This window comes from Rhineura floridana, chromosome 6 (genome assembly GCF_030035675.1).
Source record: "Rhineura floridana isolate rRhiFlo1 chromosome 6, rRhiFlo1.hap2, whole genome shotgun sequence".
NCBI classification, from domain to species: domain Eukaryota; kingdom Metazoa; phylum Chordata; class Lepidosauria; order Squamata; family Rhineuridae; genus Rhineura; species Rhineura floridana.
In genome coordinates this window covers 46,638,309-46,782,487 of record NC_084485.1, presented here as the reverse complement: position 1 = coordinate 46,782,487, position 144,179 = coordinate 46,638,309, and the positions used below count along the sequence as shown (strand labels likewise).

Genomic DNA, 144,179 nt, shown 5'->3' with positions numbered 1-144,179 from the left:
GTACACAGGGACAAAGAGAACTACTACAATAGTTATTGTATAGAAATAGAAGAGGACAACAAAAAGGGTAGAACAAGAGCCCTATTCCAAAAGATTAGAGAAATGAAAGTGAAATTTAAACCAAGAGTAGGGATGTTGAATAATCAACTGACCGAGATGAAATAAAAGGAAGATGAAAGCAATACACCGAAGAACTCTATAAAAGAGATGCCAGGATGACAGATTCATTCATGGAGGAACCGTATGATGAAGAACCAGAAATTTTAGAATCTGAGGTGAAAGCTGCTCTTAAAATACTTGGAAGAAACAAATCATCAGGAACAGATGGCATACCAGTAGAGTTGCTACAAGCTACTGAGACTGAATCTGTCCAAATTTTGACAAAAATTTGTCAACAAATATGGAAAACTAAACAATGGTCCACAGACTGGAAGCATTCAATATACATCCCAATTCCAAAAAAAGGAGACCCCAGGGAATGCAGTAATTATTGAACTATTGCCTTAATATCTCATACAAGTAAAGTAATGCTCAAGATTCTACAACAAAGGCTCTTACCATATACAGGAATACCCCTCATTAATGTACGCAATGGATCCAGAGCAAGTACGTAAACCTAAAATGTACTTAAAGTGAAGCACTACCTTTTTTCACTTATCAATGCATATAATGCACTACAGTCATCATATACGGACATAACTGATGTAAATAACGCATTTATAACTAAAATAAACACAGTAGGACTTATTTTAAGAAAAAGTTTGTAGTTGGAAACTGATCGGGCAGTGGCGTCATGCCGTTAAGTTCTTGCGAAGCAAGCGTACGTAAACAGGGGAATGGTGCTACTGTAAATATGTCCGTACTTTCGAGTGTCCATAAAGTGAAGGTCCGTATAGCGAGGTATTCCTGTATGGAGTGAGAAATGCCAGACATCCAAGCCTGATTTAGAAAGGGGAGAGACACCAGAGATCATATCGCAAACATACGCTAGATAATAAAACGGACCAAGGCATTTCAGAAGAAAATCACCCTGTGCTTTATAGATTACAGCAAAGCCTTTGACTGTGTAGATCATGGGAATCTATGGAATGCTTTAAAAGAAAAAGGGGTGTCACAGCATCTGATTGTCCTGATGCGCAACCTATACTCTGGACAAGAGGCTACTGTAAGGACAGAATATGGAGAAACCAATTGGTCCCCCATCAGAAAGGGTGTGTGACAGGGGTGTATTTTATCATCCTATTTGTTTAATCTATATGCAGAACACATCATATGGAAAGCGGGATTGGCCCAAGATGAAGGAGGTGTGAAAACTGGAGGGAGAAAGACCAATAATTTAAGATACACAGATGATACCATATGGGATATGGATGGGAAGGAATAAGCTGAAGCTGAACCCTGACAAAACCAAGGTACTGTTCGTGGGAGACAAGGGAAGGTTAGGGGATTTGGACCTGGTGCTCAGTGGGGTACAATTGCCCCTGAAAGACCAGGTCCGTAGCCTCGGGGTCATTCTTGACTCCCAACTGTCCATGGAAGCTCAGGTTTCGGCTGTGAGCCGGGCAGCGCTGTATCAACTCCATCTGATACGGAGGCTACGCCCCTACCTTCCCAATCGTCTGCTCCCATCGGTGGTATATGCCCTGGTCTCCTCTTGCCTAGACTACTGTAATACACTTTACGTGGGGCTACCCTTGAAAATGGTCCGGAAGCTGCAACTGGTACAGAACGCGGTGGCACACCTGATTAAAGGCAGCCGCCGGCAAGATCATATCACTCCAGTGCTAAAAGAGTTGCACTGGTTACCAGTTGCTTACTGGGCCCAATTTCAGGTCCTCCTCCGTGCCTGAGGATTGGAAAGTGGCAAATGTAACGCCAATCTTCAAAAAGGGATCCAGAGGGGATCCCGGAAATTACAGGCCAGTTAGCTTAACTTCTGTCCCTGGAAAACTGGTAGAAAGAATTATTAAAGCTAGATTAACTAAGCACATAGAAGAACAAGCCTTGCTGAAGCAGAGCCAGCATGGCTTCTGCAAGGGAAAGTCCTGTCTCAGTAACCTATTAGAATTCTTTGAGAGTGTCAACAAGCATATAGATAGAGGTGATCCAGTGGACATAGTGTACTTAGACTTTCAAAAAGCGTTTGACAAGGTACCTCACCAAAGACTTCTGAGGAAGCTTAGCAGTCATGGAATAAGAGGAGAGGTCCTCTTGTGGATAAGGAATTAGTTAAGAAGCAGAAAGCAGAGAGTAGGAATAAACGGACAGTTCTCCCAATGGAGGGCTGTAGAAAGTGGAGTCCCTCAAGGATCGGTATTGGGACCTGTACTTTTCAACTTGTTCATTAATGACCTAGAATTAGGAGTGAGCAGTGAAGTGGCCAAGTTTGCTGACGACACTAAATTGTTCAGGGTTGTTAAAACAAAAAGGGATTGTGAAGAGCTCCAAAAATATCTCTCCAAACTGAGTGAATGGGCAGAAAAATGGCAAATGCAATTCAATATAAACAAGTGTAAAATTATGCATATTGGAGCAAAAAAATCTGAATTTCACATATACGCTCATGGGGTCTGAACTGGCGGTGACCGACCAGGAGAGAGACCTCAGGGTTGTAGTGGACAGCACAATGAAAATGTCAACCCAGTGTGCGGCAGCTGTGAAAAAGGCAAATTCCATGCTAGCGATAATTAGGAAAGGTATTGAAAATAAAACAGCCGATATCATAATGCCGTTGTATAAATCTATGGTGCGGCCGCATTTGGAATACTGTGTACAGTTCTGGTCGCCTCATCTCAAAAAGGATATTATAGAGTTGGAAAAGGTTCAGAAGAGGGCAACCAGAATGATCAAGGGGATGGAGCGACTCCCTTACGAGGAAAGGTTGCAGCATTTGGGGCTTTTTAGTTTAGAGAAAAGGCGGGTCAGAGGAGACATGATAGAAGTGTATAAAATTATGCATGGCATTGAGAAAGTGGATAGAGAAAAGTTCTTCTCCCTCTCTCATAATACTAGAACTCGTGGATATTCAAAGAAGCTGAATGTTGGAAGATTCAGGACAGACAAAAGGAAGTACTTCTTTACTCAGCGCATAGTTAAACTATGGAATTTGCTCCCACAAGATGCAGTAATGGCCACCAGCTTGGACGGCTTTAAAAGAAGATTAGACAAATTCATGGAGGACAGGGCTATCAATGGCTACTAGCCGTGATGGCTGTGCTGTGCCACCCTAGTCAGAGGCAGCATGCTTCTGAAAACCAGTTGCCGGAAGCCTCAGGAGGGGAGAGTGTTCTTGCACTCGGGTCCTGCTTGCGGGCTTCCCCCAGGCACCTTGTTGGCCACTGTGAGAACAGGATGCTGGACTAGATAGGCCACTGGCCTGATCCGGCAGGCTCTTCTTATGTTCTTATGTTTAAGGTGTTGGTTTTGACCTTTAAATTCCTATACGGTTTTGGCCCAGTCTATCTAAAGGAGCGCCTCCAGCATCATCAGCTATGCCGCCCAACAAGATCAGCCTCAAAAGACCTTCTCTCCATCCCATCAGTCAAAACAGCCAAACTGGTGAGGACTAGAGAGAGGGCTTTTTCAGTTGTGGCCCCCACCCTGTGGAACTCCCTCCGAAATGATCTCCGCCATACCCCTTCCATGATGAGTTTACGCCAAGCCTTGAAGACCTGGCTCTTCAGGCAGGCTTTTGGGGTTGGCTAGATTTTGTCTTCATTGTTTTTAGATTTTTAGTGTCTAGGTATTGTATGCCTATTTTGTACGTCGCCTAGAGTGGCTGGACAGCCAGCCAGATGGGTGACTAATAAATTCAATAAAGAAATAAAATAAATAAATACTACTAGCAGAAACCAGTAGTGATTTGAAACGAATGCTGCTGAGAGTTAAAGAGGAAAGCACAAAAGCAGGACTACAGCTGAATGTCAAAAAGACTAAAGTAATGATAACAGAAGATTTATGTAACTTTACAGTTGACAATGAGGACATTGAACTTGTCAAGGATTATCAATACCTTGGCACAGTCATTAACCAAAATGGAGACAATAGTCAAGAAATCAGAAGAAGGCTAGGATTGGGGAGGGCAGCTCTCAAATGCAAAGATGTATCACTGAACACTAAAGTCAGGATCATTCAGACCATGGTATTCCTGATTTCTATGTATGGATGTGAACGTCGGACGGTGAAAAAAGCAGATAAGAGAAAAATCCAACCATTTGAAATGTGGTGTTGGAGGAGAGCTTTGCGGATACCATGGACCGTGAAAAAGACAGAACAAATTAAACCAGAACTATCAATAGAAGCTAATATGATGAAACTGAGGTTATCATACTTGGGACACATCATGAGAAGACATGATTCACTAGAAAAGACAATAATGCTGGGAAAAACAGAAGGGAGTAGAAAAAGAGGAAGGCCAAACAAGAGATGGATTGATTCCATCAAAGAAGCCACAGACCTGAACTTACAAGATCTGAACAGGGTGGTTCACGACAGATCTTATGTAGGGTCACCATAAGTCGTAAATGACTTGAAAGCAGATAACAATAAGAAAGCAGGAGGCCCTCACCTGCAGAGCATAGTGATCAATGTTGGAATATATGGGGTTCAACTCCAACTTGGGTTGAGGCTGCATGGAGTTAAAAAGGGTAGCTAGAGAGGAGACCTCTTGGTTGCTAGGCTATACCTGTCCTTTGATCTCCTACCGTCTCTTCCTTCCTGCTAGACTGATATGCAGAGGATGTTGATCCCAGTTCCTTCCCTCCTTCCCAGTCTTCTTCTTTCTCTTGAGAGGGGAGCAGACATCTTTCCTTTGTCTCTCCCTCTCCTCCAGCAGGAGGGCGAGCACTGGGCTCAGTGCTTACTGCTCCAACTTAGCTAGTTAGCTAGATATAGGACTCTTTCCTATCAAACATGTACTTCCAGTATAAAGTAGTTATTTCTTATTTTAAAGCTTAAAGCCTCTGTCTGACTAATTTGCAGGGAAGGTAGAATCTTAGCAAAGATTCAAACACACACACACACAAGCTCGCTCAATACTCTCCTTTCTGCAACGCAACTGTGCAGGGTCCTACAGGACATTGGGCCCAGTGTCCTATAGGTTACGGGCACCAGGCATGCAAAAAGAGATTTGAGCAATTAAGGAGCTATTGTGTTGCAAATCAAAGAAGCTAACAAAGACCTTCGGAGTTTAGTTAGTAAAGAGTTAAGGCTTTTACTTAAGAATGGCAACCTTAGCAGAACAGCTAAGCCTTGCCAACCTCACTCCTGGAGGCTGGAAATTATGGCAATTCCGAATGAAAAGTCACTTAAAGCAACAGAAGCTGTTGGAAGTGATCAGAGCTGATGCGGAACCGGGACCAGCATCCTCCCAGGAAGAAAGGAGAGTTTGGACAGAGAAAGACCAAAAAGCATAGGACCTTATAATAAAATGTGTGAGTAACTCGCAAATCCCTTTGATCATTAATTGTAAGAACACCAGAGATGTGGAATGCATTGGAATCTAGCCATCAGCCACAAGGCCAAGGGCATTTAATTTCAATGTTACGAAGTCTAATTAATTTGCAAATGAGGGATGATTCATTTGAACAACACCTTACTAAATTTATGGTGTTAATTCAGGCAACAGAACAAGCAGGCAGACAATTGGATGAGCCGGTACAGATTGCTTTGTTTCTAGATTCCCTCCCAAGATCAATGGAAATGTTTTCCTTTATATTGCAGTAACAGAAAAAGACTTTAAATGAAATTATATCAGAAGTAAGGGAACAATTCCGTCAGGAAAGTGACAGGAGAGCTGCAGGAAAGGACAGCGTCTCCTTTTTCCTAAGTAAACAAGCTTATGGCTGACCGCCAGTCAAATGCAGATTTGAGGGACAAAGGGGATCCAAAGCCAAGCAATGTTTTCTATGTGGTTCAAAAAAACACCTTAAAAGCCAGTGTGACAAGAAAGGGAGATCTGAGGGACAAAATAAAGGGTTTAAAAGAACAGAGAAGAAAGATGCCAAGAGTTTACAAGTAACTCATGTTGAAAAATGTTGTAATGATACTAAAGGCTATATAGATTCAGGAGCAAGTGCTCATCTGATAAATACAAAGACTCTGAAAATCTAACCCCACGTGGAGGCACAGTCAGAGTCGCTGACTCACGGGAGGTGCCTATAAAGGGGGTGGGGGATGCAAAGCTGGTCTGCCAGATGCCAAGCGGTACACAGGAAATTTATCTGGACACCAGGAATTTCAAATAATTTGATCTCAGTAAGTGAGGAAACAAAGGATGTTTAGTGTTATTTATTATTATTATTATTATTATTATTTATTAAATTTATATACTTCCCGACTAGCAATAGCTCTCTGGGAGGTGAACATAGGAATACAATAACATAGGAAATACAATAAATGACACAATATAATACAAAATAATACAGTCTAAAATCAATACAATAACATTTTTAAAATTAAATCAATTTAAATTAAAATGCTTCAGAGAATAGGAAGGTTTTAACCTGGTGCCGAAAAGAAAGCAGAGTCAGCGCCAGGCACACTTCCTCGGGGAGACTGTTCCATAGTTCGGGGGCCACCACTGAGAAGGCCCTAGATCTTGTCACCACCCTCCGGGCCTCCCTATGAGTTGGAACCCGGAGGAGGGCCTTCGTAGTAGAACGTAGTGTACGGGCCGGTTCATATCGGAAGAGGCGTTCCGCAAGGTATCGTGGTCCCGCACTGTATAAGGCTTTATAGGTTAACACCAACACTTTGAATCTGGCCCGGAAACATATTGGCAGCCAGTGCAAGCGGGCCAGAACAGGTGTTATATGCTCGGACCGCTTGGTCCTTGTTAGCAGTCTGGCTGCCGCATTTTGCACTAGCTGTAGCTTCTGAACTGTCTTCAGAGGTAGCCCTACATAGAGTGCATTGCAGTAATCCAAACGCGAGGTTACCAGAGCATGTACCACTGATGTAAGGTCCTCTTTACTCAAATAGGGACGTAGCTGGGCTACCAACCGAAGTTGGTAAAACGCATTCCTTGCCACCTAGGCTACTTGAGCCTGAAGTGAGAGGGAAGAGTCTAAAAAGACTCCCAGACTACGAACCCGCTCCTTTAGGGGGAGTGTAACCCCGTCCAGGACAGGGTATATATCCACCATCCGATCAGAGAACCCGTCCACCAACAGCATCTCAGTCTTGTCTGGATTGAGCTTCAGTTTGTTAACTCTCATCCAGTCCATTGTCACAGCCAGGCAACGGTTCAGCACATCGACAGCCTCACCTGAGGAAGATGAAAAGGAGAAGTAGAGCTGCGTGTCATCAGCATACTGATGACAACGCACTCCAAAACTCCTGATGACCTCTCCCAATGGCTTCATGTAGATATTAAAAAGCAGGGGGGACAAAACTGACCCCTGCAGGACTCCATATTGGAGAATCCACAGTGTCGAGCAATGTTCCCCAAGCACTACCTTCTGGAGACGACCCGCCAAGTAGGAGCGGAACCACTGCCAAGCAGTACCTCCAACTCCCAACTCCGCGAGCCTCTCCAGAAGGATACCATGGTCGATGGTATCAAAAGCCGCTGAGAGATCAAGGAGAATCAACAGAGTTACACTCCCTCCGTCTCTCTCCTGACATAGGTCATCATACAGGGCGACCAAGGCCGTCTCGGTGCCAAAACCGGGCCTAAAACCCGATTGAAATGGATCTAGATAATCAGTTTCATCCAATAGCGCCTGGAGCTGGCCAGCAACCACTCGTTCCAAGGCCTTGCCCAGGAATGGAACATTCGCCACTGGCCTGTAGCTGTTAAAATTGTCTGGGTCCAAGGAAGGCTTTTTCAGAAGTGGTCTCACCACTGCCTCTTTCAGACAGCCAGGGAACAAGATTCCAGCACAATTTCTCAAGATGGTGAAATTATGTGCACAGCTACTAAGAGAAAAGGAATGTATGAAATTGATCAACAAAGTCCAGAAGCTAATGTTGAAAAGGGCTGCTGTAACAAGTCATGTTTACATATGTGGCATAGAAGACTTGGTCATAAAGACATTACAAATATTAATACCCTTCAAAAGAATAATTTAGTAAGAGGCATTAAAATTGAACCCTGCCAAGAAAAGGGGAGATGTACATCCTGTGTTAAGGCTAAAAGGACGAGACCAAGTTTTCCTAAGCAGTGTGAAAGGAAGACCAAGCGCCCTCTAGAGTTGATTCATAGCGACATTTGCGAAATGCCAATTCCTTCAACTGGTGGAAATAAATATATTTTTAGTTTTATTGATGACTATTCAAGATTCACCATAATTTATATACTGAAGGAGAAGGGGCAAATGCTTCAGAAACTCAAAGAATATGTTGCAATGGTGACCAATAAACTCCAGAGAAAACCACAAATTCTATGTTCTGACAAAGGGGGGGGGAGTACATGTCTCATGCTACCCAGCAGTTTCTGCGTGAAAATGGGATTGAGCATCAAACCACGGTACCCCACAACCCAGAACGGAGTCTCGGAGAGAAAATTCAGAACCCTTATTGAGATGGTGTATAAAGGGTAAGATGGAACTGGGTGTATAAAGGGTAAGATGATCTTTCAGGTATCCTGGACCCAAGCTATATAGGGCTTTGTACACCAAAACCAGAACCTTGATCTTAGTGTAGTAGCTAATGAGCAGCCAGTGCAATTCTTTCAGCAGTGGGGTAACATGTTGGTGACACCCTGCTCCAGTGAGCAGTCACACTGCCACATTTTGTACCAGCTGCAGCTTCTGGACCAACCTCAAATATTGAGATACATCTTCTTACTGTTTGATGGGAGAACTTGCATGGGAGAAATGTATCAGATGCAGATTGAAGTGTAGCCTGTGTAAGTTTCCTTTTTAACGGTAGAAGGGCTTGCACTAGCCGAATGCAGAACATTTGGCTGGTGGTGTTTCTTCAGTAACAGCAAACGCTTCTCGGAGCCATTTGGGCAGCTGTGACTCATGAAGAGAGCGCTAAGCAAGGCCTAATTTCAGTTTGTATGCTCTTCTTGGGTTTCACTACATGGATAATGCCAAGTTATAAGCTGCTTGATTAAAGGTCTTTTACTCTTTTCTGGCTGAAATAGAGTGCATGTTTCAAGCAGACCACACTGTGATTATCATTAAAAACACACACCGTGCACTGTACTGTGGAGTTAAATATTGTACCATATTACATGGTATCATATGAAGTGTTCGTTGCTTGGTAACATCCTGGGCCATCATAGTGTATGTATCAGTTCATTCTAGAATTAATGGGCATGCTGGATCTTGATGGGAGAGAGAGGAGATCTGTTAAAATTGCTTTTTTCCCCTTGCCAGAGTTTCAGAGTGCTGGATTTGTTCCAAGTGGTGTGAAGTGGTGAAAGTCATTAACTTCCCGCAGTTCTAATCTGCCTGTGAATGAGAATGAGCAACAGGACGCTGCATGTTTAACTGCATGATCTCCTTGTGTTTATTATTCACACACTCTTTGCAAGCAAGGGAATCCTCCTCTGGGCCTTTGAGACGTCAGAGGGCTGGCAAATCTTTCTTTGCAGCAGGTGCCTCTAGGCAAAAACAGGCCAAGTAATTTAAGTATCTGGCCAGAAACTCTCTCACTCTCTCTCTCTCACTCTCTCACTCTCTCACTCTCTCTCTCTGTGTGTGTGTGTGTGTGTGTGTAAAATGTGAATTAATAGTACTTCTGAGAGCCAGTGTGGCATAGTGGTTGGAGTGTTGGACTACACTGTGTGAGACCAGGGTTCGAATCCCCACACAGCCATGAAGCTCACTGGGTGACCTTGGGCCAGTCACTGCCTCTCAGCCTCAGAGGGAGGCAATGGTAAACCCCCTCTGAATACCGCTTACCATGAAAACCCTATTCATAGGGTCGCCATAAGTCAGGATCGACTTGAAGGCAGTCTATTTCCATTTCTGTTGCTGGGATGACACATCATCCAAGGACTCAATCAGCAATATTTGGTTGGTGGGAGAAATGCATTTGGATAACACTAGGAAGGACCTCAGAAATTTGTCTTTTTTTCTGATACAACTTCTACACTTTGAGACTCATAGGAGGGGAAATAAATACAGGGAATGGTGGCTGTGTTGTTGTCAAACCAGTGAAGAGTTCCAAGTTCCTCCAGATTAATGTTTATTGAGCATCCATCCTGATATGCACAAAGCTTACACAGAGGTTAGACTATATCCAGTCTTTATTGAGCATTCATTCTTATTTGTTTGTGGGGAGGTTATGCTACAATGAGTATTCATCCTGATCTGGTTGCACTGTGTTAACACATCTTCCCATTCAGGCCCTCCCTTAGCCTGTGCGGGGCCCGGGGCAAAAGCATAGTTGGGGGCCCCCCACATTAGGGTTGCCATATTCCAGTTCCACAAATCTGGGCAGGCTAATTTGCATATTATGCAAATTATTTGCATATTATATGCATATTATGCAAATGTTTGCATATTAATATTTGGATTGTCCAGTTTTGTTTTTGTGCCTAGGAATTACCACCAAAAACTGGGGAAAGATGTGAGAAATCTTTTTTTTAAAAAAACTTAACATTTTCAGCCTTAACACTATGGAATGTTGATTGATTGATTAAGAGGATTTATATCCTGCCCTTCTGCTGTTAAAAACAGAGCTCAGCACAGCTTACAAATATAATAAAAACAATAAAAATACACAATCAATATAAAAACATAATAAAAACACAAAATAGCAACAAACATAAAGTAAGTCAGGGCAGCAGTACGGTTAACCATTACATATACGATATATTTCAGAGATGTGGTGGGTGGAGAAAAACAAGAAGCCAAAATGTTAGGAAAAGGAGTCTTTCACACCACATGCTCAGTTGTAAATACTGTTGCAGCAATTTTTACAAGTTCCTCCAGTATTCCACTGGTGCAGGCACTAAGACATTCAAAGTATCTGTATGTTTCTTAGGTTTTATAAAAGCAGAGCTTTGCTTAACTCAAAATTTCTTCTCCCTTTGATCAACCACATCTACACAGGTTCCACCTCCATACTCAAAATGAAACTGGGCCTGGAAGTGTGCAACAACCCCACCACATACCTTGCTGCTTAGATTACCAATGCCAGGATGTCTGTCTTATCGACTACTCTCCTGTTTCCCCCCCCCCCACCGGGCATCATGAAAGACCCAGTCCTGGGCTCAGAAAGAAAATAAATATCTGGTCCTCTTCAAAGTACTGATAAGCCTCTTGTTTTAATTAAAATAATAATTATAAGTTCTTGCTCTTATCACTAATGGGAGTTAATTATCTTGCATATGCTGCTGTTGCTTCTATGGCTGTAACGGAGTGAGGTTAAAGATAAGTGAAATGCAAATAGGAAAAAAACAACACAAAAGGCAGTAACACTTTCCTAAATGTAATACCATACCAACCACAAGAAGATTCCTATGAGTAGGGCAGAAAACTAAGCATCTCACAACCAGTCAGGATTCCTAACCAAAAACCAAAAATAGGATAAATGAAGAAATATTTATATAAGCATGACTATCAAATATATTTATTATTTACACAAACTGTAAAGATATTTATAGTGCAATCCTGGGTTTATTTATTCAGAAGCAAGTCCCAGTGTATTCAGTGGAACTTACTCAAACAGGGACAGAACTGCAACCTCAAATGATAAGCAACTTCATTCACACAACCCAAAATTCTGAATCATGCCACTTTACACTGTTTTGCAACTGTTTATACTTGTGTTTATGGTTATTGGATTTTAAATGGCTTTATTTCTTGTTGTGAGCTGCCTTGGTTTCCAACCCTACCTCACAGGGTTGTTGGAAAGACTACACACACACACACACACACACACTGCAGATGTATAAATACATACAGCCCATATAATAGTTTATTGTCAAACCAGTTGGTCATTGCAAAAAAATCAGTATTAGTTTTTAAAAAATCAGTATTAGTTTCCTACAGAATAAAAACTGTAATACCTAAGTAAGCCCTGCCTACTTGCTTTAAAATAGGACTGGAGGGGGGGGGACACAGAAAGAGAACACAAACACAATTCTTTTTTACATTCACTCCAAAGTCCCATTGATTTTCAGCATATTCATAACCATGTCTACTCAAAAGTAAGTCCTATTGAATTCAATGGGATTTATTCTGGACATATGGGATTAGCAATGCTTTTACCCCCACAAAAGCAAGTATTGGGAAGGTTTTCAAAACAATGCCCAGGATCTGACTCCTACACACAAGAGGGGAAAAAACTGAAATGTATATACTTACCCAATTTATGAGATTTTCAGATAAACAGGGGGGGAAACCACCATATTCTGGCCTTGCAATGAGGTTTTGCAGACACTGTCACAGGTCAACCAAACACTTCACTGATTGGCTGCAATCCTGAATGGGCGGGGTTAAAGCTACTAAGTGCTATACAGTAGTTTAAAAAGATTTAACGGGGGGCTGACGTTTTTATGTATATCTTGAGAACCAGACCACCTAGAAACTTAATTTTTAAAAAAAATTAAAGCTGAGAATCCGGGCCACCTAAGGGGCTAAATGGGTGCTGGGTGGCATGCAAAGAATCTGGGTAAAACCCGGCTAACCAGGCAATATGGCAACCCTATCCCACATTCAGGCAGGGAATTCAAACCTCCCGCCTAAAAGCTTCACAAACACCCGCTTCACAGCTGATGAGTGGAGAGGGGAAAAACCGCTCAGGCATGCAGCCAAAGAGCGGGAGATTCCACAAGAGCGGGAAGCGGCTGGCAAGACTGCATGGCTTAAAAGAAAAAAAACCCGCAGACCAGCTTCTCATCGCCAAGCGTGGGCCCCCGCCCCAAAGCATGGGGCACAGGGCACAGGGCAACGGCCCCCCTTCCCGGTGCCTAGGGGCGGCGCTATCCCATTAATGATTTGTTCATCCCACACTTTTCAGTGCATTTCCCTGTCACTTGAATCCAACTTTAATTGTGCAAACCTAAATTTTCAGTATGTTGTTGACAGCTTCCCATAAAATACTGACTCTGGAGGTGACCTTATACAGAATCAAACCATTCCCATCTAGCTCAGCATTGCCTACAATAAGCAACAGCAGGTTTCAGGCAGTCTTTCTAAACCATACCTAGGGATGCCAGGAAATGAACCTGAGACCTTTTGCATGGAAATATGTGCTGTACCATTATAAGCAATGGGCCCTTCCAAGTGTTGTGAAATATGTTCTCATGGACTAGAGCATACTTCATGCACCTGATGAAGTAGGGACTCTCTCATAAAAGCCTTAACCCTACAATGAACAAATCACATGTTATGGTGCCAAAGAGTGTGTTTTCTTTTCTTTCTGCATCACCAGCAGAAAATAGTATCAGTAGAAAACAATAATAATGTTCAGCAGGAAAACAGATCAACACCCAGTAAACCAACCAAACAAATAGGTGGCTACTGCTATTTTTGGGTGGGATACACTTGCATACAGGCAAGTTCAGATTCCACAATTACAGCTATTGGGGAGGTCTTGCACAACAAAGCTACTTCACCAAAAGACCAAACTTTTTGTGATAAGGATAAGGAAAGTGAAGGGAGAATGCACTGAAAACTGTGGGATAACGCTTGCTTTGATGCAACATCATCTAACCTCACAATCAAATCAGAATGAATGCTTATTAAGTAACCAATGTCATCTAATCTTGAAAACAAATCAGGATGATTGTTCAGTATACACATTGTTTGGAAGTACTACTCTTACCCTTATCAGCCTCCCCAAAGAATCACATTTTGACGTGATGGTGAAATGAACTTAAAAATTGGGTCCGGTGGGCTGCCCTGAGAGGGACATTCCAAGGTGGGGGCACCATAGCTGAAAAGTCCCTTGTGCACACCTGCAATACCTCTTACTCTGACCAAAGTGCATGGAAGATGTGATGTATCATGGCAGAATTCAGTCCTTAAGGGACCCAGGTCCTAAGTTGTTTAGAATTTTTTTAAAAAATCAAAACCTTAAATCTGCCTTATACTGAGTCAGACTATTGATCTGTCTAGCTAAATACTGTCTACAGTCTATATGATTCCAACGATTGTCCATCTAGCTCAGTATAGTCTACACTGACTGGCAAGGTTTCAGACAAGGATCTCTCCCAGCCCTACCTGGAGATGCCAAGGATTGAGCCTGGAACCTTCTGCATGCAAAGCAGGTGCTCTAGCACTTAGCCATAGCCCTTGTTGGAAGTTTCACATCAATCAATGCATTGTCTCGCTTTGTGCTCTGAATCTATTGACCATTAGGGGCAATAGATATGGTTAGTCAGTTGAAAGGGCCCCTGCTTGAATTCTCTCCTTGTTACTTTCCTCAAGTTTAAGCATGCCTCTGATTGGTTAGACTGATATTCTCAGGGCTATCATCACAGTTCTTCCTTCTTCCCACAATTCTCTCTCCCTACCTTTTGAATACAGCTAGTAGTGTGTATGACTAGGCTTTCCTATCCATGTGTACGTTCTTAATAAAATGAGTTTATTTTGTTTAAGATAAACACCACTCTCTTTCATATTCTTTTATATCTCAAATGAATTTGCATAAAGCAAATCTCTTCAGCCCTTACATGGCTCAGTACTAAATTACTGAATAGGTCTGGAGTAATGAAGATGAAATAGGATTGGAGTAACATGCTCCAGATGACCCACCACAGACATATCTAGTGATGGCATTTCTGACCAGATGCTTTTTAAAGGCACCCCTGTGCAAAGCATCTTGCAACAGTTTGGAGGCTACTAATGCTTGAATGACAATGGCCAGGTCTCCAAGCTGGAAGAAAGAAAGTATTCATAGCCACTGTTGCTATATCAGCGTCCAAAAGCAGTGCTGGATCAAGAAGCACCTCAAAGCTGCAAACCCTTCATCTCACTTCATCCAATGTAGATAGTGGGCCCCTCCAGATAACCTATTTATTCAACATTTATTCTGATTTGCTTGCAGAAAGCTTACATGGTGATTAGACTACGTCTGGCCTTTATTGAGCATTCATTATTATTTGTTTATCAGCCAGTTATAAGATAATGAACATTCACTCTGCATTCTACTTGCCGAGTGTCTACATGTCTTCATGTTAATTATCATCTCACAATTTTCAAAGCATTTTCCATATCACAAAAAGTCATTTTAAAAAGGATTTGCTGTGTAACAGCAACAGAGCACTTTAATCCACTTTAATCAGGCAAACCTAAAATTCTGGTATACACTTGAATCCATCCCAGGAAATATTGACAGTCCGGAGGCACCCCATAAAAGTATCCCTGCGAGAAAAGTATTCCTGGATCTTTTAACATTTTTTAGATCAGTTGGTAACTCTATCCCCTAAGTGTTGCACACAACATGGCCCAAAGAAATCAATATTTTTATCTTATTTTATTTAAAAGAACCCCTCTGAGATTGGTACCCATGCCCCAGCTGGCAGGTGTTAACCTATCCTTTTGGCAGCTAAAGCGAAGGGACTTAAATAAATTTTAAATCGGCCCGGTAGCCTTTGAACCAACAAGCTCCTCTTCAGCACCTACTGTAGTTGAAGAATTACCAGGATTATGTCCCTGACTTCTTAGCATCATTCTCCCTTCTGCTGCCCAATATTTCATCATACACCTCAACAAAATGTATATTTCTCTTTTGAGAGCTCCCGGAGAATAATACATATTTTTTATTTATCATGACAGTGAGGCTGTTGGTTGCCATAGTTACATCTCTTTGCTGGAATAGGAGCTCTCTGGATGTTTTAAATTCTGCTATTTCCACATCCCTCCACTTTCATTTTCCACACACACACACACAGAGAGAATGCTCATGCACAAACAGCAACAACATAAAAAATGATCATAAATGGGAAACACGAACTGGGCCTCATCTGCCTCTCTTCTCTCTCTATATTATACATTAAATCCCATTCCCAGACTTCAAGACTTTTGAATGAGTGTTATAAAATGAATTCCAGTTTGTGTGGTTTTCAGCCTCTATCTTCCACTTGTCAGCCTGGCTGCTTTCAGTTTCATAGTCTTTTTAAACCTTTATCTAAAAGTACACAGAGAGTTGGGTAATATATCTGCTTTTTTCTTTTCCTTTATAATTGCCAGGCCATGCGTCTCAACAGCCAACTAGGTGCTTATTTGCAATTGGTTTATTTATTATGTGCATTAAGGAGGCAAACTTTTAAAATAACAAACCGACATTACTTGATATTATTTGAAATTAAAGATCAGTCTTCTCTATACTATGGTAAAGGAAAGTGTCCTGCAGAAATCTTACAGATAAGGGGCCCAGCATGGGTTTGTTTTTTTAAAACAAATCCACACAGATGCAGTCAATTTAATTTCATTTTGAGTTGCCAACTTTTTTGTAGTGAGCTATGGAGGAAATCAGCATAGCACATGAGATGTTTCCTGTCAGATGCAGCAATAGGAAAAGCTGGATTTCTGCTTGTGTGCACTTGGTAAAGATAAAGGAGCCTTCCCAGAAAAAAAAAGTTGTTAACCCTAATCTCCTTTAAAATGTTTATATAGGTATTTATTTATTATTGCATTTATATCCTGCCTTTCCTCCAAGGAACTCAAGGTGGCATACATAATTCTCCCCTTGCCATTTTATCCTCACAACAACCCTGTGAGGTATGTTAGGCTGAGAAACTATGACTGGCTCAAGGTCTTCCAGTGAGCTTCATGGTCAAGTGGGGATTTGAACCAGGTCATAGTCAAACACTCTAAGCACTTCGCCACACTGGCTCATTAATTAGGTTTCAATTTTATACCCACTTACCTGGGAGTAAGCCCTATTGAACTCAATGAGACTTACTTTCAAGTAGACATGTATAGGATTGCATTGTTAGTCTACGCTTATAATTCTTGTTTGTTACAATTTTAAACAGGCACACTTTAGTGATGTAACTGAAGACCATAATTACCATGTTTAGAATACAAACACATCTAGTTTGTAATGTTCAACTGTATTACAGATTGGGAGGTAGTTCCCCTCAAACGTTCTTCTGTAGCTTGGAATAAAACAAGATTCAAGACCAGACCTAAGGCTATCTCATATTGTTTTTGTGGCAGCTTCTGGAGACCTTCTTTCAACAAGCCTTTTAAGTAGATATTTTATCCCAGTCTGCATCAACAATGGAATTGTTGTTAAGATGTTTTTAAAAGATGTTTTTAGTGTGTTATCACTTGTTATTTGCCGCCCTGGGCTTCTTAGGGAGGAAGGGCAGGATAGAAATTTAATAATAAATAAAATAAATAAATGTTGGCTCAAGGACCACAATTGGAAGCTAAGGTTAATGCCTTAACAGCCATGCCCTGTGTGATCAGTAATGATGTTATGCAACATTATACATCATGTTTGTTTAGAATTTATGCTCAATGCACCCACATGTTTCCTTTGTCTTTCAGTCTTTCTTCCTTTTCATCTTCTTCAGGTGAGCTTGTCAATGTGCTGAACCAGTGCCTGGCTGCAACAATGGACTGGATGAGGGCTAATAAACTGAGGCTCAATCCAGACAAGACTGAGATGCTGGTAGTGGGTGGTTCTTCTGACCAGATGGTGGATGTCCAACCTGTCCTGGATGGGGTTGCACTTCCCCAGAAGGAGCAGGTTCGTAGCTTGGGGGTTCTCCTAGAACCGTCTCTGTCACTTGAGGCTCAGGTAGCCTCAGTGGCACAGAGTGCCTTCTACCAATTTTGGTTGGTGGCCCAGCTGCGCTCCTATCTGGACAGGGAGAACCTGGCTTCAGTTGTCCATGCTCTGGTAGCCTCCAAGTTAGATTACTGCAATGCACTCTACATGGGGCTGCCTTTGAAGACGGATCGGAAACTGCAGCTTGTGCAAAATGCAACGGCCAGATTGGTAACAGGGACCAGACGGTTCGAACATATAAACCAATTCTGGCCTGCTTGCATTGGCTTGCCTGTATGTTTCTGAACTCAATTCAAGGTGCTGGTTTTAACCTATAAAGCCTTACACGGCTTAGGACCACAATACCTGATGGAATACCTCTCCCGACACGAACCCACCCGTACACTATGCTCAACATCCAAGGCCCTCCTCCGGGTGCCTACTCCATGGGAAGCTGAGAGGCTGGCAACAAGGGAGTGGGCCTTGTCAGTGGTGGCCCCCAAATTATGGAATGATCTTTCTGACGAGGTGCACCTGGTGCCAACACTGTTATCTTTTCTCTTCTCCCAGGCATTTTAGCATGTGTTTTTAAATTGCTTTTTAAAAATGTGTCTCCTCCAACACGATGTTTCAAACGAGTTGATTCTTCCTGGTTGCCGGGCCCAGCCTCCAAGAGGTCTTCTGTATCTTTAAAAGTTGTGCAGGAGAAAGGGATAATTTCACCTTGTGGTTTTTCCCATTACAGTGTTGCAAGAAAACCTGCACTTGGCTGAATTTTCTCTTCTTTTAAAGATACAGAATCATTGTCAGGCCCTGAGCCTGGCAACCCTAAAAGCAAAGGATTGCATTTGTGTTGTAAATCTTTCCCCTTCCAATCCTATTTTTTAATGCAATTAGGCAGGGTATACTTAAGTATCACTGCTTTTATTATGTAGGAAACTAATACTGATACTTTAAAAAAAGGTTGTGCGGTGGCCACCTGGTTTTGACAATAAACAATAAACTATTATACGCATGAATTTTTACATTTTCTCCCTCTCCCCCCTCTCCCCCTCCCTCTCCCTCTCTCCCCCTCCCTCTCTCCCCCTCCCTCTCCCTCTCTCCCCCTCCCTCTCCCCCCTCCCTCCCCCTCCCCCTCCCTCTCCCCCCTCCCTCCCCCTCCCCCTCCCTCTCCCCCCTCCCTCCCTCCCCCCTCCCTCTCCCCCCCTCCCTCCCCCTCCCCCCCTCCCTCCCTCCCCCCTCCCTCTCCCCCCTCCCTCCCCCTCTCTCCCCCTCCCCCCCTCCCTCCCTCCCCCCTCCCTCTCCCCCCTCCCTCCCCCTCTCTCTCCCTCTCCCCCCCTCCCTCTCCCCCCTCCCTCCCTCTCCCCCTCTCCCTCCCTCTCCCCCCTCCCTCCCCCTCCCCCCTCCCTCTCCCCCCTCCCTCCCTCTCCCCCTCTCCCTCCCTCTCCCCCCTCCCTCCCCCTCCCCCCTCCCTCTCCCTCCCCCCTCCCTCTCCCTCTCCCTCCCCCCTCCCTCTCCCTCCCCCCTCCCTCTCCCTCCCCCCTCCCTCCCCCTCCCTCCCCCTCCCTCCCCCTCCCTCCCTCCCCCTCCCCCCTCCCTCTCCCTCCCCCCTCCCCCCTCCCTCTCCCTCCCCCCTCCCTCCCCCCTCCCTCCCCCTCCCTCCCCCTCCCTCCCTCCCCCTCCCCCCTCCCTCCCCCTCCCTCCCTCCCCCTCCCCCCTCCCCCTCCCTCCCCCTCCCCCTCCCTCTGGACACAGTGTTCAAGAGAGGCCTAACCAGTGGTGAATAGAGGACAACTAATACTTCATAATATAATATTTCAATTCCTCTACAGCTGTTTTCATCCTTTGCCATCAAGAAAAAGAACCAAAAAATAGCCACTATGATTGTTAGTATAGTAGGCACTTTAAGAATAAAGGGTAGCCATTTTTTCAGGTCACTTTAAGTTGTCTCTTTATTTCACCCTTTAGTAATAAGCATCCAATCCTGCTCTACTCATTGTAATAACTGCAGAATAACAAACTCATACTTCTTACTGCAGGCAAACAAACATGTTTATTTATTGCTGGCTTGACAGATAACACAACTAAACATGAAAATGAAAATCAGAACAAAGGAAAGTCCAAGGGACAGCATCTAACTTTAGCCCATAATACAAAGTTCTAATATTTAACTCTTCAAGGGTCATGCTACTATACTGGCTGTTTTTTTTCAAGATCACTTAAATAATTATGGGGTAACTGTGATCATGAAAAATCCAGCCTCAGTCAACGAAAGTCTTGAGTGAGCAGACTTTTGGGGACTCTTCCAGATGAGGCTTTTGTTGTGCCCTTGCCCTACTTTATTCACTGAGTTTTTCAGAGGGTCCTATTCTTGAATTGCTCCTGTTCTTAAAACAAGCTGTCATTCTTTAAATGGAGGTTGTCAATGTCTGTCATGTCACAAATTAAAAACAAGACAATTTCCCCCCCCAAAAATCCTATGGGGGGAAGCACAGCTCTGAGGGGGTGCTCCCATTTGCCCCCCCTCCGCTATAGGTCTGCTCCTACCCAATCTAAGGGAGAAACCTGCCTTCGTTTTCTTCTGGGCACTACCTGATCACTTTATATGCTAAGTTCTTTCTGCCGGTAGTGCATAAAAGAGCACGAAGCCTCACACCCTCCAGATATTTTGGGCTCCAACTCCTATCAACCCCAGCCAATGAGTTGTAGTCCAAAACATCTGGTGTGTGTCAGGTTGGGGAAGGCAGCCCCAGCTGCTGCCTCTGATTACTGTAATTGGCTAACAAGCATGAGTTCATATTCTCAATCACCAAAGCTATGAAAAAGCTAGGCAGAGGAAACTGATAGGCAAAGACAAATTAAGTGCCAGGAAAACTGGGTGTAAGCAATCACCAAGAAAACAGAGGGATGGGGAGAGTCTAGTCTTGGTTTCTCACCACTGGACAACACTTCCATCAGTCTGAATTTCATTTGATTTCCATTCCAAATGCCCTGGCATTTGATTTGCCTAGCAATTTTTGTGTTAATGCGGGGAATGCAACACAATCCCATCATACAAGAGGTATCTGTTTTTGAATCTCTTGGACAATGTCACCCACTTAAAGCACATTTCGTCAAAAATTGTGCTTTACCTTTAATATCAGGGTGGGTGGAAGAGAGAGAGAGCGAGGACAAAAAAGCTTATTCATGACTCATTTCTTGGTCTATCCATTCAATTTCACATCACAAGCTGTTGCCATGGAAATGTCACACGCGTAAGATGGGAACTGGAAGTCTAATGCAACAGTAGATAGATGCAATAAGGAGAAGGAGAAAGAGAAAACAAATATTTTTCGTAAACAAAGGGAGGAAAATGGAAACGAAGGCAAATGACAGGCCAACAGATGTTACATTTAAAAAACAAAACAAAATCTGGAACTGTTATTGGAGAGTTGACAAATATAGCACAGCAGATGTGACATGTCCTATACTGGATTAGGGCAACAGTCCCATCCCAGCAATGGTTGCCAGTATTTTCAACCAAACCTTGCAACTCTGCCTTTAACAGCAATTTTGCACAAGGGAATGAGCAGTCAATGTTTTTTGATGCCTGGAGAGAAATATCATGTACTAATTGCTGCAGAAAAAGCCCCTGTTGAAGTCACAGCTACAGAGGCTGACTGAGAAAGCTGGCAATCCAATATTCATCATATATACATGAAATTTACTTTCAGGTAATCTGCCTTAAAGCTGTGCCTACAACAGTTCTTCCGAACTCACTTTTATTTTATTTTTTGCACTTCAGAGTGCTGATCTTCATACATTTGCAGACCACACATGCAATGAACTACCCCAGAAAGACAATTCTGCTTAACATAAGAACATAAGAAGAGCCTGCTGGATCAGGCCAGTGGCCCATCTAGTCCAGCATCCTGTTCTCACAGTGGCCAACCAGGTGCCTGCTTGCAGATCGGGGTGTCAGTTCACTGCTTGAAATGGCAGACTAGGATGTTTACTCATGAGAAGATCCTCTCATGGCCTTACCTCCTACTTTCAAAGGGCAAGCTGGTGCACCTACCCACAAGCAAATTTATGAATGAGGAAGTGCATGCCAGTCTAATAAGCAAGCTTGCCCAGAACATTATGAAGCTGCCTTGTGCCACAATGGACTCTCTGGGTGGGATCCAATGTTAGTTCTATTCTTAGTAGACCCATTGAATGACCCATTAATGGGCATGACTAACTTGAATCCATTAATTTTCATAGCTTTACTCTGAACAGAACGTAGTTGGATGCAACCCTTTGCCCATCTAGCTCAGCATTGATGACCCTGGCTGGGTCTCAAGCAGAGATCTTTAATATCATCTTCTCTTTGCCCCTGACCCCAATTTGAGGACTAATCGAGCCCTCAAAGGAAAGTTTGCTCCTTCAACCCCCCCCCCCGTCCTCCGTAATGCCCTGACAGGGATGCAAACAGAGCTGGCCAAAGACATTTTTTGCAAAGACAAGATGGTGCCCACTTCCCACCCCACCTGCAGTCCAGCTGACTGGACTGGCAATTGCATCTTACTACAACATTGGTGACAAGATCACATCCTTCACTGTGGTTGCTTTTCCCCAGCATCTGCTGCCTGAGGCAGTTGCCTCATTCTGCCCAATAGCATGGCTGTCCCTGGATGCAAATTGTTCCCCTCCCCAATCATCATATTGATTGTTTGATGAACAGAGAGTAGGAGATAACACCCTCTCCTCAGCTGGTGGGGGGGGGCTTCATACACACTGCTACAGTTCCAAGCACCCATAACAAACTACAGTTCCCAGATTCTTGGGGGGAAAGCCATGTCCTTTAAATGTATGGTGCATCTGCAGCTGGCCACACCCAGGCCCCCAATCTGGGGTTGGCCAAAGATGAACAAGGTCCTCTGGCTGTCCCGGCTCCCAACCAGAGAAACAGACTCAGGACTCGGTGACTGGGTTTTTCTGCATAAAGCTTTATTCCAGAAATCAGAACAGGGACCTAGCATCTCATGCTAGGCCTAAACCAGGATTCAAACAGGAACAGGCATACTGGACGTTGGAAGCAACAGCAGATGAGTTGTCACAAGAGCAAATACAAGCAATGCTACATCTTATGTACTGAAATAAGGAGGGCACAACACTATTAATTCAGGCCCTTTTCAGCACGAGCTACAAGGCAGGGACTATGACAGGGGGTGGACAAAACTAACTGTCTCTTCTCTATCCTCTACAACCTTTGAAACATGCTAGTTTCTGACTCTATTGAGTCGCTTTCATTTCCATCTGTCTGAGCAGTTCCAATTGTTTTTGTTAGCACTTACCTCTTCTGCCGTTACACTTGGCCTTGGTGCCTACAAAGGGTCCTCCCAGCCAGCTGAGACAAGGAAAGGATGTCTGAGCCTTTCAAAGTAAATCCAGTCACTGGCTTTGAGGCTTCTGGAGACACATCCTCTGTAACCTCCTCATTTCCTTTATCAGTCCTGAAAATGTCCTCTCCAATGTCAGCCACCTCTTCTCCATTCTCCCAACCTTGCCAGAGATGAAACTGGCCAAAAAAAGGTCAGCCACCACTCTTTAACAGATGATGTCAAGAACAGAACCTGGGGTCATTTACATGCAACGCTTGTGCTCTGCCACTTAGCTACAGCCCCTACTCTGATGTTCCTCATGCTGTACATTCCAAGGAATGCTGTGTAAAGGAATTATCACTCAGTCAGCCCACTAAGAAACCTGGAAGTGGAACCCTAACCAGTGACCCCACCAGGGAAGAGGTATGGACTCAATCAGCTGTTCCTAGTATGTTGTAAAAACCAAACCCTGGTGTGCTCACCCGCTGTTCAGTGTCTACTGTTAGAAAGGACAAGACTCAATTCTGTCTGCAAGTAGTGTTGCTTTCCTGGAAGACTTTCCCTATTATCTCAAATAGGGGAGGTCAATGGTTTCTTAGTAAGCCCTTTATGCATGCTAAGTATTACTTCAAATGTAGAGCCCCAACAGTGGAAACAGCCCCAGGTGGTAAGCATTGCCTCAAATCAAACTGTGAGAAAATCCCAGGCAGGTGGAGCTGTTCTTCTCTGTTCAGCAGAAGTAACAGAAGAACCTGCATCTATCAATATTTGTCTGCATATGAAACTACTAAAGGTACAGAAGTCCTGTTCTCTATCATATCTGGCCACTATTGTTAAAGATTCGTGGAACACAATATACCATAGATATGGCTCAGTGGGTGGCCTTTGGTGTTGGTGGAAGAGGTGTTAGGAGGAGTGGAGTCTTATTCCTTTCTGGGGTGGGGGGAAATGGAATGGAGTATTCTGGAAAAGGGTATGGCTGGCTGGAATCCTGAAGAGGAGCACTCCACACACACTAACATTTGTTGCAAGTCCCTTTTATAGACCTCTATTCCTTCATTCAAAAGTGTCAGTGGGTGCTAAATTATTTGTTTCTATGAAATTACTTTCCTAGAGATGAAGCAGATGTGGCTCTGAAATAGAATAGTAGGAAGGGGCCTATAAGGCTATCGTCCAACCTGCTTAATGCATGAATCCAGGTTAAAGCATACCTGACAGGTGCTGTCCAGCTGCCTCTTTAATGTTTGCAGTGTCAGAGAGCCCACCACCTCCCTAGGTAATTGGTTCCATTGCATACTTTTCATGCAGGTTCCCAGGTTCAAATGTCTTAGGTTCAAACCTCAGCATCTCCAGATAGGCTTGGGAAAGACCCTGTTCTGAAAACCTGAAGAGTCACTGCTAGTCAGGCAATACCCAGCTAGATGGACCAATGATCTGACGCAGTATAAAGGCAGTTTTCTATGTTCCATTGGGTCCATATTGGGATCTAGAGCTTAAATTATGTATTAATAATGTCCCATCCCAGTAATCTATAAAATTGGCTGGCAAAGCTATAACGTTTTCTGGAAACAAATTCTACCTCAGTAATAGAACATTTCAGGAGGAAGGGGCGAATCATTCATGTAATGGGAATTGCTGTTTTGTTTTGTTTTCAGATCTAATGTGAAACCTTGTATTATAGAAACAGAAGAAACAGTGACTTTACTTTGCCAGGTCCCATAAATTTAAAGCAAAAATATTTGCTGTACCCAGGGATATAATGCTATTGCCCCCATAATATCAGCTATACTTTACACTAATCAAATGCAATCTCCATGTCCTCGGCACGGGAAATAGATGTGGTATCTTGTATACCTCTGTGTGCTAGTAATTTCAGATGAATATTGACTGTTTAATGACAGCCACTCCAGTACAAATATCAACTGATATTATTCAGTCAGATACAGATGATTGACTAGGGATGACATACATGTTACTCAGCAAATGAATTATTTGGCTCGCCCTTCCCCACAGCGCGCTGTCTGCTAGGAAATTTTCATTTGGTCTCTTTAACTTGAGAACCAATTGTAAATGTCAGGCCTAAATGGTCAGATTTAAGTGTTAGGTTGTCTTGTTTGATTACAGAAGTAAAAGGTCACAAATGACTAATGAAAAGTACAAGTGATATTGCTAGGGTAATGCTGTAGTGCTGCAGTAAGCAAACAGTGCAGGACAACCTTATCAGTGATTTCATAGTCTCGTTCTCAGAGGGCCTCCCATAGGCATTTTACTGCCCTCTAGTGCCCACAACAGCTATTGCACACCTCCTATTAGGGAAAGCGTCTCCAATTAGTAGGTGCAGTTAAACGAATTTTAGACTTGATAGTCTTGCAGAGGCCCCTTCTTTAAATGTTACTGAGTATTGCTTCATTTACTTCACCTTATGGTAAGCCTGCCCTACTATATTTAGGAGCCCTCCTGCTTATTCTGCGCTGTGGGGCCCTGAAGTCTGCCTCCAAGTCCTGACTTGATGGCACCCACCACCGTATCCAATCTAGGGCTCTGCACAGACTGTTCTCACCATGCCAGACCTCCTGGTGCCCCCTGTTAATTTCTGAAAAGAGAAGACCAGAACAAGAGTCTTCCTGGAAGCAACATTATTGGGATATCCTATTGCATAATCACAAATATGTGGAGATAGGCTATAGCACTTAAACACCTTGGGACTAATTTTTTTTTTAAAGAAAGGCAGGATATAGTTTTTTAAAAAATAAAGAAAGAGATAAATATATGTGATACATTGTCAGAGTTTTTTTTTTTTTAAGGTGAACTGTTCCAAATACAAGTCCTGGCACTGAAAACGGGTTCAGGCACTAAACTCTGAAATTGATTGAGATTGTGTTGCCCAGCCTGATTACCTTAAGATGTTTAGAATAACTTGTAGTCCAAAGCATCTGGAGGGCACCAGGTTGGGGAAAGCTAAATTAGGACCTGGTGGACTTCTCCCCCCCCCTTCACTGCTGCATCTCGGCCCACTCGCCTAACTGATCACCACTGTCATGGTCTTCATAGGAAGCTGCTTTAGACCTAGTCAGATCATTAGTTCATCTCGTCCTGACACCAGATCTTCATGGTTGAACATAAGAAAATCCCTCCTAGATCAGACCAAAGGCCCATCTGGTGCAGCATCCTGTTCTCACAATGGTCAATCAGATGCCTATGGAAACCTGCAAGCAGGATGTGACTGTTCCACCACCTTCTTGCTACTTGATCATTTTTTTAAAAAAAAGAGTAGAGATGCCAGGGATTGAATCTGGGACGTTCTGCAGGCAAAGCATGTTTCATATCACTGAGCAACAGTTCTTCTTACCTTCACACATTGGACCTCTCTGACAGGGAGCCAGTTCTCTCCCCGCCTCTCCATGCTATCAACAAGCTGCTTATTTGAGTTTCTTAAACAGCTGGTGATGATTATGGCTCTCTGACATGCATAAACCCAGACGACCCTTTTGTTCCTCCCAAACAGACACAAGCATGTCTTATTTGTGATATCTGCTCTTGATTTTGCCTGAACATGAAGAAAAACTTCCTGTTAGAGCAGTACGACAATAGAACCAATGACCTAGGGGGGGGTGAGCTCTCCAACACTGGAGGCCTTCAAAAGGCAGCTGGACAACCATCTCTTGGGCATGCTTTAAGTTGGATTCCTGCATTGAGCAGGGGGTTGGACTCAATGGCTGTATAGGCCCCTCCCAACTCTACTATCCTGTGATTCTTTGGTATTCTGAACCCAGCCACTGCAAGCAGCAAGTCCAGTGCGGATTTCTTTGGCAAGTCAAGCAGAGAGTGCTAGGATAAAACGGAAAGCAGGGCAAGATATTTTTGCAGGGGTAATCTTTTTCATAACTACACAACAAGCTGTGCCTGCCCACATTTTCTTTCTTGCACGGTAAGAAAGGTGCAAGGGATGTCCGTCCTCTTTTTATTTCTTTATTCTGGACCCAGAACTTAAAAAGAACACAGGAAGCTACCTTATAGCCAGTCAGACCATTGGCCCATCTACCTTAGTATGATTTATGCTGACTGGGGGTAGCTTTCCAGGGTTTCCCACAGGGGACTTTCATCAGCCCTACCTGGAGATAGCTGGGATTGAACCTAGGACCTTTTGCATGCTCAGTAAGTGCTCTGTCAATGAGCCATGACCTTTCCCTAATTTATTTTCATGGAAACAATTAGAAATGTCCATTGACCTTGCTGAATAAGGGAATCGAAGTATACAAATGAGATCTGTACCAAAATGTTGCAAGGTGTAGTGTTCTTGATCAGGATCCTGGCTGCCCAGCCGGTTCCACTTTCAGGACTCTTTACCCTATCCCATTTTTCCAGTTTTCCTTTGGTTCCCTCTAACAGTCTGTCAGCATTCCAAGCCCACTGGACATGCTCACTTCCCACTGAGGTGGGTTCTCCCCCTCTCACTCATTTTTCCTAAATATTTTTGTACTTCTGCCAACCTTGCAGTTATCCCAAGCTTGCCGATACTAACCTTTTGTGTGCAAATGTCTACATGTTTTGGCTACATAAGGATCCATACTCAGAGAATAATTTTTGTATTAGTACATAGCAGATGTGGTGAACCTTTGGCCCTCCTGAACTAAAGCTTCCATCATCCCTGGCCATTGGCCATGCTTGCTGGTGCTGATGGGAGCTATAGTTGAGCAACGTCTGGAGGGCCAAAGGTTCCCCACACTTGGTATACAGGATGGTGATGATACATAGATTGTTCCACTCACTGAGCAGGACTTGTAAAGTTGCATATGGTTTAATCATGATTTTCAAAGTATAAAGTATTAAGGGTGGTATTCAACAGTAGTCTACTCAGCATAGACCCACTGAAGGTAATGAACATGCCTAAATTATGTTTATTAATTTGATGGGTCTACTCTGAGTAGGGCTTATTTGAATACAACCCTAATCGAACAGAGTTTCGCTTAAGTAGATTAAATGGATTCTCACATCCCCATGGTTTGCAGAGCTCCTCTCCATATATTATTTATTCTGGTGATATTCAACATTAGTTGTACTTGGAGTAGACCCACTGAAATCAATGGACTGAAATAAATTAATTTACAGTGGGTGATTTAAGTCTATTGATTTCAGGATGTCTCCTCTCAGTATGATTGAACTGGGTATCACCCTTCGTCTCTATACAAACATAGCAAAACAGTAATTAAAATATCAAAACTGCATCTCAAAAAAAATATCACCTAAGGCAGTAGGCTATAATATTCAGACTGTTGGGTCTCCAGTTTCCAATTATGTTCCATGAGCCCAGGCATACAAATGCATCTTCAGTTGACACCTAAACACTGACAATGTGAGGAAGAACCGAACTGTCCCAGGGAGAGAATTCCACAAAAGGGATATATTGTAGATATCCACAAATGTTGTCGTGGACCCTATTCACCCTATTTACTACTCTGAGTTGCAAACACAGAGTTAAGTCTACTCCCCTGGTTCCTGAGTGACTGCATTTTGCATGCCCTTGCTTTTTGACATTTATGGTATATTAACCTTATACCTTAAATGCTGCATTTCCCTCTGGGTTTGAAAGGTCAGAAACTACTTATTGACATATGTAATGTAGCCACATTCTACTAGCTGAGAAGCGGAACATCCTGTTACTTGAGATACACTTATTGTGACGGTTGAGGTTAATTTTCACAGCCCTCTTTTCAGTGTGTGAATGGTCCTTCATTCCCCACCCCCCAGGGCAAATAGTGGGGGGAATTCATATCAGAAAAAAAAATAGGGGTGGGAAGGACCAACCCCCACTACTCCCTCATCCAATCACATCTCACTCATGGTTTATATCACTTTTTTTGCGGGGGTGGTGGTGTAAAAGTAGAGCCAGCATTAGCACCTGGCATCCTTGGGCATCTGCCAGGACCTCAGCAGATTATTGATGAATCTTTTCCTTGGCTTGGGTAGCTTGGCTTGGGTCTAGTCACTATTATGATTTCCCACAATTCCCTCAGCTGCCACTATGTTGAAATTGTGGGGAATGAACATGACAGCTACATCTACCCACTTGGCGCTGGTGAAGGCACTGCTGTGCTGCCTGCTGCCAGCAAAGCCCACCAAGGCCCACTGTCAGAGCAGGGGCCAACTTGAAGGGCCAGTGCTATGTGTGAGTGATTCAGTCAGGGATCACCCAGTTTGGTTCAAAGGCTTTCTGAGAGCACCCTTTCTCTGATGGCAAGGAGCAGAGCAGACATCACCTGGACATCACAATGACTGCCCTTCTATACTTGAATGGAATATTGGTGGACTAATCAACTCCTTTGGGGGCTTTGTCCTGAGGGTGGATGAGTAACTCACAACCCCCTCCACACCTTGAAAAAAACATGAGGAGGGGTTTGCCGGGCTGCACAAACTAGCCGCACCTCCTGCCATCACTACATACCACCACCACCACCACACTCCCCTAGCGTTTGTCCATTTGACAACTAGTGGAAAGAGTTCTCCACCTATTCATACGTACATGTAGATAGCTTCTACACACGGCTAATTGGCCTGGCTAATTGGGGTCCCTCTTCAAGTACATCTGTATGTGCAGAGAACTCTTTCCAATAATGATTGGGGAGGGAGTGGCAGTGGTGAGCAGTGATGTGGGCGGTAGGAGAGGCTAGCCCAGATAGCTTTGCGACCCCCTCCTCGTGGTCTTTCAATGTCTGGAGGGGATCATGTGTACTCTCCCCCTTATCTTAACAGAATGGTGTTCCCTGTACATGCACCCCAGTGTCAGCAGAATGTTGGTTCTTTAGATGCTGAACCTGCTTCATTCAAGAGAATAAAATGTTGGATCCTTCAAAATGCAATTTCTGGGGTGGAAGGTGGTGGACATCTCTATGCCAAACAATAAAATTGTACTGAAATAGAATTCTATTACAACTGATATTTATTGTTGTTGTTGTTATTGTTATTAATTTATTTATTACATTTGTATACCGCCCCATAGCCAAAGCTCTCTGGGCGGTTTACAACAATTAATTATCCTGCATGAACAGAAAGGCCAACCTAGAGGATACACAGGAGATAGGAGTAACATGGTAAGTCTGTTCTCTCTGGATTAAGTGGCATTTAAGTGGCATTTAGTGGCCCTTGCCACTACATAAGAAAGATTTTCCCTTTGCCTGAGGTGTGGTGGCATCAAGGGCTCTTCCACAAGGCTTTGTGTATTTTTTAAAAAGGAAATAAAAGAACAGATTAAAGAGAAGGGTGGAGAGAATTCTTCCTTGCCAGGAGTTGTACAAAACCGCTGCAGAGTAAGTACCTCTGCTGATTAAAATGACTGACTAGTGGAAGAGTTTATTTAAAAGGAAGCTTGTTTCTTTCATGTTAGTTAGCATTTTATCTTGTTCTTAAAAGCTAGTGAGCTAAAATCAAGTGGGCAGAGAAAGTGGAAAGGAGACCAGTTCCTCTGTATTCCCAACCTGGTGTTCTAGTATAGTTTTTCCTGCTATCGTTCTTGCTGGTTGTTTCTGTCAGATGCCTGCCATGAGTTGTCCCTGCTTGCTGATCTGCAGCATTTTCATGCTGCTTCATTTGCAGAGCCAATAGTGGCTCCTGTCTAGAGCAGCCTTTCCCAACCAGTGTGCCTCCAGATGTTGTTGGACCACAACTCCCATCAGCCTCAGCCAGCATTGCCAATGGTCAGGGAGATGGGAGTTGTGGTCCAACAACATCTGGAGGCACACTGGTTGGGAAAGGCTGGTCTAGGGACTGAATGGACCTTTGAAGTGAGGCTTTTTTATCTTGTATTTTGCTAGCAATATATTCTTATGCTCACCCTACTTCTCCAAGCACTGAGACATTCCAGGTGCACACGATCTATCCAGGTTTGATTTCCTATGAAATGAGGTTTTACTGATGTAGTATTTCCATTTATTTACAAATATACTGGTTGGGCATAGGTGGAGGCTTAGTTTAAATATATCAACATTTTAGCATGTGTTTTTTAAATTGTTTTAAATTTTTTAAATAGTGTTTTAAATTGTTTTTAACAGATGTGTTTTAAATTTGTATGTTTTTGATGTTTTTAGTTGCTGTAAACCGCCCAGAGAGCTTTGGCTATGGGGCGGTATACAAATACAATAAATAAATAAATCAACAGAGACAAAATGCTGCGAACTTAAAGCAGAGTTGGGTGCCATGCAGCCCTTGGCTCAATTTCATGTGGGTGGGGGAGCCTGGAGGGAGGGAGATACTTGTCTAAAATCCTGGAGAGCTGTTGTCAATCAGTGCAGACAATACTGCGCTAGATGGACCAGTGATCTGATTCGGTATAAGGGAGTTTCCTATGTTCTATGTTAGGGGTGGGTGGGGTGCAGAAACAGATGGACTAGTGAAAGGAGGGAGAGAGAGTCCTCTGCAAGGACTCAGTTCAGATCTCCAGCAAGAGTGACATGTCCCTCCCCTAGCAGCCTGCTGGGCAGGTAGGTGGGGTGAGGAGAGAGAGGGGGTAGCAAAAAGAAAAGGGGGCAATGATATCCTTTGTTGATTCTCACCTTGTCCTTTCGTGGCTTCACCTTCTCCCACCACCAGGATGTGGCTCCCAGTATTATTACCCTTAAAAGAATGTAGCCCTCAACAGATAAAAATGTTTCCCATATGCGCTCAGCTCCCTCCTTCTTGTCTCAGTTTGCCCCAAACTGCAGTTTAATCTTTGCACAGACACCTCACTTACATTATCCTTCACTAAAGGATGGGGGAGGGCAGAGGTCTGCCTCCTTTTCCTATGGTTTTAAGATCCACCCCAAATGGCCCTGTATCAAGAAGCAATTGGCTAACTCTCTATTTATTTATTATTTATTATTTGATTTATATCCCACCTTTCCTCCCAGCAGGAGCCCAGGGCAGCAAACAGAAATGCTAAAAACACTTTAAAACATCATAAACTTTAATTTCAATGGCAACACATCACCTGTACAACTCTAACAAAGGAAGGTGCCAGTCCAGATGTGTGCCACCCAGTCTGATAACAATATATATCTTTAGGAGTGCATTCTGAAACTGCATCCCTCTTCTTTGCAATGGCCAGAGATTTTGGGACTCTGTAACTCACTGAAGCCTTTGTCCTCGTTACTCTTATAAAGAACATAGGAAGCTGTCATCCTGTTGGACCATTGGCTCATCTAACTCAGTCTTTTCTGCATTGTCTTGCAACGACTCTGCAGGATTTCAGTTAGGGGATGTTCTCATCTCTGCGTGGCAAAGTGCCGGGGATTGAACCTGGGACCTTCTGTATATTAAGCAGATGTTCTACCACTGAGCTGTGGCCCTTCCCCTAAATAGTTACATGAAAACGGATTAGAATGTTGTGTTCCCACCCCCACTTCCATATTCTCTTCAGGAAACAAGGAGATCATGTATGGGCTGAATGACTCACTGTAGAAGTCTTTGGTAATTTTTTTTACAATGCTGGAATCCAATAGATAATACTTTTAGGAGCCAGATCTGCCAAAATGTGTAGATTTGTATGAGTTATATAGTCGTGTTCCTAGTGGAACAGAATCTCCAGTACAATGTTTTTTGCCCCACAGAACCTGTTGTATATGAGAATTTGGAGCATTTTGCCAGTTGGCCAGAACAATCAACTTTGACAGTGCTGATTACATGTCTTGGGAAGGAAGGGAGCCTAGATTAATCCCACCCAAGTAGTATGCATGGAGCCAAGCCAGCACAGATAGCTTCTTTCACACCTCCCAGTGCTAGATGTGAGGTTTTTAAAAATTCTATTCAGTGGTCTTTTGCACACATAGGATCATGTTCAAAGCTAGCCTAAGATGATTTTGCAGCTTGAAGCAGAATATCGTAATGGGTTTTGCTATCAAATTTCTTTGAGTAATATCACTATCACTGTGGGATGCCTGGAGCTTAAGGCAATACCTGGCCAGAGTCTTGGCCTTGACAAAGGAGTGCTAACAGCCCAGGATGTTCAAGTGATGTATCTCCATAGAAGATAATTGATAGATAATTGCTCTTGACAGCAGGATTTTCCTTAAGTCTTCTGAAAGGAGGAAAAGCAGATATCTCTTTTCCCTCATTCCCAAGCGAAGGATGATGCAATCTAGTGCCTGTGAAAGAACAGACTGAAGTTTTTTCATGGTACAGAGATACTGCTGATTGGAGTTCTATAAGCATTTTTTGTGGCAGTGCATGTGTGTGTGTGTGACTCTTTGGAGATCTGATGCGAGGCAGTGGATTTGACTGTCAAAGTGTTTAAAGGTGCACCTCCATCTATGCTCAACCTGTATATTAGTAAATAAACTCAAATTTTACAAAATATCAAAAGCCTCCAGTGACCTTCTTCCAAAGGAAACTAAACCCAGGTAAGTGATGTGGTCATGGAACTCCTCAACCTACACAAAAGAAATTAGTGGGTATAAGCCCCAGTCATATTACCTGTAACAGAAGACAAAAATCAATGAACATTTCTGTGTGAAGTGGGGGGTGGAGCTCAGGAGTAGGGCACATGCTTTGCATGCAGAAGATCCCTGGTTCAATTCTGGTATCCAGTAGCATAGTGGCAAATTCAGAAGTGTGGGGTCCCTTAATGATAGTCACAGCCCCCTTCTAAAATTATACAACCTTTCTAAGGTTGTGAAATAATCTGGCCAGGCTTGAATACCACTTTCTGGTTCTCTATCACTGTCACTATTGACTGTCCTTTCTGTCAGAGATATTGCTTGATTTACTGAATTCAATGTCTACATTTTTATCTCCTGCTGCTACCCAACTGCTTGATGATGTAGATGGGATGCTGTCATCAGGATTCACTGTCTCTTCTGCAATTACAGAATTCTCTCTCTCCACAAAATTGGCTTTTGAAGCAGGAACAAACAGGAACACCTTTCACTCTGATTGGCTCCAATCAGCAGGAAAGAACAAGGAAGTAAGTTAGAAGACTCCTCCTCTCAGTGGCTCACACACTCCCCTTTCATGCTGATTAGCTCATAGGACACTGGAGACTTAGGGCCCCTGCTGGGACCTGGCTCCCAAAAAAGAAAAGGGTCCAAGACCCCTTGAAACCCTGGATGACTACACCTCTGCTGGTATCTCCAGGTAGGGCTGGGAGTTTCACTGGAAACCCTGAAGAACAGGGCTGACTCCAGGAATGCAGGGGCCCTTGGGCATCAGCTTCCCCTGGGCCCTGGCGTGTGTGTGCGTGCGCATGCACGCACGTACACAGCCCCCCACCTACCTGTCTGCTGTCTTTTACCATTGCCCTTAACGAAGATGGTGGCCGCGGTTTCTCTAAGGGGATGACGCCTCTGCCACCATCTTAGTTGATGGCACGTGTGCGTGCTACACACGTGCATCTCTGCCATCAACAAAGATGGCGGCAGGGGCTTCAGTACCTTAGGGAAACCGTGGCCGCCATCTTTGTTAAGGGCAATGGTAAAAGACAGCAGACAGGTAAGTGGGGGCATGGGGGGCCCGCAGATTGCAGAAGGGGAGCGGAGGGGCGGCTGAGGGGGCCCCTGTAGCTCCAGGGGCCATCGGGCCAGTGCCCCACCTGGCCGCCCACTGGCAACCAGCATAGACCAGCCTTTCCCAAACTGGTGTTGTGCTGATGTTTTTGAACTACAACTCCTATCATCCCTGACCATTGGCCATGCTGGCTGGGGCAGATGGGAGTTGTGGTCCAACAACATGAGCACAGTACCAGGTTGGGAATAGCTAGCTTGTATTTATTGTATTTATATATTGCTTGTTTTTTATCTTTTTGTACACCGCCCAGAGAGCCTTCGGGCTTAGGGCGGTATATAAATTAAATTAAATAAATAATAAAATAAAATAAAATAGTGTAAACAATACTGAGCTAAATGGACCAATGGTCTGACTTGGAATAAGGCAGCTTGGCATGTCTTCTGCAGTTCTGAACCTGTCCAGGCTCCCATGGATGGGTCGGGTTGCTCAGCCAGAGATATATTTATGAAGGCCTTCCAGTCAGAAGACCTCACGGAAGTACACTGTTCTCTCAGCTTACTCTCTACATTGCCTAAAGGGGGTTATATAGTCTTGAATCATTCCCACATCCCCAATTACTGGAGCGTGTGCTACATATTTCTCAGAGGCATCCTTCTTTTGACATGCAGATTTCAGACCAATTGCCTTTTCAAATCCATCTTTTCTTTTTTAATTTTTCTCTGACACATTGCCTTCTGTTGCTGCCTTGTATGTTTCTGTTTATTGCCTCAGCTAGGATTACATTTCCTAATTGGGAGGGTGGTGAGGAGAGCTTCATTGGGTCAACATGACCTCCAAATGCTTATGACTGATCTTGATCTTTCCTGGTTTCCTTAATGCTGCAATGTGTTTCCTGCAGCTGCTATATAGAATCTTTGTGCTGAACATTTGTCTACCTTCTGTTCTTTATCTGTTTGATTGCAGCAGATTTATAAGGCAATACAACACGTAAGATGACACTACACAAGGTAGTCCTTTTGTGAGATTTTCCACAAGAAGTCAATATTGGAGTACAATGCTTTTAGGCTTAGGAGTTAATGTATGGATAGGTTTGGAATAAGCAATTCAGATAGTATCCAAAGTTTTTTTTGAGATTAACTGAATAAAAAACAACTGAATAAGTGTGTGTGTATGTGTGCACACATGTGTCTCTATCAGTCTGCATGGTCTTTGACACAGAAGATCTGCAGAAGAGGAGGTACCTGGATTTTGCCATAGAACGCCACCTGACTTTCCAGTTAAGTCCTAAAATAAACTTTCTTAGGACTTAACTGGAAATGCAATCCTATTAATGGACTGAACCACAGTGCAATTCAACACTAACTTGGAAAAAATGAATAAGAAAATGTATGCATCTGAACTGGAACACAGACAAACTTGAATATTCCAAACACAAAATCAAATTAATTTGCATATATCTAATTAGTATAAACAATTCATATCATGTAGTTTTCTACAGGACCATGTTCTGTTGCCACCAGAACACTTCCAGCATCAGCAGAAGTTAGTCGAATACATATTACTTTCTTATCTGTTTAGCAAAGAAAAGTGATATTTTGCTCTATTGATAAAGACCAGTCATATGGAAATGGACGAGGTGGTGAGATTGAGGATGTTCATGAGCAACAAAGGTATGGAAAGGAGATACAATGGGACTTGAAGCACTTGACTTTGGCTAGGTTGTTTCCTTCCCTGCGATTCAGCTCTGTGTAGCAAAGATTTTTGCCTGACCAATGGCCCCAAATGGGAGTGTGCCTCTTCATCCCTACCAACAGACATGCAGTCATGTTCACTGAGGTCTAACTGGATGCAGCAGCGATTAGCACTTTCTGGGTTGATGGAAACATGCCGCTATGGGTAGATCATCCTCACAGGCTCAGACAAATGTTGGACAACCAGTTCTAGGTAACTTCCCCCCCAACTGGCACCCCGGCCTACAGTCTCTGAAATGGAATCCTAGCCCTTTGAAGAGATACAAAAACTTGTTGTGGATTGGGTGTGATTCCTTCTTTTATTGAAATAAGCTTTAAAGGATAATAGCAGCAGGGTAGTAACAGGAAGCTAAATTACTATAATAATATTTTTCCTAGAACAGACATGCTTTTGATCAGAGAAAAACACACCATCTGTTTCTGAATTACTTGTTGTATTGATTTAACAGTTTGTAAGGTTTTTTCCTCCAAATCCGTATTGTCAGGGTTTCTGAGAATGTGACATTTAAGTGTGATAAAACATAGGGTCCTCCTTAATTATGAGAGAAGATTGCTTCTGTGGCCAGTAATACGTGTGTACTGCATTAATCCTTTAGCCCAGTGTTCTTTCTCAAGTGGATTCTTATCTTTGTTCCAAAAAAATTAACTGTCATTCCTCTAGAAACTTCAGTTTGATGACAGTTTGAAAACATCCACTTCACTTTGATGACCATGGCTAACTTGCAACTGGAGCCACTGGGGGAGATGGTTCTACGTTCTAAAATGGAAATGGTGAGTGATTTTCAGATTACACAGATAAACTGATGTTTCTCCACAATTAGGGTATATTTTTTTTATCACATTTGTGTCTGCCTTTCCTTCAAGACAGAACTCAAACCAGCATATATAGGGATTCCAGGTTTAGCCTTCCATCTAGGCAATGATCAGTCCCAGTTCTTAGTTTCAGCAAGGGTGCTTCATCACATGCCTTCAGAGCACAGCCCTGGCTCCCTGGGGTAGTATATATTCTCTGCTGCTGCTTGTAGTAATGGCTGTTATTCAACTAATGTGTCCAGAATCAGCTCAAGGATTACCACTAATGCAACAAAGCTTGCATGTCCTGTGCCCTTTCCAAATCTGCTCTAGAAGGTTGGGGGAACCCCTAGACAAGACTTAGGGGGTGAAGGAGAGGGGGAAGGTCCTGTTGTGTTAGCAGTAATCCTTACACTGACTGGATGCTTACTTAGAGCTATGTTGAATTAAATAATAATAATAATTAATAATAATAATAGCTATTATTATTCTACACCCAAAAAGCACAACTAATAATTAATCAGGGATGTTGGAACTGTAGTCCAACAACATTTGGAGGGCCACAAGTTCCTCACCCCTCTAACAGGGAGATCCTGGATTATTGGTTGTTTTTTCTTAAGTATTTGAACACTTTGTGAATTGATACCTTATTGCAATGGCCCAACTTGCATGAATGGGACTTAAGTTGGTTTTGCACTCACTGAGAGTTGTAGTGGCTGGAAGATGTGAAACAGAGATATGGTGGCATGTGTATATACCTCAGTCATAGTCTTTTCCCAAATGATGTGATGTGAATTCAGAAAAGGGCAGCCAAAATTATCAAGAGCATGGAGCAACGTCCCTGTGAGTAAAGGTTGCAGCATTTGGGACTTTTTCGTTTAAAGAAAAGGCGAGTAAGAGGTGACATGATAGAAGTGTATAAAATTATGCAGGGCATGGAGAAAGTGGATAGAGAAAAGTTTTTCTCCCTCTCTTGTAACCCTGGAACTCGTGGACATCCAATGAATATGAATGTTAAAAGATTCAGGACAGACAAAAGAAAGGACTTCATGCAGAGCATAGTTAAAAAGTGGAATTTGCTGCCACAAGGGGCAGTGATGGCCAACAACTTGGATGGTTTTAAAAGAGGATTGGACAAATTCATGGAGGATCAGTGACTACTAGCCATAATGTCTATGCTCTGCCTCCATGGCTGGAGGCAGTATGCTTCTGAATACCAGTTGCTGGAAATGGCAGGAGGGGAGAGTGCACTTATGCTCAGGCCCTGCTTGTGGGCTTCCCTTGGGCATTTGGTTGGCCACTGTGAGGACAGGATGCTGGACTAGATGGACCATTTGCCTGATACACCAGGCTCTTCTTTTGTTCTTATAAGTAATTGCAGTTCAGATAGGAAACAAAATTTATCATTCCAACTGAAAATCTCAGGATGGGCAGGCGGACAAGACAGAGTATAGCAAGTCCTGGTGAGGGAAAAGGTACAATAGACCACCTACTCTGTGGGTGACAGATAGGATGAAACAAAGAAAATGAACCACTCCCACAAACATGCAATAAGATGTCTGCTTTGCTGGCTCCCACCATGGAATTGCAAACTGGGATGGCAATAGGCATATGCAACAGATGAAAATTGAACAACTGTCACCCAGACAACTGCCACCAAACCATCCCATTTTGTATCACACTGATTTGTCCCCAGGAATCTAATTTTGATCCACGAATGAGGCTCCAAACTTGGGAGCTAATCAAGGACTATAGTGCAAAAGGGACTTTAAGGTTGCCTATCTCAATCCTGATCAGAAATGGGTTTATGTTATTGAGCCATCTTCTCTCATTCTTGGATTACAGAATGGTGTAGAGATGTTACGGAGCATTCTTCCATGTCAATACTTACCCCAGCATTTCAGGCTATCTATATGTTTCAAAGTCATGCTGTGGGAAAGCTTCTATCCATGTGCTCACCTTGTAGATAAGCTCACTGACTTTACAGTGCTGAGTGTTCAGATTTACACACTGGCCCTATCATTTTTTTAAGCACAGCTATACACACTTTTGCAGAACAACAAATGTTGTTAGTTCTTATTGTTGTTACTACTCTTACATTGTTTTGTGGGAGGCTTATATAATCAGCACCATCTAATAGTTTTTCAGAGTATAGAAACGGTATTACCATGACAACCACTAACCAGCAATTGCGTCAGCCAAGGGGAAAGAGAATACATTGCTGCAGAATCAATTTATTACTGTTGCTGAAGAGTGCCATTCTTTATATATTTAAAATACCTGGCACTTGGGATGAGATTGTATCTGAGCTAATGGCTTGCATACATAAAATGAACATTTCTCTCTTGATAATGGGAGCCTTTATCTTAGTAATGAGTCATGACTCTCTCTCTCTCTCTCTCTCTCTTCTGCCCCTTCCCCAATGATGATTGAGAGTATGGGTATAAATTCAAGGGACTACCCATATGGCACTACTTACAAGTATGTAGCATTGCTTTTCTATTTAGCTCTTAGCTGTTTATATACACAGGCCGCAATTGGAAAGGGTGAAGTGCAATTAAACCTACTGAAATCAATGAGATTAAGCATAGTTAGCTAGTTAGCTCTGGGTTGGATTATAGCCATAGGGTGCAATTAGAGAACCTGTTTGTTCCAGTGTGTTTGCTATTGCAGTGACCAAGAAGTGGGAATAGACTTGAATCTGGCACTCAGAAAAGGGTTAAATACATGACAGGTTCCTTATCTAGTTCTGCAGTAAGTCTTCCACAGTGTCCATAGAGAATAGGTATTGCTTAGTTTTTGCATTTGTCCATGCTTTTGGACATATGCATTGTTCTAAAGTTTAAGTCTTAATTCCACACTTAACTGCTATTATTTGGGAATATGGGGAGCAATTTTCCACTGAAAACATATCTATACTAGGGGATGCACATCTGATTGCTCTGCTCGCCAGTCCCTGCCATTCCTGCCATGGTAACCCCCTAAAGCTTCCACTTCCCACCACATGCAACTACTAAGTTCTCTTTTCACCTTCCCAACCCCATTTCTGAAGCCATTTCTCTTATATTCTGCAGCGTGTATGCTGTATTAAAATTAAGTGTGTGTGTCAAAATTCTGCACCAAAGTAACCTAAATTCAATGAAAAGAGTTCTGCAAACCTATACAAATTAGCCCATTTTTACAAATGTGGCCCCTAATTTACATTGTTCCTTCTAAATATAGGTTGTGAGCACGCTCATCACCTACAGCAAAGCAATTCCATTGGCCACACCTGGGGGGGCAATGGGTTGATCTGCCCCATCAGTTGCAAAATCTGTTTGAAGCTGAATTTTTAAATAATGCACTCAAGCTGATCTCACCAGGTTTTATAGTAAAAATGGGCGGGCTTTGACTAGCATTGTGTGCCCTCGTTTTCAGAAAAGAGAACTGGATACGCACTGGAACTGGCGGAACAGTAAACGTGTCTCTACCCATAGAGAGGAGCAAAAGAGTAGACAAGACACTGAAGCCCAGCCACTTGCTGCTTTTATGGCTAATTCTACAGTGGCAGGTACCTAATCTAGGCAGATGCTATAAGGAGACTGGTAGCAAGGGGTGTTTCCTTTCACAGCTTCTAGGACCATTTGTGAGGGTCTTGCTCCTTTCAGGGGGGTGAATAAATGACCTATTATGGCACCTTAGATAGGAGGCTACAGGTCAAAATTAAGAGGTTGGATCAGCCAGTTCACAGCCAGCTGCCTTGTGACCAAAGGCAGCATTACCCATCTGGAAAAGACTCATCAACCTCTGAAGTCATCATCTTCTCCCTGGCAAGCTTCTGAAGTCCCTTGTGAGAGAAATCTGGGGTCCGACATGGAAACAGCTGGACCACTTGATGCCAGCCAAGAGAGAGATTAAAACAATGACTATGATTGTGAAGGAGCTCAGGCTGCCTGCTCTTAATCCCACGCACACACTTCACATATGAACATATAGTGAGTGGTGGCAACACCTGCCATCTCCAAAGATGGAGAATTATATTTTTGTATGTTTGTTGGTGTTCTTCTTACTTTGCTTCTTTTCTGTGTTACTAATGTTCCTACAGAGAATCTAATTTAGAAAATTTTATTTCTCTCATTATTCATCCTACAAATCTGTGTCAAATTTATTTTTATTAATTTCAAAGCCTTTTTATTGGTCAATGTCACAGGATGGTGAAGACAGCCTTTTGTGTTTCAAATTGGAGGTTATGCTCGATTTCTATTTTGGGCACATTAACAGTTGAATCTGAAACTGAAGTTTGATGTAAAATCAGACTGATTACAATATTATTCCACAATTATTTTTGGAGCTTTTTAGTGTAAATTTTGCAAAGTGTTGCAGTACTTCACATATTCAGAGAAATAGAAACAAAAGAAAATGATTTCCTATAGGAGCTTCACTAAAATTGCAAAGTAAATCAGACATCTTTAAACTGACCATCTGAACATATCAACTGTCTTAATAATGTTGCTTCCTCCCTGCTAAAACAAGATCAGCACAGCACATGTCTTCTTTCTATTATTTGGACTGATTGCAGGTGTTGCCACCACTCACCATATGCTCAGAGGAACATGTTACCAAATTCTTCCAAGCTACACAGGAAGTGGATTGGACTGTGAAAGACCAACTCAAATTGTGTTTGCATTTTGACCAATTTGTAGGGCAGTACAATATCTCAGCGAGGAGGTCAGGTCTCCTGCTCCCCTGGTGCATTCACTATAGCTGCCCAATTTCCTTGCTTTTTAAAGTTCGATAGAAATATCTGTTGGCTATAGGTACATTCTTAAACCGCAAGGTTTTTTGCCTATTAGTGAATATCCCTGCTTTTTAATTCGTGAGATAAGAAATGGGATCCTGTGCAAGTTTGCTGAGAATGGATTGTTCATTTGCATACTTATTGAGTTCAGTGGGATTTACTCTCCTGCAATCACGCTTAGGATAGGTGAAACTGACCACAGGGGATGGGAAGAGTAGGAGGGGGAGGAGGAGGAGGAGGGAGGAAAGGGCAGAGGGGAGGAGGGGGATGGGAGTAGGCGGGAGGGGGAGGGGAAGACAGGTTTGATCATTTGCATGTTTATTGAGCAATCATGCTTAGGATAGGTAAAACCGACGGGGGGAGGGAGGGCTGGAGTGGGCAGGGAAGGAGGAAGAAAGAAGAGGGGAGGAGGAAGGGAGAGGAGAGGGGAAGGTGGGGAAAGGCAGGTCTGATCATTTGTATGCTTATTGAGTTCAGTGGGATTTACTCCCATGCAATCATGGTTAGGATAGGTAAAACTGACCATGGGGGAGGAGGAGGGGGAAGGGGAAGGAGTGGATTGGAGGGGGGCAAAGGAAGGGGGAGGTTAGGTTTGATCATTTGCATACTTATAGAGTTCAATGGTATTTACTCCCGTGCAATCATGCTTAAGACAGGTAAAACTGACCATGGGGAGGGGGAAGGGGAAAGAGGGGATTGGAAGGGGATGGGGATAAGGAGGGAGGGGCAAAGGAAGGGGGAGAGAAGGGACAAGAGGAAGAGGATAGAAGGGAGAAGGGAGGGTGGGTTTGATCATTTGCATACTTTTTGAGTTCAATGGATTTATTTCTGTGCAATCATGTTTGAAAATGGAAGTGGACTGCCTTCAAGTTGATCCCGACTTATGGTGACCCTATGAATAGGGTTTTCATAGTAAACGGTATTCAGAGGTGATTTTACCATTGCCTTCCTCTGGGGCTAAGAGGCAGTGAATGGCCCAAGGTCACCCAGTGAGCTTCATGGCTGTGTGGGGATTCGTACCCTGGTTTCCCAGGTTGTAGTCCAACAATGACTTGGAGGAGGGGGGTAGGAGGAGGGGAGGAGATTGGGTGGGTGGGCACTGGGCAGAGGGGAAGCCCCTTTCCATTGCAAAAGGAAAACATTGTGAACAGTATCATTGCTTTCCCCCCACCTTTTTATTCTACTGCAGGCACAAGTAGCCTCCCACCCAAATTTAAACCAAAGCTGTCCCTGGCCACATCCACACCAGGCCTTTATTTCACTTTGGACAGTCATGGCTTCTCTCAAATAATCCTGGGAAGTGTCGTTAGTGAAGTGTGCTGAGAGTTGCTAGAAGACGCCCTGTTCCCTTCACAGACCATTAATCAGAGTAGCTGACTGTTAAACCAGTCTGGCCACTGAAGCTCTCTCAGTGGAACAGGAGTCTCCTCTTAGTACCCTTCACAAACTACACTTCCCAGAATTCTATGAGGGAAGCCATAACTGTCTCAAGTGAAATCAAAGTCTGGTGTGTGTGTGGCCCCTGATTAGCCAAGCCCAGCAGCTGTGAGTCTGGCTTTTAGAACACTGACAGTTGGTTCTTACTGAGCATGCCCAACATCATTCAGTTCAATGCAAAATTTCTTAAATTAATTAAAAATCAGCCATTTTTTAAACTTTTAAACTGCAGAAGATGGTCAGAGTATGGGGTAAGGTCAGTAATAGGATTCCAGGTACTTTGTGAACATGGCTGATATTTAATGAATTTCAGCAGATTATGAGAACTCTGACAGGAAAAAGTCCAAAAGGGACTTCTCTCTTTTTACACTTTGAACTCACTATTCTGTCTGACCTGTGTGTATCCCCATGAAAATTTAGAGGGTTGTTAAGCAAGCGTTTCTGAGTTCAGGACTATATGTTTTGTAAGGTTTTGTCTAGAAATGAGCTTATGGGAAGCATCAGAATGGCATGTGAGGTATTTTCAATTTAACATTGCAGAATGTGAAAAATCCACGCTGACTATAGTATACAGCCACTCTCGTGGCTGTATAATAATCTAAATATTGTTTATTTAGCCACAATGATTCATTTTTTCCAGTGTTTGGGGCGCTGGTGATTGTTAATATTATGCAGAAAGTTTAGTAGTAATTGTATGCATGTGTGTACTGCCTTCAAGTCGATTCCGACTTATGGCAACCCTATGAATAGGGTTTTCATGAGGCTGAGAGGCAGTGACTGGCGCAAGGTCACCCAGTGAGCTTCATGGCATTTCCTGTTAAGATTGATCTCAGGCAGTATTGGTGGGAAAGATGATTTCTGAGGAACACACTAGACAAGACCAAACTAGACTAGACAGGATCTCATTTTTTAAAGAAAAAAGCAGCCATGGCGGGTGATTGGATTGAGGCTATACCACAGGCTGTGGGTTGCACTGGTACAGGCTGCAACTCAGTCGCAGAGCATTTGCCATGCATGCAGAAGATCCCAGGTTCAATCCCCACATCTCCAGATAGGACTGAGAATGTCCCCTGCCTGAAACCCTGGAGAAGCACAGCCGTAGGCAGTACAGAGGTAGATGGACCAAGGGCCTGATTCAGTACAAGGCAGCTGGGCACACGTGCTGTTAGTTGTGTATTTAGGAGCTGTGTGAAGTGGCCTTATGTGCAAACCAACTTATGGGTGTACTGCTCCTCTACATGCAATGGCATTCTGGGCTTATCAGCATTCCCCCTCACGTGTGGGAACCTGAAGTACACAGGACTGCTTCACGTGGGCAGTCGGGGGGGCAGCTCCACAGGACAGCATAATCCCCTCAGGTCCACTTTCAAAATGTGAGCAGCTGTGTAAACCCCACCCCAATACTTTCTAAAGTGTGGTTTGAACCTGTATTCCCTATATTTTGAGGTGGCATTTGTGCTCAGGGCAGAGAATGCTTCTTCAGTTCATTTTCACCACAGTGAAAATCCTCTCTCTCTCTCTCCCAGTTAGGTTTCGCAAGAAACAGTTTCTCCCCATTCACCGAATAAGAGCACTGTGAAAAAGCTGGCTGAAGGTCCTTACAATGCTTTTAGACCAGACTGCACTGTGGATGGTTGCATGGTGAGTAGTGGATCGGGATGGAATTCGCTATCTGATTCCGTTCCATTTTTCAATTCGTCAAAGGGGCTGCCAGTTCCTATTTGCTATAAATTGTGTTCGAGTTATTGCAATTCCTGGTTCTTCGTTTTTTCCTGCAAATTATGTAATTTTCTCCATTATTCTGTATGCTGCCATATATTTATATATACAGCAGCAGCAGATTACAAAAATAATTATGTAAATACATAATTCTTGCCGTGGATTTTTTTAAAAAATTATGGTATTGCTAACAGCTGCAAATGCACACAAAGAGTGGGAGCTTGTTTGACGATGAAACAAATTTGTGTATTATCCCAATATTCAATACCAAATCCAATTTGGTGAATATTTTACCCCATCCTTAGTAGCAGACAGTTATCGGCACTACCGACTTCTTGTCTCTTCTGTTATTCCCTTCAGTGGTAATCAGCACCACCGGAATATCTGTAAGCATGCAATGTGTGTAGGCTGTGTTATGACTCATGTAAGTGGTGGTCATTGCAGCCTGTTGGGGAACGATACATGTAAGTTATGTGTCATGCTGTGTTGGGGATGTATATTGCTGAGTTTCCGCCCCACACACACACACAAATGATATTTGATAAATGAATTAGAGCAGATAAGAGCAAAGAGTGAAAGTCACGTAGGCAATTTTATCAGAGTTAAACATTCCTGAACAACAGGACTCTGAGCAGTTGATAACAGTCATATATACGGGAGGCAACCAGAAAGCTGCTCCAATTAAAATTAAATTGAGATGAGAAAGCCACTGTTGTGTCAAAAATTGGTAAATTTCACGCTTAGTGGGCAACTCCAAATGTTGTTTTCAATTCAAACAGGAAAACAAGCTATGCTTCAGTCATCTTTAGTAATCTGTATTTATTCTCGCAAAAAAGGAAAACAAAATAATAAAGATAACCCCATGCATGAATTTTAGCCCATAAAACGAATTGTTTCCCTTACTCAAGAGCACCTCCAGTTTAAAACATATTATCTTACAAACAAAAAACTGAAGGGCCAAGAGTTAGCAAACAAATAAAAATTAAAATCATTTTCCTGACCTTTTCAAATCAAGCACCTTCTTTTTATGGCTTCTGTAACTATCTCAAACGTTTGGATAAATGAGCAAATCCACGTAGCCACTTTTCAGCTTATGTCTGCCCTGTGTAAAAGAAATGGTTTAGGAGCTTTTCCATATTTTATGCATTATGGTTAATGAAGAGATCTAGCTTAATCTACCACATTTTCAACTCAACCCTAAGCATGTTTACTTAGCAGTAAGCCCCATTGGATTAAATAGGTCTTAGTCCCAGGTAGGTGTGCACAGTGTTGCAGTCTCTGTGTGCAAAATGGCTTTGAAATTGCAGAGCAAAAACCACTGTAAGCACCCCTGTAAGGTTCATAAACTGAGCTATATAAATATAAAACCTTGATACAAACAATTTTTAATATATATATATATATATATAAAATATCATCTTGAAGGCACTAATGTGACAACAGAACTGGGTTGGTATGACATTTTCAGCAGTCATGTTTTCCAAGCTTGTGCTATATTTTAGGGATATCATGTGCTGATGGGCAACTTTATAAGAACAGTTTATTGCATGGGCTGTCCATTCTGGGGCTTGCATACTGAGGCAGTTTGCCTGTCCGTGAGTTTCAATCAATTGTCCTGGAAGTTTAATGGCTTCCTTTGGTTGTGGATGCATTACACCAGTTGCCCTTGATCCAGTCTGTATTGGCGTTTTTAAAATGTGCTCTGGCCATGAAAGCATAGCCATAGTGCATAGATCACATGAAGTCTTGTCTCTCTCCAGATTCTGCCCCGTGTTCCTATGCCAGCAATCCCAGCCGAGTCACTTTGGCAGAGAGGAATGAGTGGATGATGAAGACAATGGTTTTGGGGCAGGAATGAAGATCTAGTTGCTGCAATGAAGGAAAACATTGACAACAATCAGTGGTTGGTTCAAAGCATTTCACCACACTATATTCCTGGAAAATTGACCCTTCTCTATAGATGATTGTAAAATAAAGAGTTAAGAACTACAAAAAGTAGAAGAATTGGACAAATCCATTAATCATCCACCACACAACCCCAGAGAAGAAGTGGCTGCACCCAACATATTAGATGATGGACTGATACAGTTCCTTCTCCATCATATAAAAAGAAAGTTCAACATAGATTAGTGATCATAATAGATGCTATGCTAAGTTTTACTAGGAGTAGACTCATCAAAATTAATGAGCCTAAGTTAGTCATGCGCATTAATTTCAATGGGTCTACTCTGAGTAAGCAATGGCTAAAACCCATAATGAAGGGTTAAGCACTGGGAGAAAAAAGAGAGAATGTGCTATTGGGGGAACTTGCCACTGAGTACCAGACAGACAGCAATAATAAAAGACCAAGGACATTGAACTGTGTATAATTCTTTATCCATGCCTACTTCAAGACTCTGCATATTGCTCTGACCTTAAGAGAAAAAAACTGACCTTTAACCCTGTACTTGTAATACCTTATGCAAATTAAGGATATTTGCGTACACTAACTTGCTTTGCAACCCTGTTTTTATGTTCATTTTATCAAAATAGGAATAGTGATGGAGCAGAGGCTGCCATGTTTTCTCTCATTCTATCATGCAAAATCTGTTTTTAAGATGTTTTAGAGTGTTTTTAGTGTTTTGTTTGCCACCCTGGGCTCCTTCTGGGAGGAAGGGTGGGATATAAATTTATAAATTTAATAAATAAATAAATAAATAAATAAAATACAAGCCTAGCATTTTCCTACTCAAAAAGCAAGACAAAACATACCTGAGCTTCACAGTTGTATTTGCTAAGTACAAACATTTCACTTCCAAAAGCCATACGTGCACACAGCACCCTGGCTGTCACACTTATCCTCAACAGTCTTTTAAAAAACGTTATTCATGCCAGGTGCCTTACCTATTTGAATGCAAAATTTATTTATTTTATTTATAATATTTCTATCCCGCCCTTCTACCCTACAATAGGGCACTCAGGGCAGCTTACAATAAAATCGAGCCTGTACATAATAAAATTGTACACAATAAAAATCACAAAAACATTAAAATAAATTAAAATACATAAAATGCAACTAAAATACACAAAATAATATATATACATATACACATGCATACATGCATATATAGGGAGTGGTACTGAATGGACTACTAAGGTAAAAATTAACATAATCAGTGTCAGGCTCTACCTTCAGTCCCTCCCAAAGGCTCCCCGGAACAAGATCATTTTCAGAAGTCTCCAGAAAACCATCAGGGAGGAAGCAGAGCGGGCTTCTTAGGGTAGGGTATTCCAAAGCTTTGGGGCCACAGCGGAAAAGGCTCTCTCCCGCGTGCCTGTCAGTCTAACATCTTTCACTTCAGGCATGCAGAGCAGACCCAAGGCAGACGATCTTAAATCCCGAGCAGGTACATATGGGTGTAAGAGGTCCCGCAGGTGCATTGGTCCAAGGCCATTTAGGTATTTAAAGGTCAGAACCAGCACTTTGAATTGAGCCTGGAAGCAAATTGGGAGCCAGTGCAGTCAATAAAGCACAGGGGTTATATGCTCCCTGCACCATGCTCCAGTTAACATTCTGGCTGCTGCATTTTAAACCAACTGTAATTTCTGAACTGTTTGCCAAGGCAGCCCCACATAGAGTTACAGTAATCAAGCCTCAATGTCACCAATGCATGTGTCACTGTGGCCAAGTCAACTGCCTCCAGGAACGGACGCAGCTGGTAGACCAGTTTGAGTTGGCCAAAAGCACTCCTGGCTACTGTGGCCACCTGATATTCAAGTAGCAGGGCAGGATCCAGGACTCCCAAACTGCAGACCTGCTCCTTCAAGGGGAGTGAAACCCTATCCAGAATAGGTTGCAACCCTATCCCTGGCACAGTTTTCCCCTTGACCAGCAACACTTCCGTCTTGTCTGGATTAAGTTTCAGTTTGTTAGCCCACATCCAGCCCTTCATAGCCTCCAGGCACCGGTTTAGGATGAGCACCCTCCCTGCAATCAGGTGGTAGAGAGAGATAGAGCTGAGTGTCATCAGCATATTGATGACATTGTACTCCAAATCTCCGGATGACCTCTCCCAGCGGTTTCATATAAATGTTAAAGAGCATGGAAGACAGAATTGAACCCTGTGGTACCTCATAGGCCAATGGCCAGGGGGACGAGCAGTAGTCTCCCAGCACCACTTTCTGGGTCCTGTCCATCAGGTAGGACTGGAGCTACTGTAAAACAGTGCCTCCCAATCCCATCCCAGCTAGACGGCCCAGAAGGATACTATGGTCACTCATATCGAAGGCCGCTGAGAGGTCCAGCAGCACCAACAGGAATGCACTCCCCCTGTCTGATGCCCAGCGTAGGTCATCAAGCAGGGCGACCAAGGCAGTCTCTGTCCCATGACCCATGACAAAATGATGGGTTCAGACTCCAGGACAGCACATTCCCTTTCAGGGCCTGCTACGTTTCTTTAAGCAAAGCCCGTTTGCTCTCCTGACATGGCAACCCCTATTTAGGAAACAGGAAGTTGTCTCATACTGAATCAGACCATTCGTCCATCTAGCTCAGTATTGTCCACAGTGGTTCTCCAGGTTTTCAGGCATTCTGCCAGCCTTACCTGGAGATGCTGGAGACTTGAACTTGGGACCTTCTGCACGTAAGGCAGATGCTCTGCCACTGAGCCATGGCCCCTGGTGAGACTGGGACAGTTGCTATTTGTTTCGTGGGCTAAGATCTAGATCAGCCACAGAAACCTCCTTCCTTCAGGGCAAACGTGGGAGACTGTGGGGAGCAAAATGCTTCTCTCATCTTCCAATATGCGCTTTGTTCACTTCTGTGGCTGCTTACAAACTCTGTGGTCATAGCAGCAGTGACAGCAGCCCAAAGGCAGAAAACAGAAGTGTTGCCCAGATTCCTAGGTGAAGTGAGGAGCCTTGCCTGTCTTCCAGTGCTGTGGGTTGGCTCAAGGGTTTTCTGGAGCTATGCGGAGTGCTGCAGTTTTGAGTCTTCATCTTCTAGGGAAAGGGCCATAGCTCAGTAGGAGAGCAGATACCTCGCATGCAGAAGGTCCCAGGTTCAATCCCCAGCATCTCCAGGAATGTCTGGGAGAGACCCCTGCCGAAAACCCTGGAGAGCTGCTGCCCGTCAGCGTGGACAATACTGAGCTAGATGGACCAATGGTCTGACTCTGTATAAGGCAGACTCCTATGATTGTAAAGCAACAGGCACTTGAAAGATCAATGTCCTGCTCTCTTCCTCCTCCGTCATGTCACCACTACTTAAGACTTGTGCCACAATGACAACCTGGCCAAGCTGTCAGTCCACTTATAGAGCCTTCTTTGTTGTGGCCCCTAGACTGTGGAATGCCCTCCTCTGTGAGGAAAGACCAGCCCCCTCTCTTCCTGTTTTTAGACGGCTTCTGAAGAATCATCTTTTTACGCAAGCATTTGGTTAAATTTGTACTCCTTTATGCCATTGTACTGATGTTTGTAAGGATTTTAAGGATTTGTTTATGTATATTTTGTATTTTAAAATCTATGCAGTCTGCCTCGAGAACTGCATTCTGGGTAAGAGGCAGACAAAAAAAAATAATTTTTAATTATTATTATTTATTATTATTACTTAATATCCTGTCACTTCTTTCCCCAGATTCTAAATGCTCATTTTAAAGCCCCACGCACCTCCCACCCAATGACATTCTGTAGTATGCAAGAAATTACAGTCATTGGGATCAAAAGTTTCCTATTGCCCATTGTCTGGGCAACTTCTTTCCACAACATGATCCTCTGAAGTAGCCTAAGCACACAATACACAGGACTCTGCTTCCTGGAGATCTCATCCTCTTCCCTGGAAAACCTATTGAAAGACCACAGAATAGGAGTAAGACAAAAAAGGGAACTCACAATCTCTCCTTCTGAGCTGCCAAAGTCCAAGTAAAGCATCTTGGCCCCGTCGTCTGAGGACATCTGCAGCCTCTCAAAAGGTTGCTGCAGCAGGATGACTTTGGTGAGGCCTGGCTCCAGCGTGGAGATGGTGAAGCCCTTCTCGATGTGGATGGACAAGGTGCAGTCTCTTCCATTCCATGTGCATGCTGAAGGAGAAAGGAAGGGGGGAAATGACATTGAATTTAGCTTTCTAGAGAGAGCCAATGTGATGTAGTGGTTAGAGTGTTGGACCACAGCCTGGGAGACCAGGGTTCAAATCCTCACTCAGCCACAAAGCTTGCTGGGTGATCTTGGGCCAGTCACAGTCTCTCAGCCTAGCCCACCTCACAGAGTAGTTGCAAGCATAAAATGGAGAGAGAGAATAACCATGCACGCCACCTTGAGTTCCTTGGAGGAAAGGTGGGATACAAATGTATGTATGTATATATGTATGTATAAAGAAATAAATGGGACTGATGTTCAGCCACAGAAACCTACTGCAGGTTACACTGCTGGCTATGATGATTTCGGAGCTGTGTATACAGAGACTAGAAAGCCAAGAAAATAAGCACTTCATAACCAATACACAGATCTCTCCTCTCAACTATGCTTACCTGTTACCATAATCTAGCAGATGTTGGCAGTTACTGACATATTGTGTTTTGCAGTGAGCTTTAGAACTGGTAGTAAAGCAGGGATAGCAGGCCCCTATTCTAATCCAATTCACCCACTGATAGTTTGCAGTGCTGGACTAAAGAGTGGTGTAGGTCCTCTCTGAAGAACCCCTGGTTGTACGTCAGTACTCGGTGCCAGTTGGTGACTCCATGTCAGTGGGGCAGTGGTATCCGCTCTGGGTTTTAGCCCAAGCGTTCAGCTCCTTGAAAGCTTGGACTAAAATCCAGGGCAGATTCCACTGCTTCACTGACATGGAACCACCAGCCGCCAATGTCAGTACTACAATGCAGAACTGGCATGTTGAAGAACTCCCTAAGCAGATAGGCCTATACATTCATTCCCATGCCACCAGGAATGGCATCCCAAAGCCTCAAGGGCAAGTCTGCGTCTGCTTCCTGACCTGTCGAGACTTCCTGGACACACTCAGCTGCATTGTGGCAACCATCCACCAGCATCCTTGTCCACGCCGCCAGGTCCCGGTGTGTCTCCACACTAAACAGGTGCGTCTCCACACCCTTCTTGGTTCCAGTCCGCAAAGCAAATGAGAGCTCTGAGTCATAGAGAAGAGAACCCTTGGATGGGCCAGAGTGCACAAGCCTGCAGAGATGGGGGAAGAAAGGTCCTTTCAATGGGACAGCTCTGTCCATGCTATTGCATTTAATTAGTGGCCCGATTAACAGTAAGCCAATGTGAGTACAAACATTGCCATTTGAGACTCTTGGTGCTGGACTAACGGAAGGTGAACAACTGTGTGTTTATTCTGTGAGATGTAGCAGTATACTAAAAATAACAAAGCCTTGTGGCACCTTGAAGTCTAACACCTTTTATTACGGGATAAGCTTTCATGGACTACAGCCCGCTTCATCAGATGCACGGAACATGCTCCTCAGCTGTCAGGTGTAAAGGCAAAACATATGCGTGTTTCTCCACATGGGTGTTAAGGGAAGATATAGGGTGCAGTTAAATGGCAAAAGTACAGTCTGTGATCATTCAAAGAGAGCATGGGTAGGGAATCTGTGGCCCTCCAGATGTCACTGGGTTCCAACTGGCATCAGCCCCAGTCAGCATGGCCAATGGTCAGGGATGATGGGAATTGTAGTTCAGCAATATCTGAAGGGTCACAGTTCTCCAGTCCCTGAATTAGGGTTTAAATATATGCAACATGATCCTTTACAGCATATGTGAAGCATGCAGTGAGGGTAATGGGCAGTGTTGCCAGATTCAGCACAGGGCAAGCAAGGCTCATGGTTCAGAAAATAAGCTTGAGCTATTTTGCCCCCATTCCCTCAAAATCTAGAAAAAACTCAATTTATGTTCTGAGTTTATCTGAGGCTCATGACTCACCCACCCAGTTCCCAACCCCTCCCTCCCTCCTCCAGTCCTCCTCCACAACCCCCAAATCTCTTCCCTTTCAACACAACTTACCTGTCTGTGACAGTGTCAATGAGGGAAAGGAGAACTATTCACTCCCTCCCCTCACGAGCATCAGCAGAAAAAAGCCATGGTGCCTCCCCCGGAAATATATGTTTTTCAATGGCTAATGCAAGGACAGGGAATATGTGGCCATCTAGATATTGTTAGACTACAACTTCCATCATTCCTGACATTGGCCATGCTGGCTGGGGCTGATGGGAGTTGAAGTCAGCACCAATCAACTGACTGGCAGTCAGTTCAAGCCTGTTTGGTTGACCTTGAATTTTCTTTTGTAGTGCAGCTTGTAACACTACAAAGGAAAAAATGGGCAGCCTGACATCATAGTGATGTCAGGTGGTTGACAGTTGGGGCTTTGCCCAAGTGTTCAATGGCCCAGCAAGGGTGGGGGATCCAGTTCCCCCACCCCTGTATTAAAAGCACAGGACAAAACCTTGTCTGGCAACCAAACCCAGATTTTCCCATAGGAATTCTTGCATGCGTGACACTTTTAAAGCAGCTACATTGTAAATTGTGGCAGCTGATTAAAGTCTGAATTATCTGCGACTGCACCTCCAAACAGGGAAGACTGTCAAGCTTCAGACTGCACCTCTAAAATGGAGGGTGAAGCTGAAAACATGTAGAGGCTCACACAATCAAACATGCTGGATGTATCCAGTGGATTTATTTGCTCATTAGTATGTAGCTGGTCTTTAGTTGCACATCAGTATGTTGCCAATATTCAAACCAACTCATAGACTTATGCTGGTTTATAAGGTTCACACATTACATTTTTTAAAGGTATACATGAAAGAGTTTTTAAGTGTATACCTGAAAGCGTGAATGTGTTGGATTCAGTGTGGCTCCCTGTCAAGTGTTTACTTGACAGCAAAGCCTAATTTGTATTTTGGTTTCTGTTATGACACTGAGCAGGTTATGTGGGAAATGGCCACTAGAGGTCACTCTAATGCCATTTGTAACTCCAGCTGCAACATATCCTATATTGCATCACCACATCTAGAATCAAAGAATCATAGAGTTGGAAGGGGTCTATAAGGCCATTGAGTCCAACCCCCTGCTCAATGCAGGAATGCAAATTAAAGCATACCCAACAGGTGCCTGTCCAGCTGCCTCTTGAATGCCTCCAGTGTTGGACAGCCCACCATCTCCCTAAGTAAGTAGTTCCATTGTCATACTGCTCTAACAGTTAGGAAGTTTTTTTTGAAGTTCAGTCAAAATCTGGCTTCCTGCAACTTGAGCCCATTATCCCATGTCCTGCACTCTGGGATGATTGAGAAGAGTTCCTGGCCCGCCTCTGTGTGGCAACCTTTCAAGTACTTGAAGAGTGCTATCATATCTCCCCTCAGCCTTCTCTTCTTCAGGCTAAACATGCCCAGTTCTTTCAGTCTCTCCTTATAGGACTTTGTTTCCAGTCCCCTGATCATCCTCGTTGCCCTCCTCTGAACCTGTTCCAGTTTATCTGCATCTTTCTTAAAGTGTGGTGTCCAGAACTGGACATGGTACGCAAGATGAGGCCTAACCAGTGCAGAATAGAGGGGAACCAAGGCTTCATGCGATTTGGAAACTATGGTCAATAACACCATCCATGATGTTAAGTCTTCTTTTTCTGAAACCCACTTCTGTCTCACTCGCATACACACAAACACTATGCAACAAAGAGCTAGAAGGAGAAAGACTGTGACACAAACTTCAGATAGCTCCATGCCATTTCCCCCCTAGGAATAAGACTGAGAAGTTTTAGGTAATTAGTAATACACATATAACAGGTGAAGGGCTATAGCTCGACTTTGCATGCAGAAGCTCCAAGGTTCAATCCCATCTCCAGGTAGGCTGAGAACATTCCTTGCCTGAAACCCCATAAAGTTGCTGCCAGTCAGTGTAGAGTAGACAACATTGAGCAAGACAAACCACTGGTCTGGCACGGCATAGGCATCTTTCTATAGGAATCTGCTTTATACTGAGTCAGATCACTGGTCCATTCAGCTCAGTACTGTCTTGACGGGCTGGCAGCACCTCTCCAGGGTTTCCAGAATGTAACTTTCCCAGCCCTACCAGGAGATGCCAGGGACTGAACTTGGGACCTTCTGCCTGCAAGGCAAATGCTCTCTTATTGATCTCCGGCCCTTCACTTTGTCCCTTCCCCCAATGTTTCTCTTGAATGCATTTCATGTCACAGTGAACAATTTCACAGAGTACCTCTAAGCCCAGTTCATATGCATAAATTCCTCCAAATCCACTAATCCCATTTCGAAATGTAGTCAAATATTTCTCTTCTTTCTTTTTTTTTAAAAAAGGGATTTGTGAAGAGTCTTTTGTAGTAATGGTCAAGGAGCCAACATTATTGCTAAGGAAAGGTGACACTAACATAATTTAAGTTTCAATTCCATAACTGAGACGAAATGGTTCCACTATGGATCACCTGAAAATTGCTGAGGGCCATGGTGGACCACTTGCTGATTTGTCTGCCTGTTGCAGGAATTGCAATGCACTGTGCTAGATGCTGCATGATTTTAAATGGCATTTTTATTGCTTCTTTGATTTCTTATATTTCATGTTATTGTATTATATTTTGAATTCTGTGGAATGCAAACTAAATCAATAAAATACAATATAAGAAGTAAAAAGAAGCAATAAAGATACAATTAAAAATCAAAATGAATGTTTAATGTGATGGGTGTGCAGCAGCCCATCTGAATGAAGCTTGGGGACCACGTGCTCCGTGGACCACAGTTTGGAAGCCCCCTGATCAAGACCTTCACTTTGTGGTGAAGGGTGGGTAAGGAATCTAATAAATTAAATAAAATAAAATGATTCTTTGGTATTTGTTATACACTGTTTGTGCCTATGCATGTATACAAGTAGGAAAAGTGTCCTGCCTGAAACCTTGGAGAGTGGCAGCTAGACAGTGCAGACATTACTGAGCAGGGTTTATTCCAAGCTTTTTTCCCCTACTGCACAAGCAGCCAGCACACTGCCTGCCCCCAAACTGGTCAAGTAATTTACCCCAAAATAATACAGCCACAAGTGTGTATACTATAGTCAGCATGGATTTTTCGCATTCCGCAATGTCAAATTAAAAATACCCCCATGCCATTCTGATCCTTCCCATAACCTCATTTTAAAACAAAACCTTACAAAACTTATACTCCTGAACTCAGAAACGCTTGCTTAACAACCCTCTCAATTTTCATGCTGATACACAAAACAGAGAGAATCGAGTGTTCAAAGTGTAAACAAAACAAAAAACACCAGGCCCCTTTTGGACTTTTTTGTCAGAGTTCTCATATTCTGTTGAAATTAATTAAAAATCAGCCATGTTCACAGAGTACCTGTAATCCTATTACTGACCTTGCCCCATACTCTGACCTTCATCTTCTGCCGTTTAAAAAATGCCTGGCCGATTTTTAATTAATTTAAGAAATTTTGTATTGAACTGAATGATAATGTCGGGCATGCTCAATAACCGTCAGTGTTCTAAAAGCCAGACTCACAGCTGCTGGGCTTGCCTAATCAGGGGGCCACACCCACACCAGACTTTGATTTCACTTGAGATAGTCATGGCTTCCCCCAAAGAATCCTGGGTAGTGTAGTTTGTGAAGGGTGCCGGGAGGAGACTCCTATTCCCCTAACAGAGCTCCCTATTCCCCTGACAGAGTGGCCAGAGAGATTTAACAGTCAGCCGCTCTGATTGAAGCTCTGTGAGGGAACAGGGCGTCTGCTAGCAACTCTCAGAACCCTTCACTAACTACACTTCCCAGGATTCTTTGGGAGATGCCATGACTGTGTAAAGTGAAATAAAGGTCTGGTGTGGATGTGGCCAGGGACAGCTTTGGTTTAAATTTGGGTGGGAGGCTACATGTGCCTGCTGTAGAATAAAAAGGTGGGGGGAACCCTGAGAAACAATGATACTGTTCACAATGTTTTCCTTTTGGAAAGGAACAGGGCTTCCCCTTCGCCCAGTGCCCACCCACCCAATCTCCTCCCCTTCCCCTCCTGCCCTCTTCTTCCCCCTGCCCCTCCCCCAGGTCAGTTTCACTTATCCTAATCATGATTGCACACGAGTAAATCCCACTGAAGTCAAAAAGTATGCAAATGATCAAACCTGCCCTCCCCTCCTCCTATCCTCTCTCTCTTGCCCATTCCCTCCCCTTCCTTCACCCCTCCCCCCCTCCCCTCCATCATCCGAGCTCCTCCTCCTGCCCCCCCCATGGTCAGTTTTACCTATCCTAGGACTACAACCTGGGAGATCGGGGTTCAAATCCCCACACAGCAATGCTTACTGGGTGACCTTGGGCCAGTCACTGACTCTCAGCCTCAGAGGAAGGCAGTGGTAAGCCATCTCTGAATACCGCTTACCATGAAAACCCTATTCATAGGGTCACCGTAAGCCAGAATAAACTTGAAGGCAGTCCAGTTCATTTTCAAGCATGATTGCATGGGAGTAAATCCCACTGAACTCGAATAAGCATGCAAATGATCAAACCTGCCCTCCCCTACTCCTCCCTCCCATCACCTCCCTTTTGCCCCTTCCCTCCCCCCTTCCCTCCCCCCTCCCCTTCAAATCCCTTCCTTCCCCCTCCCACTCCTTCTGCTCCCCTTTCCCCCCTTCTTCCTTCCCTCTACTCTCCCCATGGTCAGTTTTATCTATCCTAGCCATGATTGCACAGTAAATCCCATTGAACTCAATAAGCATGCAAATGATCAGACCTGCCTTTCCTCTCCCTTCCTCCTCATTTCCTCTCCTCTCCATTTCTTTCTTTCTCCTCCCCTGCCCACTCCAGGCTTCCCTCCCCTCAGTTTTACCTATCTTAAGCATGTTTGCATGGGAGTAAATCCCACTGAACTCAATAAACATGCAAATGATCCATCCATTCTCAGCAAACTTGCACAGGATCCCATTTCTTACCTCACAGATTAAAAAGCAGGGAAATTCACTGATAGGCAAAAAAACTTGTGGTTTAAGAATGTACCTATAGCCAACAGATATTTCTATCAAACTAAAAAGCAGTGAAATTGGGCAGCTATAGTGAATGCACCAGGGAGCAAGAGACCTGACCTCCTCTCTGAGATACTGGACTGCCCTACAAATTTGTCAAAATGCAAACACAATTTGGGTTGGTCTTTCACAGTCCAATCTACTTTCTGTGTAGCTTGGAAGAATTTGGTAACATGTGCCTCTGAGCATATGGTGAGTGGTGGCAACACCTGCAATCAGCCCAAATAACAGAAACAAGACATGTGCTGTGCTGATCTTGTTTTAGCAGGGAGGAAGCAACATTATTAAGATAGTTGTTATAGTTCAGTCAGTTTAAATATGTCTGATTTACTTTGCAATTTTAGTGAAGTTTCCTATCATAAATCATTGTTTTCCTCCTGTTTTTGTGAATATGTGAAGTACAGCAACACTTTGCAACACTAAAAAAAAGTTCCAAAAACAATTGTCGAATAATTGCCTATTAGTGAATATACTATTAGGCCCTTTCCTTGTGACAGTACTCACCAGTATGGAGTACTGGCACCTCTTTTTTTGCTGCCCATGCCAGCCATTTTGTGCTGGCACCCATGGTACTTTTATTTATTTATGAGATTTGTTAGACGCCCATCTGGCAGAGGTTAATCTGCTACTTTGGGTGACTTACAACCAAACACAAGTACATTCCATATAGACATAATCAAAATCCTAAAAATTAGAGATTAAAAATTAAAAGCTTAAACATTTGAACCCCCCAAGAACTGCAATCTGCCAGCCTAATCCCCTTCCCATGCCTGGGTAAAGAGCCAGGTCTTCAAAGTCCGCCGAAAGCATAACAGGGAGGGGGCCTGACGGAGGTCACTTGGCAACAAATTCCAAAGCATAGGAGCCACGATAGAAAAGGCTCTAGACTTCGTCCTCACCAACCTCGCTTCTTTTACTGGAGGTATAAGAAGTGAGCCATTCAAGGACGATCTTGTAAGCCGGCGCCCCTGGAGCGAGTGAAGGTGACTATTTAAATAGAGTGGGCCAGCCTCATGAAGAGCCTTATAAGTTAAAGCCAGGATCTTAAATTTGGCCCGTGCAACCACAGGTAGCCAGTGCAATTCCTTAAGGACTGGGGTGATATGGTCAGAATGGCGACTGCCCTTAATCAGGCGAGCCGCCGCATTCTGCACTAGTTGCACCTTACGAACCGTAGTCTAGGGAAAACCAACATATAAGGCATTACAATAATCCAGCCGGGATAAGACCAGAGAATGTACTACTTTGGGAAGCAAGTGGCTCAGGAGGTAAGGGCATATCCTTCAGACAAGATGTAGTTGATAAAGCGCCGCCCGACTGATGGCCGCTACCTGTGCCTCCATAGATAGCTGGGAGTCAAGAATGACCCCCAAACTCCGGACTTGATATCTTAGGGGCAGTAGTACCCCGTTGAGCATCAAATCAGTAATTCCCAATTTCTCTTTGTCACCCACCAACAGAACCTCAGTTTTATCAGGATTCAGTCGGAGCTTACTCCTGCTCTTCCAATCCCTCACCAACTCCAGACACTTAGACAGCATTTCTATCGCCGCTGGTGGGGAAGATTTAAATGAGAGGAAAATCTGGGTATTGTCTGCGTATTGGTGGAATTGCAGCCTGAATCTCTTAATGACATCTCCCAGCGGCCTGATATAAACATTGAATAACATCGGGGAGAGGATAGAGCCCTATCCTCTTTTATTAAGATATACGTACCAGCATCTCATTTTTTATTTTTAACCAAAAAGCACCACTAGTTATAAGGCTATGAAGATTTAAAAGGAACTGGTATTTATCTTCATTGACTATTTCTATCTTTTCTCATCTCTTTATTTTTTAGAAACCACTTAGCTCCTTCTTAAATCCCATGTGCTCAAACACACAAACACTTATTTCACACTGAACAATTTTGTCTGACATTGCACAAAATGTGTCTAGCGGCATGCTAGCATAAACCTCGGTCCTGAGCTAGATGGACCAATGGTCTGATTCAGCATAAGGCAGCTACTTATGTCCCACCTCCAGAAAGGGAGAGCTCACTTCTCTAGGCTGTCTGTTCCATTGTCAAACACCATTTCCTACTAGTCCGTTTCTCCCAATGTTTAACCGAAATCTGCTTCCCTGCAATGTCCACCCATTACTTCTGCCCTCCGCAGCAACAGAGAGCAAGTCGGCTCAATCTTCTGCATGACCACCTTTTATCATACTCCTTTGGATGCCAGTTGCTGGGAGACAAACTACAGAGGAGACTCTGCTGGCTGAACTTCCTAAAAGCACGTGGTTGGCCACAAAGGAGACAAGATGCTAGAGGGGGGGTAGACCTTCGTTCTGATCGGTCAGGGCTCCTCCTACGTTCTTATGCTGTTGGGAGCTAGTGAAGTAGAGTCATTTCATTCTTTTCTGTGGTCTGGTAATTAAATTAGCATTTCTAGTCTGTTTTCAGACCCTGAACACAAGGGGGCAGCAGAACCATAGAAAAGGCTCAGTGCAGAGGGACTGTTCCCCCCCCCACTTTCTTCTACTTCATTTTAAAGAAACCATTCCATAAGTGATGGTCACATATTATCTTTAGTCAACATACAAATGATTCCTCAAATAAAATCACATGGTTGGACAAAAACCAGGCCTTTACTACGTGCCGTTCATATATTCTCCACTTCAACATACATAAACTCAGATTACAGAGTGCCACAAACCAGATCAGGGAAACTGTCTGGGAAGGAAAGAAGAGAGACAGACCACACACAATCACAGATAAGTGTGCCCCTACTGTTTTGGACTATAACTCCCATCAACCCCAGGTAGCACGGCCAATGGTCAGGGAGAATGGGAGTTGTGGTCCAATAACATCTGAAGGGCACCAGCTTGGGGAAGGCTGTCCTACACTTACAGAAAGGATGGTCTGCAGCAACTTGGGAATGAAATGAAGTTCTGCATTGAGCACCAGTACACAAAACTACTAGCCACAATGGCTATGTTCTACTTGCACTGTCAATAGGCAGTAGGCCGCTGAACACCAGTTCCTGGAAATCACAAGTGGGGAGAGTGCTGTTGCACTCAGATCCTACTTGTGGGCTTCCCACAGGCATCAGGTTGGTCATTGTGAGAAGAGGATGCTGGACTAGATCAGCCACTGGCCTGATCCAACAGGCTTTTCTTATGTTCTTAAAGACAGCGCCCTATATGGAGTAGTCTTCAAAAGGCTGGATTTGGTGAAGCCACTAGGTGACTACTTGATTTTTGAAGTGATCCATAAGAAATGGGGAAAGGCCACTCTTTTATCCATTTCCAACTGAGTGAATAGAAGATTGTTTACTGTAGACAAGCTCTTTTTCAGTGGTGCCAGTGAGCTCCGTCTGTAGCAACATAGGCTGCATTCAGACATGGGTTTTATTGTGTTATTTCTCCTGATTTATAATGCTAGCAATTTTGTCCTGACTTCTAATGTTCCTTTCATGCTGCAGTACCTGCTGTGTGATGGAACTGTGTTTTTTCCATTAATAATCTGCCATGTCGCACTAAATTTCATTCACACCAGTGAACGTGGTATGACACAACAGCAGACAACATTGGACATGTCACACACCCCTCCACCCTTTATGCACACGTGCGCTTCTGTATGCCAGAACACTGCCCCAAATTTTGTTACGTGAGTGGCAGTGGCATGATCCCAAGAAAACTGTGGGGAGGGGGGAAACGCCAAACTCCTTGATTTTCCAGGTTAATGGGGTTGTGAACAGATTTTTTTCTGGAAGCCATTAACACGGAAATGAGCGCTAAACTTCCACTTGATTCCACTAGATTTCCAGAAGTGGCTTTTACATCGTGTGAAAGATCACATAAAATGCAAAAATTAATAGGTAAGGAAATGTCAGGAAAATGGAATAAAGTGCTGTCTGAATACAGCCATAGTCTAAGCAGTAATGGTGAGGGGATTAGAGGCTATCCAAGAAAAGGAGGTGTCAAGTTCAGGAGGATGACATCCCTGGAATCAAGATTTTGTAACCCAACTACTCAGAAAATAGCTTCCTCAAACTCCAGCCAATAGAGTCCGATTCAGGAAACAGAGCAGCATGCAAGTTCCATGGGATGGTTTACATTACCTGGTGGCTATAAGAGGGAAGCTGTGTGTTGGCTTATTCAGGGCATCTCTGCTTTGAGGAAGGCTGCTATAGAAGAGAAGCTCCTTCTCTGTGAGGATGGCAAGGATGTTCTTTGTCCCGTCACCGGGGAGCTAAAAACAAAAGGAAATTGTCAGAGAAGCACAGAACAGGGAGACAGCCAAATTGCCACATTTAAGGGGGGGGGGGGCTATAAACAGGATGGAGATGTTGTTTTTGGTTTCCGTTTTATGCAAAATACATTTGAGTACAGGGTTCCCAGTGCACATTGCTTTGCTTCGGTGGGGATCATGCTAAGAATGAATAGCATCACAATTGGATGCATAAACTGCTTTCTCTCCTAGAAATGGAGCCTGTCCTATCGCACAGAGCCCAAGGCATAATACAATATGGACATAACACCATCAAATAAAAACAGACAACTGCATTAAAAAAGCATCAGGTAAAAACAAGAGCAGACTATATTCCAGAAGACAACCAGAGAAGCGCCTCTCCCTGGACCTTTTTAAAGAAACGAAACAACTAAGAGTTTTTCAAATGTGCCTACTAATGTTTAGTCAAACTTAAGCAAGCTTTCTGGGAGAGGGAATTCCTCAGTCGTGATGCCAGCGTAGGGACACCTCCCGCTATGTACAGTAGCTGATTTATATCACTTTGTGGGCAGATGGAACCCAGAGCAAAGACTCCACCATAAGATCTTGACTGGGTATGCATATGTGATGGTAGGGACACGGGAACAGTTATTTCCAAAATATCCTAGACTTAGACCGTATAAGGAAGGGATGGAGAACCTGAGGCCCCCCAGTGCTCTTTGACCCCAAATACCCATCAGTGTCAGCCAGTTAATGGTCAGGAATGATGGGACTTGTAATCTAAAAAAATCTGGAAGGCCACAGGTTCTCCATCGATGATGTAGGGCTTTATAGTAGGGATGGATGCATCTGTCTGTGTCACGTTTGCATGTTTTCATCTGAAATTTTATTCCATTTCTGCATTAATCTGTGATTTATTTTTTTTAAGTTACTCTCAAAACAGTTATTCAAACGCATATTTTCAATCATTTAAACTGCTAAGAACTGCATCACAACAAATTTAGAGAAGGGTGAAATCTTGTGGATAGCCATGTTCCGATCTGTACTTTAGTCTGAGAGGAACAGATCAGGTCATTTCTTATCATGATTCCAAAACTTGAAATTCTGCAAGCATCCCCAAAGACAGGTGGGTCAGTAGCACCTTGAATGGCATCTGGAAGTTATCAGGCAGCCTCTGTATCTGACAAACCACAGCTGTTTAAACTCTTCCAGTAACTTACCCTCAAAAGAGGATGGATGTATATAAATATTATTGGCTTACATTTTGCTCAGAATCAGAAATTACCACAGTGGCACAGAAACCATGCTCTTCCTGTACCAAGTAACATCTGTATGTTAGAAACATAAATGCAGGCAAGGCATTTACTTCCTTCCTTGAGGATTGGGCAAGAAATGATCACATGACAATGTGCCTGTTCTCAGCAGACTTTCGCTTGTGCAATGGAACTTTCCCCTCCTCTCTTCTCTCCTGCAGCATACTGAAAATCTATTCCAGAAGGTTGGGGGACCCTCCAAAAGAGATGGGGACAGCGCGGGGAGAGGATATAACATCCAATTGTGTGAGTGGAACTCTGTTCATGAAGTGTTGGATACAACCCTATATAATTTACTCAACTCATGTGGCTTCAACTTACAGACATTACTGGAAAAAGCCATTATTGGAAACAGTGTCCGTGTTGCTGTGGTAATGTGTGCCTCAGACTGTAACATCAACAGAAAAGCAAGACAAAAGAAAAGAGAGAAATGCAGGGTTATATTCAATGTTCCGTCGGTGCAAGGTTCTTTCCTTGCACAATGGAACATTCACCCTTTCTCCTCCTCTCACATTCTAAGGTTTCCTCTAACCCACCAGAGCAGATTTAGGGACAGTGTGGGGCATACTTGGGGGGGGGGGAGGAGAGGGGGGAAATTTCATTGCGCTAGTTGAAAATGCTCTGCTACTGTAGGGGTTCCCATACTGTGGACCATCAGCGGTCTGTGAGCTTCATTCAGGGAGTCCACAACATGTCCGCATTAATATTCATATTGATTTTTAATTGTGTTTTTATTACTTCGTTTATTTCCTATACTATATCTGATTGCATTACAATCTGAACTCTATGGAAGGCAAACTGTAATACAATAAAATACAATATAAGAAATCAAAGAAGGAATAAAAATACAATTAAAAACCATACAGCGTCTAGCACAGAGCATTAAAATTCCTACAACAGCAAGAAAAATTGTTGAGCGGTCCGCCAAGACCCTCAGCCATTTTCAAGTGGTCCATGGACTAGCGCAAGGATTCAGCTGAATATCACCCCCATTCCACAAAGCCTTTCTACTGAGCTGAAAACAGAAGCTTCTCCTAACCATTCTGTTTCCCCAGAACATGTCCCAGAAACTATTTCCAGAAAGTATTCCTTGATAGCTGAGGATCTGTGTAAGTCCTTTGGAACATAATACCAGGAAGTTGATACCTTCCTGCTAGAGGGAGAAAGAGAGAAATAGTTGGAGCCAGTTCTGCTGTTTGAACTGAGAGGCAGACAGAGAGCAAAAATGTATGCTTCTTAAGCTGCATGCATATAAAGCAAGGGCCCCGTTTCATGTTTTAGAGGCTTGCTAGCAACATTCTCGTTTCATCAGCCGTTCCCTAAAGTTTGACCAGCTTTTGCATTATTATGCAGCCATGAGAGTGGCTGTATACTATAGCCAGCATGGATTTTTCACATTCCGCAATGTTAAATTGAAAATACCCCCATGCCATTCTGATGCTTCCCATAAGCTCATTTCAAAACAAAACCTTACAAAACCTATAGTCCTGAATTCAGAAACACTTGCTTAACAACCCTGTAAATTTTCATGGCAATACACAAAACAGTCAGAGAGAATAGAGTTCAAATTCTAAAAACAGAGGGAAAAAACGCAGAGCCCTTTTGGACTTTTTTGTCAGAATTCTCATAATTTGTTGAAATTCATTAAAAATCAGCCATGGTCACAGAGTACCTGGAATCATATTACTGACCTTACCCCATACTCTGACCTTCATCTTCTGCAATTTAAAAGTTAAAAAAAATGCCTGGCTGATTTTTAATTAATTTAAGAAATTCTGGCTTGAAGTCAATGATAGTGTCGGGCATGCTCAGTAAAAGCCAGACTCACAGCTGCTGGGCTTGCCTAATCAGGGGGCCACACCCACACCAGACTTTGATTTCACTGGAGACAGTCATGGCTTCCCTCAGAGAATCCTGGGAAGTGTAGTTTGTGAAGGCTGTAGAGAGGAGACTCATGTTCCACTGAAAGAGCTTTAGTGGCCAGACTGGTTTAACAGTCAGCCACTCTGATTGAGTCTGTGAGGGGAACTGGGTGTCTCCTAGCAACTCTCAGCACCCTTCGCTAACTACACTTTCCAGGATTCTTTGAGAGAAGCCATGACTGTCCAAAGTGAAATAAAGGCCTGGTGTGGATGTGGCCAGGGACAGCTTTGGTTTAAATTTGGGTAGGAGGCTACATGTGCCTGCTGTAGAATAAAAAGGTGGGGGAAAGGCTGAAAAGCAATGATACTGTCCACAATATTTTTCTTTTGGAAAGGAATGGGGCTTCCCTTCTGCCCAATGCCCACCCACCCAATCTTCTCCCCGACCCTCCCCCAGGTCAGTGTTGGACTACAACCTGGGAGACCAGGGTTCGAATTCCCACACGGCCATGAAGCATACTGGGTGACCTTGGGCCAGTCACTGGCTCTTAGCCTCAGAGTAAGGCAATGGTAAAACTACCTCTGAATATCGTTTACCATGAAAACCCTATTCAAAGGGTCAACGTAAGTCGGGATTGACTTGAAGGCAGCCCATTTCCATTTTCAAACATGATTGCACAGAAATCCCACTGAACTCAAAAAGTATGCAAATGATCAAACCCACCTTCCCTTGTCCTTCCTCCTAACCCCCCTCTTGCACCTTCCCTCCCTTTCCTTTGCCCCTCCCTACCCATCCCCATTCCCTTCCAATCCCCTCCTTCCCTTTCCCCCTCCTCCCGCTCCCCTTCCTCATCCCCATGGTCAGTTTTACCGATCTTAAGCATGATTGCAGGGAAGTAAATGCCATTGAACTCTATAAGCAAGCAAATGATCAAACCTGCCCTCCCCTCCCCCTTCCTTTGTCCCCCTCCAATACACTCCTTCCCCTTCCCCCTCCCCCTCCCCCTCCTCCTCCCCCATGGTCAGTTTTTCCTATCCTAACCATCACTGCATAGGAGTAAATACCACTGAACTCAATAAGCATGCAAATGATCAGACCTGCTTTTCCACTCCTTCCCCTCCCTTCCTCCTCTCCTCCCCACTTCCTTCTTTCTCCTCCCCTGCCCACTCCAGCCCTCCCTCCCCCCGTCACTTTTACCTATCCTAAGCATGGTTGCACGGGAGTAAATCGCACTGAATTCAATAAACATGCAAATGATCAAACCTGTCCTTCTCCTCTCCTCCCCTCCCCCTCCTGCCTGCTCCCATCCCAGTCCTCCCCTCTGCATTTCCTCCCCTCTGCATTTCCTCCCCTCCCCTCCCTCCTCCTCCTCCTCCTCCCCTCCCCATCCCCTGTGGTCAGTTTCACCTATCCTAAGCATGATTGCAGAGGAGTAAATCCCATTGAACTCAGTAAGCATGCAAATGATCCATCCATTCTCAGCAAACTTGCACAGGATCCCATTTCTTACCTCCCGGATTAAAATAGGCAAAAATCCCTTGCGGTTTAAGAACATAGCCCACAGCTATTCTGTCGAACTTTAAAAAGCAGGGAAATTGGGCAGCTATAGTGAATGCACCAGGGGAGCAGGAGACCTGACCTCCCCTCTAAGATATTGTACTGCTCTACAAATTGGTCAAAATGCAAACACAATTTGGGTTGGTCTTTCACAGTCCAATCCACTTCCTGTGTAGCTTGGAAGAATTTGGTAACATGTTCCTCTGAGCATATGGTGAGTGGTGGCAACACCTGCAACCAGCCCAAATAATAGAAAGAAGACATGTGCTGTGCTGATTTTGTATTAGCATGGAGGAAGCAACATTATTAAGACAGTTGATATAGTTCAGATGGTCACTTTAAATATGTCTGATTTACTTTGCAATTTTAGTGAAGTTTCCTATAGGAAATCATTTTCTTTTGTTTCTATTTCTCTGAATATGTGAAGTACTGCAACACTTTGCAAAATTTACACTAAAAACCTCCCTACCGCCAACACTTGTACTTTCCAAGTGAATTGGGACCTGCATTATCAAGGTTTCCAATCTCAAGGAGTCTTCAACTGAATACACTTCCCCCTTCACACCTTTGCACTAAACATATGAAGGCTGGGGGTGGAAGGTATGTACAAGATGCAGGAGATATTGAGTGGCTGGCTCCCTACACACATTTATCCCTCTTGTCATCAGGCTGAATGCCTGGAATAGGGCTCATATGTCCATGTGGCCAAACACTGATGTGACTGATTTCTGCAGGACCCCAAATAAGCATTGAAAACTAAGGCTGCAAGCAACTCACCTAACTGAACTCACCTAAGTCCCACTGAACTAAATGGGGCTTATTTCTGTATATACATGTATAAAATTTCAAGTCAATGAAAATTATTTGACCATAGAAATTTTATTAGCCATCCACCTACATGTAAAAAAAGAAAGAGAGCTATTTCTGGCCATAATTTTTTTACTTGCCACAGGCAACCAGGTGCTTGGCTATCTGAATGCCTGCTCCAAACAATATACAAATCTATATATCTATAGTTTGCAAATTAAGGCCATGCACACACCGACATAATCTGAGAGCAAAACTTTTGGCAAAGGGCTCCTTAGGGACTGGGTTGCCTTCCCTGAGTTGTGTTTGGTCACTACAAAAGGATTTTTTTTCCTCCCAAGGAGCCACGGAATTCAAACCAGGAAGGCCAGTGTTACCTGCTCAGTGAGCCAGCCAATGTGCTTGATGTCTCTGCTTCCTGCAATACCAACTCCAGACTGTGAGGCCCTCAGCTCCTCTTTGACTCTTGGCAACAGGGTGCTGATGTTGCTATGAATGGCATTGAACCACGCTTGGGCAGACACTTCATCTTTTGCTCGAAGAAACAAGGGAATCCGTCCATCTGCTGAGCACACTTCCAGATACCTGCATGAAGAATCTCCCTTAAGATGAGAATGCAACCCTTCTGGCAGCCCAAACGAAAGCTGATGTCACAGCAAGCAACTGTCACCCTTCCCAAATTTCCACTTGAAAAGGGGGATGAGCGAATCCGTCCATTTCGGTTTCTCTCAGTTTCTGATTCCTCCAGTCTTAAGTTCAGTTCTCCACATTTCCACATCAATTTGCAATTTAAAAAAAAAATTTCCTCATGAAAATTCTTCAGCATTTTATTATTTATTTATTACATTTATATTCCTCCCTTCCTCCCAGAAGGATCCCAGAGCAGCAAAAAAAAAAAAAAAGGTGCAAATTTCTCCTACTGCACACATTTTTCTATGCAATTTTGCGTAATATACATGTTTTTGTAAGCAGTTTTCCCTATTATAATGCATTTTTGTATTTTCACAAATACATGCATTTTTATGCTCACTTTACACTAGTATATGCATTATTGTACACATTACTTGGCTGGAGAACTGCACTGCAAAATCTGGAGAAGTATGAATTTTGAAGGATGGCTGCATTGTGGTTTGCATATTGTTTTGAGAGTAGTGAATTTGGTAGGTTCACATCTAAATGCAAACTGAAGCAAATTCCCCCCTCCCCCCATGTGTTGTTGCAAAACCTTTGTGGAGATCATTCTTGTCCACACAGATTCACAATTTCAGGTGGATCCACCTCTCGGTCAGAAGAGCCACCAGATGACCTTAATACAGCATGCTGTAGCTTCTGCACATTTGTTCTACCAATGTCTTTGGTTTAGAAACAGTGGTATGCATGTGCGGTCCCCCTGAAAACCATGGCCTTCCTTAGATCTCATCTTTACATTTGCATGCAGGGTCAATAGACAAAATTATATTGATGAATTATACCAATGTTATCTCACGCATTTGATGCAATTAATAACACTTGGGATTAGAGATGTGAAGGCCCCCCCAAAAATTGAAACATCTTGGGGAAGAAAAGTACACAACCTTTTTTCCCATTCCCTCCCCCTAATTTTTCCAGTTTTTTCCAAAAAATGGGAGGAAAAAAACAGGTTTTTCTGATTTCCCCCCAGTCCTTCACATCTCTAGCTGGGATTTGCACAGTTGATTTTCAGTATTCAAAGTACTTAAAATACATCTCAGTAACCCTTAGAAACCAACTCTGGAAGACAGGTGACTATGCATCCACCCATTGCTGATGGGAAACAGGATGCAAGAATGGTGGTGAGTTGGGTTCATGGTGAAGGTGAGTTTAGAACTGTAAATTTCTAGGCTCATAGCTCAAACTAGACTAGTTCAGTAGTTGTCATTCAGAAGTCACTGAGGTTTGCCACTGAGGACATTTTTACAAATATATAGATTGCCTACCAAATTCTGGAATTATGTATCTATACATGCACACATACACTCATGTATGTATGTGTAAATCCATATCTCTGTACACACACACACACACTAACTGTCACCAGTTAAATTACAAATTTAAGTATACAAATAAAAAGGCTCTGGATCCTGGTTTTCAGAAAGGCATTCTGTACATTTCCCCCCATTTTTCTGCAACCACACAGAGCAATCATTACTACATGCCAAAGTGATGTACAAAACTGAGGTACAAATCCTTCTACAGAGATCATAAAACCACTGGAGAAAAGCCAGGAAAAATGTAGCATTCTTGAGTTGACTGGGTTACCTGTTTTCTGGATCATTGGGGAGACACTTCCTTGATACGTAGCACATTTTTAAGGGGATGCTCTTCCCTTCCTTAAGGTCTCGTAGCGAGAGGATAGGCGAACTTTGCTTCTGAAAGGCTGGGGAAGAGTCCCAACTTACAGTTGCACCAGATGAGGAATTTTTAAAATAGGGAGAAATCTCCTTCATGTATTTTACTGGAAGAGAGAAAAGAAACACATGGAAAATTCAGCTGTGCAATTCAAGGTACCTTCTTTACAGGTTACTTCTGATGCTGCCATTCTCCAGTGACCTACCGTCTAGGCATAACCTGAAGCAGACTTCATAGGCGCTTTTAAGAAACCATGTGTGATCACCACCATTGACAAGGTTTCATGAACTTATGTAAAAGATCCTTTGTGACCTTTCTCTTGTGGGAGCTGGAAATCTGAATACATTTTCCTTAACAAATGGCATTTATGTCTGAATGAGAAACAAATTTGCTTTTTCTTAAAAGCAGCCTACAATTTGAATGCAAAACTTACATTGGTGAAAGCAATAAGCTTTGTGGCATCTTCAAAGTGGACACATTTATTGTGGCATAAAAGCTTTCATGAGCCAGAGCCTGTTTCCTCAGTGGTCTTTACATATGTGCTTATCAGCTCATGAAAACTGCAATAAAAGTGTCAGCTTTGAAGTTGTCACAAGATTCTTTGTTTTTGCTGCAGTAGACTAATGTGGATACCTCTCAGATATCAGTGAAAATGTACTTATGATACCTCTTTTGGGCCAAGAACTGCAAATGATTTAGAACCACAACAGTACAACATAAACCAGAAATAGATAAAGAGCAAAATTGTTTATGTTCTTATTTATTTATTTAATATCCTACCCTTCCTCCCAGTAGGAGCCCAGGGTGGCAAACAAAAACACTAAACACTCTAAAACATCTTAAAAAACAGACTTTAAAACATATTAAAACAAAGCATCTTTAAAAACATATTAAAACAAAGCATCTTTTAAAAAAAGCTTTAAAAACATCTTAAAAAACAATTCCAATACAGATGCAGACTGGGATAAGGTCTCTACTTAAAAGCCTTGTTGAAAGAGGAAGGTCTTCAGTAGCGCCAAAAAGATGACAGAGATGCAACCTGCCTAATATTTAAGGGGAGGAAATTCCAAAGGGTAGGTGCCACTACACTAAAGGTCCACTTCCTATGTTGTGCAGAATGGACCTCCTGATAAGATGGTATCTGCAGGAGGCCATCACCTGCAGAGCGCAGTGATCGACTGGGTATATAAGGGGTAAGATGGTCTTTCAGGTATCCTGGTCCCAAGCTATATAGGGCTTTGTACACTAAAACCAGAACCTTATTTGTATTAAAAAACGTTTTCACATGGTACAGAAGATAAAAGAAGCTAAACAGCATATTTTACATTGCAATCCTATACATGCCTACTCAGACATAAGCATCACTGAGTTCAATGAGACTTAATCAGGTAAGTGCATACAGGATTGCATACTGAGCATCTTATGTGAAAGTGGTTTTTGCACTGTATGCTTTATCTATTTGTGAATTATAGTGTATTCTTGCGTTGCCTCAAAGTGGCTTATCTTCTATATATTTTAGAAAGTTCTTAGTCTGATGCTATGCATTCAGACACCTCTGGAGCTACCGTAACCAAATTTTGCACGATGGTTTCTGACATCAAAGAGCAGGTTTTTGCCTATGTTTGGTCACTATTTTGAATCAAGATGGTGGACTGACCCTCTCAAACAGCAGTGATTTTTTTAGTTTCTTAGAATTCCTGAGCAATGTTGGGTACGAGGCTGCTAGTAAAGCTATAAGGGCTTAATTGTGATTAACAGAATAGAATCATAGAATCGTAGAGTTGGAAGGGGCCTACAAGGCCATCAAGTCCAACCCCCTGAGCAATGCAGGAATGCAAATCAAAGTATTCCCGACAGATGGCTGTCCATCTGCCTCTTGAATGCCTCCAGTTTTGGAGAGCCCACTACCTCTCTAGGTAAGTGGTTCCATTGTCGTATCGCTCTAACAGTTAGGAAGTTTTTCCTGAGGTCCAGTCAAAATCTGGCTGCCTGCAACTTGAGCCCATTCTTCCGTGTCCTGCACTCTGGGACGATCGAGAAGAGATCCCAGCCCTCCTCTATGTGACAACCTTTCATGTACTTGAAGAGTGCTATCATCTCTCCCCTCAGTCTTCTCTTCTTCAGGCTAAACATGCCCAGTTCTTTCAGTCTGCCCTCATAGGGCTTTGTTTCCAGTCCCCTGATCATCTTTGTTGCCCTCCTCTGAACCTGTTCCAGTTTGTCTGCATCCTTCTTGAAATGAGGAGACCAGAGCTGGATGCAGTATTCAAGATGAGGCCTAACCAGTGCTGAATAGAGGGGAACTAGTATTTCATGTGATTTGGAAACTATACTTCTGTTAATGCAGGCTAATATAGCATTTGCCTTTCTTGCAGCCACATCACACTGTTGGCTCATATTCAGCTTGTGATCAATGACAATTCGAAGATCCGTCTTACACAGATTTAGAAAAGATTTAGTATTTCTCATGAGGAGGGAATTCCATGAGTGGGGAAGGCCACCACAAACCAGCTCATTTTCCAAGCCTCCAATCACCTAACTCTGAACATAGGAAGAGCCCTACTGGATTAGGCCAAAGGCCCATCTAGTCCAGCATCCTATTCTTACAGTAGCCAGCCAGGTGCCTATGGGAAGCCCACAAGCAGGACTTGTAACAGCACCTTCCCTGTTTGTAATTCTCAGCAACTGGTATTTAGAGGCAAACTGCCTCCAGCAGTTGAGATAGAATAAAGCCATCATGGCTAGTTGCCACTGATCACCTCCATGAATTTTAAAGTTGAAGGCAAAGGGTCTCTGATTATCCTAACAGATGGGCAGGTGGTCCTTCAGAACCTGGGTGCTAAGCCAAATACAACATTAATGATTACTTTGTATTGCACTTATTAACAAACTAGGAGCCAATGAAAAGTTTTAAGCAGGAGAGAAATAAATTTCCCTAGGGATATATGTTTCCCTGGGCATTTAGGAAGGATCCATTTTGAACTTATATATGGAATTTGGCGGTTCAAATCCAGTCAAGCTTTGCCCACATTGGACCGCCTTGCATTGAGCACCCACTTATGTCTAAGCCACCTGTACATTATTATGTGTTTTTTTAAAAAACCAACTATGTATGCAACATTTTATGTATAATTTTTGAATATACATATAAAATATGTACATATACATATAAAAGATATATATAATATTCATATAAAAGAACTGAGCCCCATGCGGCACTATATTTCAGCAGCATAATTTTGTAAGTATTAATGTGTAAGTATTTTTATACAGCTATGTGCTTTGCTGTATGCATCTGTTAATCTATAACGTACTTTAGAAAACCTGGAGTATATATGCATATAATACTTATTTATTCATTTATTTATTTATATCCCACCCTTCCTCCCAGTAGGAGCCCATTATACAGTATGAATAATGATGCATATAATATTTGAGAATTGTTCATATAAAAAGCCCTTCGCTTTTCATCAATACCAAGGCATGAGACGTGAGTTAGAAAAAGTCTGTGTAGATATGCTTGACATAAAGCTTTTCAGAAAATTCTCTAGCAAGACCTGTTTAACAACAAGTTTCTAGACATTTTTCTAAGGGAGCTCCATGTCTAACACTGCAATATAGAGTCTAAAGTGACTGTGTGATGGCTGCTGTTGCTTCAGTACACATGGTAAGAAAAGATGTCATTGTTCCAAGATGCAACTCAATAGCTTGCAAGTGAACCTGTACTTGCACAATAAAATTTTTGCAGCGCTATGTGCCATGGTAAATATAGATAGTGCTTCTAACTGCAGACATGGTGAATCAATAACTGACTTTTCCACATACAACCCCCCCAAAACACAACTCTGCACACTCAACCCATATTCTCAAATACAGTATCATTATGCAAATAAGCCAGAGGGCAACTAAGCCCAAACCCCCTTCACTTCATGCCAGAATCAATACTTATGCAAAGTTTTTGTATTCAAAGCTCCTGCCTTAAAATCTTACTGGAATTTTTTTTCATAAAACGAATTTACCCCAGTGTTCGCTTCCCTGGTTGGTGGCACAGTATGTACAACTTTCCTATTAGGTGCATCTCAGATGTGCTACCAAATGCATGAGTGACTGAATCATTCGAAAGGATTTTGCCAGCCTCCAACAGGCAACACACTTGTGCACCAGTAATATGCATGTCCCCTATGTATGTGATAAACTGGACAGTTCATGTCGCTTTAATGCACTGTTTGCATGTGCTGAATGTGCAGCAAGTGTGAGACATGCCTCCCAGGTGTTGTTCCTGATTCTAGGACAGGGAGAGCCCTGGAGGAAGGGAAATATGACACAGTTTCAATGAAACAGATTTAAAATAGTACTACTGTTCAAGTCTGTCCATAAGTTTGGACTTCAAAGTCAAGTCCACAGTACTCAACCTATCACTTTGCAATCAGTACAGTTCCCAACTCCTATTTAAAGCTATGACAGGCACTGGGAAGAAATTGGGTAGTTGGGCAGATATCTGACAGTGGGCTAACTAGATTATTTTTTATACTTGTTCCCAATACATCGGATAAATGTTCCTGCCTGTGCAAGCTGTTCTCTGACCGCCAGCCAACAAGCAGTTCAAAGGGACTGGGATGCCAGCCAAGATTGCTCCAAGTGTGGTCTAGTGGGAGCCTCTGTCACTGCAATGGATCAGCTGATATAAGGGAGTGAAAAATAGCTTGTGTATGCAAAACACCACACTTCTGTTCATATTAACTGGAAGGGGGACATGTACAGCAGAAACTGGGTCTTTCAGGGGAAACTGTATGTCTAGGACCTGGGGGGGGATGTACAATATTTAATATATTTAACAAAATTTATATGCACTTGATTCTAAAAAAGCCTCTATGAAGTCTATAAGAAATATTACAATTGTCAAGAGTTAAAAACAAGCAATTAAAAACATTTAGAAGACAATTAAAATCAGCAGTGAGGTTTAAAAAAAGTTTTTATAGTGGCTAAAAGAGTGAGTGACAGGTCAGAAAGTCCCACTTTTGAGCTTTGCTCTGGCACAGTTCACAAGGTGACCTAACTCAGCCTCCATCCCCCACCTGCATAAGGGCAGTAAAAGAAACCCACATTACAAGCTCCAGAGAGGTAGCAGTGTTTCAGGGCTGATAAAAATCAATGATTTTTTAAATTTCTTTTTAAAAAATCACATTTTTAACATTTAAATCAGATTTCAAAATTTTCTTAAAACAATTAGTATAAAAGGAGCATAGGCCAAAGATACAATCATGAATACTAATTATACAACTTCTAATCATATTCTATGAATATGTTAACAGCAGTATATAGAGATGGAAGATAACCTGGGCTACATCCACATTGTACTTTTATTCAACTATTGTTGTTATGTCCCTTCAAGTCGATTACGACTTATGGTGACCCTATGAACCAGCGACCTCCAAGAGCATCTGTTATAAACAACCCTGTTCAGATCTTGTAAGTTCAGGTCTGTGGCTTCCTTTATGGAATCAATCCATCTCTTCTTTGGTCTTCCTCTTTTTCTATTCCCTTCTGTTTTTCCAAGCATTATGGTCTTTTCTAGTGAATCATGCCTTCTCATTATGTGTCCAAAGTATGATAACCTCAGTTTAGTGATAGGTCTGGTTTAATTTGTTCTAATACCCAGTTATTTGTCTTTTTCGCTGTCCATGGTATGTGCAAAGCTCTCCTCCAACATCACATTTCAAATGAGTTGATTTTTCTCCTATCTGCTTTTTTAAACTTTCACATCCATACATAGAGATCAGGAATACTATGGTCTGAATGATCCTGATTTTAGTGTTCAGAGATACATCTTTGCATTTGAGGACCTGTTCTAGCTCTCTCATAGATGCCCTCCCCAGTCCTAGCCACCTTCTGATTTCTTGACTATTGTCTCCATTTTGGTTAAAGACTGTGCCAAGGTATTGATAATCCTTGACAAGTTCAATGTCCTCATTGTCAACTGTAAAGTTACATAAATCTTCTGTTGTCATTACTTTAGTCTTCTTGACGTTGAGCTGTAGTCTTGCTTTTGTGCTTTCCTCTTTAACTTTCATCAGCATTCATTTCAAATAATTACTGGTTTTTGCTAAGAGTATGGTATCGTCTTCATATCTTAAATTTCTCCCTCCAATTTTCACACCTCTTTCATCTTGGTCCAATCCCGCTTTCCGTATGATATGTTCTGCATATAGATTAAACAAATAGGGTGGTAAAATACACCTGTCTCACACCCCTTCCGATGGGGAACCAATTCTCCATATTCTGTCCTTACAGTAGCCTCTTGTCCAGAGTATAGGTTGCACATCAGAACAATCAGATGCTGTGGCACCCCCATTTCTTTTAAAGCATTCCATAGTTTTTCATGATCTATACAATCAAAGGCTTTGCTGTAATCTATAAAGCACAGGGTGATTTTCTTCTGAAATTCCTTGGTCCGTGCCATTATCCAAAGTACATTTGCGATATGATCTCTGGTGCCTCTTCCCTTTCTAAATCCAGCTTGGATGTCTGGCATTTCTCGCTCCATATGTTGTAGAATCTTGAGCATTACTTTACTTGCATGGGATATTAAGGCCATAGTTTGATAATTACTGCATTCCCTGGGATCCCCTTTCTTTGGAATTGGGTTGTATATGGAACACTTCCAGTCTGTGGGCCATTTAGTTTTCCATATTTGTTGACAAATATTTGTCAAAATTTGGACAGATTCAGTCTCAGTAGCTTGTAGAAACTGTATTAGTATGCCATCTGTTCCTGGTGATTTTTTTCCAACTATTTTAAGAGCAGCTTTCACCTCACATTCTAAAATTTCTGGTTCTTCATCATACAGTTCCTCCATGAATGTATCTGTCATTCTTGCATCTCTTTTCTAGAGTTCTTCAGTGTATTGCTTCCACCTTCCTTTTATTTCAACTTGGTCAGTCAGTGTGTTTCCCTGTTGATTACTGAACATCCCTACTCATGGTTTAAATTTCCCTTTAATTTCTTTAGTCTTTTGGAATAGGGCTTTTGTTCTACCCTTTTTGTTGTCCTCTTCTATTTCTATACAATAATTATTGTAATAGCTCTCTTTGTCCCTACGTACTAGATGCTGTATTTTTGAATTTAGGGTTCTGACTGTGTTTCTATCTCCTTTTGCTTTCCTTCTCTCTTTAAAAATTTGAAGAGTTTCTTCAGTCATCTATTGAGGTCTTTCTCTCTTTTTAACTAGAGGTATTGTCTTTTTGCATTCTTCCCTGATAATGTTTCCGACTTTAATCCATAGTTCTTCTGGTTCTCTGTCAACTAAGTTCCTTATTTGTTCTTTATATTCTGTTCCTTATTTGATCTTTATATTCTTCTGTGATGTTATTTAAATTGTGTTTTGACATTATGATTGCTTTCTTCTTCTTCTTTAGCTTTGCTCTGATTTTCGATACAACCAGTTCATGATCTGTACCACAGTCTGCTCCTGATCTTGTTTTCACATAAAGTATGGAACTTCTTCATCTTCTGCTACCAATATAATCAATTTGATTTCTATATTGACCATTTGGTGATGTCCATGTATACAGTCATCTTTTCGGTTGCTCGAAAAATGTGTTTGTAAGAAACAAATTACTGGCTTCACAGAATTCAATAAGTCTTTCTCCTGCTTCATTTCTATCTCCTAAGCCCCACCTCCCCACAATTCCTAGTTCTTCTCTGTCCTCTACTTTTTCATTTCAGTCCCCCATGATTATCAGCACATCTTGTTTTGGTGTGTCATCAATTTCTTGTTGTACTTCTGCATAAAATCCCTCCAATCCCTCTTCTTCTGTGCTTGCTGTTGGAGTGTAGACTTGGATGATGGTTATGTTAATAGGTTTCCCATTTAATCTCATTGATATCACTTGCTCAGACCTTGCATTATACCTCCTAATTGCTTTTGCTATATCTCGCTATTAAAACAACCCAATTTCTTCTTAATTTCTCATTTCTTGCATAAAATATTTTGTAGTTGCCTGAGTGAAAATGTCCCATTCCCATTCATTTTAATTCACTCATGCCAAGTATTGTAAAGTTGATGTTTTCCAATTTCTAACTTTCCCTGATTCATGCTTCTCACATTTGATGTTCCTATTGTGTACGTTGTACAAGTCCGGACTCTCCTTTTGCATCTGTGCACATCAGCCTCCAGGCTTCCTTTTGGCTTTGACCCAGCTGCATCATTAGTCACAGCGCTACTCGTCCTTTTTTTTTTCCCAGTAGCTCGGTGAGTGCCATCTGACCTGGGGGGTCTCATCTTCCAGCACTATCTCGTGTTTCATTTTGGAGGTGGTTTACTATTGCCTTTCTGTGAGTCTGGATGCATCTTAGTCAGGTGTCTCAGCTTTGACCATTCCACCTTGAGTGACCCTGCTAGGAGTCTAGCCTCTTGGTCTAGACTCCTGATGGCATTGCTCTTAGCTCTTCAACACTCTCAAACCCCCTCATTAGAGGAGGACTATTATTCAACTATTATTCTACTTTAAACAGTCATGGCTTCCCCCAAAGAATACTGGGAAGGGTACTTTGTGAAGGGTCTTTCAACAAGCCTTTTAAGTAGAGATCTTATCCCAGTTCGCATCTGTGCTGGAATTTCTTTTAAAGATGTTTTTAAAGCTTTTTTAAAAAGTTGTTTTTAATGATGTTTTGTTTTAATATGTTTTTAAAGATGTTTTAATATTTTAATGTCTGTTTTTGTGATTTTTTTACAGTGTTTTAGTTTGCCACCTTGGGCTACTACTGAGAGGAGGGACGGGATATAAATTTAATAAATAATAATAATAAGGGTGCTGAGAAGAGACTCCTCCTCAAACAGCTATAATTCCCAGAGTTCTCTAGGAAGAAGAACTGACTGTTAAACCACTCTGAGAATTGTAGCTCTGTAATCAGAATAGGAGTCTCCTAACAACTCTCAGCACCCTTCACATACTACACTCCCCAGCATTCTTTAGAGGAAGCCGTGGATGCTTGAAGTGGAATGATAGTGGAATAAATGTACAGTGTGAATGTGGCCCTGATCAGTCCTATTCTGCAGGTGGTGTACATGAAGTGCTCTCTCTCTCGTGCTCTCTCTCAAGGCCTTGCCTCTCTCTGTAAGTACAAAGATAGAGAAGGTCAATGAATACAGAATTTGGGGAGATGGAATATATCTGAACAAGGAGGAGACCACTGAAGTGGTAATCCAGCTCTTTACAGCAGTAGCAGGTATAGAGAGATTTTTTCTTCCTTTGGATTAATTCATTCTAAATCGAGAAACAAGCTGGAAACTGAAAAAGCAGGAAAGCTTGTATTTCTTTTCCATACCATGAACAAGGAAGACATAGGCGAAGAAGAAGACTGAATTAATTGTACCACCCAATAGTTTAAATTTCTCATGTTGCCTTGGTTGAAATTGCCTAAATTATATTTTTTTAAAGAACTTTACATTTATCTAAAAACTGAAATAGTTAAACATTCAAAAATCCATGTACATGTTTTGTTAATGTTGTGGTTTGTTGAAGAAGAAAACTAACCAGAAGAATAAACAATCTTATTAGTACAATTTAAAAGCCTGTGTGGTGGTGATTCTGGCACATCATGATTAATTGAACATTTGGAGCAGGTACATCTCCTAAATGACTTCACAAGTTCATTCAGCTTTAGTACTGAAATGACCAAATTATCATTCCATTTTTTGATGAAAATTAATCTGAAAACAATTCAGAATAATTGCTTAGTGTGTACCTACCTTCTAATGAAACCTAAATCTCTGAATATGTATTAAGGATACATTAAACAATAATGCACTTCTACTAAAAATGATTAAATAGAACATTCCTCACTAGTGATTTAAACTATGATTTAAATCATTAAAATCGAGTCCTTCAGAGTAGTGATTTAAATCAAATCAACCCTGCCATGATTGTTGATTTTGTTGCTAGAGACTTGTGACATCTGAAAGACTAACAAATTTTTTATGGCATAAGTTTTTGTGGACTAATGAAGTGGAGCCAGCACTCAGTAGCCCCAAAAGTAGCCCAGATAAATTAGATATTTGATCCATAACCATCAAGGAACATGCAACTGTGAAAATAAGTTAATTGCACTTTGATATTTTTAATCACGTTTGAGTCTTAAAGTGGTGACCATTTCATTAATGGTTCTAGAGACATCTGTTCCTTTTAATATTACATGCAGCACTGCATAGATTACAGCACTTGCGGTTGCCACTAAAAGCTAGATGTGTTCAATTTTGCATTTCCCTGTCTTTTATATTTCCCAAATCTTTATGTTCATCACTTAATAGTGCCTTTTTGTCATTGGCTAAAAGTGGTTTTAAAATGGACCAAATTGTAAAGTGCATAAAAAACCCTTCTGACCTATGCCCAAATCCTTTAGAGATCTATGCCAAATGTGCAAGCTTAAGAATGGAAGCAATTGTACATCAGTTACTAAAGCAGCAACAAGTTTCAGCCAGCCTGCCCAGAGCCTGGAACTCTGTAGTGGCACACAAACAATTTTGGAGCATCTCACTGTAGCAAAAGGGTGCTTTAGCCAAGTAACAGTGTCCCTTCTTGAAGTGGCAGGGACTTGGTCAATGACTCAAGTTTTCCTCCAATTAACCCCAAATGTTCCCATGTGTTGCCATTTTCTTCAGAGTTGTGCAGCTTCTGTTGTCCATGCCAGCCCCATCCAATGTGCTTATGGTTTAGGCTGCTGGCTGTACAACAGCAACGCTGTAGTCGGGCTAGAAGGGAGGAGACTGCATATTTCCCCCCTGCAAAAATCTACTAGTAGTATTGGCCTTACTCAGAGCACATGCTGAAGATGCTTATTATTTATTAGGGGAAGGAAGGAAGGGCTGTAGCTCAGTGGGAATGCATCTGCTTTCCATGTAGAACATCTCAGGTTCAGTCCCCAGCATCTCCAGGTAGGAAAAATCTCAGCAAGTTGCTGCCAATCAGTGTAGACAATACTGAGCTTGATGTACAATGGTTTTGAATCACTATAAGGCAGCTTCCTGTGTTATCTACTCCTACTTCAAGAAGCTGTGCATTTTCAGTTACGTTCATCAGGGATGTTCTCGAATTTTGCAAAATTCAAATTTGACATCAGATTTCCTATTTATTCACAGGTTTTTTTTGTCCTTGTAGATTGGTTTTTTTTTTCTAGCAGTTTTCTGCGGATGAAGTGGATTTATTTTTAAAAATCGCCTCAACAATATTGATATTAACATAGATATTTCCCTCAAAATTTCAGTATCAATGTTGGTATTTTGAGAAAAATATCAATATTTTTTAAAAATCTATGGAAAATGATATTTTAAAAAATTTCAATATTAATATCTATATTTTTGCAGGAAAAAACCCAAATTGGTATTTATCGCAAAGAGTGATCATTGATCCCTTACGAAGCAGTACTGGAAGGAAGTTCAACACAGCGAAAATCAAACCGGCACCAAAATGCAGATCCCATCTCTAATGTTCATACTTCCTGCTGCTCTGTAGCCTGAAGCCCCTGCATACTGTACACTTCCACTGAAACATTCAACAGAAGCAAAGAGGCATACAAATGGAGATGTGTATTCTTCAAGAACCCATTGCATCTGGGGCCATTTGAGATTCCTTATATATAAACTGTACAGGGGGTATGCACTTACTCTGGAATTGCTTCTACAGAGTTTGCCATCACTTGCTTGAATGCAGACTGCTTCTCCAAAAGAGGATATTATTAAAAGCTGATCTTTGCCTTCAGAAAAATCAACTTAAGGGTGCTCAAAATGTGACAATTAGGTCAGAAATACCTGAGGATACATTCTTTAGCAGCCCCTTGACAACCAGCATCATGGTCCAAATCTGTCTTTTCTGATGGGAAAGCATTTGTGCTGGGTATGTGGAAGAAGGGACAGCTTAACCCTCTGACCTAATGAAAGCAGGAATGGGGATCCTGCGGCCCTCCAGATGTTGTCTGAATATGACTCCCATTAGTCCCAGCCAGCATGGCCAACAGTCAGGGATTATGGGAGTTTTAGACCAGCAACATCTGGAGAGTCACAGATTCCTCACTCTTGAGCTAAGGCAATGCTCTGAAAAACTGGTTCTTCAGTTGACGGAGGAGAATTTGATTCCTCTTGCCAACCTCTCTGTAAATTGAAAGGTTGAATTTCTTTTACTTGTAAGTGTGCAAATGTCTCCCAGGGGAAAAAAACAATCATATAAAACTTTGGCCTACTGTATGTTCCTGGCAGAGGCTTCTGGTGCATTGCTCTCATGTTCAGAAGCACCTTGGCAATAGTTCTCCCCCCACCCCATCAAGCTGCATCAAACATCTCTCATACACATTGGAGGATCTCTCACCAGAACTTAGAAGAAATCATTTTAAACCTTGCTTTACAGCCCACTGAACAGCAACATTTCTCTACTTGCGCAACAATACACCAATTTTTTTAAAACCCTCATGTTATATTATTTTTTTATTAGAAAAAACTTACATCCTGCCTTTTTCACCCCATGAACTCAAGGCAGTTTACAAAACAGTCTCATAATGAATCGGTCAAATTATGATCATCATATCATAAAACAATCAAGTGTGGAAGGAAGGGAGTGGCCCAAGCAAAGGAACAAGAGGAAGGTTTTATTTACTTAGGTAACTTATATGAAATGGACTGCCTTCAAGTTGATCCCAACTTATGGCTACCCTATGAATAGGGTTTTCATGTTAAGCAGCATTCAGAGGGGGTTTACCATTGCCTCCCTCTGAGGCTAGTCCTCCCCAGCTGGCTAGAGTCTGCTCAGCTTGCCACAGATGCACAAGCCAGCCCCTTCCTTGTCCACAACTACCAGCTGAGGGGCAACTGGGCTCCTTGGGACTATGCAGCTTGCCCATGGCTGCACAGGTGGCAGGGCACGTAACCCGAGCCACTCACTGTGGGGGTGATCTTTAGCTGGCCCTTGACACCCAGGAGGCCCTTGACACCCAGGATTTGAACTCACAGACTCTGGACTCCCAGCCAGGCTCTCCTCCCCACTGTGCTATACCAGCTATATGGTAACTTATATATTGCTTCACATTTCAAAGAAAATCTCTAGGTGCTTCCAGCAGAAATGCAGGAAGGAGGCGCTAAATCTGAGGGTGGGGTCAGGGGATGGCACTGTTGGGTACTTGCCAATGCCCATGCCCTAGCAGAGGGCTCACTGCCAATTCCTAGAGCCCCTTAGCAGTTCCTAGCAGTTTCACCTGCCCACTCAGAAGCAAGGAGAAGAAACAGTACCTTCTGCTTCCCCAGCCTCTTCTCTCCAGGCATGAGGAAGAAGGCAAGTGAATGGGGCAAGGGTGACAGTGGTGAGAAAACAGAGCAGGGGGGACTGGCCGAAAGGGTGCAATTGGAACTGACTGAAAACTGCACAGTTCCGAATGCCAAAGTACACTTTGCATGGCAGATATGGCTGAGAAGAGGCAAACGTGTGTGAACAACACATCCACAAAATTTCGGACGGAGACTTGTTTCTGCAAACACAGGGTTCCCACATAATCAGCCTCCAAGTGTGTGCCCACCATCAGGTGTCTGACTCCACTAGAAGTAATAGGATGTTCACCAAAGGAGTTATCTTAGTGTGCAGCAAACTTGTTTGCTGTGCAGTTGTGAAACTCTACTGAGCACACCCCCTGCATTCCTTTGCTACTCCATGTGTTTCATCTTTTGGCAGCCTTAAATGTGAGCGGCAATTACCGGCTATGTCCAGAGGCAACACTTAAATTGAAATGTCCTTCATCCCAGTCTGATCCCTATTGGCCCTACTTTCACCTCTGCCTCACCTGACCTTGGTTGATATTGTTGCTGTCCACCTTCACCGTCTCTTAGGAAACTCCTTGGAAATGTTATTGCGATTTCTTTCAAAACTTACACCCACAAAAAAAAGCCATGGAAGATATACGGTCATGCAACTTTTTTACAGGCCTCTTCCCCCTACCTTTAACAAGAGCTCGACCCTGCAGACGTCAGCCGCTGAGGAGATTTGTCTCTATGCCCAGGAATGATTCATCTGCTATTTTGGCAGATCAAGCTGCTGTTAACGGCGCAAAGAGAAACCATCAGAAGTTTTTATTAAGGGTTTATTTTCATTTTGGTAAAACAAGAGTTAGGAAGTTTAATTTCTCTTGCTTTAAGTTTGTATTTAGACCAAGGATGAGGATCCTTTTTCAGCCTGGGCACTGCATTCCTCATTAGAAATCTTCTGAGGCCACCACTGGCAAGGGGGGCCAGAGCCATCCCTCACTCTCTCTTAAACACACCCATCCACACTCCCCATCCACTCATTTATTTTGCTTCCCCCTTTCTTCCTCAATCTCATTTTCTCTTTTCTCTCCCCTCCCCTCGCTAGGACTTAAAAGAGCTTCCACTGGCACCAATGGAGGCTTTTAAAAATTTTAACTGCTGAGTGGGAGAAAACTATGGGGGGTGCAGAACACAGATTAATCCTTCTATCCCAGCTGTGACCCTCCCCCTAATTACCCCTTAGCACAACAATAAGAAAAATATCCACTGGCATCCCTGTGTATCAGTTAGATTTCAAGCAGGCTCCATTGACCAATGGAGGCTTTTCTAAAGCCTACTTGTCGCATTGGTGAGGGGTGTCTGAGAAGCGAGGCTGTGAGCTACAAGTTCTACACCACTCGTTAAGATACTCTATTCTTTTTAAATCTGTATTGCATGCAATGGCCTACATGTCCAAGCACAAAAATATTTATTGTATCATGTTGTAAAAGGCACAAGAGCACGCCAGGCCTGACCCTGATTATAACAGCAACTCGGAGAGTTTTGTCTGTGGGTGGTATGTGGGCATAAAAAGTGGGCCACAAAGAGCTAATTCTTTCCATTTGTGCTGTTTTATTTTAGTTATAGGTTGGGGTAGGTTGTTTTGTTTTTTACCTTCAAGCACACTCTTTCCCTGTGAGTGCGGGAGTCTCTTCTGAGGCTCGCGTACCAACATGCAAGCCACATTTGGGAATGACAAGCACAGGCTGACCTCACACATTTAAACTGAGAATGGAACCTTCTATAAAAGGATAAGGCCACAGTTTGCAAAAAGCTGCTGCTACTGGATTGAATTTCACAACTGTAGCCTCAAGTCCCAGAGCTTGGGAGTTGATGGGGGAGGAAGGAGGAACAACCGGGGGGGGGGGATCCTCATGCTCTTTGCCTCTTGCTAAATATAGCAGCTTCACTCTTTCAGACATTTGATCTTTCCTCTGATTTCTTCCCAAGTCATTAATCCAGGCAGACAGTACTTGCCAATGATGATTGGAAACTATTTTTTTTTTCAAATTACAGAATGGATTCAGGAGCATACACTGGAATTTGAAGCTGTTTCAAATGGATTGTATAACTACTACAGAGTGACCTAAGGTTTCGTTCTGCTTGTATATCTCCTTGTAAATCAAGACAGCTACAGAAATATATCAGCATAAAGCAGGCACATGGGGTGACAAGATCAAGCTCTCACTAGACAAAGGCTTATTCAGGCAGAATCAGGAGGTGCAGGTTGCACAGTGGTGTGTTTGTCACATACACATCCATTTCAGCAAAACTGTACCGGTAGGTTGGTGAATACAAATGGCACAATGACTTAGTTAAGTTTCTGCCTGCACATGCTAGTATGGTATGCAAACTAGGTGATCCACAGAGGAGCCCTTGGATACAGACAGGCTGAATCTAGGACGTAAACGTAAGTATTGTTGCTGAAGTAAACTAAAATCCATCTAATGCAGGATAACATTTCCATCAGCGGCCAACCAGATGCCATTGGAATGAAGGTGGCGTCTATCCCACATGCAACAATATACCTCTGAATACGGAGGCTTCATTTGGTTACCAAGGCCAATAGCCATTTTGTCCGTGAAGCCTGAATTTGACCTAGGTTTTACTTTTCATGGAATTCAGTAATAACTAATGAGGACTCTTAAATTCTACTCTAGCTCAGTGTTTTTGAAATATCCTACTCTTGGCTATTATGAGTAGGAAATTAAGTTCATTCTTGGATTTAATGTATAGGGACACTGACCAACCAGCAACTGTGAACAAGGACGATCTACATTCAGTATATAAAAATGGTGCAGTATGACAAAATCACCACTGAAACTACACCAAACTGAATAGTGCGTAGATGGGAATTTCAACCTCTGTGTCCATCAATGTTTTATCAGTGAGCTCACAGAATCTTGCAAAGCAGGCTAGAAATCACAGAAGTGACAAGATTTTTGATAACTAATGCCCTTACCTAACTACTTCATGGCAAGCACAGAGTTTGGAATCCATCAGTACTACTAAATCAAGAGAGTGGGGGCTTCCTGAAAACAGTGTCAGTGATTTAAAGCAGACTGTAAAAAACATTGCACTTTAATAAATAATCAGATTTTCCTGAATGGAAGCATCATCAGCATTACTGATTTAGTTCCCAATACTGGTTTTAAAAACTGTCACAGAGGCTGTGATACAGGCAGGGATGTGGAAGAAGTCCACCTGATTTGGTACCAAATTTTCCATTAATTCACTTATTCTCTATCATTACAGATCAGATTTTTATGTAGCAATTTTCCACAGCTATTTTTGAAAATGGATTTTTTTTAAAAAAAATCTGCCTGTAAAATATCAACATTAAGAACAACACTTTTATTGGTATTTCCTTTCAAAATATTGATATTTTTTGCAAGGGAAAAAATAGATTGGTAAAAGCAGCAGCTAGTGGACAAGAACAAACTCGATTCCATATTAGCCTGTGAGGTTGATGGAATGCTTTCAAACCAATACTAGATCCCACCTCTAGATGCAGGTACCTTCATTTTCCTATTCTATCACTGAACATCCATAGCATGGCTTATGATTCATGACAGTGAAACCATGTTTCTGAAGCTGAGCTCAGGATTTTCCCAAGGACTACCTTTATTCACTTTTCTCGTCTGCCAGCAGTGGGATGATTTGGGAAGTAAGCACCAGCAGGCTCCACAAGAACACAATAACAAGCAATGAAATCGAACACCATCACTCAATTCCTTTAATGTACAAAAATGATTGTTTGTTGAAGGTATGTCCGGAACTCCAGGTGTTAGCGGCCTGAGGGCTGGAATGTAACATCCATCACTGCCAAGCTTAATGAACAATTTTTATCTTGGGCTCTCATGTGACACTTGAAGATTGATATGGGGGGGATATGAAAGAGAGCCCTTTTAGTGAAATTGTTTGGCTTCCCCTATTACAACACTACTTAAAGGGCATAACTTGCTATCGGTGTGCTTCTAGACCCAGTTCAAGGTGATGGCTTTTCCTTTAAAACCCTAAAGAGCTTCAGACCTGGGTAGAGATGTGAAGGCTCAGAAAAAAAAACTGATTTTTTGGGGGGTGGGTGGGACATTTTCTGTTTTGTTTTTTCCTGAGAAACAAACATTTTAGATTATGAAATATTTTCTTTTAGAGTTATGAATAAAATGATTAAAGCAAGGTGTTCATCTATTTATTCCCCCCAAATAACTTCAAAAACCAAGTAACAGGAAGACTTTTAAGTAAGACTTTGTACAGTATCAGATCATTACAACCCTGTACACTGAGGACAAGCAAGAATTGAGTCATACACTGATACTACAATTCTCAAATGCAAGAGCAAGATGCACTTCTGCCTCTAGGACAAAAGCACTGATGATACTATTACTATCACCCACTATCACCACCACATCATCATCATCAACAGCACACATTAAAAAGTGCAGAACTGTGGCATTCGTCTGTGCTAGAAGATCTCTCCAAAGGTACTTTAAGGAGGAGGTTTATTGTGGAACTTGTCCTCACGCATGCAGTTTTTCTGCACTGTCCATATGACATCATAAAAATGCCAGCCTGTTCTTGATACATTGTGGGTGCTGAACCTTGTTAGCATATGGGCATTTTGTCATGCATATTGTGATGTTTCAGTGGGTGGTTACTACTGTCTTCCCACAGCTTCTGTTTGCTCCTCACCTGAGCACAGCCTTGCTATTTTGCTTCCAGCGACCCAAACAACAGGAGTGTGTTCAACTACCACATGCCTGAAGGCATGTCAGAATTCATTTATGTATTTATTAAGAAATTGAAATAATTATCTCAAAGCACCTAATAATAAAAACAGCAGGAGCACACAGTATATAAATTCATTCTGTCAAAGTTCTCCGCATTCAAAAGTCTGCTTGAAAAGGTGTCTCTTCACCTATTTCCAAAAGAATCAGTGATGCAGTTAGGCTAGAACTAGCTCTCTTAAGATCTCATCCCCACTGTCACTGAGACATCTAAAATGCCCCTGCTGGGAGTCTGCGTGTCTTTGCAGATGTGCTGTCTGCAAAACAACTTCAAGCAAGAGCTACAAAGATCTGTTCTAGGTAGTCAGCATGAAACATCTGAAGTTCCCCTGTCTCTCATATATCCCTGTAATCAATACTAGGGATGTGCTCTAATTTTGCAAAAATTGAATTTGACACCGGATTTCCTATTTATTCACTTTTCTTTTGTCCTCACAGATCAGGGTTTTTTTCTAGCCGTTTTCCGCGGCTGAAGCAGATTTTTAAAAAGAAATTTGCCTCAAAAAGATTGATATTAATATTTCCCTCAAAATATTAATATTGATATATCCTTCAAAACTAATATTGATATTTCCTTTAAATTATCAATATTTTTTAAAAATATATATAAAAATGATATTTTAAAAAATATTAAATTCAGTATTTTTGTGGGAAAAACAAATCGGTATTTATAGCAACAGTGAACACTGACCCCTGACGAGGAAGTACCAGAAGTTCAATGGCGTGAAAATCAACCCGGCACCGAAATGCAGATTCCATTCCTAATCAATACCCATGGTTTGGAGTGTTCTGCTCTTAAACAAAACAAATCGCAATTCAGACTTCAGCTGCTTAGGAGGATACATGGCTGACCCAGGGACTATTACCCATAAATCTGTATTTGTTCATTCAATCAGCCCAAGTTTCCCTGTATCAACTGGCAGAACAATGGAAGGGGATAGAGGGCAGAGTTCAGGGGGGTGCAACTAGAGCAGATGTAAAAAGGCTTCCCAGGGCCCATATATCAGTGCTTTCCCCCTCCCTCTCACATACATTCATAGGAGTTATGACCAAAGTTCCCTCCAAACCTCCTGCTGCTCTTAGTTAAACCTTTGCCTTCAGGCATCGGCTTATGCAGAATAAGTGGGTTTTGCACACAGTTGGATTTTGAAGGGTCTGGGAATCTATGCATGAAATATAACTGCAGGTTACAGTAAGCCAGTGGAGCTGCTGCTAGCCAGACATTTCTGATGGAATTAAAAGATTAATGGACAAGAAGATGGCAGTAGACTCCAGCATAATTGGATTTCAGTAAAGTATTCGATACAACGTCTCATGAAATCTTAATTGAAATACTAATTGAGATCGGCTTTGATAAGGAAACTGTCATGTGAGCTGAAAAGACAGTAAACATGGCAGCCTCTTTAGGCTAAAGCAGCGAACTAGCCACATGAGATGTCCAGCCTGATGTTATGAAGGCTGTATGCACCTGGTACTGTTATCAGCAAGAGGATTATTTGTATCAGAGAGCACAGAAGCATAAACGGTACATACACATGTCATTTTAGATGTATTCAGCTGGAAGGTATTCACTGAGTATCTGTTTGGTGCAGCAGACAGAGTGGTGACCTTGGGTTCAGTTCCCTGCTTAGTGATGAAACTCACTGAGTGACCTTGTCAAGTCATCCTCTGTAAGCTAAACCTACCTCACAAGGTGGCTGCCCAGATAAGAGGGAAGAAGGGGAGGACACCATCATGTTAAATAAAATTATACACAAAAAGGTCACGGTGAAAGTTTAGCAGTCAACCTTCTGTTCTTTGAATTTTTATTTATTTATTTATTATTTGATTTATATCCTGCCCTTCCTCCCAGTAGGAGCTCAGGGCAGCAAACAAAAGCATTAAAAACACTTTAAAACATCATAAAAACAGACTTTAAAATACATTAAAACAAAACATCTTAAAAAATATTCTTAAAAAAGTTTTAAAAACTTTTTTTTTAAAAAAAAGTTTTTAAAATATATTAAAAAGCAATTCCAACACAGATGCAGACTGGGATGTCTATTAAAAGGCTTGTTAAAAGAGGAAGGTCTTCCGTAAGCACCAAAAAGATAACACAGATGGTGCCTGCCTAATATTTAAGGGGAGGGAATTCCAAAGGGGCGGTGCCACTACACTAAAGGTCCGTTTCCGATGTTGTGCGGAATGGACCTCCTGATAAGATGGTATCTGCAGGAGGCCCTCACCTGCAGAGCGCAGTCAACGGGGTATATAAGAGATAAGATGGTCTTTCAGGTATCCTGATCCCAAGCTGTGTAGGGCTTTGTACACCAAAACTAGAACCTTGAACTTGGCCCAGTAATTAATAGGTAGCCAGTGAAATTCTTTCAGCAGCGGGGTAACATGTTGGCAATATCCTGCCCCACTGAGCAGTCTCGCCACCGCATTTTACACCAGCTGCAGCTTCCAGACCAATCTCAAAGGTAGCCCCACATAGAGCGCATTACAGTAATCCAGCCTGGAGGTTACCAGTGCGTGGACAACAGTGGTCAGGCTATCCCAATCCAAACATCCCCAGCTGTCTTACCAGGCAAAGCTGGTAAAAGGCACTCCTAGTCACAGAGGTGACCTGGGCCTCTAGCAACAAAGATGAATCCAGGAGCACCCCCAGACTATGGACCTGCTCTTTCAGAGGGAGTACGAACCCATCCAAAGCAGGCAACTGACCAATTATCCCGGGAACCACCAACCCACAGTGCCTCCGTCTTGCTAGGATTCAGGCTCAGTTTATTGGCCCTCATCCAGCCCACCACTGAGTCCAGGCACCAGTCTGGGGCTTGCACAGCCTCTCCTGATTCAGATGTTACGGAGAAATAGAGCTGGGTATCATCAGCATACTGCTGACACCTCACCTCAAATCTCCTGATGACTGTTCCCAAGGGCTTCATATAGATGTTAAACAGCATGGGGGCAAGATGGCACCCCACAGCACAACCACCAGGGGGCCAAAAGACAGTCACCCAATGCTATCCTCTGAGAGCGACCCTGGAGATAGGATCAGAACTACTGTAAAACAGTGCCTCCAATACCCATCTCACGAAGTCGGCCCAGAAGGATACCATGCTCAATGGTATCAAAAGCTGCTGGGAGATCAAGTAAGAATAACAGGGTCACACTGTCCGTGTCCTTCTCCCAATAAAGGTTATCCATCAGGGCGACCAAGGCCGATTCAGTCCTATCACCAGGCCTGAACCCAGACGGGGATTGGTCAAGATAATCTGTTTCATCCAAGAGTACTTGCAACTGCTGCGCCACAACCCTCTCAATCACCTTCCCTAAAAAGGGGGTATTTGCAACCAGTCGGTAGTTGTCACAAACCAATGGGTCCAGGATGGGCTTTTTCAGGAGCGGTCGGATCACCATCTCTTTCAAGGTGGCTGGAACCACTTCCTTCCACAATGATGCATTGACCACACCCTGGATCCACTCAGTCAGAACCCCTCGGCAAGCTTTAATAAGCCAAGAAGGGCAAAGGTCAAGAGGGCACGTTGCTGGTCGCATCATCGCAAGCACCTTGTCTACATCATCAGGCTGCATCAACTGAAACTGTTCCCAAAGGTGCAGCACATGTTGCACTGGACTCCTCATTGGGAGCTACAGTAGATGTGGGGGGCATCAAGACTGCTATGGAGGTGAACAACTTTACCCTGAAAGTGCCTTGCAAACAATTCACAGTGGGCCTCCGAAGGGTCTAAAACTCCATTTCCTGGAGTCAATGTCAACAGACCCCTGACAATATGGACAAGGTCCACCAGACGGCTACTTGAGGATTCCATGGAGGCAGAGAAGTGGGCCTTCTTCACCACCCTCGCTGCCACACAATAGGCACAGTTATGATGTTTTACTCGTGCCTGATCTGCCTCACAGCATGTCTTTCCCCACTTGCATTCTAGCTGTTGTCCAGCCTGTTTAACTGCCCTTGGCTCACTGGTGTACCAAGGTGCAAACTGGGCTCCACAATGCTGGCGAGGGCACTCAGGGGCAACCGTGTCAACAGCCTGACATGCCTCGCTGTTCCACAGCATGACAAGGGCTTCAACAGGGTCACCTGCTCTATCTACTAGGAACTCCCCCAGGGCATTCAGGAATCCTGTGGGTTCCATTAGTCTCCGGGGCCAGACCATCTTAATCTGTCCACTACACCTGCAGGTGAGGATTGCAGCCGTAAGTCTAAACTTCACCAGGGTCTGACCATGACAATGGGGTGACATCCACCACCCCCATCTCCAGATCACCCCCTCCATCTGGAGCAAAAACCAAATTGAGGGTGTGCTCTGGTCTATGCGCTGAGCCAGTGACAACTTGAGACAGCCTCATGGTCATCATGGAGGCCATGATGTCCCGAACTGGAAGACTAGAGGCACCCTCAGCATGGACACTGAAATCACCCAGGACTATTGTTCTGGGCTCCTCCAATACCACAGCCTCCACCAGCTTGGTTAGAGAAGCTTCTGGACAGCAGGGTGGACGGTACACCAGCAGCAACCCCAGCTTCAAGACAGAGTGGTTTCCTGGTGACAGAGATGGAAGTTCTGTAGACCACAGCAACTGCTCCCCCGTCCCTGCAGCCTGTACTGGTGTTGCACCGAGTATCCAGGTGGGCAAAGTTGGGTCAGATCAGATCATATACTCATTCCCAGGCAGGTCTTCTCCAGTGCTGCAGCTGTTCCCCTGCAGCTGAATTTTGGTCTAGCAGAGTTCAAAGATGGGGTAGGGACCAAGTGCTGGTTGCAAAAATGCCAAATCTTTGGCCCTAGGAAGCATCACACATGCAGCCCTCAAAAACAGGATTCTGTTTGTTGAAGGAACATCTTCTTCTCGCCGCCCAACTGCCCTGCCTCCCCCCCCCCCAGACAAGAAAGGTAGGCCAGCTCAGTTTGGATTCAGTTCCCAAACTGTTGAGAGTATGGTCCTTGCCCCAGTGAGACCAGAAACCATCCAATTGAATTGCCATAGGTGAAGTAGCTAGCTATTTATTTATTTATTTATTTAATTAGCTAGGCAGTGTGCCTCACCACCCATGAATGCTAATTCTACAAGTGTTGCTGGGTGTGGACAGTTTTATCCATTCAGACGTCTCTAACGTTTTTGCATCTGAAGACCTCTCCCTCAACACTCTCTCTCTCTCTCTCTCTCTGCTGAGAAAGCAAGGACGAGGGAGCGTCAGGAGCTGGTATTCGTGATACCCTTGTAAAAAGGGTTGTTGTTGTTATGTGCCTCCAAGTTCACTACGACTTATGGAGACCCTATGAATCAGCGACCTCCAAGAGCATCCGTCATGAACAACCCTGTTCAGATCTTGTAAGTTCAGGTCTGTGGCTTCCTTTATGGAATCAATCCATCTCTTGTTTGGCCTTCCTCTTTTTCTACTTCCTTCTGTTTTCCCCAGCAGCATTATCTTTTCTAATGAATCATCTCTTCTCATGATGTGTCGAAAGTATGACAACCTCAGTTTCATCATTTTAGGTTCTAGTGAGAGTTCTGGTTTAATTTGTTCTAACACCCAATTATTGGTCTTTTTCACAGTCCATGGTATGCGCAAAGCTCTCCTCCAACACCACATTTCAAATGAGTTGATTTTTCTCTTATCCGCTTTTTTCATTATCCAACTTTCACATCCATACATAGAGATCGGAAATACCATGGTCTGAATGATCCTCACTTTAGTGTTCAGTGATACATCTTTGCATTTGAGGACCTTTTCTAGTTCTCTCACAGCTGCCCTCCCCAGTCCTAGCCTTCTTCTGATATCTTGACTGTCTCCATTTTGATTAATGACTGTGCCAAGGTATTGATAATCCTTGACAAGTTCAATGTCCTCATTGTCAACTGTAAAGTTACATAAATCTTCTGTCATCATTACTTTAGTCTTTTTGATGTTGAGCTGTAGTCCTGCTTTTGTGCTTTCCTCTTTCACTTTCATCAGCATTCGTTTCAAATCATTACTGGTTACTGCTACTAGTATGGTATCATCTGCATATCTTAAATTATTGATATTTCTCCCTCCAATTTTCACACCTCCTTCATCTTGGTCCAATCCTGCTTTCGGTATATGTTCCGTGTATAGGTTAAACAAAAAGGGAGATAAAATACACCCCTGTCCCACACCTTTTCCATGGGGAACCAATCAGTTTCTCCATAGTCTGTCCTTAGAGTAGCCTCTTGTGCAGAGTATACGTTGCGCATCAGGACAATCAGATGCTGTGGCACCCCCATTTCTTTTAAAGCATTCCATAGTTTTTCATGATCTACACAGTCAAAGGCCTTGCTGTAATCTATAAAGCATGTCCCAATAGAGAATGACTAAGTATTTTATGGTTTTGATCACATATGTAAGGTGCCTTTGGAGCACTTGTCCTGAAAGGCAGCATAGAAATACTGGAAATAAGTAAATAAAGCACACACATATAAACCCATCATCTGCTACTTGTGGAAAAGCATGAGAGTCATCTTTCGTTCATTAACCAGAATTTACTGAAACAGAGATAGAAACACACCAAAATTAGAATGAATGGGAGGCAATGGGAAATTGGCACAGCTTGGCAGTGTAAGGAGTGTCAAACATTGATAGACGTGGGATGCAAGAGAAGGGGAAGCAATTATTTGGCATTACTATACTGGGCCCTGCTAAGAATAACATGATTAGATTAAGAAAAGAAAGATGAGGGCGAATGGTAAGAACGAACATCTTCTTGATGGTAAAATTAAAGGTGTGAAACAGTTTTCTAAGGAATTAAGGGAAAGCTGTCATTTTGGGGAACTTAAAAAAGAACTGAGCAAAGGGTTTTATGGAGGCAATCACTCTGCCTGCACAGGAAGGGCAGACAGAGACAAAATCATTGATTCAAATGCTGCTTTAACTAGGGATAAAGGGTTGTAATCTATCTGAGAAGAGTTTTCTATTCTCACTATTAAAGTTCATGATTTTGCAGCACTCACATTCCCATTTGCAAGGGGGATTGTCTTACAGGAAACCAAGACCAATGGGGATAGGATATCTGCAAGTAGCAGGATTTATTTGCTTCTATAGGGCCAGATTTTTCTCAGTGACCCAGGTAGAATCTAACATTCCTGCCTTGCTAAACCATAGATTAGCTACAGTTTAGCAAGATAGGAATGAGAGTCAGGCTCTGACATTCCGCTCTCTCACACATTTGCCTAATCCTGATTAGGGGAAACTGTAGTTCCCTGCTACATCTGAAATGGGAAACTGTAATTTACCAATTGACTTATGGCTTGAATATGGGTTAAGTTCTTGGTTTTTAACCCAACATTAAAACATAGTTTCCCATTTCAGATGTAATGGGAAATTGTAGTTTAAGCTAACCAGGATCAGTTCATAAAGGGAGAAAGTGGATCCAATAGGGGCCTGTGTAGATCCCTATGGTTTACCAAGCTATCATTATGTCTGAACAGGGCTTTTTTTCTCTATCTACATAGAAATCCAGAACAAGTCCCTGAGAAAGAACACAATCCACTTTGGATAAAGACAGATCGCCCATGAGTGATTTGAGGGACTGTGTATGGAAGCACAGACTTCTGAACAGTTTCCCCAGTGCATGGGGGACCTGCTCTGACAGATCATTCTGATGTGCACCTAAGTTTGCTCACTAAGCCATGCAGATTTGATTTTGAATTTAATTTAAATATGCATACGCCTCCTTTAAGAGTAGACTCTTTCTGAGGGGCTTACAATGACACAGAGAAATACAATAAAATGCTCATAAATAGATGCTAGGAAGCAAGAAACTAACAAAATAGACAGCCCACCCAGAATTACTAAAACAAGATCAAAACCAACAGCAAAAGCAGACTAATGACTGGGGATAAACAACAAGAGAACAGAAGAAGAAGGAGTCTTACAGATATTTCTGAAAGGTCTGCAGTGCAATGCTACAGCCACATGGCTGCTGCGGAGAACGACCTTTGCCTCATGTCCACTTGACTAATGGCTTCTGGTGGTGGGTTCAGATACACAGCATCTAATGCAAGGATGGGGAAGGTCAGACCCAGGGGCCCAATGTGGCCCTCCAGGCCACTCTATCTGGCCCTCAGAAGTCTCCCCAGGCCACACACCCTCCTGCACCATACTCCTCATTGGCACTGCTTTACACCATCCAGGAGTGTTTTCGCCTAGCTGGAATGGCCCTTGCACTCTGCTAATGTTCTCTTTCATGCCTAGGTGGCAGATAGAAAGGGTGGGTGTAGGAACTTGCCTACTGAACAAAGGTAAAATTCATGTTTGTTGCTCTGCCCACTTTTGCCTCTGGCCCCACTCACCACTGGCATGTGGCCCCCTGGATGCTTGCTTAGAAAGGAATGTGGCTCTTGGATCCCACCTTTAATGTAATACAACCTTCTCACAGCAGGTTGCACATTTTTATGCAGTCTCTCAGGCTTCTTGACAGGCACAAAAACATGTTGTGCATGGTTATGGCTGGATGAGAACCAGCAAGTTATGAAATCAAAGTCTTACCATTGTAGTTTGACCAGGAACTATCAACACTGAAGGCACAGATGCCAGTTTTTGTTTTTGCAGAATTGAAACAAAAAAGGACATTAAAATTTCTACTTAAGCCTTGCCTATTATTTTTGTAACAAAATGGCATGCTATTTGAGCAGACTGATTATTTACATGCATATTAAAACATTTTAGTACACTCTGTGGCCTCATTGCTGCTGATTAACATAATTCTGGAAGTGGGTTTATTTTCTGTTCATTAGCATTACAGAGAGTTCAGACTGTCAAGGCTGAGGCCAGGCTATGAATAGTCAAGAACAATCAGAAATATCACACCCAGTGTTCACTATTTAGTTCACATCTTACACAAAGCTAGATCTGTTGTGCCAAAGCTCTATAGATTTCTGATGCATTGTTGTCCAACTACTATCACACTACTGCTTCTACACAAGTGCTGGGACATCAAGACTACTGCTTCAGTGGCATAAATGGTTTTCTCTGACAGCTATGGATCAAAATAGTTTACCCCACAGAAGCAAATGAAAATGATTGATGTGCCCTAGTTTTCTCCTAGAGGAAATGGTGGAAAAAAAGAATCAGCATACTTCCAAAATTTTTTATTTTCTTGTTCCATTTTCTTAAAACGTTGAAGCAAGAACTTGTAATCTAAAACTTTATGGGAGAAAAGTGAAAGCTGTATTCTAAATTAAAACAACTTTAATCTCCTTAGAAGATTCCCTAAGACTATTGTATTTACCGTTTTACAGATCCAAGTAGCAACTTTCTTCAATTAAGAACATCTCAACATTTAAGTATTTACCGACACAATGTGCATTTATTGGATAGCTATATATGCTTTGCAACAACAAAAAATCAACCCAATGAATCACATCTGGAGAGCAGCTGGAAGCCTCTGCAGGCTGCAACATGACAGTCATACAAGATAAAGGATTGGGGCTTTATGAATATTACCATTGCATTGCAGTATCGTTTTCCACGGCATTCCAGAATATGAAACCACACAGTATTTAAATTCATGATCCATGATGCTTGAACAACTGCAAGTTAATTTTTCAGTAAAGAATTGCTACATTTTATGTGAATGTTTATATTCTGCTCTATATACAGAAAGCAAAATGAATCATTATCAAGATTTCAGAACCAGTTTTGTTCTTGTTTAACATTATTTCCTGCTGAGGTGTAGAAGGCTAGGAGTAAATTTCTTGCAGATCCCATGTGAAGCTCTGTTACATCCAAAGAAGCTGGCATGCCCTTCAACCCCAAATAAGCCTTTGGAGTATTAGAAAATCAATCTGTACCTATGCTTTTCCAATTATATGCATGTCTTCACTCCAGCCAAGCATGTAAGCCAAATCCTCAAGGAGGAGAGATGACTCTAGAGACATTGGTGGGCCAGGTCACTCAAGAGATCAAGAAGCTGTGGTGGCCATATGGTGAAGGAATTTGACTGTACCTCAGAACTTACCTGCTGGTTTCACACTTTAATCCACCCAGATATTCATGGCTACGAAACTGATGGAAAGCCAAAGATAGAAATGTCTGAGAGGATTGGGAAGAGACCTGGATTAACAATTCAATTCTCAGCATGGTCACGCAGAGGTAGGTTCCACTGAGCTCAATGGAGATTGCTCCCCTCATAAGTGTGACACTGCCAACCATTTAATGATCTGCAGTTGGGACGGGCCACAACTCAGTGCTAGAGCACCTGCCTTGCATGCAGAAGATCCCAAGTTCAATCCCCATCATCTCCAGGAAGGGCTGAGAGAGAAACTACTGCCTGAAACCCTGGACAGCAGCTACCAGTCAGTGCAGACAATACTGAGCTAGGTGAACCAATGATTTGACTCAGTATAAGACAGCTTCCTGTGTTCCTAACACTTTAAATCTCTTGCAACAGAGCCCCCACTGGAAAATATGAAGCCCTGCTGGCTAGTAGCAACCAAGGTCAGAGGAGCACGATTTCCTTTCTCCTTCTCTCTCCTGAAGTGTTTTCCTGGGAATTAACGACATAAAATTCAGGGCTGGTACAGTTTACAGCCAACTTGGGGGGGGGGGCATGTCTTGTGTGAATCCCAGCCACCTGACACATCCCCAAAATGCTCTGGTTTTGGGCCCATCATTGGCAGAACAGCACTGATAGGGCCACCACAAGGATACCTCTATGCAGAGGGAGGTCTGCAGCATTTAACAGCCCCTCAACTCCCCTTTCCTAGGAGCTTATGATTGTTCCCTAAAGCAGTCAAAATAGATTAATATATTAAAAGACTATAAAATGTAAATGTACTGCCTTCAAGTCGATTCCGTCTTATGGCGACACTATGAATAGGGTTTTCATGAGGCTGAGAGGCAGTGACTGGCCCAAGGTCACCCAGTGAGCTTCATGGCTATATGGGGATTCGAACCCTGGTCTCCCAGGTTGTAGTCCAACACCTTAACCACCACACCACACTGGCTCTCTCATTAAAACACTACAATACACTAAAAAAGAAAATAAAGAGGTGCCCCAATCAGTTAGCAGATTAAAACTTTATATATCTATGTGTGTGTGTATGTGTGTGTGTGTGTATTTATATATATGTGTGTATTTATATATATATATGTATATAAAAATGGCAGATAGCAAACACCATCATTGAATGAGGCATCCTCTCTTCCTACAGAAGGGTTAGATTATAAATAACAGGATAAAAACAAGGCATGATTTGTTTTTATCCTGCAGAACTATAGTTTATCTCACACTATTTTATTTTATTTATTTCTGGTATTTCTTATTCCCCTTTATTCTAACGTCACAGGGTGGGTTATATAAACTAAAATACAATCACAAAAATAGTGAATAATCAACAAACCATTGAACAGTAAGAGCATAAAACAGATACAACTAAATAACAGAGTTTCCAGAAAGGAGAGGCAAAAATTCATACATTTTTCCTCAAAGGCCAGGGTAAATAGGTGCATCTTTAGTAGCTGACTAAAGAGTTAGTTCCAGACACACCTGTATGGGGAGGGAGTTTCACAGTGTTGGGGCTTCCACAGAAAAGACCCTGTAAATTATTCCACTACATAGGCGGCATCATCACTACCATCATTTATTATTACATTTCTCCACCTACCCACAGCACCTCCATCTTGCTAGGATTCAGAGTCAGTTTATTGTCCCTCATCCAGCCCACAACCAAGTCCAGGCACCAGTTCAAATATGTACTTAAATAGATCATTTTTAAAAAAATTATCTGAAAATATACATTTCAAAATGTATTAGGATATGTTTTCAGAGGCAAGAACTCCAAAAGCTGGTGGATAACAAGTTCCATCTGCACATTAGTCCAGGACGGTGCAAATCAATTCAGAATCTGCAAATATCAAATTCCTCAAGCATCTCTCATATAGATCTCAGCTTTCCTACCCACTGCTGATATTAAGTGGGTGGGGATGCACACAAGAGAAGGAAAGAGTAGGGGAGTTTATGGAACAGGGCATAACAGATTCAGGAGAGGAACCAACTCCAAAGTTGCTTCGCCATCCCTTGCTGGGCAATCAGGTGGATTACTGCTTCCAAGATCTGAACAGGGTGGTTCATGACAGATGCTCTTGCAGGTCGCTGATTCATACGGTCACCATAAGTCGCAGTCGACTTGGAGGCACATAACAAGAACAACATCACCACAAGGAAAATGGCTAGAGACTTACCTTTTTTTAAAAAAAATCCTGGTTATTCAGAGTGGGGCTATCTCTAAGGATCTTGGTTGTCATTTCTCTGACAACCTGGAAAATGAGAGGCTATAAATTCTGGAAATCTTAATTCATGTTGTTGCTAAGTGTGTGCAAACAGGTAAGAAATAAACCTCTTCTGTTGAAAAGGTGTTGGACAATCAAACTTCCCTGCATTCATACCGTCTGCAGCATGAAACACTTTGATCTATTTTTCCCACAGCTGCCACTACTTAATCTAATGTATGTGGTACTTCAGAGAGCCAGAGTTCAGCAAAGAAGTCAGCACCTCTTCAGATGGGCATTACCTCAAGCAAAACACCTTCACAGTTCAGTTGGTTTAAAAGCTTGCAGTGACCCCTAAGCCCTCAGAAAGCCCAATCATCCACAGATGACAGGCCAGGAAGAGATAGGAGCTCAGCTCCCATTCACATGCACAGCACACTTAATATACTAAATGTATGGTGGGGCAGCGAGATCATGTTTATCTATCCTGGCATACTCACCACATTTGCTAAGATGTGTAAAATAGTACAGAACCAAAATGCATAGGTCCAGTAATGCACAATACTTACCCTAAAACATCAGGAGTGAAAGATCACACATTATAGTTAGCTGTGCCCTAAGCAATCCTATTATAAAACTGATCTCTTTGCCGTTATTACTTTATTTTTTTACTTTGTTTTATTCTCAAAGGGTCCCCTGCTTAGCTTGCCAGCAATTAGCTGGAATACCTTCAATCTGATCTATCTAATAGCTAAGTTTTGACAAGACTTATCTTGGTTTTCAAAGAAAGGTCATGAAAGAAGGTCTGTTTTAACCTGGCCGGGCAACTTCCTGTAGTTTATTTTTAATTAGCTTGCCCACAAGGCGATTTTTTCTTCCAAATTGGTTTGCTGTGACCTAAGGTCTTGGAGAGCTTAGTTTAATTTCCAGTAACATTTTTAGGAAACCTCAAATGAGATAATACTTATTCTTATCCATGGCAGAGACTGAGAGCAGGCAGGCATTGTCACACTCAAGAACCAATTCCCCTCCTCCTTAACAACAGTTGAAAGTTACAGAGGCACCAGAGATAATGACAAATAAAGCCCTAGAGATACCCTAGCGATGCACCAAATGTTCTTCTGTGTCAAATTTTTGTTCAAATGTAGTGCATTGAGAGGGCAGAAATATTTCTTGACCTCCCCCCACACACAAAAAAACCAAATCTTGTGAGAATGTTTATCTTTTTAAATCCTATTTTGCTACCACTTCCCCTTATCTGGACAGCCGGTGTGGTGTAGTGGTTAAGGCATTGGACTACGACCTGGGAGACCAGGGTTCAAATCCCACATAGCCATGAAGCTCACTGGGTGACCTTGGGCCAGCCACTGCCTCTCAGCCTCATGAAAACCATGTTCATAGGGTCGCCATAAGTCAAACTTGACTTGAAGGCAGTACATTTACATTTTCCCCTTACCTGAGGCCACATCTGCACCATACATTTAAAGCAGTACTGTACCACTTTAAACAGTCATGGCTTTCCCCAAAGAATGCTGGGGACTGTACTTTGTCAAGGGTGCTGAGAGCTGTTAGGAGACCCCTATTCCCCTCACAGAGCGACAATTCCCAGAGTGCTTTAACAGTCACCCCCTCTTCCCAGGGAACTGAGCACTGCAGCTCTGTGAGGGGAATAGGGGTCTCCTAACAGCTCTCAGCATCCTTGACAAACTACAGTCCCCAGCATTCTTTGAGGGAAACTATGACTGTTAAAAGTGGCATAAGATCACTTTAACTATATGGTGAGGATATGTCTTGATACTGTTGCTGCACTTTCCCCCCTTCTAATTGCTGCTGCTTCTACTTAAGTGACCCCAGTCAATTAGGAACCCCATAGTAAGCCATATGACAAGATGAAGTTATGCAGCCAATCATATTTGGCTGTATGTTCTCACCAAGGGTAAGCAAAACTAAGTAAGAGTGAACAAAATGCTTTCTGGATGAGTTCTCCCCACCCCACAACATTGGATCACACAGTGGAAAGGATGACCTCACATCACTACATGGCCAATCAGATTTGGTTACATGCAGACTCCACAGATGGCAAAAAAAGTCCATTGTTTCCTGAATTGCTTTTAAAGCAATCATCAAAAAGGAGGGAGGGGACATGCCTTTTAATAAACAAACATGCTTATGAAAAACAACCAATGTTTTCAGGTTCCCTCCTGAATAGGTTCCCTCCTAGCCTCTATTTCCTGATCATCTTTAACCTGTTTTCAAACTGTGAACTGCCACAGTTAAGGGAAGGAAATTTGACATTAAAAAGGAGAGAGGCTAGAGCAGAAATCTAGCAGTCTACTTCCAACCATCACTGACAAATATTACATCTGTACCATCCCTGGGAAAAAAAGCTTACTGAAAAGAAGAAAAAAGCTGAGGTGTGTCTATCTGTGATTCTAAACTCTCAGAGATACTCAATACAATTGTGGAAGGAAACAAGCATGCAACCACAGGACTCACTTAAATCTCCTTTAATGGTTTATTCAGCAGTCAATAAAACAAAGTGATGCATGGATTTCCAAAATATGCCATTAATAGAGCCTGGCGAGCTCTTTAATAATGAAACTTTCACTTGGATGACACTCTCAACAATAATTAAGAAAGGATCAATGGGGAAATTGCCTTGTTAAACAGACAAACAAACATCTTTATAGCCTACTGAAAGTGGTCTTTGGCTCCTTCGAAAAACAACTGTATCCACAAAAAATTACACTTAATGGTAGAGAGGGAGAGTGAAAATTGATTAAACAGAGATAGCAAGTACACCCAGGAAAAACAGGTGTAATGCAGAATTGGATATTTGAAGATTCAGAGGCACTTTCGAACACCCCATAGGTTTTTCTTGGAGCCCCAAGAATTATATACTTCCATTTGAAAACCTGGAAAGTCTGCAGGTTTCTTGATTTCATGGTTGTACAAATAGTATTTGTCATCTCATTTACAAGTCTTATGGACCAGAAGCAATTTTCTACCAATCATACATAACTCTATCTCCCCAAAAAGAATTTGCTTGGGAAATACAAACCCTTGCCAGGCTTCTGCTTCCAGACACAACACAGTTATGGCTTCAAGAGAAAAACGGCAATTTCAAGAATTTCACAATTCTGAGCTGCAAATTCATATTTGTGTTCTTATCTTGTCCAAGATATAGTTTGCAGGCATATCAGAAGGAGGGTCTTTGTGAAGGGCTGCTAGGCTTGCCAGTCCTGTGTTGGCCCCTGAAGTAGGCCCCACTCCACATCTGTGTAATGACTCCTGAGGAGACCTCATTTAGACACTGCCTGGAGACTCCACCAGTGGGGGAAGGATCCCAGCTCTTGCATCTGAAGCAGGAGGAAGGGAGGAGACCAATGGAAGATATGAAAGGGGAGAGGGGAGGAGAAGAAGCAGCCCTGTGGAGAGAGAGGGAAAGAGGCTCAGCAAGCAGGAACTCTGTCGAGGTGGGGGGAAGAGGTGGTCCTTCCTTCCCTCACCAGGCTGTCTCCCGAAAACTTATTAGGCATGGCCAGAGCAGGGATACCTGCAGCCCAGGCTTACTTAGTCCCCCTGCACCCCAGGGAGGCAGAGGAGCCCTTGATTTTAGTTTGCCAAGGGCACTGAGGTAGAGGGCTCTGTCTGCCTTGGAGGAGAACCTTCCTTGGAAGATGGAAGCAGCTCTGTTAAGGAAAGGCCTGCTAAAGGATGTAGAACTGGAAGGAACTGAGACTTTCACCAGAGAATATGATGCAACATTTCTCTAATAAACCTGGAGCTTCAACTGACAGATGTGCATTGGTGTCTTTATTTTGACCTCCTTACCAGGTGAGCCCCATGGAAGGTATGGAACAGGACCCCTAGGGGTATGGGAAAGTCTTGTAAAGTATGGCACTTTTCCAGAGCAATGTTCAGCTAGCAAGAGTGAAATAGTCTTCCAGGACAGAGGATGTGGCAGGGCATTGTGCTTCACTTTCTGCTCTCTTTTTTGGGCAAGTACTTTTGCTGCTAGAGCAGAGTATCCCATTTCCAAACTGCTGGATAGCTTGCGAAGGAAACTAAAGTACATACATACATACATTCCCAACCCCCACTAGTGAGTTTCCAGAGGAAGCCAAAACAGAATGTTGGACTAGGAGGTGGACCTAAATCTGATCCAGCAAGGCCCCCTTATGCACACCTTTTTGGCACAATCCAAAGAAAGGGAGATATGCTTAGGGCCAAATCTGAGTCAATGTTAATTGCATGAATGCAATTAACATGTATTTTTCTTGTTATGTAAATAGTAGTCTTGGTGCAGCCTAAACAGCCTGGGAAGCTGCTATTTGCATTTAAAAGAAAGCCATCATTGGTGTCAATGGGACTTTCCTGTGAAATACAAGAACAGCTTCCAAGAAGCAGTTTGGATCTGGCTTTAGCGGAGCATTAACCTCTCCATCCCCATGCTCCCCCAGAGCTGCTATCTACACAAAGAAAAAAGTTGTCCATTTGAATAAATGGAGCTGTGAATTTAACTGTAACTAATTATATTATTCAGGGATTATATCATTATTATATCATTCATGGAGGAACCATATGATGAAGAACCAGAAATTTTAGAATGTGAGGTGAAAGCTGCTCTTAAAATACTTGGAAGAAACAAATCACCAGGAATAGATGGCATACCAATAGAGTTGCTACAAGCTACTGAAAATGAATCTGTCCAAATGTTGACAAAAATGTGTCAACAAATATGGAAAACTAAACAATGGCCCAAAGACTGGAAGCATTCAATATACATCCAAATTCCAAAGAAAGGGGATCCCAGGGAATGCAATAATTATTGAACTATTGCCTTAAGATCCCATGCAAGTAAAGTAATGCTCAAGATTCTACAACATATGGAGCGAGAAATGCCAGACATCCAAGCTGGATTTAGAAAGGGAAGAGGCACCAGAGATCATATCGCAAATGTACTTTGGATAATGGCACGGACCAAGGAATTTCAGAAGAAAATCACCCTGTGCTTTATAGATTACAGCAAAGCCTTTGATTGTGTAGATCATGAAAAACTATGGAATGCTTTAAAAGAAATAGGGGTGCCACAGTATCTGATGTACAACCTATATTCTAGACAAGAGGCTGTTGTAAGGATAGAATATGGAGAAACTGATTGGTTCCCCACCGGAAAGGTTGTGAAACAGGGGTGTATTTTATCACCCTACTTGTTCAATCTATATGCTGAACATATCATACCGAAAGCAGGATTGGACCAAGATGAAGGAAGTGTGAAAATTGGAGGGAGAAATATCAATAATGTAAGATATGAAGACGATGCCATACTCTTAGCAGAAACCAGTAACGATTTTTAACAAGTGCTGATGAAAGTTAGGGGATGCTGGGGAAAACAAAAGGGAGTAGAAAAAGAGGAAGGCCAAACAAGAGATGGATTGATTCCATAAAGGAAGCCACAGACCTAAACTTACAAGTTCTGAACAGGGTGGTTCATGACAGATGCCATTGGAGGTTGCTGATTCATAGGGTCGCCATAAGTCGTAATCGACTTGAAGGCACATAACAAGAACAATTATTTCAGTTGGAGTTTAAGCGCACCTAATTTTCTATAGATTAGATCATTATTCCACTTTGAATTAAATTAATTATAGTGTGTGTGCAAGTGTACTTCCAAATGTCTTGTCACTTCCTACTGCTTTCTATGAAAACTGCCTGCCACACCCACACACGCAAATAAATGAACGACAGGGTAACAGTCATAATGCTAATTATACAATGCTGAATGACGATCCTTAACACATAGCTAGAGTGCTTCCCAGGATGTATCTAATTTCTAATGCACAACAACTGATTTGTCACTTAGAAGGGACAATCAATCACTGAGATGAAGTTATTCTTGAAACAAAATGCTAAGAAAACTGTTTGACCTAGGAATCTGGTGCTGGAGGTGCGCATTCATTCAGTGCAGAAATCTGCACACTGGGATGCACAAGCAGCACTGCCAGGTTGCAATTTGTTCTGTGCCTTTACAGTTGGGGTGAGGAACCTGTAGACCTCAGCATCATCCAGCTCTCCTAATGCTGTGGACCCATTCTTGCATTCTGGACTACCCCTCTGGGAATTCTTTTGTGAGAGTGAGCATGCAAGCTATGCAATCCTTCTGCAATGCTGGAAATGCCACCCTCCATTGACTCTGGTTTCCAGTTGACTCTCCATGGGCCAATGGCCCTCAACAGTAAAATACGCTCCCCACCTTTGCTTTAAAGCTTTTTCTGCCCATTCCTTTCCCAGTTCTTTCATCCTCCCCCTTCCCCACCTACTGCAGCACATTTGGGGTTCTAGTCACTACCAAAAGGATGTGGGTATAAACAAAACAAATCTGGGGAAAGAACAGGTGGGAGAAACCACCGCTACTCCATCAGTAATTATTTAAAAAGTAGAGAGCAAATATCCAGGTATTTGCACTTATGTGTAGGTAGTATTTAAGGATTTATGGAATATGCTATTTCTAGCATTTTTTAAAATAATACTCAATCCTTCTTAACAGCTAAATTCACTACTTGGAAAAAAGAAATCACTTAAAACTAAACTAGCCTTAACTGAGTTCCAGCTGACGTTCATGAGACATCAAGAACAACTTTGATATAAGTGGTACATGTATCATAGTGGTAGGCATTTTATTAGCAAGTTACACATGGATTCAGTTAAATCGGACTCTCTGTGGCAAGGCTGTTGTTTTTTAAGTTCCCCTAAATAGCTATCATATAAATCGGTTGCAGTTATGCAACCAAGAAAGCCAAATGAAGGAACCTGAAACACTGTTTTAATTTTTGAAACAACTGGTTTCGTTATGTGATATCCTGCAATCATGGCTGCTTCCCTCAATGACAGAGTTCTACAACTTCTTCATCTCTTGGTAGAGTTATCCATGCCAGTGATATTGAACCAAAATCTTCCTTCAGATGGAAAAATCAAGAGAACATACCATCACACATACACATACATACAAGGGAAGCTCTACGTGTTCCAAGCCAGCCTTCTCCAACCTGGTACCCTCCAGATGTCTTGGACTACAATTCCCATCATCCCCGACTATTGGCCATACTTACTGGGCAAATGTGACCTGTGGTCCAAAACGTCTGGATGGAACCAGGCTGAGGAAGGGCTGGTCCAAGCTCTTTGACAGAACACTCATTGCCCCAGTCCAACCCTACACGTGTGCAGCAGTCAGGGCTTGTGAGCCACCCCAGTAACTTATATTTTACAAATTTGTATTCTGCCCTTCAATTCAGGTATCTCCAGGATGGCTGACAGGCTAATTAAAAAAGTAAAATCTTCAAAGCACAACATATAAAACTACCACTACAGTAATAATAATAAAAAAGCAAGTATATTTGCAGTATAAATCCAGAGGCCGTGGGCAATAGGGCCGTCCTCGCCTGACACCAAAAAGACATCAGGAGTAGGCGTCAGACAAGTCTTAATGTAGAAAGCATTTTGTAAGTGGGGCACCACAGCTAAGATGGTTCTTTCCCAGCCAATATCAGCAGGAGTGACTCTGGAGATGACCCAGGGGATAAGCAGGTTCATGTGAGGGAGCAGGCAATCTTTCAGGCACCCAGTTTCCAAGTAATAAAGGGCTTTAAATCGTGACTGTAAATTAACTGGCAGCCAGTGGAGCCGTTTAACTAATGAGTGAGATAAATTCCAATTGACTAGGCCCAATTAGCAGCCTAGCTAGCAATTGTATTTTGGACAAATTGTAGTTTCTGAGCTGTCTTCTGGGATAGCACCCCCCCCCCGATGTATCATGTACTACAGCAGTCAAATCTGGAGATAACCAGAGCATGGATAACTGTGGTCAGGCTCTCTCTGTACAGGAGGGGATGCAGCTGACACACAAACCTAGTTGGTGAAAGGTACTCTGTGCCACGGAGGCCACCCAGTGAAAAAGCTAGGTCTCTGAGCACCATAAATTCTGAATCAGTTCCATGATGAAAAGCAATAAAGTCAGCAATAAAGGAGTTCAAAATAACAAAAAATGAGGCACTATTCACAGATATCGTCATGGTAGCTGTTTCACTTTTACTTGATGGGCATTTGATCCACAATGAATGGATACATACTTTATATACAATGTGCATACACAGAGTACAATCCACTGTTGAGTCCCGTTGGTTTCAGTGGGAGAGACTGAAATGCAGCTTTACCAATCCCACTAAAAAAAGTGAAAATTAAATGTGCTCAACTTTGTGTTCCTGTAATTTTAAAAACTATTTTTAGAGCACTGAGAGACTGTTAGTTTTACCAGCAGCCGTGGACTAATTTCAAATGAACCAAAAATATTAAAGAGAAATAAATCCCTGGAGAAATACCACAATCCTTTTTAACGATCCTAGCCAGAAAAGTCATCAGCAAGCAGAAGGCTTTTCTTTTCTTTTTTTCTTCAAGCAAACATCCCTCCTCTTGAAGTGGAAAAAGCATTTTTGGACAGGAAAAAGCTTGAGCCAACACGTCTCAAACTCAGCCCCAGGGGACCTAAACACCTTAGACCAACAAACTAAGGGTCAAACTACATCTTACGTTTAATGCATAGCCTGCAACTCGGTACCTTATTTTTCTTTAATTAATTATAGCTCTGGAGGGGATAAATTGTTAACAGGATCACAGACAATTGGGGCAAAAGTACCATCTCTCCATGGCTGTAAAATCAATGGGAACTTTTCATTTACTTAGGGGGGTATCCAATGCTAGTCCTATTCATAGTAGACCCATTGAGGTTAACGGGCATGAGTAGCATAATTCATTAATTTCAATGGGTCTGCTCTGAGGAGGACTAGCATTTGATAGATCCTAAGCCTCATAATCACAATTTTTTCAGGCAGATTATGGCCAAGAAGGGTAAGAATAAACCTCTCCTCCCTGCATTCTGATAACACTTTTACCACATCCCCATCCCCACTCCTGGTGGCCATAATTAGGAGATATATCTGCACACTGCATATTAAGTGCAATGAGTAGTTTGACTCTAAGGGTGGTATTCAATACTAGTCCTACTCAGAGCAGACCCACTGAAATTACTAGACATAACTTTCTCAGGTTCATTCATTTCAATAGGTCTGCTCTGAGTAGGATTTAGTTGAATACAACCCAACGTTTCTACATTGGTTCTTGAATCAGAGCAGCTGCTACCACTCCACTGCATATCAACATCCAATTGAGCGAGATATACCTGACTGGCATAACAAGGACCAGAATTCCAAGATCTATGCATCCCTTCTTTTTAAACACAGGAAGTTTTCAAATAATCCTCACTTGAAAACATATCAGTGGTAACATTGTTACCTGTTGAAGCCCTTGTCACGCTGTGGAACAGTAGGCGCATCGGGCTTTTGACATGGTTGAGCACCCTCTCCGGCAATGTGGAGCCCAGCTTGCACCCTGGTACACCAGTGAGATAAGGGCAATGAAACAGGCTAGATGATGGCTAGAGCGCAAGTGGTGAAAGACGTGCTGTGAGGCTGATCAGGCATGAGTAAAACATCATAACTGTGTCTATTGTGTGGCAGTGAGGGCGGCGAAGAAGGCCCACTTCTCTGCCTCCATGGAATCCTCAAGTAGCCGTCCGGAGGACCTTGTCCATATTGTCAGGGGTCTGTTGACATCAACTCCAGGAAATGGAGTTTTAGACCCTTCGGAGACCCACTGTGAATTGTTTGCAAGGCACTTTCAGGGTAAAGTTGTTCACCTCCGTAGCAGTCTTGATGCCCCCGACATCCACTGTAGCCCTCAATGAGGTGTCCAGTGCAACGTGTGCTGCAACTTCTTGGGAACAGTTTCAGTTGATGCGGCCTGATGACGTAGACAAGGTGCTTGCGATGATGTGGCCAGCAACGTGCCCTCTCAAGCTTTGCCCTTCTTGGCTTATTAAAGCTTGCTGAGGGGTTCTGACTGAGTGGATCCAGGGTGTGGTCAACGCATCATTGCAGGAGGGAGTGGTTCCAGCCGCCTTGAAAGAGACGGTGATCCGACCGCTCCTGTAAAAGCCCATCCTGGACCCATTGGTTTGTGACAACTACCGACTGGTTGCAAATACCCCCTTTTTAGGGAAGGTGATTGAGAGGGTTGTGGCGCAGCAGTTGCAAGTACTCTTGGATGAAACAAATTATCTTGACCAATCCCCGTCTGGGTTCAGGCCTGGTGATGGGACTGAATCGGCTCTGGTCACCCTGATGGATGACCTTTATCAGAAGAAGGACAGGGGCAGTGCGCCCCTGTTATTCTTACTTGATCTCCCAGCAGCTTTTGATACCATTGAGCATGGTATCCTTCTGGGCCGACTTCGTGAGATGGGTATTGGAGGCACTGTTTTACAGTGGTTCCGATCCTATCTCCAGGGTCGCTCTCAGAGAATAGCATTGGGTGACTCTTTCGGCCCCCTGGCAGTTGTGCTGTGGGGTGCCTCAGGGTACCATCGTGCCCCCATGCTGTTTAACATCTATATGAAGCCCTTGGGAGCAGTCATCAGGACATTTGAGGTGAGGTGTCAGCAGTATGCTGATGATACCCAGCTCTATTTCTCCATAACATCTGAATCAGGAGAGGCCGTGCAAGCCCTGGACTGGTGCCTGGACTCGGTGGTGGGCTGGATGAGGGCCAATAAACTGAGCCTAAATCCTAGCAAGATGGAGGCACTGTGGGTTGGTGGTTCCCGAATTTGGATAATTGGTCAGTTGCCTGCTTTGGATGGGTTCGTACTCCCTCTGAAAGAGCAGGTCCGTAGTCTGGGGGTGCTCCTGGATCCATCTTTGTTACTAGAGGCCCAGTTGACCTCCATGGCTAGGAGTGCCTTTTACCAGCTTTGCCTGGTAAGACAGCTGGGGCCGTTTTTGGACCGGGATAGCCTGACCACTGTTGTCCACGCACTGGCAACCTCCAGGCTGGATTACTGTAATGCGCTCTATGTGGGGCTGCCCTTGAGGTTGGTCCGGAAGCTGCAACTGGTGCAAAATGAGGCTGCGAGACTGCTCAGTGGGGCAGGGTATTGCCAACATGTCACCCCGCTGCTGAAAGAATTGCACTGGCTGCCCATTTGCTACCAGGCCAAGTTCAAGGTTCTAGTTTTGGTGTATAAAGCCCTATACAGCTCGGGATCAGGATATCTGAAAGACCGTCTTACTCCTTATATACCCAGTCGAACACTGCGCTCTGCAGGTGAGGGCCTCCTGCAGATACCATCTTATCAGGAGGTTCTTCTGCACAATATAGGAAACGGACCTTTAGTGTGGCGGCACCTACCCTGTGGAATTCCCTCCCCTTGAATATTAGGCAGGTGCCATCTCTGCTATCTTTTCGGCGCCTTTTGAAGACTTTCCTCTTTCAACAAGCCTTTTAAGTTGAGACCTATCCCAGTCTGCGTCTGTGCCAGAATTGCTTGTTAATATGTGTTTTTTAATAATATGTTTTAACCCTTTTAAAAAAGATGTTGTTAAAGCTTTTTTTTAAAATGTTTTTAACGTTGTTTTGTTTTAATGTATTTTAAGATCTGTTTTTATTTTAAGGTCTGTTTTGTGAAGACAGACAGCTTTTTAAAAAAAACACCCTTTGTGTCCATCAGGCGGCCCATCACTCTTCAAAACTGAAGAAAAAGGTAGCTGAACCATGCTCTTTTGTCAGGGAAAAAAGACTTTCTGCAGTATTGTGCTATGATCCCTGCAATGCATTCATTTTATTTTATGTTACTAGAATTTTTTTTAACATGCCTTTCCATCCACTGTAGCCAACAATCAATCATAAAAATATACATAAGAAAACACAGTATCAGCAAAATTCAAACAGAGGGAAGCAGCAAAACCAGAAACAGATTCCAGTAAGAGGATCAATTACTGTCCAGACCAAAAGCACAACACAGCAACAGCATCTAGATTAGTCTTTGCCAAACTGGTGCCCTCCAGATGTTTTGGAGTACAACTCCCACCAGGCCGAGCATGTGCAGTTGGCAAAGCCTGGTCTAGATCCTGTATATGAAGATAAGTGGGAGAGGAAATTGAGGAGATATGCTAGAGCAAAGCACTGCAAAACACAGACATCAGCATCAAGAAGTCCCTGTCTCTCATGCTCACCCACCATAACGTGCCCAGTCCTGGGATAAGATTCTGGGCCTCTGATGAAGATTTAAGTGTGCCAAGTGTTTGCTGGGGAAGGAGGCAATTCTTCAGATACTCAGGTCCCAAACACAATCTGGTTAACAATGAAATTTTTGGCCCAAAGTTTGGTTTTTGATCAAAAGCTAACAAACAACGAGATAAGACCCACTAGAGGAGGATGTAAACCAGGTAAGAGCTAATTATAAAATAAATAATTTTCTAAAAGTGACTGTTTAGTCAATGCTTGGAGATGAAGCTACTTGATTCCAGAAGCCTGATCTGCCAGTTGAAACATGGCTCTGCGACAGATAACATGGTTACACAATAGCACAACAAACATTTTGTAAAGTGATGCATGTTGGGGCAAAAAAAATCTTGATTTCACATGTATGTTCATGCGGTCTGAACTAGAGGTGACTGACCAGGAACGAGACCTTGAGGTCAGAGCGAATAGCTTGATGAAGATGTCAACCCAGTGTGTGGCAGTGGTGAAAAGGCCAAATTCCATGCTAGGGATCATTAGGAAATGAAATGAAAGTAAAACTGCCAATATCATAATGCCATTATACAAATCTATGGTGTGACTGCATTTGGAGTACTGTGTACAGTTCTGGATGGTGCAACCCAATAAGGATATTGTCGAGTTAGAAAAGGTTCAGAAAAGGGAAACAAAAATGATGAGGGGATGGTGCAACTACCCTATGAGGAAGGGTTACAGCATTTGGGGCTGTTTAGAGGAAAGGCAAGTAAGAGGTGACATGATAGAAGCGTATAAAATTGTGTATGGCATGGAAAAAATGGACAGACAAGTTTTTTTCCTTCCTCTCATAACATTAGAACTCATGGACTTGCAGTTGAAGTTGAATGTTGGGAGATTCAGGACAGACAAAAAAAGTACTTCTTCACAAAGCATTTTCTTAAAGGAAGAAGTACTTTCTTAACAGAAGGCAGTGATGGCCACCAATTTGGATGGCTTTAACAGAGGATTAGACAAATTCATGGAGGACAAGGCTATCAGTGGCTACTTGCCATGATGGCTATGCTCTGCCTCCATTGTCAAAGACAGTATGCTTCTGAATATCAGTTACTGGAAACTGTAGGAGGGGAGAGTTGGGCCCAGGTCCTGTTTGTGGGTTTCCTATAGGTATCTGGTTGGCCACTGCGAGAACAGGAGGCTGGACAAGATGGGCCACTGGCCTGAGCCAGCAGGCTCTTCTTATGTTCTTATCACAGCCAGAATACTATGGGACACATTTTTATCATGTTTAGATCAGTCAGTGGCTCTCAACCTGATGAGCTCAGGAAAGGCAATACTCTTGTTTCTAGTTGGTGCTATTAGGATAATGTGCCATAGTACATTATTAAAATAATTAGCAAATGGATAGGACCAAATAGCATACATGGTTATTTTAGGAGCACACATTAGGAGTTGTTTTGATAATAGTGGATAAAGTTCATAACAGGCAAGGAGGTCGCTCTTAGTTAGAGGTCAGGCTCCATGGTGTGTGGGCTGACATAATTAACATCGTAGAGAGAGCTGACTCGGCCTTATTTTTTAGCTTATTTCATTTTGGATATGCTGAGGTCTCGGATGCATCTGGAAAACTTTTGAGCTAATTGAAAAAACATATCGTGGGCACAGCATACTGAGCCAGCAAAGTACGCTTGGGACGGAGTGGAAGGAGAGTCCCTCTGCTGCCATGTAGAACAGAATGAGAAAGAAACAAAAGAGGGAGGCCACTACATGATTAAAAGGCCTGTCTTAAAAATAAACTCACATGGTCTAACTCAGTCTTCCCCAAGCGGGTGCCCTCCAGAAGTTTTGGACTACAACTCCCTGTGGTCTCTCACCCCAAACCCAGAGTAAGAGGTCACCAACTGACCAAAAAACAGCACATATCCAAATGAGGATAAAACCCTGACCCTGAACAATGATATGCTGCCTCTACTCCTTAGGTCCACCCAGTCTGGCCCAGACCGTTGCAGGACACCCTGAGGTTGTAGGACACAAGGCTAAATACAAACCTCTTGCCCCAGAGCCTTAGGCCAAAATTACTCAGCAGCAGATAGGCTTAGCAGTCAAGGTACTGGAGTTATAGTTCTGAAAGGCTAAACCCAATAAACCACATCACAGTAAATGACATAGTTATTAAAAATTAAATGGAAAACAAAAGCATGGATGAGAACCATACACAATGAAAGGAAAAACAGGTAAAAGGTAAAAAGGATCAGAACAAAACAAGAAAAACTAACTTAACCTAGCTAGTGCATACCAATGGAACCTGACCAACAATCCAGAAGTCAGCATTCCAAAATGAGGGCATGAAGCACAAAGCCATCAAGCAAAGGCACAAAGAAACAGACTTAACTTATAATAGGATACCTAGCAACTAAACACCCAATCAGGAAACAGGATGGAAACATCCAGAACTGTAACAGCCTATGATCTTATCCAGCTGGAAGCAATTTCCACAAATTTGGCTTCTAGTCAGCCTTGATAGGCCCAGTATGAAATAACACAGGTGGTACTGGGTTATTAGAAGAGCAAGGTGTTCTTACAGAGCCAACTAACTTCTTCCCCAGAATTCTGTTCACCACCAAACTCTGGTCAAGAACAGAAAAAAGGCCTTAGCATTACATGTCCCTATTCAGGAAGATAGAATTTAGAGGGTCATCCTCCAAATTCCCATCTAGCTTAGCTAGAACAGTTGATAAACTTGTAACTTTATCAAAATCCTGTAAACCAGAGCAGGATACAACAAGTGCCTCAGACTTTTTAATAAATTAAATATTCATATTACATCAAGATGATATAAATCTTACATGCATTACATAAAACAATCATAATTAAAACAAATTAAAGTAATACACCAGATAGGATTACATCTAGTTTGGTTATATATTCAGTCAGTAGATACATCACTAGCAAAAGCACAAGACAGGCCGTCTGCCACGTTTTGTTTACTCATAAGATGAACAATGGTAAAATCAAAATCTTGGGATGACTCTGTGCAATGTGCATACATTCTCGCTCTGACTGATAGCCATGTTAATAGTGTTGGGAAGGAATATTCTGCAATGTTGGATTGGCAAGGAGTTCATAGCATTAACAGTGTTGTCTGACTTCACTCACTTGCACAAAGCATTTGTATTCTTTATATCAAGGATCTACCTTTATTTTATTTTTATCACCTTTGGTATTTTTCGGGCCCACATGTGTGTGGAATTGAATAGTAGCTCTCACCCCGTTTTAATTAATGAAGTTTGCTTACTTTGGGGCGTTGGCATAGAAGAGTGCTGTGGAAGAGTGGTTGCGGCGGAGGAGACGGGAGACAGGAAGCAGCGCCGAGAAGGCGTTGTGAAACAGCGGCTCGGCGGTGGTGAGAGCACCGCAGAGGAGCGCCTAGCGGCGGTGAGAGCGCCGCGGGGGAGCGCCCGACGACGAGAGCGGCGGCGAGAGAGCACCGTGAAGGAGCGACTCTGCGGCGGTGAGAGTGCTGCGGAGGAGCGCCCGGCGACGGTGAGAGTGGGAGTCGTGTTCCATCTTCGGCCTCTGGTGCCGCGGCCTCGAGTTGTTTTTTGGACCCGGCACTGCTCTCCGAGTCGCCTCCATTCATCGCTTTTGGGAGAGAGCACCGTGAAGGAGCGACTTGGCGGTGGTGAGAGTACCGCAGAGGAGCCCCCGGCGGCGGTGAGAGGGCCGCGGGGGGGGAGTGCCCGACGGTGTGAGCGGCGGCGAGACAGTGCTGTGAAGGAGTGTCTTGGCGGTGGGGAGAACACCGCAGAGGAGCGCCCGGCGGCGGTGAGAGTGCCGCGGGGGAGCGCCCGATGACGAGAGCAGCGGCGAGAGAGCAACGTGAAGGAGCGACTCCGCGGCGGTGAGAGTGCTGCGGAGGAGCGCCCGACGGTGGTGAGAGTGGGAGTCATGTTCCATCTTCGGCCTCTGACGCCGCGGCCTCGAGTTGTTTTTTGGACCTGGCGCTGCTATCCGAGTCGCCTCCATTCATTGCCTTTGGGCCCATTTATCGTCTTTGGGCCCTTGTTGTGACAGCTACCGCTATTGTCGTTTGTCACTGTTGGTGCCTGGTTGTATGAGTGGTTTGTATGAGTGAGGGTGTGAGTGTATATAGACTATGAGTTCTGTTGTTTATTTTATTTTTATTATGTGCCTGGGTGGGAGGATAGGGTATGGGGACGGAAGACCAGAGGGGGCCCGTTAGTGTAGTGACGGGTAATGGGAGGTACAGCGTTGTGAGGAGGACATGCCAGTTTAGGGGAACTCGGCCCAGACAACTGGTGGCTGTGCCGTGTTCCGGTCCTCCCCACATCCACAGGATTGCTGGTAGCTTTATCAGCCAACTCTTGGATCTCCAGTTGCTGCTTCTTAATGCCAGATCGGTAAATAATAAAACCTCCCTCATCCATGATTTAATTGTGGATGAGATGGCCGATCTCGTGTTCATTACTGAGACCTGGGTGAGCGATCTGGGGGGCATTAATCTCTACCAGCTATGCCCACCTGGGTACTCGGTTCAGCATCTGGGTAGATCCGAGGGTCGGGGAGGGGGAATCGCTGTGGTCTATATAAGTTCTATCCCTCTTGTTAGGCACCCTATCCAGGTGGCTAATGGTCTGGAGTCCCTTCATATTGCGTTGGGTCAGCGAGACAGACTGGGAATACTGTTGGTGTACCGTCCACCCTGCTGCCCAACAGCCTCCCTAACTGAGCTGACGGAGGTGGTCGCGGGCCTGGTGTTGCGATCCCCCAAATTTTTGGTATTGGGGGATCTCAACACTCATGCCGAGACCGCTTTGTCTGGGGCGGCTCAGGACTTCATGGCCTCCATGACAGCCATGGGGCTGTCTCAATTTGTTACTGTCCCTACGCATATTTCGGGGCACACCTTAGACTTGATTTTTGCCACTGGATTAGGGGATGGCGATCTGGGAGTGAGGGATTTTACATCTATCCCTTTGTCATGGTCAGATCACCGCCTACTGAGGTTTAGACTCACAATGTTTTCTTCCCTCTGCAAGGGTGGAGGACCAATTAAGATGGTCCGTCCCCGGAGACTAATGAATCCTGAGGGTTTTCAGAAGGCTCTGGGGAGTTTTCCGGCTGATAAAACTGACGCTCCTGTCGAAACCCTGGTCAATCTGTGGAATACGGAAATGACCCGGGCAGCTGACACGATCGCCCCAGTGCGCCCTCTCCTTTGCAGAGCTCAACTGGCTCCGTGGTTTACCCCGGAGCTAAGAGTGATGAAGCAAGAAAGGAGATGGCTTGAGTGCAAATGGAGACGAACTCCCGACGGCTGTAACCTTGCACTTGTGAAGGTCTCTACCAAGCTCTATGTGAAGGCGGTGAGGGCAGCGAAGAAGCAGTACTTTGCTGCCTCCATTCAGTCATCTTCTAACCGCCCAGCGGAACTTTATAAAGTTGTTCGGGGACTTTTACACTCTGGTCCTCAGAACGCAATAATATCATCAACAGCCGGCTGTAATGAGTTTGCGAGACACTTCCAAGATAAGATCACGAACATCCGCCAGGACCTTGACTCCAACATTGTAGCAGTTGATCCTAATGAGGTGTCCAGAGCACAGTCCTGCCCTGTTTTATTGGATGAGTTTCAGTTGGTACAGCTCGAGGATGTGGACAAGGTGCTTGGACAGGTGCGGGCGACCACGTCTGCTCTGGATCCTTGCCCCTCGTGGCTAATAAAGGCTAGCAGGAATGGAACAGCCGGATGGGCCAAGGAGGTGATCAATGTCTCTTTAAGAGAGGGAGTGGTACCACTCTGCCTGAAACAGGCGGTGGTGAGACCGCTCCTAAAAAAACCCTCCTTCGACCCTGAAAATCTTGACAACTATAGACCGGTAGCAAATGTTCCATTCCTGGGCAAGGTTTTAGAGCGCGTGGTCGCTCACCAGCTCCAGGCTCTCTTGGATGAAACTGATTATCTGGATCCATTTCAATCGGGCTTTCGGCCGGGGTTTGGTACAGAAACAGCCTTGGTCGCCCTGTATGATGACCTCTGTCGGGGAGAAAGACAGAGGGAGTGTAACTCTGTTGGTTCTCCTGGATCTCTCAGCGGCTTTTGATACCATTGACCATGGTATCCTTCTGGGGCGACTTGCAGATTTGGGAGTCGGAGGCACTGCTTGGCAGTGGCTGTGCTCCTACCTCGAGAATCGTCTCCAGAAGCTGGTGCTTGGGGAGCATTACTCGAATCCCTGGGTACTCCAATATGGGGTCCCGCAGGGTTCGGTTTTGTCCCCCATGCTCTTTAATATCTATATGAAGCCGCTGGGTGAGGTCATAACGAGATTTGGAGTGCGTTTCCAGCAATATGCTGATGATACGCAGCTCTACTTCTCTTTTTCATCTTCTTCAGGTGAGGCTGTTAATGTACTAAACCACTGCCTGGCCGCAATAATGGACTGGATGAGAGCTAATAAACTGAGACTCAATCCTGACAAGACTGAGATGCTGTTGGTGGGGGAGCTCTCTGCCCAGATGGTAGATGTCCGACCTGCCCTGGATGGGGTTACACTCCCCCTAAAGGAGCAGGTCCGTAGTCTGGGGGTTTTATTAGATCCGCTCCTGTCACTGGAGGCTCAGGTAGCCTCGGTGGCACAGAATGCGTTCTACCAGCTTCGGCTGGTAGCCCAACTACGACCCTATCTGGACAGAGAGAACCTCACCACAGTTATTCATGCTCTGGTAACCTCTAGATTGGACTACTGTAATGCACTCTACGTAGGGTTACCTTTGAAGAAGGTTCGGAAACTTCAGCTGGTGCAGAATGCTGCGGCCAGAGTTCTTACTGGGGCTAAAAAATATGATCATATAACTCCTGTCCTGGCCCAGCTGCACTGGCTACCAATATGTTTCCGGGCCAGATTCAAAGTGTTGGTTCTTACCTATAAAGCCCTTAACGGCATTGGACCGCAATACCTGGTGGAACGCCTCTTCCGCTATGTACCTACCCATTCGCTGCGCCTGACGTCGAAGGCCCTTCTCTGGGTTCCAACGCACAAGGAGGCCCGGAGAGTAATAACTAGAGCTAGGGCCTTCTCAGTGGTGGCCCCCGAGTTATGGAACGCCCTCCCTGACGAGATGCGCCTGGCGCCTTCCTTGTTATCCTTTCGGTGCCAGGTAAAGACCTACCTCTTTGCCCAGGCATTTTAACATTTTAAAATTTAAATTTTAATCTATTTTTGTCTTAATTTTGTTTTATATATCTTTTATAGTCTATTGTACCCATGCTCATTTGTATGTTAACTTGTTTTTATATTGTTGTACACCGCCCTGAGAGCTTGTTGCTATAGGGCGGTTTAAAAATGTAATAAATAAATAAATAAATAAATAATAGCATTAACAGTGTTGTCTGACTTCACTCACTTGCACAAAGCATTTGTATTCTTTATATCAAGGATGGGGAACCAGGTGTGGCTCTCCAGATGTTGTTATGACTCCCATCATCCACAGTCAGCAGTCTGTCTTACATGGTATGGGACCATTTCTTCAGGCCCTTGTAGTCCAACATTTTATTTCTAACAATTGCCACCACTTGCTTCCAAGAGCTTTTTTTATATATAGTTTATTACCCATTATTAATTTTTTAAAATATATTTTATTTATTATAGTGGATGAGGATATAACTATTGAAGTTATCCTCTCATGTCTGTATGGTACATGTAGATTGGCAACAGGTAAATTTTGTATATTATTGATGTTTCCCCATACTTTGGTTCTTGGAGTGACTATAGTAATACCTCAGTTAACAAAGTACATGCATTCCTGGACATTACTTCTTAAACAGAAACTCTGGTATCGGAGCTAGGAATAACATGGAAAGAATGGGGATAGGTTCCACCACCACCAAAAAAAAAAGAGCAGTTCAACATATTTTAGCAAATTTTTTATTCCAAACTAACGATATGCATATATGAAATGAAACAACTAGATAAGGTAAGCCTTCCATGCAGACCACTTGAAGCTTCTTCTGAAATGCATCCAGAGATGCCTGCCTTGCCTTTTTTCTTTTATTGTGTAGCATCTTGCTATAGCAATCAAACGCTTTGAGCAAAGTTCACCACTCAGTACACTCAACCAGGCCAGCAAGGGGCAGCTACCACCACTACCCTGTGCTTGGTCTCTCCCTCTGCCATCCTCCCCTACACTCGAGCAGACACATCAGCAGTAAATAGCGCCTCCAGAGCACCTGAAGCACTGCTTACTGCGGAGGTGCCTGTGACACCTGGCAAGTAGCACCATTCCAGCCATGCATGAGAGAGCTACCTGCAGCAGCCGCAATCCAGTAGATAAGGAGCCACATTCTGACTATCTGAGAGCCACCCCCCTCCATACCCCCACACCCAAAAAAGATTCTGTTAAAAGGAGCTTCCTTCCTAGAGGATTTGTTAACTGAGGTATTACTGTATATGTTATGTATTTTCAGGATTTAGTCTCAGGACATTTCCTGACGAAAGGAATGTGTCACATAAGAATTTGAGGCAACAGGAAATTGAGAAAACTGCCATCCGTGTACAGTTTCCATTTTTCAATTTGAGGAAGCACGAAAAGGGATTCAATCCAGGAGATCTCATTAACAACTGGAATATTTGGAGCACTTTATTCATGTGTAATTGACAGCCATTAATAACTGGAATGACTGAAGTTCCTTATTTATGGAAGTTTAATTGGAAGCTTATCGGTTGGTCTTACTTGAACACTTTATGAATGCTCATTTGGAAGCTTATCAGGTTGTTTTACTTGCCTTTGCAAGTTCTCAATAACAGCACTTTATTCCTGCCTAATGGTTCCTGTTCTTTTTCTTTCTGTTTTACTTGGTATAAAGCCATTCCTGAAAGTCCATGGTAGTCCAACATTTTATTTCAAACAATAGCCACCCAGTTGCTTCCAAGAGCCCACAAGCAGCACATGAAGATAATAATCCCCCCTTACAATTTGTCTGCAGGACCTGGACTTTAGGCACCTTCAAATGTGAAAGCTCCATTTCACTCTCATGGCTTTTAGGCAGATGTAGATGAGTTGCTGCTCCTCCATGCCTCTTTTCCCTCTCTTCCTCAAACCCAAGACCTTCTGCATGTGGATCAAAGTCTATAAAGCTGGACCTATAGCTCAGACGTAGAGCATGACAAGGTACAATTGGTCAATGTGCTAACCTAGCTATCACAGGGAGGACAGAAGACAGAGAACATACCTGGCTCCAGGTCTCTCATTGCAACATCTAATTCCACTCTGATAAACTCGTCCTCCATGTATTTGCCTAATCCTCTTTAAACCCAGCTAAACAAGGGACCATCACCACACTGCAGTCTTGACTCCATAGGATTATCTATCACAATGTTTATTAGTCCTTCTCAAGTAAAATAGGGGAACAGCATAGCTTAGCAATAGAGCACATGCTTTGCACATAAAAAGTCCCAGGTTCCATCCCCAGCATCTCCAGGCTGGGCTGGAAGAAAGACCCCTGCCTGATATCCTGGACAACTGAGGCTAGTCAGTGCAGACCAGGGGTGAGGAACCTTTTTAGCGCAGCAGGCCAAATTGTTTCCCCCTAACCCTTCATGGGCCAAGTTTGACAGGTAAGTGGAGCCACACCTGTCAAGCACCTGACATCACAATCATGCCAAGTGACCTACAAGGGTCTTCAAAAGCCCCTCTCAAAGCATTATTTTGTGCAGTGCTTTAGAAAGGGCTTTGCAGGCATGGGTGATCAGCTGATGCCAGGTATATAAACTCTTTCAGGTGAGCCAGGTTTTACCTGCCCTACTACACCCAACATCATATATGGCATCAGGTTTAGGGCTGGTGGGCATGGAGTGGCCGAAATGGCCTGGCGGGGCCTGGCGAGTGGCCAAAATGACCTGGCGAGTGGCGGACCAAATGGGGAATCCTGCTGGGCTTAATGAGGCCCCTGGGATGGAGGTTTCCCCTGCCCCCAGTGTCAACAATATTGCACTAGCTAGATGGTCCAGTGGCCTGACTCAGTGTAAGGCATCTTCCTATGGTCCTAATGTGTTTAGCCATTTAGCACACGTTAACCTTGTTCCCAATTAGCTGCCCTCTTACATTTAAGTGGGCAAATCTCTTCTGCTTTATTTTTGGACCAGAATGTAACTTTTTTTTAAAGTTTCCTTTTCTTTTTGCAAAGAAATAAAAGAGAAACAAAGGAAGTGTTGTACCCTGCGAGCAGCTTGAAGAAGCAATGCTCACAGGATCCCAGAGAAAGGAGTTTTGTGTTTTCCTTTAGGTTATACAACTCAACAGGATCAGCAGAGCAGAGCAGCAGCACATTCCACAAAACAACGTGTGGTTCTGTGGGCTTCTGGGAAAACGGAAGAAAAAACAGAGTGAGGAGGGGAGAAAAACTAATCCGCTGAAACGGCTGAGCACAGCTAAAATCAGATTGGACTCAGCAGAGAGTCTGGAAAAGGGTGGTGGTGGTCAGCCTGGAAACAGCTAGCAAACTAGAGAGAACAGAGAACAGTGTCTAGTGAGAACTCAGAATACACCCCAAAACAGATCTCTTTAGCAAGGGCTATAAACAATGTGTGGTAGGGATAAATGAACACCCCCAGGTTCAGCTAAAAAATGATTGTGGTGTGGCTTTTTTTTAGCAAGCATTTCTTTCAAACACTTTTGCAGACACTCAGAATGAATCAGGGGGTTAAAAACCACAAGCAGCCTTCACAAATAGGCACGGTTCTGGGACAACTGCTGTTGGGGGAAGACACAATGTGAATAGGACGGTGGAACACAAGGATTCCCTGTGATGGATAGGCGTTTGTCCCCCAGCAGCAGTTTTATCAGGAGCAACCCTATCACATCCTCATCCCTGTGCAAACTGATGGGGCCACCAAGGGTAGTCAATGTGATGCGCCCTGCCACATGTGATTGGACTCTAACTCCCATCACCCCCAGTCAACATGGCCAGTGGTCAGGGATGATGGCAGTTGGAATCTAACAATATCTGGTGGGCCACAGGATCCCCACTGTTGGCTTAATTCATATACAAATGTAATTGAGCAATTGACCGATTGATCAATCAATCAAAGAATGCTTTAACTGGGCAACAGCCAGCCTGATTGTACAGATGTGATTGAACAGGGCAAGGTGAGGGAGAGGTCAGAAAAGAATTCAACTAAAAAGCAAATATTTCAGCTCCCAATGTGTCTCAGATTTCTAGGGCTAATCTAAGCTCTGTCACTGAAGAACACCAAAAAAAATTCAAGTAAAATAAAAGCAACATGTCAAACAACTGTTCTTGGGTATGGTCATATGAACTCAAGTGACTTGCACATCATGTTAATTACGTGAACCAATATGTAAACTTACCATTCCAGGTAGCTCAAGATAATTTTTTGAAGTGAGACTGAGTAAGTCATTGCTGCCAGTACAGGCCTTTTACGTGCATCCCACTGTACCGCACACCCCCCCAACATTAAGGGTAGCAGGGTTTAGTTTCCTTTCAATGAAAGAGCATCGGAAATTTACAGTGACTTTATACTACTTATTATTATATAACATTTTCAGAAGTTTATTTGTTCAGCCATAAGCCATAACAAACCTGACATAAACTAGATGAAATAAGAGGAACAAGATAAAATTGAGGAAAGTCATAACCACACAACACAAAATAGAATAAAGAATGTGTTTTTGTTTCACCAAAGCCAACATAAAAGCAGCCACTTTAAGAATAAACTCTTGGTTGTTAATTGAAAACAGAAAAATCAATTTCCTGCAAATTGCTCCTCATGCTCTTAATTTCAGAGCAGCAAAATAAATGTGGGAAATTCTCAATTTCCCTCTGGATGGAACATTATGAAATCTTCCACCTAAACACCAGACTGCATCAAAAGTGTGTAAGTTAGAGGTAGCCCTTCAGCTTTGTTGGACTCCAGTTCCTATAACCCCGGAACACTGGCCATGCTAGGTGGGGATGAGAGATGTACTCCAACAATAGCTAGAGGGCACCATGTTGTCCTGCTGGATCAGACCAAGAGCCTACTCTAGCATCCTGTTCTCAGAGTGGCCTACTAGCACTCATCCCAACTGGTGATTCCCAGAAACTGGTATTTATAAGTCTTTTGTTTCCAGCACTGAAGCCTTCATGGCGAGTAGGTACCAATAACCTTATCCTCCTTGAATTTGTCTAAATCTCCTTTAAAACCACTCAAGTTGATTGCTGAAACTTGTGTGAACTGCATCATCTTATCTGTCCTGAATCATCCAACATTCAACTTCACAGGATGATACCGCCCCCTCCAGGCTGAGTTCTAGTATTATGAAGGAGGGATAAAAACTCTGCTTGCTTTCTCCACACCATAAATCATTTTATCTACCTCCCCTCTTATTCACCTTTTCTCTAAACTAAGCCCCCAAAGCTGTCACCTTTTCTTGTGGGGGAGTTGTTTCAACCTTTAATCATTTTGGTTGTCCTTTTCTGAACCATTTCCAGCTATAAAATATCCTTTTTGGGTGCGCTAACCAGGACTGTACACACTATTCCAAATGCACTGACACCATAGATTTGTGTAATGGCATTATAATATTGGCAGTTTAATTTTCAATCCCGTTCCAAATGATCCCTAATGTGGAATTAGTTTTTGGTTTTTTTTAAACAGCTGCTGCACACTGAGTGAACATCGTCACTGACCTATCTACGGCAACTCCAATATCATTTTCCTGGTCAATCACCACAAGTTCAGACCCCATTAGTGTAAATGTGAAGCTAGGATAATTTTTTTGCCCCAATTTTGTAAGGTCTTGCAGACAAATTTATGGCAGACAGTTCTCTGAATGGCTATTAGTCAAGATGGCGCTCTGGAACCTCTCAATTCAGCAGCAGTACAGGACTGGGAGGACAGCAGTTGTTGTGGGCAGGGCCAGAAAAGGAGGACTATAGCCTGCAAGACACATTGGACAGTCTTTTCAGTTGTGGCTCTCCTTTGTGTTTCCTATGGGAGGAAATTCCACAAACGGCCCCTTCATTGTTGACTTTTAAAAGAGCTGTTAAGACACTTTCATTTCAACCTGTTTTTAATTAATCATCATGCTCTAATTAATTAATACTACTTTTTAAAGTGAGTGTAGTGCAGTTTTAATCCACAGTTTTAAATAAAATTCATGAAGAAATACAATGCTAAGTAAGGACAGCACTCAAACATTTAGAGAACATTGGAGACTTATGGTGTGCCTGTAACATTTATTTGATTTACAAATATACAAGCTACATGTATTGGAAGCAACCAGACCATTGTACAGACTGCAAGACAGCACAGGATTCTATCTATCTATTTTATACATACATAGCTACTTTATCATCATCATCATCATTTATTACCCACCCTTCACCTAAGGCGGGTTACAACAATTTTAAAATACAGCATTGAAAACAATTGAAAACAACCCAAAATCACAAAATAGGGTGGGATCTAAAAATATGCATTTCAGTATTATTATCATCAACATTTATTACCCACCCTTCACCCAGAGGTCCCATTTAGTTTCAGGAGAAAATATAACATAGAAATAAAAATCGTAAAACCAAGAATATTAATAATTTTAGGGATACCCTCCCCCTCCCCAAGTTACGTACAAGTAAGTTGTTAACCTTCTAACAATTCCCAGAAGCAGGCGGGACATAAAGAGAGACAAGTACAGCTAGATGAGCAATGTCGATATTAATTGATGTTAATAGATTCTTTGTGCTCTTTTGGTGTGGCAAACTGGTAGCAGGACCCTGCAAAAATGGCTGGCACTACAGAAGGCAGAACAGGATTCCAAGACAACCACTACTTTAGCCAGACCACCAAAGCTAAAACTAGTGCATGTAGCTACCTCCAGCTCAGACTTGTTACTTTCTGTCTGCCGAGCTCTAAATTCAAACAACAGTAGCAGCCCCAAAGTATTTCTATAGATAGAAGTGTATCATCTTTCCAAACTCTGATGGATATTGCATTCCAACAGCTTGAGTGCAGTTCCCAGCTATCAAGGACCTGTTCTTTTCTTCAAGTCCCTGGATGTTCAAGCAGTTGCCCATTCATAATAATCAAAATGGACAAACCCATAACAGGACAAAGGAAGTAGGGGATCTCCTCCTAGTGGTTTGTGATGGGAGAAGGACAACATTTAGTTACTGGACAAGATAATCACAACCAGACAAAGACAGATTTCTTTCTGTCTAATGCCTCTGTTAGGTATACATGACATCTCAAATTAAAAGGTTCTATTGATGGAAAAGGGATTAGCACAGCGTGCTTTATTTTTGTCCTGCCTATCGTTCCTCCAAGAAGTTCAGGGTGCTGTACACTGTGTCTCCCACTGCCAACTGGAACTCTCCATTTTATCCTTCCAACAACCTTGAAAGATTAGAGCAGGCTAAGGAGTAAATGACCTGTGGCTAGATGCTTTAAGGCCAAGCAAGTATTTGAACCTATATCCAGCTAAGTTCTACTTATTGAAATTAATGGATCTAAGATAGTCATGCCTAATTTCAATAGATCTACTCCAAGTAGGACTAACATCTGGATACAATTCAATGTCTCTCTCTTCTGCCTTAAACTAGATCTCTTTACTTGGGCACCTAAGGATCATATCCCAATTTAGCTGGGAATCCACTGAATGGCCACTTTTTCCTTTTGAAAACATTCAGATGTATAAGCAAACAAGCATTACATTACATTACAAAGAAAACCTATTAAATACAGACAAAGCAAGTCTGGTCACCATGGCAACGATAAACTATCCACCTTAAAGTAAGGAATACCATTAAAAGGAATAGAAGGTTTCAAATTAAGAATCACAAGTAGAATACACAGCATTAGATTAAAAACAAAAATGTCTAAATATTAAGAGCTGTTATGGCAAGCAACACCACCCTTTAAGTTAAAAACAGATCACTCTCCTCTCTGAAGAAATCTTAGGTTCCACACTACAGAAAGTAATCCTGTCAGCAATATGACAGGAGCCTACTACGGTTTATAAACTTCAATCATAGGAGCAGCAAGGAGGAGTGAGTTAATGATTCTGTATCAGCCTTCCCCAAGCTAGTGCCCTCCAACTGTTTGGGCTACAACTCCCGTCAACTCCATCCAGAACAGATGTGCTTAAGGATGGTCAATCATAAAAATATTTGTGCCTCCCTTGTTCAAATGCACTCAGGCTCTTCACACACTTTTTCCAACTATTAAACAAAGGCATGATGCTAATAACAGTTTCAACGTTGTGCTAAGCCAAACTATGGCAAGGACAAATGTGTAAGCATGCAGGCTCCCAGGGAGGAGAGTACAGGCATTATTTTGCTGCTGTGCCAAGTTGTGCCAACCCATGGTTTGGCTTAGTGTGTCGTCTGAACCTGGGCTCGTGGTTGAGCTTTCTCCAGACTAACCACAAGCCTTGAGGCAGGAGTGCAGAACCTTTTTAGCTCCGGGGGCAACTTTGAAAGGTGGGCAGGACAACATGATATCTTTATGTTGTCACAGGACCGGCAGGGGAGTTGTTCTGCCCAGCTGTCAAAATCCCATGCACTTTGTGAGTCTCCTTACGCTTCTCCTTTCTGTCTCCAATGTGGAAAAGTAAATTGCAGGGCGACTTCAAAGAGCAGTGCTGAGAGGGGAAAGTGGTTTCCGTTGAATGGAAACTGCTTCCCCCTCCTTGAGCAAGACAGGCGCCTAACGCTTATCAGCTGATGGGCAATTGGGAGCGCACCTTGCTCCAGCAGTGGAACAATAAGAAGCGCACTCTAAGCTCCTGATTGCTCCTTTGAAGCCCCTTCCTTACCCACCCCACACCTTGTCATATATGATATCAGGTATAGGGCAGGTGATTAGAGTGTTGGACTACGACTTGGGAGACCAGGGTTCAAATCCCCACACAGCCATGAAGCTGACTGGGTGACCCTGGGCCAGTCACTGCCTCTCAGCCTCAGAGGAAGGCAACAGTAAAACCACCTCTGAATACGGCTTACCATGAAAACCCTATTCACAGGGTCGCCATAAGTTGGGATCGACTTAAAGGAAGTCCATAGTGCAGGTGGACATGGCTTCCCCAAAATGGCCTGGCTTGGCAAATGGGGAGGCCTAGAGAGGCAAGTTTGATCTGCAGGCTGGAGGTTCCTTACCCCTGGGGTAAGCAATAGGACAAAACATTGTTACAGCCTGTGGCTAGTCTGGAGAAAGCTAAACTACAAGTACAGATTCAAACAACATGCCAGGCCAAGCTATGGCTTAGCTCAGCTTGGGGCAGCAGCAAAACAACTGGGAACCTCCCTGGGAGCCTGCATGTTCATGCTAAGCCATGGTTTGGCTTAGTGCAACATCCAAAATTCAAGTATTTCAAGAGATAAATAAAGGGAAGGACAGTTACGATACAAAAGACAAAGAGGCAGCGGACCCAAGTATTTGAGTCAGTGCGAAAATCATTTTTCAGATATGTGCACCTGTTACAGCAATTAACATCTTCCCTGAACATGATCTACAACCTGTTTTGGTCTCCTCAGGTAACAAGAGAACTCTGGAGAAATGAAGCCAATATCAGACTTATCCTCCTGCTCGACAGAAAACACAAGGCTTATATATCTGGAAACAAACACACAGCCACAATTGAACTCAGAAGTGTCTCCCTGTCATCTCTTTCCGGTAACCAGTGACAGATTCTCCAATCAGTAAAACTCAAGATATCCAGAACAAAGACACTACAATATATTTTAGTTTACTAGACAATCAAACCCAACCGATTACCAATTAAATTAATCTTCTGATTACTTGGGAGTTAAGGACAGCAGCTAAGACCCTGATTTTCAGTTTCTTTCTACAGAAAGGGGAAAAACATGTACACCACTTTGAGCTCCTTGGAGGAAAGGTGGTATATAATAATAATAAATCTGCCCTTGTCCATGATTTAATTCTGGAGGAGGATGCCGATCTGGTGTGCAAAACCGAGACCTGGGTGGGTGATCAGGGAGGAGTTGCTCTTTCCCAGCTCTGCCCACCCGGGTATGCGGTTCAGCACTGTGGTAGATCTGAGGGCCGGGGAGGGGGAGTTGCTGTGGTCTATAGGAGTACTTTTCCTCTCACTGGGCACCCTGTCCAAGTGGTGACTGGTCTGGAATGTCTCCACCTTGTGTTGGGCCAGGGAGACAGACTAGGAATACTGTTGGTGTACCGTCCACCTTGCTGCCCAACAGCTTCCTTAACTGAGCTGACGGAAATAGTCTCGGAGGTACTATTGAGGTCCCCTAGACTTTTGGTACTGGGGGACTTCAATGTCCATGCCGAGGCTGTCTTATCTGGTGCAGCTCAGGACTTCATTGCCTCCATGACAACAATGGGGCTGTCTCAATTTTCTACTGGCCCAACACATGTGTCGGGACACACTCTTGATTTGATCTTCGCCACTGGTCACGGAGATGGTGATCTGGAGGTGGGATGTTTTTCATCTACCCCATTGTCATGGACAGATCATCGCTTATTGAGATTTAGGCTTACAGTAGCTTTTCCCCTCTGCAAAGGTGGTGGACCTATTAGGATGGTCCGCTCCCGGGGTCTGATGGATCCTCTGGGTTTTCAGAGGGCCCTGGGAGATTTTCCGGCTGATAAGACTGGTGCTCCTGTTGAGGCCCTGGTTGCTCTGTGGAACATGGAGATGACTCGGGCCATTGACACGATCGCCCCTGCGAGCCCCCTCCGATGTAGAGCTCATACAGCTCCGAGGTATACCCCGGAGCTAAGAGTGATGAAGCAAGAGAGGAGGAAGCTGGAATGCAGATGGAGGCGAACTCCCAACGAATGCAACCATGCTTTGGTAAGTGCCACCAATAAGTTGTATTTGAAAGCGGTAAGGACAGCGAAAAAATTGTATTTCGCAGCCTCTATTAGGTCATCTTTATGCCGCCCTGCGGAGCTTTTTAAAGTTGTGCGGGGGCTTTTACATTCTGGCCATCATGATACTATAGAAACATCTGAAGCCCGCTGCAATGAAATTGCTGGACACTTTCAAGGCAAGATTGCTTGCATCCGTGGGGACTTAGACTCCGATGTTGTGACAGATGAATCCAATGAAGTGTCCGGAGCACGGCCTTGTCCTTTATTATTGGATGAGTTTCAGTTGGTGCAGCTCGAGGAAGTGGACAAGGTGCTTGGAATGGTTCGGGCAACCACGTCTGTTCTGGATCCTTGCCCATCTTGGCTAGTGAAAGCGAGTAGGGCTGGAACCACTGGCTGGGCCACGGAAGTGGTTAATGCCTCCTTGAGAGAGGGAGTAGTCCCTAGTAGTCTCAAGGAGGCAATAGTGAGACCTCTTTTAAAGAAACCTTCCCTGGACCCAGATAACTTGAACAACTATAGACCGGTGGCGAATGTCCCCTTTTTGGGCAAGGTCTTGGAGCAGGTGGTGGCCAGCCAGCTCCAGGTGCTCTTGGATGAAACCGATTATCTGGATCCATTTCAATTCGGTTTTAGACCCGGTTTTGGCACTGAAACAGCCTTGGTCGCCCTGTATGATGACCTCTGTCGGGAGAGGGACAGGGGGAGTGTGACTCTGTTGGTTCTCCTTGATCTCTCAGCGGCATTTGATACCATCGACCATGGTATCCTTCTGGGGAGACTTGCGGAGTTGGGAGTTGGGGGTACTGCTTGGCAGTGGTTCCGCTCCTACTTCGCGGATCATCGCCAGAAGGTAGTGCTTGGGGAACATTACTCGACACCCTGGACTCTCCATTGTGGAGTCCCTCAGGGGTCAGTTTTGTCCCCCATGCTTTTCAACATCTACATGCAGCCTCTGGGTGCGGTCATCAGGAGTTTTGGAGTGCGTTGCCATCAGTATGCTGATGACACGCAGCTCTATTTCTCCTTTTCATCTTCTTCAGGTGAGTCTGTTGATGTGCTGAACCGTTGTCTGACTGCGATAATGAACTGGATGAGAGCTAATAAACTGAGACTTAATCCAGACAAGACTGAGACACTGTTGGTGAATGCCTTCCTCGCTCAGATGGTGGATGTGCACCCTGTCCTGGATGGGGTTACACTCCCCCTAAAGGAACAGGTTCGTAGTTTGGGCTGCAAGGGAAAGTCCTGTCTCAGTAACCTATTAGAATTCTTTGAGAGTGTCAACAAGCATATAGATAGAGGTGATCCAGTGGACATAGTGTACTTAGACTTTCAAAAAGCGTTTGACAAGGTACCTCACCAAAGGCTTCTGAGGAAGCTTAGCAGTCATGGAATAAGAGGAGAGGTCCTCTTGTGGATAAGAAATTGGTTAAGAAGCAGAAAGCAGAGAGTAGGAATAAACGGACAGTTCTCCCAATGGAGGGCTGTAGAAAGTGGAGTCCCTCAAGGATCGGTATTGGGACCTGTACTTTTCAACTTGTTCATTAATGACCTAGAATTAGGAGTGAGCAGTGAAGTGGCCAAGTTTGCTGACGACACTAAATTGTTCAGGGTTGTTAAAACAAAAAGGGATTGCGAAGAGCTCCAAAAAGATCTCTCCAAACTGAGTGAATGGGCGGAAAAATGGCAAATGCAATTCAATATAAACAAGTGTAAAATTATGCATATTGGAGCAAAAAATCTTAATTTCACATATACGCTCATGGGGTCTGAACTGGCGGTGACCGACCAGGAGAGAGACCTCGGGGTTGTAGTGGACAGCACGATGAAAATGTCGACCCAGTGTGCGGCAGCTGTGAAAAAGGCAAATTCCATGCTAGGGATAATTAGGAAAGGTATTGAAAATAAAACAGCCGATATCATAATGCCGTTGTATAAATCTATGGTGCGGCCGCATTTGGAATACTGTGTACAGTTCTGGTCGCCTCATCTCAAAAAGGATATTATAGAGTTGGAAAAGGTTCAGAAGAGGGCAACCAGAATGATCAAGGGGATGGAGCGACTCCCTTATGAGGAAAGGTTGCAGCATTTGGGGCTTTTTAGTTTAGAGAAAAGGCAGGTCAGAGGAGACATGATAGAAGTGTATAAAATTATGCATGGCATTGAGAAAGTGGAGAGAGAAAAGTTCTTCTCCCTCTCTCATAATGCTAGAACTCGTGGACATTCAAAGAAGCTGAATGTTGGAAGATTCAGGACAGACAAAAGGAAGTACTTCTTTACTCAGCGCATAGTTAAACTATGGAATTTGCTCCCACAAGATGCAGTAATGGTCATCAGCTTGGACGGCTTTAAAAGAAGATTAGACAAATTCATGGAGGACAGGGCTATCAATGGCTACTAGCCGTGATGGCTGTGCTGTGCAACCCTACTCAGATGCAGCATGCTTCTGAAAACCAGTTGCCGGAAGCCTCAGGAGGGGAGAGTGTTCTTGCACTCGGGTCCTGCTTGCGGGTTTCCCCCAGGCACCTGGTTGGCCACTGTGAGAACAGGATGCTGGACTAGATGGGCCACTGGCCTGATCCAGCAGGCTCTTCTTATGTTCTTATGACCCTTCCTTGTCTCTTGAGGCTCAAGTGGCCTCGGTGGCACGGAATGCGTTTTACCATCTTCGCTTGGTAGCCCAACTATGCCCCTATCTGGATGGCGATGACCTTGCCTCAGTTGTCCATGCCCTGGTAACTTCAAGATTGGATTACTGTAATGCGCTCTACATAGGGCTGCCCTTGAAGACAGTTCGGAAGCTGCAGTTAGTGCAGAATGCAGCAGCCAGACTATTGACGGGGACCAGTCGGTCGTCGCACATAACTCCTGTTCTGGCTCGCCTGCACTGGCTACCTATTTGCTTCCGGGCAAGATTCAAGGTGCTGGTTATGACCTATAAAGCCTTACATGGCGTGGGACCGCAATACCTGATGGAACGCCTCTCCCGCTATGAACCTACCCGTTCACTACGCTCGACATCAAAGGCCCTCCTCCAGGTTCCAACTCATTGTGAGGCCCGGAGGGTGGCTACTAGATCTAGGGCCTTCTCTGTGGTGGCCCCCGAGTTGTGGAATAGCCTCCCCGAAGAGGTCCGCCTGGCGCCTACATTATTATCTTTTCGGCGCCAGGTAAAGACCTTTTTATGCTCCCAGGCATTTTAATCATTTTTAATCATTTTAATCGTATCGTTTGAATCGTGTTACACTAATCCTAATTATCTCCTATTTTGTTTCATTGTACTTTTTTTCTTTTGTATTGTATATGTTTAGTGATTTATTGTTATGATCTATGTATTTTATCTCATGTTGTCAACCGCCCTGAGAGCTATTTTGCTAAGGGCGGTATACAAACCCAACTAAATAAATAAATATATAAATAAATAAATATATAAATGTAATTAATAATAATAATAGTTATTATTATTATTATTAGGAGGAGGAGGAGGAGATTTTGTTCTATCTTCAGAAAGGTCCTTACATCAGAAACACCTTACCATAGCCTCCCACTGCTCCAACTAGAGCAACAAGCTGTGCCAGTCTATAATGATCTGTGCTGTGAGAGCTAGACAATGGCATCAGGATTTAAATCATCAGTAAAATGAGTTGAGAAATATATCTGCTTTGGCCAGGTGCCTCAGAGCTAAATCTGGAATTCCATATTTAACAAAGGCTGCATCCCAAGCTGACTTAAGAGACAAAGCCTATTGTTACTCTTTTCTTGCAAATATGTTGAGTTTGCAGATTTTTGTTGTAAAAAATGAGGTGGGGGTAAGAGTAGCAGAGCAAACATCTGCAATTCATCTGTTAAGGGAGATAGAAGCATGAATGTCTAGTTCTAAGGATGAAGAGATAGGATGGCACATTCAAATATTTTTGTCTGGCATCAGTATGCAAACCTGCAGGCAAATTAGGTCTGTTCCTAAGGCTCCTAGCAAACCGCCAACACAAAAGGCAAGTTCTCCTGAGTGCCCCTATATTCTGACATAGTTGGTATCACAGCAAAACACACTGGCATAGCCAGGAAGGGAGCCATAGCATAGGACAAGAGTGGGAAATGTCAGGGCTGGGGGCCAAATGCAACCCTGCAGGAGCCTCCCTTCTGCCTTTGGGACTCTGCCCAGACCATGTCCCCTCCATAAGCTACACCTCTCACCAGCCCTGCTCCAAGCCCTCCTCGACTGTTTTTGTCTGGATGGAACATGCTTCTGAATGGTAAAAATGCCTCGTGTTTGCCTGGATGGAGAGATGTCCACAGCGTGTGTAGAGCTGATTCTGACTTTTGCTTAGCTGAAATATAGACTACTGCACAAAGTCACATCCAGTGCTCTGCCCTGGCCCCACCCACCACTGGCAGGCAGCCCCCAGAAGATTCTCCATGGGGGCTGAAAGAGTCTCCATCCCTGATGCAGAACAGTAGCGTTTGGTTCACTTTAAGTTGGATTCTTGCATTGAGCAGGGGATTGGACTTAATGACCTTATAGGCCCCTTCCAACTCTACTATTCTATGATTCTATGGTTGGAAAGATGCAGAAATGTGCTAGGACATTTCAAGCGGTAGAACCCACATGTCCCCCTAGCATTATATTTATTTAATGCACTACTAATCACTCGTAGTTTAATACACTTATCATCCACCACAGGCTGGCCTTTGCTTCTGCAAACCTGGAGTATGTTATTGGGAACACTGTTCATACATGCACTGCAGTGAAACAAAAGCAAATGGAGAATCCTACTGGTAAAAACTCAGAAGTGAAAGGGTAGGGATCCTCAATATCTCTACCCATTTGCAATACAGCCTACTTACCTTCCAATACTACTTCCTTGCCAGTCTTCTTTAGGGCTTGCACTGCCTCATCATGTGTGGCATCAGAGAGGTCAGCACCGTTCACAGAAAGGATGGCATCTCCTACAAACAGTGCCTCAGTCTGATCTGCAGCCAACCCTTTAAATATTTTGGAGATCAGGATGGGCATTTTATTCTCTCGACCACCTTGAAGTAAAAAGTAGAAAGAAAACGGCCAGATATTGCATTTATAAGAACATGTAGAACAAGAGAACTATGTACTACAACTTCCATCACCCCTGACCATTGGTCATGCTGGCCCTGACTGATGGGAATTTGGAGTCCAAGCAACATCTGAAGGGCCACAGGTTCCCCACTCCTGGTGTGAAAAGAACCCCAGAGTATTACAAAATATTCATGGTGTACAAGGCTTCCCTGCCCCCTATCTGGTCCTCTAGGGGGGGAAAGTAGGGTTGAGTATGTGGTTTAAGAGATGCCACATTTTGCAGGTTTCATAAGCTTATCACTCACATGGACCAATTCTACAATTCCTCATTCTTAAATTCACAGTGCATAATACTTAGCACTTTTCAAGTGTAAGAAATATTTTCTGGGTTTATTTTTTTATTCTTCCTGGCCCAACTAGCAGACAAATAGGGACCTGGTATAACACAGTTTCATATCTCTAGGTATGCATCAGATGGTTGCAGTCTAAGAGAGGAGCAGGCATTCTCTGTCCCAAGTACTGCATAAGAGTCCATAAAGCTGCCATTTTCACATTGCACTGACAGCCCAAAAAGGTCACAGGCAGGACAAAGAGAATTACAATTTTGCATGTCCCACCCCTTCCAGCTTAAGGAAGCCACCTTACCGGATAGTTGTACCATCTAGGGTTGCATAGTAATCTTCCCTGGCAAATCCTTTCCATAAGTCCCCTAACCCTCTAGAATATTATTCTTCAACCTTGGGTCCCCAGATGCTGTTGGACTACAACTTCCATCATCCATGGTCATTGGCTAAGCTTAAACCCAAAGAGATTCAATTTCTCCACAAGGTGTGCTGTCTCATCCAGTTTTGAAGGTCAAACAAAAGTGTCCTGAATCTTCAAGTTTATGCCACGATGAGCCACCCATTATGCACAGAATCTTCTGTCAGGCTAATTTCCTTTGCTATATCTTACACAGTTTCCACAAGTGGTATTTACATTTCTGAAACTTTAATTCAAATGAAAACTCTTCAGTGGCTGGAATGCATTTCTGATTTGTAAAAGGGTCCTCCCTGCTTTCTAGGGCCTCAAGAAATGAACTCTAGACTAAAAAGTATTTATGTGGGAACATGGAAAGTAGACCTACTTTTGCAGTAAAACACAGTATGCTTGTACTTAACCCAACAGCAGATATGCAAGCTACCAGTAAATATACAGCTAAAAAATAAAGAATATACATGGTACAGGTTTCAATTTCTGGATCTTTCTGCAATTTCAATTTTAATAGCATCATTTGTTATAGAAGTGATTTTCCAGGATCTAGCTGTACCATTTTTATACATATCTACTTAGAAATAAGCTCCAATGGGTTACAATAGGACCTACTCCAAGGAAAGCATGTATAGGATTGCAGCCTAATCCTGATTAAATGCTAGGGTTGTATGTGAGGGAGGGCGAGGCTCAAACTTTATTTTATATGAATGAATACAATTTTAATCAAACATATTGTTTGGAATGTGCAGCATATAATATGTGGATCAATAACTTTGCATCAACTCACATGGCATGCAATCATAATGATAAGGACTTCAGTTATGCCAAAGTTTTCATTCAAGCTTAACTTTGAACCTCCCAGAATTTCTACTTGTGTGACATTGCTAGAGTTGCAAGGAGCACTATCCAGTTCTTATGGCAAGAGTATAGAGCCTGTGGCCTTCCAGATGTTGGTGGACTCCAACTGCCATTAGCTTCAACAAGCACAGCCAATCACCAGGGATGTCAGGAACTGGTAGAGATGTCAGTAGTCCAACAACATTTGAAGGGCCACAGGTTCCCCACCTTTGCTTAAGGGCAAAAGAATATTGCATATATAAGGCTGGGCTCACGTTGGTCCAGTAGAACATAAATTCACAGGGTCATTTTCTAAAGAGTCCCTTACTACCCAGCCAGCATTCACAATGAAGCTTGCAAACTTTGAGATACACAAATTCTTCCTTCTCTTTGCTGTGCAAGAAAATTCTTGGGTCAGAAAACATGCAGTTAGCAAGTTCCTCAGATGCTTAAAGCAGTGTTCCTAAACTTTTGCACTGAAAATGGTCTACTTTTTTTAGCTTCTTTTAGACATTTTTAATGTGTCTTATGCTAATTAATTAAACATGCTAATGCTAATTAAACATTTTAATTGCATTGTAATTGCTTCTTTTATTTCTCATATTGTATGTCATTGTATTACGATTTGCATTCCATAGAACATACCATATAAGAAATAAAAGAAACAACAAAAATACAATTAAAAATCGATTATGACGATTTAAAGTAGGTATGTTGTGGACCACATGAATGAAGTTCATGGACCATTGGTGGTCTACAGACCATAGTTTGGGAACCTCTGGCTTAGACTGAAAGCAAGACTCGTTTCCCCCCTTCCCCCCTCCCCCTTTCCCCCCTCCCTTAATAAAACTCTAATTCCTTAGGGGCAGCTGAGCAGCTCCTTCAGCGGCTGTAATTAATGCCTAGCTGCATCAGAACTCAAGTCGAGAGTTCACTAGACGCTTCTCCTTCTATCCGCACGGTCCTTCAAGCTTGTTTTGTTTGCAAGAGTCCAATTAAAGTGGTTAATTAAAGGGTACATAGCTCAAGTTTGCGAAATGTCATATTTCCCGTTGCAGGGCAAGGCAGAAGCCAAGTGACTGTGGGTGCCCCAAAATAGCCAATCCCCAAGCCAGCGGAGATAAACTCTACGAAGGCGGGATAAAGAGGTACCGTTTTACCGTTTGGCTTTGGTCCTGGTGCCAAGGGGAGCGGTGGGGAGAGGAGAGTGTGGAGGAAGAGCCAAACTATTCAAACTGACCAGCAACTGGGCCCGATCGGTCTTTCCTCCCCCCGCCCTTACCTTTGATACTGATGCCGAGCCCCCCCACGTCCTGCTTCACGATCCGCACCGTGCGCTTGATGTTGGTGAGCGAGTCCGGGACAGGGGCGGACGGCTCGCCGCCATTCAGCTGCACCGGGCTGGGCGGCGGCTGCTGTGGTTCCTCGCCGCCCTTACTGCTCGGGCTGACGTTCAAGAAATCCTCGGAAAGAGTAACCAGGACTCGCAGCCACTGCTCGCCCGGCGCTCGCAGCTCCAGCAAGCCGCTCTTGGGCGCTCTCCGGCCAGCCGCCATCTTCAGCGCATTCCTCGGATAGCAGCCGTCGCTTCTATTGCGCCGCCGCCACCACCTCCTGCTGCTGCCTGCCTGGAGCCGGGACGCACAGCAAGAAGATACCGTCCGGGCGGGCAGCCGACCGAACAGCCACCGCCCGGCGCTTCCCCGCCCACAGAGCCGCCCTTGGACCCTCCTCTACAATCCCGGGAGGAGGACTGCCGGCACGTGGCTGCTCGGCTGTTGTTTGGTGACGCCCCGTCTGGAGGATCACCCCAGACTCATTTTTCGTAGGCCCGGAAATCACCCGAGCGTTGCTGTTTCCATTGCCATGGAAAGGAGGAGTGAAAAGAGTGCATCTGAACTTGAGCGGTGTGCCGTGCTTATAGAGCTAACTCAGATCAACACACATCCTGCCCACGCTTTCTCAGGCGCGCGGGATATGGGCCGCAGTTGGTTTCAGCCGCCCTGCCCAGCGTACCGTCACACCTCGGGAAAATAGAGATTCATTTTAACTGGCAGGGCTAGTGGCAGCGTCAGGGTAGGGGTTTGGGGCATAAATCTAGAGACCCACTCTGTAGAATAAACTGGAGGGACCCCAAACGCTGCAGGGCTGGCTTACCACGTTTTGAAGTAAATTGCTAATACACATTCCCATTTAATGAGGAGGGACTTTAAGACCATTTAAGCCTAGAGTCTAAACTTGCACTGGACAGGGCTCCTGCATTATACCTACATAGCAGACTGAAAGTTAACAGGTAACATCTCCAACAATTTTGCTCATGAGGAAAGGCTTGTTGATTTTTTTTAAGCATGCTGGTGGGCGGCTCCATAGTGAAGGCTCCTCCAGATGACCTGCTCTCTTTCTCAGTTGTCTTCTACGTGTATGTCATGGTGATTTACATACATACCATAAAAATAGCCCAAATAAGGTTTTAAAACACTACAAAAATATCTGGTTAAGCTTAAAAACAATACAAAATGAATATCTAAGGCAAAGACCTGGTCTGTAGTTCCCCGGTTCCTCCTTTTTGCCTGTCCCTATCTTCAAAAAAGGCAAAAAGGAGGAACCGGGGAACTACAGACCAGTCAGCCTAACATCAATCCCTGGAAAAACTCTGGAGCAGATTATAAAGCAGACAATCTGTAAGCACCTTGAAAGCAATGCAGTGATTACTAGGAGCCAACATGGATTTATGAAGAACAAATCCTGCCAAACTAATCTTATCTCATTTTTTGACAGGTAACCTCCCTTGTAGACTGTGGGAATGCTGTGGACATAATATGCCTCAACTTCAGCAAAGCTTTTGACAAAGTGCCCCATGATATTCTGATTAGCAAGCTAGCTAAATGTGGGCTGGATGGAACAACTATCCGGTGGATCCACAGGTGGATCCAGAATTGTACTCAAAGAGTGCTTATCAACGGTTCCTTCTCAAACTGGGCAGAAGTAACGAGTGGGGTACCACAGGGCTTGGTCCTTGGCCCAGTGCTCTTCAACATTTTTATTAACAACTTGGATGAGGAGGTACAGAGCATGCATATCAAATTTGCAGATGATACAAAATTGGGGGGCATAGCTAATACCATGGAAGACAGAAACAAAATTCAAAGGGTCCTTCATAGGCTGGAGCATTAGGCTGAAAACAACAGAATGAAATTCAACAGGGATAAATGCAAAGTTCTACACTTAGGAAAAAGAAACCAAATGCACAGTTATAAGATGGGGGATACTTGGCTCAGCAATACGACATGAGAAGGATCTTGGAATTGTCGTTGATCACAAGTTGAATATGAGCCAACAGTGTGATGTGGCTGCAAAAAAGGCAAACGCTATATTAGGCTACATTAACAGAAGTATAGTTTCCAAATAGCATGAAGTATTAGCTCCCCCCTATTCAGCACTTGTTAGGCCTCATCTTGAATACTACATCCAGTTAATAATAATAATAATAATTTAATTTCTGTGTCGCCTATCTGGCCAATGGCCACTCTAGGCGACATACATCTTTGTTTCAATAAAATACATCATAATAAAACAATACAACGATAAAACTATAAAACTATAAACAATGACAGTTCAGAGTACTAGGCAATTTATCATAGTGATTAACCCTCCCCGGAAGTCCCAAAGGCCTGTCTGAAAAGCCAGGTTTTCAAGGCCTGGCGGAATACATTCAGGGAAGGGGCATGCTGAAGATCATACGGGAGGGAGTTCCAGAGAGTGGGGGCCGCCACTGAGAATGCCCTCTCTCTCATCCCCACCAACCTAGCTGTTTTAGTTGGCAGGACTGAGAGAAGGCCCTGTGTGGCTGATCTTGTGGGGTGGCATAATTGGTGGCGTTGGAGGCGCTCCATCAGATAAACTGGGCCGAGACCGTATAGGGATTTAAAGGTTAATACCAACACCTTGAATTGGGCCCGGAAAACAACTGGGAGCCAGTGCAGATCGAACAGCACTGGAGTAATATGCTCCCGGCGGCAACAGTTTGTAAGTAGTCGAGCTGCCGCATTTTGTATAAGTTGTAATTTCCGGACCGTTTTCAAGGGTAGCCCCACGTAGAGCGCATTACAGTAATCCAAACGAGAGGTGACCAGGGCATGTACCACCAATGGGAGCTGGTGAACAGGAAGGTATGGTTGCAGTCTACGTATGAGGTGTAATTGATACCAAGCTGCCCGACTCACTGCCGAGATCTGAGCCTCCATGGACAGCTTGGAATCAAGAACAACCCCAAGGCTGCGGACCTGGTCCTTTAGGGGCAATCTCACCCCGTCGAACATCAAGTCAATATCTCCCAACCTTCCTCTGTCTCCCACGAGTAGCACCTCGGTCTTATCGGGATTCAGCTTCAGCCTGTTCCTTCCCATCCATCCACTCACGGATTCCAGGCACTTGGACAAGGTCTCCACAGCCAACTCTGGTGAAGATTTAAACGAGAGATAGAGCTGAGTGTCATCCGCATATTGGTGACACTGCAGCCCAAATCTCCTAATGATTGTCCCCAGCGGCTTCATATAGATATTAAATAGCATGGGAGAGAGGATAGAGCCCTGTGGCACACCACAAGTTCTGGTCTCCGCACTTCAAGAAGGATGCAGACAAACTGGAACAGGTTCAGAGGAGGGCAACAAGGATGATCAGGGGACTAGAAACCAAGCCCTATGAGGAGAGACTGAAAGAACTGGGCATGTTTAGCCTAGAGAAGAGAAGACTGAGAGGAGATATGATAGCACTCTTCAAGTACATGAAAGGTTGTCACACAGAGGAGGGCCAGGATCTCTTCTCGATCGTCCCAGAGTGCAGGACACGGAATAATGGGCTCAAGTTGCAGGCAGCCAGATTTCGACTGGACATCAGGAAAAACCTCTTAACTGTTAGAGCCATATGACAATGGAATCAATTACCTAGAGAGGTAGTGGGCTCTCCGACACTGGAGGCGTTCAAGAGGCAGATGGACAGCCATCTGTTGGGAATGCTTTGATTTGGATTCCTGCATTGAGCAGGGGGTTGGAGTTAATGGCCTTGTAAGCTTCTTCCAACTCTACTATGATTCTATGACCTTTTTATCCAGCTGGAAAAGCTTGTTGAAACAAAAATGTCTTCTATAAGGTGATCTTTCAAGTAACCTGGTCCTCAGCTGTATAGTGCCTTATCTGTTAGTACCAAAACCTTGAACTATGCCCGGCAGCAGATTGACAGCCAGTGCAAATCCCATAAACAAGGTGTTACATGCTGGTGGTAGTTTGCTCTACGATTTATTGAGCATTTTAGATTGGCTTGCACAAAGTTTATGCGCATAATATGCAGTCTTTATTTATTTATTTATTTTTGTTTGAGCATTTGTTCTGGTTTGTTTTGCAGACAGGTTATACAACAATGAGTAGTCATCCTGATTTGTTTGCGGGGTATTTATGTTTTCCCATCAATAGTTGGTTCATTCCACACACCTTTCAGCGCATTTCCTCATCACTTTCCTAACTGCAAAAAGTCTGCTCCTTTTTAAAAGTTGATTTGTTGTGCTACTTGGCAGAACACTTTAATCCCCTTTAATTGCACAAACTTGGATTTCCCAGTCTGCACTTGAATCCCTCCTGCAAAATACTGATAGTCTGGAGACACTGATTCTCTGGTATAGCAGTGCAGGGAGGGTACCAAGTCATAGCATAGCACCTTCCCACCAGAGGATCAAAGTGCAGAGGTTCAAAGAGATCTCCTTTGGATCTTTCTGTTTCTTTCCTTGGCTGCACTCCTGAAGGCAGATGCCCACCCATTCCAACATTTGTCAGATTAAAATAGGTACACTAGTTTTATATTACCACAAAAGTAGCTCTCCTCTGTGCCATAGCTGGTGTCAAGAACAAGTGGGTTCAATGAAGTCCTGTGGCTGGCACACCCCACTGAAGAATTTTTCAACAAATACTTTCCCTTACCATCTGTATGAGATGGTAGAGAAAAGGATATCAGAAAAAACAGAGAGCCAGTGTAGCAATTAGAGCAGCAGTGGGGAACCTTTTCTGGCCAGTGGGCCAGATCCTTATCCCAGCAGGGTCACATATGACAGATGGGCGGGGCTGCCCACCTGTTAATCACGCTGCACTTTGAACCTTGGGTTTTCAGAGGTTCAAAGAGCAGCGCTGAGCTGTTTGAGAGCTCTTTTACAAACAGCCCCATGATGCTCTCTGAACTTTTTTTTTAATGTTTTTAACTTTTTTTAAAGATGTCTTGAAAGCTTTTTTAAAAAATGTTTTTAAAGTTGTTTTGTTTTAATGTATTTTAAAGTGTTTTTATGATGTTTTAAGGTGATATAGTGCTTTTTGCTGCCCTGGGCTCCTGCTGGGAGGAGGGATGGGATATAAATCAAAATATTAGAGATTGATTGATTTGCAAATGGGCTTTCAAACAGCCCTGTCCTGCTTTTTGGCTTCATGCATGTGTTCCCAGCAGGGGAACAAGCGAGCACTGCCAAACTGAGCAGGATTGAACCCTCCGCTCACCAGATTATGAGTAGAGGGTTCAATCCTGTTTGCTGCAGGGGCTTGCTTTGCCAACATGTTCCCCACAAGGAACATGATGGCAAAGCAGTACCTAGCAGGACTGAACCCCACCCTCCCATCCATCAGCATATGGTTTGGGGTAAATGGTCTTGCGGTGCAACTTAGACCCTGGCAGAACAAGATTGGCCTATGTGCTGGAGGTGTCTAGCCTGTTCCCCCCCCCCATGTTTGAGTGTCAGATGAGGACTGGAGAGATCTGGGTTCAAATCTACACTCAGCCATGAGGCCAATGAGTAACCCTGGGCAAATCGTTAACTCACAGCATTGTTGTGAGAACAAAGGAGGGGGATACACTGCTTTGAGCTCCTTGGAGGGTGATAAAAAATATAAATCTTGTAATATATTGATTTCATTTCTAAGGTAACCCAAAGCGTTCTTTGCTTTTGTGTGTGTGCGTGTGCATGTTGTACACACTGAGTTTCAAGGCTGAACATATGCTAGCATGTTTTTTAGTAAGAAAGTTGGTATTCATGCAGATCTGGAAGATGTGTTCTAGTGTGAGGTACAAATTCAGCAACCAGTGCTCTTTCGGCTTGTTTACAGGCTATGTGCACTGTCAG

The 144,179-nt window shown here is 43.3% G+C and overlaps 1 protein-coding gene and 1 long non-coding RNA gene across 3 annotated transcripts; one reads left to right on the top strand and one right to left on the bottom strand.

The window, feature by feature from the left end:
• Window positions 1-23,431: 23,431 nt before the first annotated feature.
• Window positions 23,432-47,558, top strand: LOC133387257 (uncharacterized). Of its 2 annotated transcripts, XR_009763434.1 has the most exons (6): window positions 23,432-23,769; window positions 29,974-30,064; window positions 33,815-33,909; window positions 36,861-36,970; window positions 44,732-44,846; window positions 46,685-47,558. It is a non-coding gene; the product is annotated as an uncharacterized LOC133387257 (long non-coding RNA). The 2 variants fall into 2 exon arrangements; XR_009763435.1 differs by lacking the exon at window positions 33,815-33,909 and having other exon boundaries at window positions 23,610-23,769.
• On the bottom strand, window positions 45,498-138,918 carry SNTA1 (syntrophin alpha 1). Its single transcript, XM_061631659.1, has 8 exons — window positions 138,309-138,918; window positions 135,232-135,417; window positions 69,946-70,141; window positions 68,046-68,253; window positions 62,019-62,149; window positions 51,889-52,085; window positions 50,793-50,980; window positions 45,498-46,793 (listed from the first exon to the last, which is right to left on the bottom strand). The coding sequence occupies exons 1-8, from the start codon at window positions 138,580-138,582 to the stop codon at window positions 46,701-46,703; spliced, it is 1,473 nt and encodes a 490-aa protein (XP_061487643.1). The 5' UTR covers window positions 138,583-138,918; the 3' UTR covers window positions 45,498-46,700.
• Between the last annotated feature and the right edge of the window lie 5,261 nt (window positions 138,919-144,179).

Bases quoted from the DNA above. Each gene is read 5' to 3' on its own strand.
- SNTA1 (XM_061631659.1), bottom strand. From the start codon at position 138,582: ATGGCGGCTGGCCGGAGAGCGCCCAAGAGCGGCTTGCTGGAGCTGCGA. The intron at 135,418-138,308 runs GTAAGGGCGGGG...TTTTACTTCAAG, and splicing joins GCTCGGCATCAGTATCAAAG to GTGGTCGAGAGAATAAAATG. The intron at 50,981-51,888 runs GTCAGGAAGCAG...TTTCTCCTTCAG, and splicing joins TGTCCAGGAAGTCTCGACAG to CATGCACATGGAATGGAAGA.